This window comes from Bubalus bubalis, chromosome 17 (genome assembly GCF_019923935.1).
Source record: "Bubalus bubalis isolate 160015118507 breed Murrah chromosome 17, NDDB_SH_1, whole genome shotgun sequence".
Classification (NCBI taxonomy): domain Eukaryota; kingdom Metazoa; phylum Chordata; class Mammalia; order Artiodactyla; family Bovidae; genus Bubalus; species Bubalus bubalis.
In genome coordinates this window covers 57654359-57776254 of record NC_059173.1, presented here as the reverse complement: position 1 = coordinate 57776254, position 121896 = coordinate 57654359, and the positions used below count along the sequence as shown (strand labels likewise).

Below are 121896 nucleotides of genomic sequence, written 5' to 3'. Positions count from 1 at the left end.
CTTCTCCTCCTGCCTTCAATCTTTCCCAGCATGAGGGTCTCCAATACTATTCCTGACATATTCCCTGAGTAGGAACCCTGACTTTTGTTCAGCTATGGCTGCAGCATACTTAGGGAGGATATAATCCCTTCAAAGTGTAGGGAATGAATTTTTACCAAGAATTTGTACTAGATGACATCTCAGACCCAGTTCTGGGCAGTAGTGTTTGGACAAAGTCTTCTTGGGGCATTTAGGAAAGACTTTTTCTCCATGGTAAGAAAGAGATACATGAGGCGAAATAATTTCCTTCTCTTCCCTCTCTTGTTTGTCCTTGTACAAGAATAATATTCTTATAGTTCTTGTACCCATCCTGGTAGCACGAGGGGAGACATGATCAATATTTTGATGATGGCAGAAGGAAAAACTGGAGTTTGTTTGATTATAGGTTGCTGTCCCACCCTGTGGTATAGAGTATATGCACCATATTAATTTTTTAAATTTTATTTTATTGAAGTATAATTGATTCATAGTGTTGTGTTAACTTCTGCTATACAAGAAAGTGATTCAGTTATCCATATATATATATACACACACACATATATATCCTTTTCCATTATAGTTTATCAGAATATTGAATATAGTTCCCTGTGCTATACAATAGGACCTTATTGTTTACGTAGTCTATGTATATTCCTCCGTATTAACTTTTAGAAAATCTAAAAGATTCCAAATCCTGAAAGGCATCTGGCCTCAAGGGTTTTGGATAATGGATTCCATACCTGCACTATAATTTGTATCCTGCATGGGAAAATAAAAATCCCATTTCTAGGGTGAATAGTACCCCCACGCCCCAGGAAAGCCTATTTTTCATTTGCTAACAAAGAGGCAGCCTTTCTCTTTACAGCATCTCCCCAGAGTCTTCACCTCACCGAGCTCAAGTCTATGAAAAGAAGGAAATTCCTGGCTACTCCCCGTGAGAATTCAGTGGTGGCTTCTTCCTCAATATACATTTGTTTTTATGAAGAAAACTCCATACAAGGGTATAACTAGCTAAAAGTCTCCTTCCTTCTTGAACATATGGTGGAGGAATGCAGTGGAGCTATGTGGAGGCAGAGATCAGTTTTGTCGCTGACCCTGTGCAAATCAAACTGAAGTATGTAGTGATAATATGCGACTTATCATGAAACTTCTCATGTCAACAGATTTCCCCATTTGACCATAAAGAGCCGCATATCTGCTTGGCTGATAAAATCTGTTTGAATCAGGCCTATGTGCTTTGGGTGGCCCACAGCAAACCTCTAAGGGCGGTAAATTGCATCTTTGGAAAGGCAGGCTTTTTGGAACTGTGTCTGCATCCAGACTCCAGGGGATTTCAATGCAGAGGGATTTGCAAGGTTTGCATTTTTCATTCATTAAGGCTGTGTTGCTGCCAAAGTTCTCTTCCTGTTAGTCATCCAGGGAGGAGGGCTCAACACAGTGGGCTGTGTCATAAATTATTGTGAGGCTGAGGGCAGCCCAAATGGAATACCAAGGGGGCCATAGATCTTGGCACAGGTTTTGTGAACAAATTCTGAGAAATCCAAATGTATTGAAAAATCACATGTTTACATAGGAATGAAAGACTCAGGCTATCTTTAAATTCAGCAAGCCAAGAATTAAGCTTGTCTTTTATCTATACCAGTAGGCAAACCCAGAATTAGATGACTGTGAATAGTCTATTTTTGTGGCATTCCATAGAAACATTCCTGCAGTTAAATGATTCTTTTGTCTTGATCTGTGGTTCTTAACCTTTTAATTTTTTTAAACATACATTTTTTTGTGGATCCCTTTGAAAATCTAAAGAAAGCTTTGGGCCTTGTGACCAGAAATTGTCCACAAACACACACACATTTATATATACAATTTCAGAAGGTTTATGGGTCCTCCAAGGTTCATCCATAACCCTCAGTTAAGAATCTCTGCTCTTGACACTAGAAGTTCCTTGATGATAACGATTATGTCTAATCGTTATGTCTAATTATATCTAATCTGCATAACATCTCTTCTATTCATGCCTAACACCCCGTTTCATACTCAGAAATTCTAGTTAGTGTCTCCTGACTTCGTCTAGTCAAGGCTATGGTTTTTCCTGTGGTCATGTATGGATGTGAGAGTTGGACTGTGAAGAAGGCTGAGCACCGAAGAATTGATGCTTTTGAACTGTGGTGTTGGAGAAGACTCTTGAGAGTCCCTTGGACTGCAAGGAGATCCAACCAGTCCATTCTGAAGGAGATCGGCCCTGGGATTTCTTTGGAAGGAATGATGCTAAAGCTGAAACTCCAGTACTTTGGCCACCTCATGCAAAGAGTTGACTCATTGGAAAAGACTCTGATGCTGGGAGGGATTGGGGGCAGGAGGAGAAGGGGACGACAGAGGATGAGATGGCTGGATGGCATCACTGACTCAATGGACGTGAGTCTGGGTGAACTCCGGGAGTTGGTGATGGACAGGGAGGCCTGGCGTGCTGCGGTTCATGGGTCGCAAAGAGTCGGACACGACTGAGCGACTGATCTGATCTGACATGAACTTACTGTAATAAAGCTCCTTTCTATTTTTTACAGTATTCATTGAAAACATACAAAGTAGTTATTGGATTAAAAATACAAATCTTGGGACTTCCCTGGTGGTCCAGTGGTTAAGACTTCATGCTTCCACTGCATGGGGTGTGGGTTCAATCCATGGTTGCAGAACTAATATTCCCCTTCCCCCTGCAGTGTGGCTAAAAAATGAATAATAAATAAAAATAAAAATGCAAGTCTCCTTTTAAAGTAAGTTCTGGAATGTGTCATTATATTCCCTTGATACAGAAAAAAAATCATAACGGAGAATTACTTCCTCTGTAACTCTAAAATTACTCTGAAACAAATTTATATGTGGGCAAAACTGGAAATGGAATTGCTGCTGCTGAGAATTGCCCACTAGCTGTCTACCTTCTGCTTCGTGTGGACTTTTAAATTAAGGATCCTCATTTTTATTTAAGATTCTCCAGAGCTATGGGGTAAAATGTCCTTGCAGGCACTGACCTGAGCAGTTCCAGGGGGCGCCACTCACACATATTACAGTGCTGAGCCGAGTCCTCACTCACTGCTGGTAATGACCGCCATTGCTGAGTTCTCACTGTAGTTTGAACTCAGGCGTTCCTGACTTCAAGACCTTGCCCTTAACTACTGCCCTTGTCTTTTTTCCTTTGTACTTGCTAATTTGGGCTTCCCAGGTGGTTCAGTGGGAAGGAATCTGCCTGCCAACACAGGAAATGTGGGTTTGATACCTGGTGAAGAAGATCCCCTGGAGAAAGAAATGGCAACCCGCTCCAGTATTCTTGTCTAGGAAATCCCATGGACAGAGGAGCCTGGGGGGCTACAGTCTAAGGGCTCTCAAAAGACTTGGATATGACTTAGTGACTAAACAACTTGCTCACTTGCCAAAGAACATCAGGGTAGAGGAACAGACGGGGACGAGGTCTATTATTCTTCCTCCCAACAAAGGGAAGGATTCCCAGATGTGTCTGAGGAGCTTCTGGGCATTGACACTTCCGGGCGTACCAGCCAGCATGCCCCCTGCCATGGGGTGTGATGTGTGGGGATGGTACCTTTGTGAACAGCTCTTATTATTGGAGAAGAACTGAAGGTACTTTGGAAGAACTGAGGATCGTATAGGGTGGCCCTGGGGAAACTGAAGCAACTTGACATGGTCTTGGGGCCCCTTGGCTTCTCTTCCAGCCGCTATCACTTGGGGAACACCCCTTTTTTCCTAGGTGAAAGCACACTGCTGTGGGGGGTTGGGCATTTTGTCACTCATAGTAAGAAAGTGGCAGAGTTTGTTGTAGAGGCTTTTTAAAAAGTCTTATTTTATATTGGAACTTAGTTGATTAACAGTGTTGTGTTAGTCTCAGGTATCAGTTCAGTTCAGTTGCTCAGTCATGTCCAACTCTTTGTGACCCCATGAACCACAGCACGCCAGCCCTCCTGGTCCATCACCAACTCCCGGAGTCCGCCCAAACCCATGTCCATTGAGTTGATGATGCCATCCAACCATCTCATCCTCTGTCATCCCCTTCTCCTCCTGCCCCCAATCTTTCCCAGCATCAGGGTCTTTTCAAATGAGTCAGCTCTTCACATCAGGTGGCCAAAGTATTGGAGTTTCAGCTTCAACATCAGTCCTTCCAATGAACACCCAGGACTGATCTTTAGGATGGACTGGTTGGATCTCTTTGCAGTCCAAGGGACTCTCAAGAGTCTTCTCCAACACCACAGTTCAGAAGCATCAATTTGTTTCAGGTATACAGCAAAGTGACTCAGTTATCCATATACATGTATCTGTTCTTCTTTAAATTGTTTTCCATTTAGATTCTTACAGAATCTTGAGCAGAGTTCCCTGTGCTGTACAGTAGGTCCATGATACTGTACAGGCTTTTGTTGCCAGGTAACAAAGGCAGGGGGCGCATGGGAAGAGGGGTTCATGTTGAGGTTAGGAAATTCAGTCCTGATCCAGATGTGTGTTGTGGGGTGAGGATGCGGGGTTGCCAGAGAGGCACACCTGTGGACTAGCTAAAAAGAAAATGATTTCTCCTCGATTTATCTGGAAGCTGCCCCTGAGGATGACTGGTTGGAGAAAGATTCTTCCTCTAGTCTGAGAGCATCGACCCTGTCATGTGGGTCTCCCAGCTCTGCCTCCTGAGCCTCTAGTTGACCTTTTCCCTGGGAAAACTAGCAAGTTGCAGTTCTACCAAAATCTGGACTAATTAGAGAAGCTGAAGAAGAAGAAACAGATACCTTCCAATTCTCTACTTCCAAGCTAAATCTTAGAACATGGAAATCAAAGTGAAAAAGTGAAAGTCACTCAGTCGTGTCCCACTTTTTGTGACTTCATGGACTATATAGTCCATGGAATTCTCTAGGCCAGAATACTGGAGTGGGTACCCTTTCCCTTTGTATCATTTAAGAGCATTTCTCTGGGTTCGAGTCCAGGGATGGAACCCAGGTCTCCTGCATTGCAGGCGGATTCTTTACCAGCTGAGCCACAAGAGAAGCCCAAGAACACTGGCATGGGTAGCCTATCTCTTCTGCAGCAGATCTTCCTGATCCAGGACTTAAACTGCGGTCTCCTACATTGCAGGCGGATTCTTTACCCACTGAGCTATAAGAGAAGCCTGATGACCCTAGCATTTATACCTTAACAAAGAGGGGGACTAGAAGAGAGTTACTTGGCTAGAGCCAAGGTTGGCAAAGCTCACAGGATGGTGGGGTAGGGGTGAAGGAAGAGAAGGGTGGTAGGGTTGGAACACACTACACAGAAATGTCCAGAATAGAAGCAGGGAAGCCACGGGTGAGCCTTTCCTTAACCTCACATCACTCCTGGACAGGGGCCAAAGTCTGCTGGAAGCCTCACACTGACCTCCTCCTGGTCAGCAGGTCAGGCCATTTGGGAGCACTAGCCCTCTATGTACAGAAGGCTTGGCCCCTGACCCCTGATGGGCAGTGGTATTTGTGGGAAGAGCAGACACAGCAGCAGGACTTGGATGAGGCTGCCTGGTGGGGGAATCTGTCTGCGTTGTAACCTGAGCTCCTAAATTGGCTCAGTGGTAAAGAATTTGCCTGCCAATGCAGGAGACCTGGGTTCCATCCCTGGGTCGGGAAGATACCCTGGAGGAGGGAATGGCCACCCCTCCAGTATTCTTGCCTGGAGAATCCCATGGACAGAGGAGCCTGATGGAGCCCAGTCTATGGGATCTTGATCAGACAAGACTTAGCAATAAGTCATATCATAAATAACAAGTTACTCAGTAGAATTAAAATGTCCCAAGGGCAATCAGGCACTGTTAAAAAGTTGGACAAAGAGACTCTTTCCTGATTACTGCCTAAGCCAATGTTGTTTTTGTTTTTTTTTTTAATCTTTATTTCGGATTAAATTATTTCCATAATTAGGGGTAAAGCAAACACATTTCCTTGGGTCCATTATTTTAGGTGATTATGATTTCCATGAACATCGGAAAACCTGAGTATCATTTGAATATTTGCCTGCATGCTTGTGGGAAGCTTATGGGAAGCCTTTTCTTGGTAGTAAGTCCAGTTTTCTAAATTCTCCCCTTTCCTTGAGGTATTCCATTTTGCATTCCTCATAAGTGGCTGGATCATTATAGTAAGCGGTTAGACATTCTTGCAATGCAGAATTTTCTTTCTGGCATTTTTACTGCCATAAGGATTCAAGAGACCTTGCAACATTTAGTGAAATATTAAACTTGTTCAGAACATCTCTCAGACCTTTCCCCTTATTATTTTAGGGATTAAAACATCTTTCTCAACATGTCTGAGATGCTGTTCTGTGGAGTTGAGCCCAGACTGGGGTTAAAAAATTAGGTCTATCTATATACCATTGCTTAGAGGAGACTAGAAAGCCACAGGATACTAGAGTCTGTTGCTGGAGCTCTCCTCTGTGAAAAAGTCACAAATGAACTGTAATTGTTTTGGACTAGGCATAAAGCCATGATATAGAGCTTGACCTGCAAGGCCACAATGCAAGTACATGTGGGAGATGAGCAAACAGTCCCAGTTATTGAAATTCTAGCCTCCTGGCACTTCTTGTTCTGCATGGAGAGCACCAGCCTCTTGCCCACTGTTACTTCTCTAGACGAGCATTCTCACCTCTATTCAGGATCACAGATAACTACAGGGAAAGTGTAAGAATGATCAGCTAAATTTCATACTCGAAGCAAGGCTGGGAAGGGCCCTGGAAGATGGGAAGTATTTAAAAAGGATCTTTCTTTAGGATGGTGCTGGTGAACCTATCTGCAGGGCAGCAGTGGAGACGCAGACATAGAAAACAGACTTGTGGACACAGTGGGGGAAGGAGAGAGTGGGATGAACTGAGAGAGCAGCTTGGAAACATATGCATTATCTTATATGAAATGGATAGCCAGGGGGGATTTTCTGTATGATGCAGGGAGCCTGAACCCTGTGGTCTGAGACAACCTAGAAGGGTGGGATGCACTGGGAGGTGGGAGAGAGGTTCACGGGGAAGGGGACGTGTGTATACGTGCGGCTGATTCATGTTGATGTATGGCAGAAACCAACACGACGTTGTAAAGCAATTATCCTCCAATGAAAACAGAAGAAAAAAAAAGCCTAAAAATAAAAGGATCCTCTTTTCTAAGGGAGAAATTAGAGAATAGTCCAGGTTTATGTCTCATCTTTACCTTTCCTCAGTTTTCTTCTCACTTTCATTCAGTATCACACCAGCTGAATAGCTTCTGTGCTCAAGACATTGTGCCAAGCATCACTAAAGATGCAAGGATGGGTGAGCCATGGATCCCTCTCTGGTGAGAGTTCTAGGAGGGGGCCAATGTCAGTTATTGGACACAAATAACTGTGAGAGAAGGCCCATATGGTAAATCCAAAGATAGTGCTTGAGTGGCTCAAACAGGAGAAATGTGTCCCCCTTGAGAAGGGTCAGGAAAGACATCTTGAAGAAAGCAACATTTGCAATGGGCCCTGAGAAATTAGTAACATTTAATTAGTGGGAGGAAAATTAAGGGCTGGATGAGTGTATCTGGAGGAGGAAACAGTCGAGCAAAGGCCCAAAGACAGAGGGCCTGGTAAGGACTGAGAGGTAGGTAGGTAAGGAGCATGGTGTGTGTGTGTGTGTGTGTGTGCATGCACACGCATGTGCTAAAAAATGTATGACATGTACAGAAGAGGCCTGGGAACAATACTCTGCTCTTCTGATATCACTAACATAGTACTGAAGCTCCAATACTTTGGCCATCTGATACTAAAAGTCAACTCATTAGAAAAGACCCTGATGCTGTGAAAGATTGAGGGCAGAGGAGAAGAGGGTGACAGAGGATGAGATGGTTGGATGGCATCACCGACTCAATGAACTTGAATTTGAGCAAGCTCTAGGAGATAATGAAGGGCAGGGAAGCCTAGTGTGCTCACAAAGAGTCAGACACGACTTAGCGACTGAACAACAACAACATATCACATCCCTAGAGCAGATGTCCCCCAGAGCCAGTGATTGAACAGAATATATATTAGGTGATAAAGGGCAAATGGCAGAGTTTTCTATCTATGTTTCCTATGTTCGACCAATGTATGTTTCCCTTTCCCACTATTTATATTTCTCCCTCCTTTTATTTCCAGCCATTACAGGAAGCAAATTTGGCCTTCCACATCAGTAGAGGCATCTTATCCATTCTGCTTCAGAAGATATAGCTTTGAATTTTTAAATACCCAGGCAATTTTCCCTTAATAATAAGTGAAAGAAAACCTGGTGTAACTTTGGCTTCACAGGTAAACACTCAGTTTAACATTTCAGTTTCTCAGAATTCCTCTGGCTGTCTAGCTGTGTGTGCTCTGATGCTAATAAGCAAGACAGGTCTTACCAGCTATTCAACAAACCCAAGCAAGTAACATGTCTGAACAGAACATATTTTGACTACTTTGCATAAAAAATTAAAAGTTTGGTGACCTAATATTTTGGTTACATAAATATTGATATTTAGTGAAATATTTGGGGGCAGAAACAACACCATTCAACTCTTCTAGAATTTGAGGATGTGTCATGGCTACCCTGACTCCAGAGGGTTTTCTTGGCATGATGCCATTCCTCGGTAGAAGAGTGTTCATGAAAAGATTCAATCTGTTTATTCAGGAGAAAACGACAGCAGCGGGAAGGTTCACCGAGTCAAAACCTGGTCATGTTGACCAGATGTGACAAACTTTCATATGGTGGATTTCTGGGTATGCGGTCCCCTAACTGCTTGGGGAATGTGAAAAGTGGGTGAGTCGGGAAGGAAAACATCTCCCAGCTCATAAAATTCCCCATGTAACATTAGAAATTCACTGAAAGCTCTAAAATACAGATCTCTCTTGGAAGAGTTGACCGCATTTGTCATTCAAGCGGTACATATTACTCAGATGCATTGTACTCTCATTTCACAGGTTGAGCTGGGGTATACGGAGGCACTGGAAATATTGGTAAGAGGTTGATGTTCGGAAAGGAAGGATTCATTTTTAAGATGTTTGTCTCTCTGAGATGTTTGCCTCTCTTATGTATGTATTTGGCTGAGCCTGGTTTTAGTTGCAGGATGCGAGACCTTTTCCAGTTGGAGCAGAGTTTTTAGTTGGGGCACGTGAAGTCTTGATTGTGGCATGTGGGGTCTAGTTCCCTGACCAGGGGTTCAACCTGGGCCCCTTGCATTGGAGGCACAGTCTTAGCCACTGGACCACCGGCAAAGTCCCTAGATGATTTTGTTCTGTTTTTCTTGTAGAGGAGACACTAGTACTATTTCCTGGTCTTTATGACTGAATGTGAGACCTCATCAGAGTTCTGGAAAACTCCAGGAGCTGCAAGGGAGCTCTGATAGAGGGGATGATGCAGGCCCTGGCTGGAAGGAGAGGGAGGCTGGGAGATGGGAAGGTTGTAAACCCAACATTACCTACTTCAAAATATTCCTACTACTAGTAGAAATCGCTCCTTGACATTGATAAGAACCTGCTAACTGCCTGTTTTCTACTTAATGTCTGAATTGCTTTATAAATATTAGACCTGTTTTGAATTTTTCCTCTCCCTGTAGATAATTAGAGGGATCTCGTAGACAAGCTCATTACTTTGGAGTGAAACAGTCTCTGGTCCTTCTCTTAGTTCTGTCAGTCAGATGCTGGGCATATTACTTAACCTCTCTGAGCACCCTTTCCCCCCATGTCTAACAGAAGAGGCAATAGTCCCTGTCTTGCAGGTTTAATGTGAGAACTAAATAAGATAATATATGTTAAAAAATCTCTGCAGGATACTGTCAGTACATACTATATTTCTTTTCCATAATGCTTCATTTCATATTGGAATTCTGGAAGGACAGTCTCTCAGTGAAGAGCTGGCAGGGCACTGGATTATTCTTTTTTTAATGTCTTCTTTTTTTTTTTTTTTTGGCTGTGTCGAGGGGCATGTGAGATCTTAGTTCCCCGACCAAGGATCACACCTGTGCCCCCTGCATTGACATCTTAACCCCTGGGCCACCAGGGAAATCCTTGCACTGGGTTATTCTTGATAGGGTCCTCCAGCTCTCAGCTACAGCCCACACCTCCCAGGCCCTGAAGCTGACTCATTCTCTCAGGGGACCTGGGAGCAGAAGAAGAAATGGACTTGGGTTCAGTGCCAACTAGAGCAGAGCCTTTCCAGAGCTGTCCCAAGCCCAAGGCGTTTCCCTGGAGCCGGACCAGCCCTGAATGGAAGGGGCCTGGCTTTGCTGCGTTTGGCTTGCATTCGAGTTTCCAATGAACCCTACCAATGTCCTGCCAGACATGAGATGCTGCGCCCTTTTCCCTCAAAGCTGTTTACGGTAATTAATCAAGGCATTTTGGAGCAGGAAATCTTCATGGAGAGGCTGTTTCCCACAGACATTCCAGCCTGGAACACATCTTCCAGGCTCAAAATATTTTATAAGTTCTCATCCCTACAACTTTATAAATTACCGTTCAAGCTGGAAACAGTTGATAATTTATACATGTTTCTTAATTGAATGTCATTTGAGGTGAAAAAAATCAATCATTAGCCCAGCAACCATCCACTATGTTGTAGAATTAACCCCAGCCTCTCTTATCTGCATGGTGGAAAGTACTTTCGGAAACTATAGGTTTAAAGAGAAAAAATACCTTGGGAGGTACCATGTGTGGGGGTGTTGATTTGTTTTTGTTCCTGATTCTCTGGGAGGGTGAAATAAAACTTCTGAAAGAATAGTTTAGGGTAATTTGCAAAATGTAGTTTGTCTGACATAGGAGACTCTGAACCTTGAGAGTGACGCATCTAAGCTTAATCTGGCTCCCCCACAAAAAGGAAGAACAGTCACTGGGCCTTCATGCTAAGGAGCGGAGTTTCTGGGGGAGGGGCAGGGAGGTTAGCATTTTCTTCTTACTGCTTAAGGTCCCCTTAGGATTTCCCTGGTGGCTCAGATGGTAAAGAATCTGCCTACGATGCAGGAGACATAGGTTTGATCCCCAGGTCGGTAAGATCCACTCAAGAAGGGAATGGCAACCCTCTCTTATCTGGAGAATCCCATGGACAGAGGCTATAGTCCATGGGCTCTTGAAGTGTAGTACATGACTGAGTGATAAACCCTCTCAGAGTCCCCTTTGAGAGGCAAGGAGGACTTACTTTGCTCTTCAGATGGTCTTTTCAATTTTATTTTCCTTTTCCCCCACTATGTGGCATGTTTAAAGAGATGGGACTGAGTTAGCCTGTCACTGGAAGGGCCCCTTGGGCCTTTGGAAGTTCTGGGAGAAACTGAGTAGGCTCTGGGAAAGGGAGGCACAGGCCTGGTTCTCGTTCTGGTGCAAAAACACACTCTTGCCTCAAATTTGTCTTGTCTCCTCCTGCTTCTGGAGATGGAGAACCCTGGGGACAAGGTTTGAGTGGGGTCTATCAGGGTGATCCTCAAAATGTGGTGTCCAGACCAGGTACCTCAGCATCACTTGAGAGCTTGAAAGAAAGGCCAGTTCTCAGGCCTCACCCCAGATCTGCTGAATCAGAATCTCTGTGCCTAGAGCCCAGGAGGGTTTCCCATGTGGCTCTGTGGTAAAGAACCCGCCTGCCAACGCAGGAGACATGGGTTCGATCCCTGGGTTGGGAAGATTCCCCTGGAGAAGGAAATGGCAACCCACTCCAGTACTCTTGCCTGGGAAATCCCATGGACAGAGGAGCCTGCCGGGCTACAGTCAATGGGGTTGCAAAAGAGTCAGACACAGCTGAGCTACTAAACAACAACAGCAAGAGCCCAGTAACCCAGGTCATAACAAGCCCTCAAGGTTTTCCTAGTTCAGATTAAAATTGGAGACTGCTGGCCTCGGAAAGCCTATTTCCAGGCTAAGTCTTAATTACCTAACTAGGCACAGCTGGAAGGGGCTTTGCCTGCCGGGCTCATGGAGAAGGACAGATCTGAAGTCAGAAGCCCTGCAGCTCACAGATCATGTGGGCCCGAATGACTCTGTCCTGTTGGACCTGCAGCAACAGTAAGTACCTTTGAGGAATCAGGTTTTTAAATCAACCTGCTTCTTGAATATTGGAGCTAATATTAGTTAATGAGCTGGTACATTGACAGGGCCTGAAAGTTACTGGATAAACAGGCCTAAATAAAATGTAACATTCACCATAGGTAGCCAACAAGGGATAAGGCTGGATAATGGAGGCCAAAGTTTTAATTATTTTTAATCGTGTTTTCAAAGAGGAGTATTTCTCGTTCATTGCGTGCTGGTGTTTGTTTTATGGGGCGGGGAGGCCTACAAAGGTAAGCGAGGTTGAAGGGCCTCAGTGCTGGCACCTACCACCTATATGGCCTGAAGCAAGTTGCTTAACCTCTGAGACTTATTTTCATTGTGTATGAAATAGATTAATACAGAGTTCTCAGCACTGGTGTAAGGTTAGAGATTCCAGGTAACCCCACTGATACGCCTGAATGAAGGAGGCTCAATAGATCACCCAGGAAGAGTAGATTTCTTTTTGGCTTTGGAGGCATCCTATGTTTCCTTTCTTCTTAAAGATTCATCTTCCTAATTCTTTGCTTAAGCTGACATGAACATTGCCTTCTATGGTGGGAAGGATTCTCTTGTATTGTGGGAAAGCAGCTTTATGGCTGGAGTTTGCCAAGGAGACGTGCCAGCCTTTTGCAGATGACTGGGAGTTGGCTTGGAGAAGGAGATGGCACCCCACTCCAGTACTCTTGCCTGGTGGGCTGCAGTCCATGGGGTCGTGAAGAGTTGGACACAGCTGAGCGACTTCATTTTCACTTTTCACTTTCATGCATTGGAGAAGGAAGTAGCAACCCACTCCAGTACTCTTGCCTGGAAAATCCCATGGGCGGAGGAGCCCGGTAGGCTGCAATCCATGGGGTTGCGAAGAGTCGGACACAACTGAGCGACTTCACTTTCACTTTTCACTTTCATGCATTGGAGAAGGAAATGGCAACCCACTCCAGTGTTGTTGCCTGGAGAATCCCAGGGATGGGGGAGCCTGGTGGGCTGCCGTCTATGGGGTCGCACAGAGTTGGACACGACTGAAGTGACTTAGCAGCAGCGGCAGGGAGCTGGCTGCTAAATGTTGGTCCATTCCAAGGTCATAAGTCATTGGAAATACTGCGCATGTGTGCTCAGTCATGTCTGATTCTTCGCGCCCCCATGGACTATAGTCCACCAATCTCCTCTGTCCATGGAATTTCCCAGGCAAGAATACTGGAGTGGGTTGCCATTTCCTCTTCCAGGGAATCTTCCTGACCCAGAGTCTGAAGCCTCATCTCCTGCATTGGCAGGAAGGATTCTTTACCACTGAGCCACCTGGGAAGCTGGAAATACTGTGTGTAGTTGTTTATGTACCAGTTCTTGTGTGCCCTCTGTGTACTTGATGGAGGGCAAGCAGAGCAACGCAGAGTAACTGGGAGGTAAGTCTGTGCTCAGGCAACAAGGCAGGCCTAGCTTGGGAGGTGGGGGCAGAGAGGACTCCCTTGCCTTGATGGAGGCTAGTTCTGATAAAGCAACACCAGGGACTACTCCAGAGACACGTTGGGCAAAACACAAGGGTTGTTGCGCCTCAATTTTTTCATCTGCAAAATAGTGATACAGCCTGGGCCTTACATCACATTGCCCTGAGAATTAAATGAGATGAATTTATATAGCCAGCCCATGATAGACTACTTTCTACCACAGTCTCTCTCAATATACTACTGGCCTTCAGTATTTTTCATGATTTGGTGTCTCCCTATTTTCTCCCAGAAAAGCACCATTTTCAATCTGTAACGCATAAGAACAGATGATTTCTATCTGATATGTCACACTATGATCTGCCAAAAAGAAAATATCTTTATTGGCTAGGGGAACTAGCTAATACTTTCTCATCTTCATACTCCAGAACACAGCAATAGCCTGGTCTTCCTTTCTCTTTCTCCCTCCCTTTCTTTCTCTGTTTCTCTCTCTCTCTGTCTTTCGAGGCATGCTAGGTTCTGAATACAGTCATGAACGCAGGAAAGCTCCCAAGGTTTTTAGGCCCTCGTTCTGCTCCAGTGTTGAAACAGAAACAGTAGGATCAGGACCTCTGCAAACATCTTCACACCTGTTTGGTTTTTTTTTTTTATCCTCAGTCATTTTCTTAATTTTGTTGAGGGTAACTTTATTTTTTTTTCTTAAGACATATTAAATCAAGATTTTCCTTGATGGTTGTTTTTTCAACCAATGCCATGTTAACTTGCTTCTTTATACTTTCTCTTCTTTCACACAAACTAGAGACTATGGTGAAATGGCAGCATGCTGCTGCTCCTAAGTCGCTTCAGTCGTGTCCAACTCTGTGCGACCCCATAGACGGCAGCCCACCAGGCTCCCCCGTTCCTGGGATTCTCCAGGCAAGAACACTGGAGTGGGCTGCCATTTCCTTTTCCAATGCATGAATGGTGATGAGGAAATCCTACATGTTCTCAAGTTCAGCAGGCCTAGGTTCAATTGACTCAAAAGTCTGAATGCCAGGTGTGTGATTTCAGACAAAACGCTTAACCTCTCTGTCCTTCAATTCCCTTATCTATGAAAGGAAGAAAATAAAGGACGCCTATTTCATAGGACTGTTGTCTCTGTTAAGATGGGTAAAGGACTTTGCACAAGGTGAGCAATAAACAGAATATAGCTGTGATGAAATCCTAGCCCTAGAGATAACATTCCTCTGAAAGTTTTTACAATTTTTATTTATTTTTGGTTGCTAGTTCTGGGTTGCTTCCCACGGGCTTTCTCTACTTGTGGTGAGCAGGGGCTACTCTTCGTTGTGGTGCGTGGGCTTCTCATTGTCGTGGCTTCTCTTGTTGCAGAGCACAGGCTGTAGGCACGCAGGCTTCTATAGTTGGGGCACATGGGCTCAGTAGTTGTGGCCAGTGGACTCGAGAGCACAGGCTCAGTAGTTGTGGTGCATGGGCTTAGTTGCTCCGTGGAACATGGAATCTTCCCAGACCAGGGATTGAATCCATGTCCCCTGCATTGATAGACAGATTCTTATCCACTGAGACACCAGGGAAGTCCCTTCTAAAAGCTGAAGAAAAGGTGAGCTCTTCACCAGGCAATCCTAAGGGAAATCAACCCTGAATATTCATTGAAAGGACTGATGTTGAAGCTCCAGTACTTTGACGTGAAAGAGCTGATTCATTGGAACGACCCTGATGCTGGGAAAGAGCTGATTCATTGGAACAACCCTGGTGCTGGGAAAGAGAGAAGGCAGGAGGAGGAGATGACAGAGGACGAAACGGTTGGATGGCATCATCGACTCAATGGATACGAGTTTGAGCAAACTCCGGCAGATGGTGGATTACAGGGAAGTGTCTGGCATGCTGCAGTCCATGGGGTCACAAAGAGTCGGACATGACTGAGTGACTGAACAACTTCACCATTACCCTTTGAGGCACTCTTCTCTTTTTATAGACAAGGAATGGAGGCCCAGGGAGGAGAAGTAATATGGTCAGAGGTGTGAATCTAGAGAAAGAAAAAACCAGGATTCAGCCCAGATTTTTTTGGACCCTAAATTTACAGCTCCTTTTACACCATCCCAGCTGCCCTCTCATGATAAAAACTTCATTCTCTGTGGTATAATGAAACCCAAAATTGTGAATGCCAAAGACGTATGCATGTGCCTCTTTAAAGCACTGATTACCTTCTGCCTCACAGGATAATTACTTATGCATATGCAATAGCTTATCTGTTAGCCTATGCAAAAAGAAAAGTCAAAGCAGAGCCTAACCGTGGGTGGTCTCGTATTCTCCATTGAATCAGCACAGGAGCTTGGAGCCCGTGCGTCCTCAACATATATTCACTGAATAATATCGAGCTGAGTGATGGAGACTTACACCCAGCTTTGTGTAATAGTTACACCAGCATGCCAGCCTGTTTCTCTTGCATGTCTTGCAGAGTTTGGTTTAAAAATAATTTCTTACACCTGTCTCTGGTATCAAACTGCTTGAGGTGGTTTATTGCTCAAATTAATCTGTACCTGACTTCGCTGACTCACCTGGGGAGAGCAACAAGTTCACACACCAATGTGCATGAAGAAGAGGGAGGGGACAGGCTCTTTGTAAATTATCAAGACACAGGCGCTGACTTAGCAAAAAACGTCTATGCAAACGATATGTTCTGTTTAAATAAGTCAATTAATAGAAACCCATGTTGCAATCACTTCCAAGCAGTGCTTTGGCAAAAATTAATGTAGTTGAGGGGCTTATCAGATAATAACATTGAAAAGTATTTGTCTGCTCGGCTCAGTCATCCTGCAGGCTTCTCATCCCACCCAATCCTGTCCACAAGCAGCTCTGCTCTTAATGAAGGATTTAAGCCATCAATGATTTTGCATGTTAGGTTATAGGTTTGCTTCTGGTTCATTTTGTGCTATACAGACTTGCTCTCTCTGTGTGCGAGTTAGTTTTAGAGATGACTTAGTGACACCGGGGAGGAGAACACCAATCAGACATATGCAGCCCACTCAGGGATTCAGTGCAGCACAAGGGAAAATTGATAATGACAATTCAGTCTTAGTGGATGTACTTTCAGAACTAACTAATTCGAGGAATAAATTAGGGTCTCAGGGGAATAAGTTAGGGATTTGCGAAGTTTCCACCAAGGTGGGCACAGTGGCAGTCAGGGTCACATGCTTGGCACTCAGGGGTCATCATTTTCTTTTTGCAGTTTAGTGACTGCTTTTTTTTGATGTTCCCCAGTGGCTCAGAAGGTAAAGAATCCGCCTGCAATGCAGGAAGCCCAAGTTCAATCCCTGGGTCGGAAAGATCCTCTGGAGAAGGAAATGGCAACCCACTCCAGTATTTTTGCTTAGAGAATTCCACGGACAGAGGAGCCTGGTGAGCTGTAGTCTATGGGGTCCCAAAAGAGTCAGACACAACTGAGCAATTAACACTCTCACTGTGGCTGGACACTGTTACTTAAATTCGTTGACTGCTTTGTGCCTTGGTTTGCTCATTTGGACCAGTGGTTCTCAGCTGGGGCCGTTTTGCCCCCTGAGGACCACACAGCAAAGACTGAAGACAGTTATTTGGTTGTCACCAGCAGGGGAAGGACGGTCGTGCTCCTGACATCCCTTGGGTAGAGGTCAGAGACGTTGCCAAACATCCCTTATAGCATAGGGTGGCTCCCACAATGAAGAATCATCCAGTTCAAAATGTTAGCAGTGCCAAGGAGGAGAAACCCCACTTTAGAGAAACAAGCCCCTTGAACCACAACCCCTACCCAGTACAACATTAGGCGATTTGTAGAAGACTTTGAGATCCTTGGATCAAAGTTGCTGTGTAAGTTAAAAAAAAAAAAAAAAAAAAATCCTGTTGTTACAAGTCCCCAGGCCTCAGTGACGCTTGCTGACAGGGCCTGACTCAGCTCCTTCTCACATTTTAAAGGGTTATCTTCGCTCTCATTTGGGATTTGTCTTTTTTTAAAAAGCTTGTTTTTCTTCCTAAGTCCTTTAACTTTTAAAGGTTTGGCCCTGAAGAGCCTTAAAGAGAACTTTGCAAACTGGTCTTGGTTCTAGACGAAAGGAAACTTATTTTCCTGAGGTCAAGGAACCTAGTGAGGCTTCAACAATGATCCTATTACTGTCTAACCCAACAGCCAAAGAGCTAGGTTAGTAAGAGCAGACTGAGTCTTTTCATTGGCTCTTCTCTTCCCTTTGCTCCTGGAAAATTCTCTTCAGTGGCCCGGTGGGATTCACATAGAGAATGACAAAGAAGGGAAAAAACAATTTCCAAAGTAGACGGTCACAAGAATCATATTTATTTTTTCTGGAACCATCTAGGAAAAAAAGAAAACAGCCAGACAAGACAATTTTAAACCAAGCCTGCTTCTGATTTAAGTCATTTCCTTTCTGCTAGCCTGTCAAAATTCAGCTGCATCCTATCAGGTCACTCTGAAAACCAGACTGGCACATGAGGTATTTTTGGTACTCCCTGGACTTTGGCTGGCTCTACAAAATATCAAATGTGTCAGAAATCTGGGAGGCCAGGGGAATGGAGAATTGGAGTTTATTTTCATGGAAAGTTGGTTGTGTACTTAGGTTGCTGAGAATATTTTCCCTGTGAAAGGATGATTTGAATGAAGGCTGAAGATTAGGGGAAAAAATTAAACCACTGAAGATTAGGCAAACGAATAGAATTTCTACCTAAGAAAATTTATTTTGGCCTATAAACTTCTATTTCATTATCCAAGGAAAAGCGTTCTACCAGCTCTGTTAATAATACTTCATTATTGTTCAGTCAGTTCCTTTAGTGTATGGCAAGAGTCATTAAAAAAAAAAAAAATGTTGTGAGCTGGAGGGCCCCACTGGAAAGCAGTGAAGGAAGATCCAAAGAGGATGCTCTGAGAATCAGGGCAAGAGCCAAAGAAACAGATTCCCTAGCTTTGGCCACTGTGGACTTCAGCTTTGCTTGCAGGGACCTTTGATGTCCCTGGGATCGGCATTTCTCTGCTTTTCTTCATTCCACCCTTTGAAGGGGATTATAGGAATACAACTGGCTCCTGATGGTGACACTGGCATTATGAATAATGCTTGGGGGCTACACCTAGGATGCTGAGAACGGACTGGTGGTTTCTCAGAACATTTTGCACAATGTCTGGGATGCTGTGTCAGCAGAGTGTCTGTCAGAAGAAATGTAGGCAGCAGAAATCCATTGGAAGAAGACATTCAAAACTAGGTATTTAAACAGAATTTTGCAATAGCATCTTCGTCTCGTTTGCGTTGTGGTGTGGTAGTGTTTACCTCGCCATAATTTTGTTAATTTTTTATTCATAGAACTATATAGCTTGAAAAAAATATTCTCTCACTGCTACTTAAGTGTGATCACTCTTGGCTTCGTTATAATTCCTATAATCAGTCATGGGATTGGCAAAAATTCATGACTTATCAAGAAACCAGCAGTCACATCTATGTGCTTGTTTAGATTTTTCTCTTCTGTGTAGACTGGAATTAAAGAAGAAAGTATGAAGCTTGATAGGTAGAATAATTAAGCAGGAATGAAATTTCTCTTGCAGGCTAGAGGTGCGAGCAGGAAGGTTTAACTCTTGTAGGAGCACAACAGGGATGTGGTTATCTCTGTGATGAGGAAAGAAAGGGTCTACTAGCCCCAAACTCCCAATCCACTCCTTCCCCGCCCTCCCTCTGCCTTGACAACCACAAGTCTGCTCTCTCTGTTTCATCAGTTCAGTTCAGTTGCTCAGTCGTGTCCGACTCTTTGCGACCCCATGAATCGCAGCACGCCAGGCCTCCCTGTCCATCACCAACTCCCGGAGTTCACCCAGACTCACGTCCATTGAGTCAGTGATGCCATCCAGCCATCTCATCCTCTGTCATCCCCTTCTCCTCCTGCCCCCAATCCCTCCCAGCATCAGAGTCTTTTCCAATGAGTCAACTCTTCACAAGAGGTGGCCAAAGTACTGGAGTTTCAGCTTTAGCATCATTCCTTCCAAAGAAATCCCAGGGCCGATCTCCTTCAGAATGGACTGGTTGGATCTCCTTGCAGTCCAAGGGACTCTCAAGAGTCTTCTCCAGCACCACAGTTCAAAAGCATCAATTCTTCGGCGCTCAGCCTTCTTCACAGTCCAACTCTCACGTCCATACATGACCACAGGAAAAAGCATAGCCTTGACTAGACGAACCTTTGTTGGCAAAGTAATGTCTCTGCTTTTGAATATGCTATCTAGGTTGGTCATAACTTTTTTTCCAAGGAGTAAGTGTCTTTTAATTTCATGGCTGCAGTAGATAAGGTCATTTGTGTCATATTTTAGATTCCACATGTAAGTGGTATCATATGGTATTTATCTTTCTCCTTCTGACTTATTTCACTTAGGATGATAATCACTAGTTCATCCATGTTACTGCAAATGGCACTATTTCATTCTCTTTTATGGCTGAGTAGTATTCTTTGTATATATGTGCCACATCTTCTCTGCTCGTTCATCTGTTGATAGACATTTAGGTTGCTTCCATGTCTTGGCTATCATGAATATTGCTGCTGGGAACCTAGGGGTGTATGTATCTTTTTGAATTATCAGTTCAGTTCAGTTCAGGCGCTCAGTCGTGTCCGACTCTTTGCGACCCCATGAACTGCAGCACACTAGGCCTCCCTGAATTATAGGTTCATCTAAATATATACCCAGGAGTGGGATTGCTAAATCATATGGTAGCTCTGTTTTTTTTTTTGTTGTTGTTTTTTAAGGAAACTCCATACTGTTTTCCATAGTGGCTGCACCAATGTACATTCCCATCAACAGTGTAGGAGGTTTCCTTTTCTCCACACCTTCTCCAGCATTTGTTATTTGTAGACTTTTTATTGATGACCATTCTGACCAGTGTGGAGTGGTACCTTATGGTAGTTTTGACGGGCATTTCTCTAATAATGATGAACCTCTTTTCATGCGCTTGTTAGCCATCTATGTCTTCATTGGAGAAATGTCTGTTTAATTCTTCAGCCCATTTTTCGATTGTTTTTGTGTGTGTGGGTGGGGCGAGGGGAAGGCTGGGTTTTTTTTTAAAGACCTTTAAAAAAATGTTACTGCTAAATTGGGATAATGCTATCTTAAAGGACCTGGTAGTACATATTTTAGGCTGTAGCCTGTATGGTCTCTGTAGCAACTAGTTAACTCAGCCATTGTAGTATACGTGCAGCACAGAGAACAGGAAAATGAATGAATATGGCTGTGTTCCAATAAAATTTATTTATGGGATTTCTTTGGAAGGAATGATGCTAAAGCTGAAACTCCAGTACTTTGGCCACCTCATGCGAAGAGTTGACTCATTGGAAAAGACTCTGATGCTGGGAGGGATTGGGGGCAAGAGGAGAAGGGGACGACAGAGGATGAGATGGTTGGATGGCATCACCGACTCAATGGACGTGAGTCTGGGTGAACTCTGGGAGTTGGTGATGGACAGGGAGGCCTGGCGTGCTGCGATTCATGGGGTCGCAAAGAGTCGGACATGACTGAGAGACTGATCTGATCTGATGGACACTGAAATTTGAATTTCATGTAATTTTTCACATTTTACAAAATAAACTTCTTCTGATTTTTGTCAACCATTTAAAGATGTAAAAAGCATTCTTAGTTTGCAGACTGAGGTGGCATAGCAGACTTGACATGTGGTCTATACTTTGCAGACCCTTGGTTTAGAGGGAAACAAAATGGACTTGAACTTGGGCAAACCTCTAGAGATGGTGAGGGACAGGGAGGCCTGGCATGCTGCAGTCTATGGGGTCACAAACACTCAGATATGACTGGGTGACTGAACAACAACGGTGACTTTGGAATTAGATTGACTCTGGTTAAAAATCTGGCTCCACCTACAGTTCACACACTGCTTGATTTGACAGCAGGCAGATCACTTTTCTGAGCTTAAGTTTCCTCACGTGAAAAATGAAGATAGTCTAGTCTCTCATTCATGGTTATTGAGTATAAAAAAATAACATAAGTAAAATGCTTGATACTCTGTTGGTGTTCCCTTAACAAACAATAACAAGATAATAAACACTATTATTGTTAATTGCATGTACTCAGTCACCCATCTTTGCAATATGAACATAATATTGTACATTTCCTTAAAGGGAACATGATATCAGAGTTTTTCAAGCTGATCACTCTAACTCTACAAAGATTTTCTTCATCCAAATGGATTTCTTTGGTCTCCTCCTGGAGTCTGTAGATCCAGACTCAGTATGTATGAACCCCCCCGCCCCCTGCCCCAATCTGTAGCTCTTGTCTCACACGAACAGATAAACAAACACTCAAAGCATGTTTTTCTTGAACCTTCTTATATGGCTTCTGAGAGAAGCTTGTCAGCTTCACATTGCAGTTTAAACCTGGGAGCTGCTACGTCCTGGTTTGCCTTTCTCATCAGGTTTGGCAGGACGAGCGTCTTTGGTTTCACTTTAGAGCCTTCTATTTGTGACAGAGCAAGAGAGCCGAGAGAGGAGTGTTTGCCTGGCTTTCGCTCGATGCTGTAAGTGAACCTTCAGAAGAAACTTTATTCAGAATAAGCCATCACATCTAATTCTTCAAGGGACAAGCATTTCTCCAACCGTATAATTTGTGAAAATACTTTCCCAAGATCTATATTTTCCTGAACCCAGAACATTTTTTAATTAGACTTTTCCACTTGAAAGAAGTATCTCTGTTTCTTTATCTCTTCTTTTACAGTATCAAATCAAATTCTGAAGAACAGTGTGACCTAGGGGGTCAGCATTAGGGAAAGATACACAGGACACTGGCTTTGGGTGCAAAATTTAAAGGGCACCAAAAACTTAGTAATCAAGATAAATGATACTTTGATGCAATATTTTTTTTAAAAATTAAAATCCATTTGAACAAAATCCAACTGAACAAAAGTTCAAAGTTTTACCTAGAGACAGAATCAGAAACAGTGCTGGCCAAACCGTATTTGAGCTTAAGGCCAAAGGAAAGATCAGTAATACTGACCCAATACATCTTACTTAGACTCCTTTATAAACTCTTTCTCCCTTGGAGCCATGCCTAAAATTGTTCCTGTAGTTAAAAACACTGGTTTAGAAACTGAGTTGGTTCTGTTGCACTATTTTCCTTTCTTCCTTGCCTACTTCCTCCACACTCTCTCCTTGGGCTGTTTTTTTTCTCTTTTTTGTTACCACTCACTCACATTTCTGTTACTTTCTTTCTGCACATCAGCTTTGACCCATTTACTCTTCCTCAGTTTTTGGAGGGAAAACAATCAAAGAGCTCTTTCATTTATAATAACTGGATGGTTTCCTATCAGTCAATACTCATTCTGAGGCAAAATGCCTTTCATTGATGGTGGTTTATGTCCTCTTGGCTTGAAGCCACCATGGTGGCCCCTTTCACAACTCTCCTGGCTCCCTGGGGTATAAAAGTCTCCAATCGGGGAAACTCTGAGCTATGTGAAAGCTGATAAACCACAAGAAGGGTAGAAGATTTCCCTGTATTCTATCGGTGACAGTCTTAGAGTTAAGTGTTCACAAGTTCAGGGGGCCACTCCCCTGTGACGTGTGATAGTTACCAGCCCGTTCTTTAGAGAGGAGGGTTTGAGAACCAAATGTTAAAGAAAGCAAATGTGGGGATGTGTTGGGCTATTAATGTGGCAGCATCTGGCATTTATAATCTGAATAAAACTCCCTTCCTCTTTCTTAATCTTTATCCCAGATGAGAGCATGGCTCAGGACCAAGAAAGTTTTTAGTTTTTCTTCCCAGGAAAGCTAAGTCAGAAGCCAGAATGCCACAGGGACGCGCCCATGGGGAGAGGGGATCAGTGTTGTCATATATTCCATGCGGTAGCCAGCGCGCCACGGGGACACGACATCTGATGAACATTTTAAATGCAGGCAATTACATGAACACTGATTCAGCCCAGCCCTATGAGTTTATAGCAGATAACCGGACAGAGTCATGATTTGGGGATACTTTTGCTATTCTCCAGCATTTAAAAAATGTCGTTAGCTGCTCTGTTGCCCAAGAATATATACAAGTGAGAGTTCCTTTTGTCCAGAAGTTTAAGTTCTAAAACAATAAAATAAACATGTCACATATTTATGCACATGTTATCTAAACACATACCAAGTACTTTTTGTGGTTCGTTTGAAGTTTTGATTCTGGTTTTCTGTATTTATTTATTTTTCTTTGAAGAAACAATGTGAATATCCTGTGCTGGGCTAGGCTGGGAGTGGGGGGAGATGGCTATTTTTCAGATGACGAAAGAAATCAAATTTAGTTCTTCCAGGCTTGGAAAGCATCCAGCATTAAGTAGAATTAAAGATGAGCTTGAACAAGGTCAAAAAAAAGAGGAGTTCTCTGAGGAGATATGGGAAACTTTTTCAGCAGGATGACAACTAGTGGTGTTCAGAGGCAAATCCAAGGGAAGTTGCGAGCAGTGTACTTGAACTTGAGCATGCATTAGAGTCACCTGGTGGTTGTTGTTCAGTCGCTAAATCATATCCGACTCTTTACAACCCCATGGACTGCAGCATGCCAGGCTCCTCTGTCCTCCACTATCTCCCAGAGTTCGCTCAAATTCATGTCCATTGAGTTAGTAGTGCTATCTAACCATCTCATCCTTTGCCACTGCCTTCTTTTGCCTTCAATCTTTCCCAGCATCAGGGTCTTTCCCAGTGAGTGGGCTCTTCATATCAGGTGGCCAAAGTATTGGAGCTTCAGCATCAGTCCTTCCAATGAATATTCAGGGTTGATTTCCTTTAGGATTGGCTGGTTTGATCTCCTTGCTGTCCAAGGGACTCTCAAGAGTCTTCTCCAATACCACACTGGGGAAGCATCAATTCTTTGGCACTTAGCCTTCCTTATGGTCTGTCACATCTGTGCATGACTACTGGAAAAACCATAGCTTTGATTATACACACCTTTGTCAGCAAAGTGATGCCTCTTGGAGTGATTCTTAAAATATTCATTGTTGTGGAGAAGGAAACGGCAACCCACTCCAGTATTCTTGTCTGAAAAAGTTCACGGACAGAGCCTGGTGGGCTGCAGTCCATGGGGTTACATGCCTGAGCACATGTGCATGAGGGTGGAGGGAGTTGGGTTGGTAGCAATAAACTGGTAGAACTGAAAAAAAAAAAAAATGCATCACTGGGACCCACCCTTGAAGTTTCTGATTTAGCAGGTCCAGGTGAGGCTCGAGCACTTGGAATTTTAACAAGATCCCAGGTGATGCTGCTGCTGATCCAGAGACTAGTATCAAGTCAAAGTTTATCTTAACTGTATTAACAGACCCCACTGGAAATCCAAAGAAAGCTGTTAGAGTTCCCATGGAAAACTGCACAAACAAAAAAGTGAAATTTTGAGTCTAGTTTCAGGATTCATTTATCCAGATTAAGGATACTTCCTTGGTATTGTCCATTGAAAAAATAATACCCAACCTGAAAGTTGAGAGTTACGTTTTATTTGGTGGAGAAAACTCAGAACTTTAAGCATCTCAGATAATTCAGGAAGACTGCACTGAAGAGGCAAGATGGGAGCCAGGATATATAAAGAATTTTTGCAACAAAAGCCTGGGTAGTCAGAATCCAAAAGATTACTGTTAAAAGAAAAGCAGATATCTCAAGTTAAGGAATTTAGTGCTTTTCTATATATTGTTATTGTTCAGTTGCTAAGTCATGTCTGGTTCTTGGCAACCCCATGGACTGCAGCACACCAGGCTTCCCTGTCCTTCACTATCTCCTAGAGTTTGCTCAGATTCATGTCCAATGAGTCGGTGATGGTATGTATGATGTTTTCTATGGGAAGATGCAAAGTCTGGGCTCATCATTCCTTTGATATGTACCTCAGCTATCTGGGGCCAGTATCCTGTGTTCTCTCATCCTGAGTCTTCTCAGAGTGCACCTTTGAGGGTGGCTGCAGCTGCCCGTATTATTTCTAACCTGAGTTCCCTCAGGAATCATCATCTGGGCTGCTGTAATGTGACGGCTTAATGGCCGCCACACCTGTTGTTTACTGATATGGCAAGCAGTGTTTTTTAACTCACAGTATCACTCAGTTTGAGATGGCCCCCGCTATCTCCAACTCCATGATTCTTCATTTGGGGATTTCATATGTTCATTCCACCAAACCTTGTAAGATTTGAGTGATGCTGATTTTGAAAAGTGTTAGTTGCTCTGTCATGTCTGACTCTTTGCGACCCCATGGACTGTAGCCCACCAGGCTCCTCTGTCCATGGGATTTCCCAGGCAAGAATAACTGGAATGGGTGGCTATTCTCTTCTCCAGGGGATCTTCCCAACCCAGGGATCAAACCCACATCTCCTGCATTGCAGGCAGATTCATTACCATCTGAGTGACCAGGGAAGCCTGCTTTTAGGGATGACTTAATTAAAACCTCTGGATTTAACTAACATTCTTGAAGATAGAAAGGGTTTTGTAGAAAACAAATCATTTTAAAAACTCTGGAACTTCCCTGGTGGTTCAGTGGTTGAGACTCCACGCTTCCACTGCAGAAGGCATAGGTTCCATCCCCAACTGGGGACCTAAGAGCCTGCATGCCATGTGGCGCAGCCAAAACATTGAAAGCAAAAGCCAAAAAAAAAGCAACCAATATTTAAGACTCCGTGTACATGTTTTTACAAAGTTTATTCTGGTGCCCCGTGGGTACTCAATTCATTTTGAAATAATTTGAATAAAACTGTAACCCTCCTCTAAAGAAAGTTGACCTTGAAAGGATGAAGGAAAACTGAAGCATTTATGAGAAATTTTGAGAACATGCATTGTAAGTGCTGAGTGCCAGTTTCAAGTCATTTTTTTCTTTCAAGTCATTATGAAAAGAAGGGAGATTTCCAGCAAGTAAGTAAAGAAAAAAAAAAAAAAAAGCTCATTCTGTTTGCATAGTGCAGCCACAGGCCGTGGTGCAAAGAAAGAAAGTCTAGCAAAATGCAGAAAGGCATGTGTTTTGGTCAGAAGACTTAAATCTTGGATGCAGACACTGACTTTTATTAGCTTGGTAATCCTGTGAAAGCTATTCCCTTCTGGAGCTTCAGCTTCCTTTTCTGTAAAATGAGAGTGTTATCTATCTGACAGGTCTTTGTAAAGATAAGACTTATTTTTTGACTCCTTTAGCATAGAGGACACTCAATCAACATCCTGCCGAGTGTAACTTTTCCCATGCTCAGTGTTACTCCCTTGATCCTTTCAGGTGGTTCTTTGCCCATAATTGGATGATTTCCTCACTTGCATGCATTCATCAGATGTGGAATGAATTCTCAGAGGGGACTCTGCAGATCTCTGGAGTTCTGTCTCCATGCAGCTCTCCCTGGTATTTGGCCCTGGGAACTCCGGCAATGTTGGTCTCTGGGGACTTTCTCACAGCTCAACTCAGGGGCTCTTCCTGGACTCTGCTTGAGACCCTGCTCTGCTCCTCCAGCTAGAAACTCTGCCAAAGCAATAAGCTAGGCCAGTTGTCGGGTTCCCCTCTCGGGGATCACTTTCCTTCTGTGCCTCGTGTTCCGTGTTTTGCCATCATTGTGTCATATGTTTTGTCCATTTTTCGGTCCATTGTTTCAGGCAATAGTCTTTTCTCTGTTACTCTATCTTGTCTGGAAGTAAAGATTTTTTATTATTTTAACTTTTTTTTTTCTTTTGAGATCTATCACATGAATGTAAGAGCATTTAAAATGCATGTGTGTGTTAGTCGCTTAGTCGTGTCCCACTCTTTGCGCCCCAGTGGACTATAGCCCCCCAGCTTCCTCTGCCCATGGGATTGTCCGGCAAAAATACTGGAGAATACTGGAGTGGGTTGCTATTTCCTTCTCCATTAAATGCATATATAAATTTTTAATAGTAAAACAAACACCCTTTCACATATCAACCAAGTTAAGAACATTGAGAGTGTATTAAATTTTTATCTATGCCTGTTCTCAATTCCCTTCCTTTCTTCCTGAAGAAAACAATTCCTCTGAATTTTATGTCTCTCATTCACTTAAAAAAGTATCTTTGCCATCCAGATGTGCATGCATAATTATTTTTTAAGTCTTGCCTGTTTTTTGTATTTTCTCTAAATGAAACAATCCTGTATATACTCTTTGAACTTGTCTCTTTTATTCTACATTATAATTTTGATATTTATGCATGTGGATGTAGTTCCTTCATTTTCATTGGTTGTATCCACATTTTATTTAGCAGTCTGCAGTTAATAGATTTTTAAGTTGTTTTAAGTTTGAAGTTAGTGAGCACAATTTGCTTTGTTTATTCTTACACTTGTATTTAGGTGTTCAGGTACATGAGTTGTTTGAGGGCATGTATGTTGGAGTGAAATTACTGAAACTGTGTGTATGCATAAGTTTACTAGTAATGAAACATTATTTTTCAAAGCAGTCATTCCTATTTATACCCCCAGCAAAGTACATAAGAATTCTCATTGATTCGCTGCTTCTATATTTTGTATTGCCATGCCTTTTAAACTTTGCAGAATTGGTGGGTTTGTGATGGTAACTTATGGTTTTCATTTGCATTTCTTTACTCATGAAGTTGAGTATTTTATATTTGAGTTTCTTGTTTGATAGTATCTATCATCTATCTATTTTTGCCCAGTTTTGTCTTATTTTCCCCCTTTATTTGTTAATATAATATTCATATATTCTGAATGCTAGTCTTTTGTGCTAGTATGCGTTGCAAATAACTCTTCACAGTTAGCTTTTGTACTTTTATGATACGCTTTGAGGAATTCTTAATTTTTATGTAACTGAGTTTATTTTCTTTCCCTTTAAAATTGTCCAGTAAGGAAAATCTTTAAAAAAAAAATCCTTTATTACCCTCAAGGTCACAAAGATATTCTCCTTTGTGATATTCTTAAAACTTTGCGTTTTTTTGCCTTTCATGCTTAGATCAGTTTTCTGCTTGAAACTGAACTGCATGATTACATTGGGCTAAACGGTAATATCAACTCTATCATTTATCAGATGGTTGTCTATGCAGAGGTCTCCATTCTCTTCCATAGTTTGTCTATTCCTGTGCCAAAACCACATTGTCTTCATCATAATAACTTTACTGTAAACTTGATAATTGGCGAATTCTATCTTATTTCTTAAGAATTGACACTTCCATAATAGTAAGTCCTCTAATCCAGGAATTTGAGGTAGAGGTTGATTTATTTAGGCCTTCTTTAATATGTAGCAAAATGTTTTTGGTTTTCTCCACAAACTTTTTTTACATCTTCTGTAAGCTTAATCTTAGGCATGTTTAAAAAATACTATTAGAAATGGCATTATAAAAAGTTCATCTATTTGTTACAGATTTGTAAAAATGCAGCTCATTTTTGTATGTTAATTTTATATTCAGCTACATTGCTGAGCTCTCATTAATTGTCATAATTTGCCCATAGATTCTTTTGTATTTTCTGTGTTTATAGCCATGCCATCTATAATAATAATTTTGTTTCTCCTTAATTATGGCACTGACCTAAAATTTTCAGCATAATATTCAATCCTAGTGGTGATAATGAGCACTCTTATCTCAGTTCCCAATCTCAAAGGAAATATGACATTTCACTGTTAGACATATTAACTGAAGTATTTTTGAAGACACTAGCTCTTTAGTACTCTATTATTTCATTGTCTTCCAGCTTACTTTTTTTCCCCATAGATGAATAGTTATATGTCAGTCTAATTTTTCACTTCTGACTGCTTTTTAAATCCTCTCTGACTTTAGTTTTCTGCAGTTTTATTATGAAGTACCTGATGATAGATTTCTTTTATTTATGTTGCTTGAATTTGTGAGACTTCTTGAATTTGTGAGTGAGTACTATCTTTTAAGAAAATTTTAACTTTTCTGTCTTCAAATATTTTCTTTGCCAAATTCTCTCCCTCATATCTTTCTGGAAATCAAATTAGATTTATGTTAGTCCTTCTCGTTGTACTTTTATAACTTCTGTTAAATTCCCTTTCACAATTATCCTCTATTTCTTTATGATGATTCCTGGATAATTTTTTCCAATTTATTCCTGTTCACTAATGCTCTGTTTGGTTGTATGTTAAAATCTATCCATTTTGTTTTTAAAAACATTTTAATTTTTAGAAAGCCAATTTGATTCATTTTTTAAATATGCTTATGCCTCTTAAAGAAATTTCTTTTCCCATGCAGCTGTTTTCTTATTTGTCTTTTGTTTTTATTTGAAGGAAATGGACAACCCCTAGTTGGATCTTGTTGCTTATTCAATCTGTCCATCTCTGACTTTTTTGTTTTAGATTATTCATTTTTAATGTGGCTATTAGTATGATTGAATTTAAATCTAATATCTTGCTATTATTTTCCATCAGTTCCTTGTTCTCTTTTTCCTCTTTTACCACCTTCTTTTGGATTCAGTCACACATTTCTGATTTCATTTTATTACTACTATTTGCATTATTAGTTGTATCTCTTTTTAATTTTTTTTAGTGATTGTTCTAGAATTTACAATGTCTGTCTTTAACTTATCACAGTCTACATTCAGCTAACATTATATTACTCCTACATATTGTAATAATCTTTCAATGCTATGCTTCAAATTCTTTCCTCCCACTCTTTGTACAATTTTGGTCATGCATTTTAATTTTACATATTTTAAAACCCAGAATACATTGTCATTTTTGCTTTAGATAGTCAGTTTTGATCAAATATTTCCTATTTCCCTATCATTTTTAATAGAGAATGTCAGGTATAATTTAACTTTCTTGTGCATATTTGGAATAATCATTTTGAGTATACTTTAAAAAAAAGTATTTATTTATTTATGGCTGCTTTGGGTCTTTGTTGCCATGGGCTGGCTTTCTCTAATTGTGGCAAGTGGGGGCTACCCTCTAGTTGTCGTGTGTGGTGAGCCCCTTCTCATTGCAGTGGCTTCTCTTGTTGCAGAACAGGGGCTCTAGGTGCAAGAGCTGTGTAGTTGCGGCTCTTGGACTTTGTTGCCCCATGACATGTGGGATCTTCCTGGACCAGGGATTGAACTGGTATCCCCTGGATTACAAAACAGATTCTTAACCACTGGACTGCCAGGGAAACCCATTTTGAGCATTCTTAAACTTCTAATCATAATAATCCTACCAAACAGATATTACTAAAAGTTATTCATTAAAAAATCTAAAAAACATTAAGTTGAAGTTTGGACATGCCAGGGAATAAGAAGTGACACAAACATTTCAATTGATAATTTTGATTTTCGGTGAGATCTATAATTATCAATATTCCAGTTGCATTCTCTCATGTTTTTGTTTTCGGTTCGTTTTTAGGATACTCAGTGTTGACTTTGGTAACCACTGAAGCGAAATACTAACAGCTTACATTTATTGAGTGCTTATGTTTATCAGCATAGTGTGTGTGCTTGGTCACTCAATCGTGTCCAACTTTTTGAGACCCATTGGACTAGAGCCAGCCTGGCTCCTCTGTCTGTGGAATTTTCCAGGCAAAAATACTGGAGTCCACATCTCCAGTGTCTTTTCAGACAGATTTCTTTACTGAGCCATCGGCAAAGTCCATAGCCATCAGGGAAGCCCGTAAGCCTCATAAAAACTTTATATGATTCGTGTGTGTGTGTGTTAGTCATGTCCGACCCTTTGTGACCCCATGGACTGTAGCCCACCAGGCTCCGCTGTCCATGGAATTCTCCAGGCGAGAATACTGGAGTGGGTTTCCATGCCCTTCTCCAATATATATGGTTGGTACTATTTTTAATTTACATTTTATAGTTAGGAAACTGAGGTACAAGGAAGTCAAGTAACTGGTTCAAGGCCACACAGTTAATATATAAAAAAGTTGAAATATGAGCCCAGGAAATTGGCTTCAGAGCGTATGCCTGTCACACCACACTTAGCTGCTTTACACAAGGCTTTTCCACACAGTGTGGAGATGGAGAGAGCTGTTCTCTGCTTCTGCAGGCAGAACACTTGTACCGTTTTATTTTCACCACCTTTTATTGGGAACCTGAAGGAGGGCACGGCAACCCATTCCAGTATTTTGCCTGGAGAATCCCATGAACAGAGGAGCCTGGTGGGCTACAGTCCATGGGGTCGCAAAGAGTCAGACACGACTGAGCTAATAACGCCTCACTTCACTTATTGGGGACGATTTCAAAGCTGCAGAAAGATTACAAGATGAAGCTAATAAGACACTGTATATGTTCTTCATCTAGACTAATTTTTTAATGTTTTTGTTCTTTATTTCTCTTTGAGCCCTTGGCAGAGGTCATAATCATTTAACCCTTAGGACATACAGCTTGTAGCTCCTGTGAGCAAGGATATTCTTTTAGCTCATGTATGGTCCATTATAAAATTCTGTAATTATTTGAATACTACCCTTAATAGCTTTAGTTTTTTAAAATCCAGGATCCAGTAAAGGATAATTTACTGCCTTTGGTTATTGTGCTTCTTTGGTTCTTATGTAGAGTGCCTTCCTTTCCTTTTTGTTTTCTTTAATGACACTGACTTTTTTCCTTTTAAGTCCAGGCCATATTTTTCTAGATTGTCCTTCAATTTGCATGTAATTGCCTCCTTTTAATGTGATGCAGGTAACACATTCTTGGAAGGAGTACTGAATAGGTGATGTGGGTCCTTCTCAGCAAGTCACATCACAGGCACACACTGTGGATTTTTCCCATTATTAGTAACATTGGATTTAATTAGTTTGTCATTTCTACCAGAATTCTGCCAGAGGTGCAAAAGCACCTTTTCCTTCTCAAATTAATAGTTAATATCAGGCTTCAGCCTTGTGACTGTATACATATTTTTTCCCAAATATTCTTTTACCCAATAAGGTTGGCACCCATTTTTGGTTCCTGCTGAATCAGTTATTACTGTCATGATTGTAAAAATGGGGATTTTCTCATTCCATCATGCTTTTGCATTTATTTATTGGCTTTTTTTCTGTAAAGAATAACTCCTCCTCCACTTGAATTTTCTCAACAATTTTTATCAGCATGACCTTCTTGGATCCACCCCCCTTTTTTTTTCAACTTGTACTATCCACTTCAATCTGTATTCATTCTGATGAATGCACGGTCTAGAATATTGACCGTGGTTGTCCCCTCATGCAGACTCCTGCAGTCTTTTGGCGTGCCCTTGTTAGTTGCCCTCATTAGTTGGAACACCATCCTTCTCGCATTTCCTTCCTTCCTTTTTTTCTACAAGATGCTCCAGGCTCGTGGAGGTCCTGTATAACGTCCTCTGTCTCTGCTGGTTACATACCGTCCTTTCCTAGGTTCAGATCTTTCCTACGTTCTTCCCTCATCTTCTCTTCTTGGTGTTTCTAGTTCCTCTTGATTCTCCCATTTACTGCATCCATTGTGCTGACAGAGTGGCCCTTAATATGTATTTCAGGCGATCAAAATGCATCATTTATGCCATCAAAGCTTGGTCAAAGCTTTATTCTAAAATAGCCTTCTATCTTGTCCTCTGTTTCCATCTTGTCTCCTACAAACCATTTTTTTAACAGCAGCCAGAATAACTAAAAAAAAAGGAAGTTATCCATGACTTTTCTACTTAAACTCCTCCAGTGACATTTGCCTGCACACAAAACAAAAAGAAAACTTCTTCCTATGGCTACTTCTCCAGTCTTACCTCCTACCACTCACTTGCCCCCATGCTTTAGTCTTTGTCCATTAACACATTAAGTTTACTTTTAACTTGGGAGCCCTGGCTTTCGGATTGTCTGTCTCTGGGATTCTTGTCCTTGGATCCTTGCATCCTTTTCCTTCCAAAACTTAGCCTGAAGGCCTTCTCTGTTCAACCATCCAAATAAGGCCCTGTCTGTTTTATTATTTATAGCCATCCCCTCACCACCACCCCACAAATGGAACTCATTATAGATGGTAAATAAGTATTTGTTAAATGACTCACAAGTGAATGAATGACTAACTCATATACAGCACATCAGAGTATCAGGTGTGATACATGTAGGTTGAGTGAGTTCTTTGTTCTGTTTCATTTTGCTCGCTGTCTAGGTATGATCACTACTACTGTCTTGATGTCATTATTTTGTGTGTGTGCAGGAATGGAGGGGTCCAAGTTACTTCCAGGTTCAAGTCCATTTTGAAAACCTTAGGGTTCCAGGAGGCTATCTTTCAATAGCGAAAGTTTTACTATTTTATACGTGAAATTAAGTATGTCCATGGAGTCTGAAGACCGTACACAAGATAAGAGCTCCCCCTGAAAGCATCTGGTAAGAACTTACTCTCATGTCAGCCATGTGCTTTGAAAGAGAAATGCGGCTGGGGGAGACACAGTTATAGAAGGGGGCCTTGCCTTACACTTCTCATGACTCAAAGGCTACTCTTTCTGCTTGGGAGACTAGCTTTGAGGAGAAGACTGTGTGACTTAATGATACTACTCACACTTCTGAAATGTTAGATATTCAACAAGACCCTGTTTTAGTTATACTTACATCTTCCATTTTCTGTGAAGCAGGCTCACAGCAGGGAGAGTTTCCCCAAAATAATACACTGTAGGTCCCAAGAAAGAAATAATCTATGAGTTATTCCTGAATGTGCTCTGCTGTGCTTAGTTGCTCAGTCATGTCCGACTCTTTGTGACCCTATGGGCTGTAGATCACCAGGCTCCTCTGTCCGTGGAATTCTCTAGGCAAGAGTACTGGAGTGGGTTGCCATGCCCAACTCCAAAGTATCGTCCCAACCCAGGGATTAAACCCGGGTCTCCTGCATTGCAGGCAGATTCTTTACCATTGAGCTATCAGGGAAGCCCCTATTCCTACATCAGTCAGTTCAGTTGCTCACTCTTGTCCAACTCTGTGACCCCATGGACTGCAGCATGCCAGGTTTCCCTGTCCATCACCAACTCCTGGAGCTTGCTCAAACTCATGTCCATCAAGTCGGGTGATGCCATTCAACCATCTCATCCTCTGTTGTCCCCTTCTCCTCCTGCTTTCAATCTTCCCAGCATCAGGGTCTTTTTCAAATGAGTCAGTTTTTCGAATCAGGTGGCCAGAGTATTGGAGTTTCAGCTTTAGCATCAGTCCTTCCAAGGAATATTTGGGACTGATTTCCTTTAGGATTGACAGGTTTGATCTCCTTGCAGTCCAAGGGACTCTCAAGAGTCTTCTCCAAGACCACAGTTCAAAAGCATCAATTCTTCAGCATTCAGCCTTCTTTATGGTCCAACTCTCACATCCATACATGACTACTAGAAAAACCAGAGCTTTAACTAGATGGGAAAGTAATGTCTCTGCTTTTTAATATGCTATCTAGGTTGGTCATAACTTTTCTTCCAAGGAGCAAGTGTCTTTTAATTTCATGGCTGGAGTCACCATCCACAGTGATTTTGGTGCCCAAGAAAATGAAGTCTCTCACTGTTTCCATTGTTTCCCCATCTATTTGCCATGAAGTGATGGGACCGGATGCCATGATCTTCATTTTTTGAATGTTGAGTTTTAAGCCAGCTTTTTCACTCTCCTCTTTCAATTTCATCAAGAGGCTATTTATTTCCTCTTCACTTTCTGCCATAAGGGTGGTGTCATCTGCCTATCTGAGGTTATTGATATTTCTCCCAGAAATCTTGATTCCAGCTTGTGCTTCATCCAGCCTGGCATTTCACATGATGTACTCTGCATATGTTAAATAAGCAGGATGACAATATACAGCCTTGACATACTCCTTTCCCAATTTGGAACCCATCTATTGTTACATGTCCAGTTCTAACTGTTGCTTCTTGACCTGCATATAGATATCTCAGGAGGCAGGTAAGATGGTCTGATATTCCTATTGCTTGAAGAATTTTCCACAGTTTGTTGTGATCCACACAATCAAAGACTTTGGCGTAATCAATGAAACAGAAGTAGATGTTTCTCTGGAATTCTCTTGCCTTTTCTATGATCCAACAGATGTTGGCAATTTGATCTCTGGTTCCTCTGCCTATTCTAAATCCAACTTGAATATCTGGAAATTCATGATTCATGTACTGTTGAAGCCTGACTTGGAGAATTTTGAGCATCACTTAGCTAGCATGTGAGATGAGTGCAATTGTGTGGTAGTTTGAATATTCTTTGGCATTGCCCTTCTTTAGGGTTGGAATGAAAACTGATCTTTTCCATTCTTGTGGCCACTGCTGAGTTTTCCAAATTTGCTGGCATATTGAGTGCAGCACTTTCACAGCAACATCTTTTAGGATCTGAAATAGCTCAACTGGAATTCCATCACCTCCACTAGTTTTGTTCATAGTGATGCTTCCTAAGACCCACTTGACTTTGCATTCCAGGATGTCTGGCTCTAGGTGAGTGATGAAACCATAGTGGTTATCTAGGTCATGAAGATCTTTTTTGCCTAGTTCTTCTGTGTATTCTTGCCACCTCTTCTTAATATCTTCTGTTTCTGTTACGGTCATACCATTTCTGTCCTTTATTGTGCCCATCTTTGCATGAAATGTTGCCTTAGTAGCTCTAATTTTCTTGAAGAGATCTCTAGTCTTTTCTATTCTATTGTTTTCCTCTATTTCTTTGCATTGATCACTGAGGAAGGCTTTCTTATCTCACCTTGCTGTTCTTTGGAACTCTGCATTCAATTGGTATATCTTTCCTTTTCTCCTTTCCCTTTAGCTTCTCTTCTTTTCTCAGCTATTTGTAAGGCCTCCTCAGACAACCATTTTGCCTTTTTGCATTTCTTTTTCTTGGGGATGGTCTTGATCACTGTCTCCTGTACAATGTCACGAACCTCCGTGCATAGTTCTTCAGGCACTCTATCAGATCTAATCCCTTGAATATATTTGCACTTCTACTGTATAATCATAAGGGATTTGACTTAGGTCATACCTGAATGGTCTAGCAGTTTTCCCTACTTTCTTCAATTTAAGTCTGAATTTGGCAATAAGGAGTTCATGATCTGAGCCACAGTCAGCTCCTGGTCTTGTTTTTGCTGACTGTAAAGAGCTTCTCCATTTTAGGCTGTAAAGAATATAATCAGTCTGATTTTTGTATTGACTCTGCATATAAGTTAAATCAAATCCTAAAAGATGATGCTGTTAAAGTGCTGCAGTCAATATGCCAGCAAATTTGGAAAACTCAGCAGTGGCCACAAGAATGGAAAAGGTCAGTTTTCATTCCAATCCCAAAGAAAGGCAATGCCAAAGTGTGCTCAAACCACTGCACAGTTGCACTCAACTCACACACTTGCAAAGTAATGCTCAAAATTCTCCAAGCCAGTCTTCAACAGTACGTGAACTGTGAACTTCCAGATATTCAAGCTGGATTTAGAATAGGCAGAGGAACCAGAGATCAAATTGCCAACATCTGTTGGATCATAGAAAAGGCAAGAGAATCCCAGAAAAACATCTACTTCTGCTTTATTAACTATGCCAAAGACTTTGACTGTGCAGATCACAATGAACTGTGGAAAATTCTTCAAGAGATAGGAATACCAGACCACCTGACCTGCACCTGAGAAATGTGTACGCAGGTGAGGATGCAACAGTCAGAACCGGACATGGAACAACGGATTGGTTCCAAATCGGGAAAGGAGTATGTCAAGGATGTATATTGTCACCTTGCTTATTTAACTTTTCCTGCAGAGTTTAATTCAAATCAATACTAAATAGAATTAAGACCACTGCATCTTTTTTTTTTTTTTTTGATGAAAAAAAATGTATAATGAAGTCCAGTATCCATGATGGTAGATATATGAAAGCTAATGAAATAGGAGTCAGATACCCTTTGCCTTTGTCTCCATATTTGGTCATTTCCTGTCATGTGGACAGATGTTATCTGAGTTTTAAGTTTCTTTTGAATGTTTAGCTGCCCCTAGAATTTTGTTTGGCAAATCATTTTTTTTTCCTTACCCTTCCGGGTTCTTAGCTATAAATAAGTCCAGAAATATTGCTGAAAAATTTTATTACCTCTTCAAAGTACAGTGATAATTAAGAAAAATAAGTAAATTTTCTGAATTAAAAAAATGACTGCTGTACCAAATGTCATCACTCTACAGTATGAATGTTTCTGATACTTCTTACTACCAAGATAATTAAGAAAGAGCTAGTTACCTGAAAATAAATTTTAAAAACATTAAAAGTAATTTTTAAGTAAAGGTAGCAAAGGCAAGATGTAATACAGATGTGTGTGTATATATGCATATATATGTATACATATGTACATTATATACATGTGTAATACATATATAAATGCATAATTAATAATTTGCTGAATGCTGTGCTAAGTTGCTTCAGCCGTGTCCAACTCTTTGCAACCCCATGGACTGTAGCCCACCAGGCTCCACTGTCCATGGGATTCTTCAGGCAAGAGTACTGGAGTGAGTTGCCATTTCTTTCTCCAGGGGATCTTCTGGACCCAGGGATTGAGCCCGCATCTCTTATGTCTCCTATATCGGCAGGTGGCTTCTTTATCATAGCATCCCCTGGGAAGCCCTTAATTAATAATATATACATATGTGTTTTTTCTCCAAGTTTTGTGTTCATAACGAAATGCTATTAATCTTGTGGCAGGTTGCTTGTCAGAGTTATTTTAAGAGCTGATTGCCTACTGTATTGCCGTTAAGTGTCTGAAAAGCCAAAAAGCTGACTCAGCCAGGACTGGATGCAACCATCATCAACCCATCAAATTCACTAACAAATGGACATTGAAAATAGTCTGGACAAGTTAAGTAATTTTGGCCTGAGTGCTGATGAGCTAGGTCATCTTCTGCTTGGACCACTCGTTGGAGTTAGGCTTGGCATTTAGAGGAGTCATTAGAAGTCACAATATTTTGCGTCTGTATATGATGAGAGCCGTGGTGGTCTGCTCTCCTGCAGGTTGACCCCCTTGGGATAAATGCTGTGTATTTTATTGGCCAAAAAGCTTGCTTAGATTTTTCCATACTAATCTTGTGGAAAACCAGAGTGAGCTTTTTGGTCAACCCCAAATTTATTTATTTATTTTTTGGCTGCGCAGTGAGACTTGCAGGATCTTAGTTCCCCTACCAAGTATTGAACCTTGACCCTTGGCAGTAAAAGCACAGAATCCTAACCACTGGACACAAGGGAGTTCCCTCTATGCTGTTTATTTGGGAAGCACAGCTAGTGGTCAGGGAGATGTTTTGTTCCTTGCAAACCTAAGTTGCCTAATATTGAGGACACAGAAATGGTAATTAAAAAAAAATAACCTTAGAGATCTAAATCAATATGGGTTCCCTCCAGACACCTCTCTTTCTCCTCAGAGAATCTAACATAATGAAATTAAATTGTAAAAACTGGATCCACAACTTCACCCTTTTATTCCCTTTTTCTTCGACTTTGTATTTAAAGAATTTTAGATCCCACAGAAGAGTTGAAACAGTAGGGCAGTGAACACGTCTCTCTAGATTCAAACAAGGATACATTTTGCCACACTGGACCATTTAAAAGTAAATTTCAGACATCGCGACCGTAATTGTTTACCATGGACCTCCTGAGAATCACAGATATTCTTCCATCATATCATTATTGAGCTTAAGACAATTAACGGTAGCTTTATAATATAGTCTTGCTGCTAAGTCACTTCAGTCGTGTCAGACTCTGTGTGACCCCATAGACGGTAGCCCACCAGGCTCCCCCGTCCCCGGGATTCTCCAGGCAAGAACACTGGAGTGGGTTGCCATTTCCTTCTCCAATGCATGAAAGTGAAAAGTGAAAGTGAAGTCGCTCAGTCGTGTCCGACTCTTAGCGATCCCATGGACTGCAGCCTTGCAGGCTCCTCCGTCCATGGGATTTTCCAGGCAAGAGTACTGGAGTGGGTTGCCATTGCCTTCTCCTAATATAGTCTTATATCTAGTTTATTTTCAAATTTACTCAGTTGCCACCCAAAACGTCTTTTTTAGCTGTTTTTTCCAACCAGGATCCAAAATAAATTTCATGATTTGAAATTGGTGGTTAGTCTCTAGTCTTGTAAAATCTAGATCAGTATCCTCCGTCAGTCCTTTTTACTTATAACATTTATTTTTATAGTGGTACAAAACTGTATCTTGTTGGCAAATAGATGTGTAGTACCTACATTATTTTTTTTAAAGAAATTCATATTTACTCAAATACTATACCTTTAAAATCATATTTTTTATGATTTTTTAATAAAAAATCATTTTTATTTAAAAAATCAGATTTTTTATTTTTACATCATTTTGTATTTTCAAAAGTAGTTTTATAAGAGCCTCTAGTTTTATGCTTATCTATTCTGTCCCTATGTAATGACTCATTTACAACCTTATTCTTCAGGTATTCTCATGGTTAGTTGCTGGTAGTGTATATTGAAGTCATCTTTTTTGTTGGGCAATTTTGAAAGCATCTATCAATATTTAAAATATGTATGCCCTTGACTCACATTCTGTACTTAGGAATTTATCTAAAAGGAATGTTTGTACAGATGAATAAGGATACATGTATAAGGATAGGGATTGTAATAGCTCCATATTATCAACAGTATAAAGGTACATTCAGAAGTTGTTTGTTGAATCTTAGCACATCCGTAATATGTAAAACTCTGAAGCTGAGTAGCATGAAGTAGACCTCAAAGTACCCATGAGATAAAATATTCATGAACTATTAAGTGGAATGTTACCTAATTGTATTTTGTTTAAAATGTTTTATATATGCATATATATTTTATTTCTTTAATAGATACATAGACATGCATTTATACATGTTAGATTTGTATATGCATAGGAAAATGTCTCTAAGGTAAAAATAATAGTAAAAGTAATTATGTATACTTTAGGTTAAGTTTTCTTTAAGAAACTTAAATTTAAAAAAAAATTTTTTTTTTTTAATGGGGTTTTGGGAGATGGGAAAAGGAGCATCCTTCCCTTTTTACTTTGTAAATTTCTTTATGTGTTACATTTTGTGATGAGTGCATATAGCTTTTATAATGAAAAATGTAACAAAGATTTTAAACCTTCATCATATCAAAAAGAAGGCAATGGCACCCCACTCCAGCACTCTTGCCTGGAAAATCCCTTGGATGGAAGAGCCTGGTAGGCTGCAGTCCATGGGGTCGCTCAGAGTCGGACACGACTGAGCGACTTCACTTTCACTTTTCACTTTCATGCATTGGAGAAGGAAATGGCAACCCACTCCAGTGTTCTTGCCTGGAGAATCCCAGGGACGGGGGAGCCTGGTGGGCTGCCGTCTATGGAGTCGCACAGAGTCAGACATGACTGAAGCAGCTTAGCAGCAGCAGCAGCAGCATATCAAAGTAAATTGTATCATATGCCAAAATTATCTTCAGAGAATTTAGAGATAAATGTAAAAATCTAATCTTTTAAGGAAAATAGAAATAAATATCAGTTGAAAGTAAAGGAAAAAGCAGCGATGTTTTTACAAATTTTAGACTTCCATGTGTAGACCACTAGCCCCCCTAATGAAAATCTCTGTGTTTATTTAAATATAGTTTTCAATTTTTGGTTAAGAACTTTTGCTAAAGCCAATTAAGCAATAGGTTTTTTTAAGAACTTTAAAAACAAGATGAGAAAGTGCTGATGGCTTGTTGCATCATAAGAACATCTTTGCTAATGTTTTAAAAAGTCAAGAAGAAGGCAAGGAGGTTCTTGGCAGTGTTCTCTGATTAGAACATCATAAAGCAGGGGGACTTCCCAGATGGTCCAATGGTTAAGATTCTGCAGGGGAAACAGGTTGGATCCCTGGTCAGGGAACTAAGATCCCACATGCCCAGTGGTGTGCCCAAAAAAGAAAAATAAAAAAGAAAGAAAGGTAGAGAAGAGTACCAATGTCAGAAAGACGGGGGCTAGGGGGAAAAGGCAGAAGGAAATATCTGGAATGCAGGGTATTGTGCAGTCAAGTAGTTTCTCCCTTTTTTCTATCCAGCCACATGCAAGCACCTCAAAGGAGACAGAGATGGAACAGCCATTTAAAAGGAACATATGGTAGACCAGTCACTTTCTCAGGCCTGCCGGCCTGCATTTCAGGATAAGACAAAGAGGCTGTGGTCAGGTGGAAAGTGCTGTGGCTTTTGTCACCACCCTGACACTGAGAAGGCCTAGGAAGGCCTAAAGTGGAAAGAAGACTCAGGGCCAGTTAGGGAGAAACCAAGCCTGATGACCGTAAGTATATTTCAGCCAACCAGTAATAACAAGGAAGGAAAACTGAGAAAAGATCTTGGTTGCCCACGTTCTTTAACTGTTATACTGATGTTGCTTTCAATATAAATTTGGCATTTGGAAATAACAGTTAATCATTACCCTAGATTTTTTTTTCCCTAAATGAAGAACTCTATTTTGTTATGGTGATGGTTTTTAGAAGCATGATTGGGTGGAAGAATGTGCTAAGATCTTCATCCCAGTAAGCCACACCTGTGAATGGCCTCATCTTGAAAACCATGAGGTCACAATCTAACCATAAGTCCTATTACGGATGGTCTGGCTTAGGGCGAAGCAAAGGACGTTCCCTCTGATTTTTAATTCTCATTTCCTCTTAAACTGTGCTAGGCTGCTTGAATGAAGCAGTCAACACCCCAGCTGTTCTTTTGGTGGTGTTTTTTTTTTAATTCGCTATACTGGATTTTCATAGCTGCATGCAGGCTTTCTCTAGTTGTGGCAAGCAGAGGCAACTCTCTAGTTGTGCTGTGCAGGCCTTTCATTGTGGTGGCTTCTCTTATTGTGGAGCACGGGATCTTGGGTGTGTGTGCTTCAGTAGTTGTGGCTCCCAGCCTCTAGAGCACAGGCTCCATAGTTGTGTACAGGCTTAGTTGCTCCGCAGCATGTGGGATCTTCCCGGAGGAGCTGAACCCGTGTCTCCTGCATTGGCAGGTGGATTCTTTACCACTGAGCGACCAGGGAAGCCCCACCCAAACTGTTCTAATCATATTTATATTTTGGGCACAGCAATCAGAAGATGTGTTGATTATCTCCCCTTCCTATTTCTTCCAGTTCTCCTGGGTCCCATGTCCACATATAATCAGGACTCTCCCTGCAGTGAGGGAGCAGGAGATGAAATGGTTAAGTGAGGCTCTGAATCAACATGCAGCAGAGCTGGGCACTGTCTGGTTGCTTTTTGTAGGAAAGCTGAGGAGCAGACAAAGATTGCCAAGGCAGAGCCTGGTGTGTCTGGGTCAGCCTTCAGCTCGCTAGGCTGCCACTGCGTGTCTTCCCTATGTGTTCTCTCTGTGTGTACAGTTACTTTTACTAGAATTCTCAGGAAATTACAAGTCATTTATGAAGGTGAAAGTGCTAGTTGCTCAACTGTGTCCGACTCTTTGTGACCCCATGGACTGTAGCCTGCCACGCTCCTCTGTGCATGGGATTCTCCAGGCAAGAATACTGGAGTGGGTTGCCATTCACTTCTCCAGAGGATGTTCCTGACCCAGGAATCAAACCCGGTCTTCTGCATTGCAGGCAGATACTTTACCATCTGAGCCACCAGGGAATCATTTATAGAGATTGTATCTCTTATATAGACTCAGATTTTAAAAAATATATATTTATTTTTATTTATTTTATATATTTATTTGACTACAACAAATCTTAATTGCCACACACAGGATCTTTTAATTGTGGCATGCGAACTCTTAGTTCCTTGACCAGGGATCAAACCCCAGTTCCCCGGCATTGGGAGCACAGAGTCTTAGCCACTGGACCACCAGGGAAGTCCCTAGACTCAGTTTTACTACTGTGCTTCTAAACTTTGGGCCAGCCTTCCTTAGGTCTGCCTTCTGCTAGTTTGTTGTAGTTTCCCAAAGGCTGGCTGCTAATGAGCAGATTGTCTAGTTTTAAATATAGAGATCCCTCATGCTGTCTCGGAGAAGGCAATGGCACCCCACTCCAGTACTCTTGCCTGGAGAATCCCGTGGATGGAGGAGCCTGGTAGGCTACAGTCCATGGGGTCGCTAAGAGTTGGACATGACTGAGCGACTTCACTTTCACTTTTCACTTTCATGCATTGGAGAAGGAAATGGCAACCCACTCCAGTATTCTTGCCTGGAGAATCCCAGGGCCAGAGGAGCCTGTTGGGCTGCCGTCTATGGGGTCGCACAGAGTCGGACACGACTGAAGCGACTTAGCGGCAGCAGCAGCAGCAGCATGCTGTCTAGGCCACTCAGTCTTCACATTCTGTCCCAAGACTGAACCACTTGTCCCTCTCCTGAGAGTATGATGCTAACTCTTGGGGTATGTTCAGGTTCAAAATTCACATGCTGTTTTCTGTACCCTTTTTCCTGTCTGTTTTTGTTTTAAAGTCTTTCCTGCATACTTGAGCAGCTTTTTGTACTTGCAGTGCAGCTTGGTTAAGGGAAGGTGACATTCTTTAACTTGATTCTATCCTACTCTGGCTAACAGGCATGGTAGAAAGTTAATTTCGGCTTCCTCTTGCTAACCAGCACTTTTTTCCTGCAGCTGAGGCTACTAATCAGCATATTGACAATACTCCCTAAATTTACATTAAGTTATGCCTGATCCTACACTTGATCATAGCCAAAAATTTGAAAAACTCAGCAGTGGCCACAGGACTGAAAAAGGTCAGTTTTCATTCCAATCCCAAAGAAAGGCAATCCCAAAGAATGTTCAAACTACCACACAATTGCACTCATCTCACATGCTAGCAATGTAATGCTCAAAATTCTCCAAGCCAGGCTTCAACAGTACGTGAACTGTGAACTTCCAAATGTTCAAGCTGGATTTAGAAAAGGCAGAGGAACCAGAGATCAAATTGCCCACATCCGTTGGGTCATTGAAAAAGCAAGAGAAGTCAAGAAAAACATCTACTTCTGCTTTATTGACTATGCCAAAGCCTTTGACTGTGTGGATCACAACAAACTATGGAAAATTCTTCAAGAGATGGGAATACCAGACCACCTGACCTGCCTCCTGAGAAATCTGTATGCAGATCAGGAAGCAACAGTTAAAACTGGACATGGAACAACAGACTGGTTCCAAATCGGGAAAGGAGTATGTCAAGGCTGTATATTGTCACCTTGCTTATTTAACTTCTATGCAGAGTACATCATGAGAAACGCTGGGCTGGAGGAAGCACAGGCTGGAGTCACGATTTGTGGGAGAAATATCAATAACCTCAGATATGCAGATGACAACACCCTTATGGCAGAAAGCGAAGAAGAGCTAAAGAGCCTCTTGATGAAAGTGAAAGAGGAGAGCTTGGGCTTAAAGCTCAACATTCAGGAAACTAAGATCATGGCATCTGGTCCTATCACTTCATGGCAAATATATGGGGAAACAATGGAAACAGTGACAGACTTTATTTTCTTGGGCTCCAAAATCATTGCAGATGGTGATTGCAGCCATGAAATTAAAAGATGCTTGCTCCTTGGAAGAAAAGTTATGACCAACCTAGACAGCATATTAAAAAGCAGAGACATTACTTTGCCAACAAAGGTTTGTCTAGTCAAAGCTATGGTTTTTCCAGTAGCCATGCATAGATGTGCGAGTTGGACTATAAAGAGAGCTGAACACCAAAGAATTGATGCCTTTGAACTGTGGTATTGGAGCAGACTCTTGAGAGTCCCTTGGACTGTAAGGAAATCCAATCAGTCCGTCCTAAAGGAAATAGGACTGATGCTGAAGCTAAAACTCCAATACTTTGGCCTGATGTGAAGAACTGACTCATTTGAAAAGACCCTGATGCTGTGAAAGATTGAAGGCAGGAGGAGAAGGGGATGACAGAGGAGGAGATGGTTGGATAGCATCACTGACTCAGTGGACATGAGTTTGAGTAAACTCCGGGAACTGGTGATGGATGGGGAGGCCTGGCATGTTGCAGTCCATGGGGTTGCAAAGAGTCGGACACGACTGAGTGACTGATCCTGATTCAGGCTTCCCCGGTGGCACTAGTGGTAAAGAGCTTGCCTGCCAGTGCAGGAGACTTTAGAGACACCGGGTTGATCCCTGGGTTGGAGAGATCTCCTGGAGGAGGGCACGGCAACTCACTCCAGTATTTTTTTTTAATTAATTAATTAATTTTTTTACTTTTAATTTTATTTTATTTAACTTTACAATGTTGTATTGGTTTTACCATATATCATAATGAATCTGCCACAGGTATACATGTGTTCCCCATCCTGAACCCTCCCCCCTCCTCCCTCCCCATACCATCCCTCTGGGTCATCCCAGTGCACCAGCCCCAAGCATCCAGTATCGTGCATCAAACCTGGACTGGCGACTCATTTCATATATGATATTATACATATTTCAATGCCATTCTCCCAAATCATCCCACCCTCTCCCTCTCCCACAGAGTCCAAAAGACTGTTGCCAGGAGAATCTCATGGACAGAGGAGCCTAGTGGGCTATGGTCCATGGGGTCGCAAAAAGCTGGACTCGACTGAAGCGACTTAGCACAGCACAACATGCCTGATTCAGTTTCTCCACATCCTTGCCAGATTTGATGTTGTCACTATTTTGTTTTTTATCTTAGTTGTTCAGGCAGCCACGATAGCTCATTGTGGTTTTATGCTCTCCTAAAAGCTAATGATGTTGAGCATCTTTTCATGTGCTTATTTGCCATCTGTTTCTCCTCCTCTGTGAAATGTCTGTTCATGTTTTTCACCCATGTCCTTGATGCGTGTTTTTTTTTTTTTCTATTGAGTTTTGAGAATTCCTTGTGTACCTTAGATACTAGTCCTTTGTTGAATATGTACATTGCAAATATTTTATCTGATTCTGTAGCTTGTCTGTTCATCTTCATATGGGTTTTCACAGAACAAGTTTTTAAATTTCATGAGGTCCAGTTTACCAACTTTTTCCTATAATGGATTGTGCTTTATATAATGGTGTCAAGTCTAAGAACCCTTGGCTTGGCCCTACATCCTCTGTGAAGACTTGCATTTTTCACCAAGTTTGGTACATTTTCATTCACTGTTTCTTCAAATGCTCTTTCAGCTCTACAGTGTTTCTCTGGTCCCTGTGCAACTACGACAGTAAGAATGTTGAATTTCTTTTATTATTGTCCCACAAATAGTTGCTTGAAGTTCACTATTTCTGACCTCTGTCATCTTTACTATTGAGTACATCCAATGGGTTTTTAAATTTCTGTTACTGTATTTTTCAGTTCTACAATTTCTATTTAGTCCTTTTTAAATAACTTCTTTCATTGCTTAGATTTCCTATTTTTTTCATTTATTTCAAGAGAATTTGTTATTGATTAAGCATTTTTATGATTCTGTTTTAAAATCGTTGTCAGATAACTCCTACCTTTGATTTCTCTTGGTGTGAGCATCAGCTGATTGCCTTTTCTTATTTAAGTTGTAATTTTCCTGGTTCTCGGTATGACGGTGATTCTCAGTTGTATCCTGAACATTTTGCCAATTATGTTGGTAATCCTCTGGATCCCATTTAAATCTTTTGTTTTAGCAGGCATTTACCCTGTGTGGGGCTTCCCTCTTAGCTCAGTTGGTAAAGAATCTGCCTGCAATGCAGGAGACCCAGGTTCGATTCGTGGGTCGGGAAGATACCCTGCAGAAGGAAATGGCAACCCACTCCAGTATTCTTGCCTGGAAAATCCCATGGACAGAGGAGCCTGGTGGGCTACAGTCCATGGGGTCAGAAAAGTTTGACATGACTTGCAACTAAACCACCACCACCGCCCTATTTGGGTTTAACATGCAGCTTTTGGCCTATTTTTGTGGTCTGTGGGTCCAATGACAGTTTAATTCCTATAGCCTTTATGGCGTTATTTTAGTGGGCCTGGTTTATCAGTGCCCTGGCATTCCCCATGCTTTCTGCTGGCTAAGTGTGTGGGGCAAGCTGCCTGGAAAGCCTCTTTAGTCCCATGGGCCCCAATCTCTCCTTTGCCCAGAGATACTAAGGCCACTAGGGACACTGACAGGGGCATCTCACCACACCCCTCTTCACCAAGACTCACTCAACACCCAGGCCTGGAGACCACCCTCCACCAAATAAACCACCCTTCATTTTACTTTGAGGCATTCGTGATGCAGGCAAGCCATGAAAATGAAGCCTCCCTGGAAACCTCAAGTCCAATCACAGGATGCGTGGCATGTTGCTGTTGTTGCTCATTGAATCCTTTTGCTTACTCATCTAGACTTTAAGCAATGCATGAAGAGAGCTAATAATTTTGCTATCCATTTTCTCTTCTGTAGCTATCACAGTGCCTGATACACAGTGGGTATTCTTATTTAATAATTAACTATTCCACCGTAGTGTACTCTTCTAATAGTAGAACATGTTCCTTCTCTTACTAAGCTTACCTTCTAGTGGGAGAGGGCTTCCCTGGTGGCTCAGAATGTAAAGAATTCTCCTGCAGTGCAGGAGACCCAGGTTCAATCCCTGGGTTGGGAAGATCCCCCAGAGAAGGAAATGGCAACCCACTCCAGTATTCTTGCCTGGAAAATCCTATGGACAGAGGAGCCTGGCAGGCTACAGTCCGTGAGGTTGCAGAGTCGGACAGGACTGAGTGACTAACACTGTTACTCGCTCTCTAGTGGGAAAATAGACCATAAACAAACTACTAGGTGTAAAATAAGCTACAAGAATGTATTGTACAACACGGGGAATATAAATTTTATAAGAACTATAAATGCAATATAACTTTAAAAAATTGTGTATCTCTATATTGTACACCTATCACATACAGTATTATAAATCAATTATACTTCAATTAAAAGAAAAGTAAATATGTAAAAAAAAAAATTAACTATTGCAGATACTGGTAGGGGTGAGAATGAGTCCTGAATGTGGAAGAACTGCTTGTCTTCCCAAGAACTTACACCTTTGATGAGGAGGATTCATGGGGGACTAACTAATGGTGGTGTAAGTCATTCAGATAAATGCTATTAATACAAAGGGATTAAAATGATCAGCTCTGGTGGTCCCCATCAAAGAGAAGTTAATTACTAATTTATGGGATCAAGGAAGACTTTACACAGGAAGTGGTTTTTAGCTCATCTGGAAATAATGCAATCTAGTAGATGGTAGATTCCTTCTCTGGAGGGCACCCCCCCTTTTTCCTGGCTTATATTCTTTTTCCTTAAAGGAGAAACTCTTACAAAATCTTCCTGTTACTAAGGGTCTGCTTCCTGCAGAAAGTCCTGAATACCATCCAGTGATTTAAAAGCAGGAACCTCTCTGGGATGATAGTAGATCCAGCTCTGGGTGCTAACTCTGGAGGGAAAATATGAACCAAGTTTTCAACCCAAATACTATTCCAGGGCCTTTGGGAGTCTCTTTGTTTTGGTTTAAGCAATGTGTTTTGGGCTCCTAAGTAATCTCTCAGATGGTAGCAGCATTTCTAATTAGATCTTAGTCTTGCTGATTGTAATTCATTTAAGGGTGTGAACATTCTTTTTTCTTAATTGGATTCACAGTGTTACTGAATTCTCCAGTGATCAAGAGAAACCATATAAACTTCAGTAATTTGATTTTCCAACTGAAGGGCTATTAACTCTCTCAAGAAGAGAGAATGTATAACAAATCCAATTGAATGGTTATTTTCTTATAAAAGGGTGACACATTTTCATAAAATATTTTGCTAAAATGTTAGTGAGTGTTTTGCGGCCACCTCACTGATTTTTCCTCAGGAACTTGGTTGAAAAAGTGGGGAAGACAAATCATATTGCTTTTCTTTAAATGATTTCTTTAGCACAGAAAGGTTAGGTGGCTTGCTGTTTCTCACACAGCAGACCAGGAGCCAGAATCATTAACTGCATCCTACATGATATACTTTTTTTGTGGCTAGAAAAAAAGATTTAAAAGCCTTTGCCCTTAGTAGTAGTTAGGGTACTCACTAACACTCAGAAAGTGAGGGTGTGGGAGTGGGGATGAAGGAGTTAGAAATGAACATCTTGAGAAAGGCACAAGATGGAGAAGTTGAAGGTTGTCTGAGGAAAGCACCATTTCTGGATGCAATTGGTAAGGCCACACCATTGGGCCTTGCCACCAAAATGATGGGCTATAAAACATCAGAAGAGGCTGTGACCCTGGGGTCAGGGGTGACCAATAAAGAGCTGTGGCAGAGCTAACTACATGAAGGTTTTTGTTGTTGTTCAGTCACTAAGTTGTGTCCGACTCTTTGTAACCCCATGGACTGCAGCACGCCAGGCTTCCCTGTCCTTCACTGTCTCCCAGAGTTTGCTTAAACTCATGTCCCTTGAGTCAGTGATGCCATCCAACTGTTTCATCCTCTGTCATCCCCTTCTCCTCCTGCCCTCAATCTTTCCCAGCATCAGGGTCTTTCCCAGTGAGTCAGCTCTTTGCATCAGGTGGCCAAAGTATTGGAGCTTCAGCTTCAGCATCAGTCCTACCAATGAATATTCAGGTTTGATTTCCTTTAGGATTGACTGGTTTGATCTCCTTGCTGTCCAAGGGACTCTTAAGAGTCTTCTCCAGCACCACAGTTCGAAAGCATCAATTTTTTGTCACTTAGCATTCTTTATGGTCCAATTTGAGTTAGTTAAACATCTCCAGGCCTTTCCTTCCTTTTCCTGAAGTAATTTCTATCTGATTATCTTCAGCAGAGCTTGTTGGGGTTGAAACATTTAATGTCTTTACCTTAGCATCAGCTCTCATCTTCTCCGTGTTGTGCTACTTACCCTGACTTCTCCTGAAATAGACCACAGTCGCTTTTGGGGCAAGGACCAAAGCTTACAGATTGTATCCCCATAGGGTTCTGCACAATTCCTTCGACAAGTTAGGAAGTCAGTAGGTACCTTTTGATAGTATTTCATTTAACGTAGACATAAAGGATGTCCATTGTGTTTATCTCCAGGCTGAGGCCATTCCCATTTTAAAAATTATTTATTTATTTATTTGGCTGTGTTGGGTCTCAGTTTATGGCATGTGGGCTCTTAGTTGCAGCATGCGAGATCTAGTTCCCTGACCAGGGATCAAACCCTAGCCCTGTGCATTGGGAGTGAGGCATCTTAACCACTGGGCCACCAGGGAAGTCTCCAATTCCCACTTTTTGAGGACTGATTTTACCAGCATAGGCACCAGAGCTGTGCCTTCACTTTGAGATTCTACCTGATAGGCCAAGTAGAGCCAATGAGTCTTTCTCTTAGACCTTTGGCATTTGAGACAAGGAGGAAAAAGACATTAGAGTTTCCTGCCAATGGGAACCTATTGTTAGAAGAGAGTGAGGTTCACAAACTCCCTGGTTCCTGTGTGAGGCAGCCACTCTGCTTGTCCATCAAGAGGCATAGTTTCCATTCGTATCCACTGTCACACACCACAGTTCCCCGCCAGCATCAGCTGACGATTCCTTGAGTGCATGAAAAATGAGATTCCAGTCTAGAGATGATCATAAACCTACAACCCAGTTCTGTTCAGTTACAATCATAAACTCAGTTCTAATGAGACATAGTAGGAAGTCAGCTGAGGGTCTTCTGTAAAGTATTTATTGCTCTTTGAGAAAATGAGAACAAATAATGTTTCTCTTTGCCCTTGCCACCGTCCACTGCCATCCTTACCCTTTGCTTCCTGCCTTTAACTGGAGAGCCTGGTCTTAAGGCAGCTATTTTGTGACCATGAGGCAATCAAGCACAGGAGTGATGGGCACACAGAGGCTGCTAAAATGAAAGGATGAGAAGAATCCGCCTCCTTGATGACATTGTTAAGTGGCTGAACCAGCCCTGGACTATCTGGAATGTTATTTTGTTGGATAATTAAATGTCCTTTTTTCTGAAGCCACTGTTAGTCAGATTTTTGGTTGTTTGCAATAAAATGTATCCTAAGGATAGACTCTATGACCCCGGTCTTCCTAGAATTTCATTTGATTCACTAATACACTTCCTATAGATGCTTTTTCACCTTTGGGTAACCAGAGTAAATTTCTGTTTTGTGAAGCCAAAGAACCATTAACTTCTTATGTCGGCTTATTAAACTATTACATAGGCTTTTTGCAGAATATTTGAGGGGTTTTTTTTCTTACATCATAGGAGGAAGTCAGGAAAAATGATCATCCAAATGCAGAGAGCATTTGTTTCTTCTGCTTCCTTGAGTGTGTTCCTCTGCATTTTGACATAACTCTGGATGAAAGCAGTAATCATCTCAAAAACTACTGTTGCTGTTATGCTCTTGGCTTTGAGAGAGAATTGCAAAAGAGAGATGAGAGAATTCAAGCTTAGCTTAAGGAAAGATAGGTGCTCTTGCTAGTAACCTAGAATGTGGTTTGAACTTAACCATTTTATGTTACCTGAGGTGAGAGTAAAGTTTAGATAAAAATACGTAGCAGAGAGCATTTCAAATCGGCATATCTCCTTTTCAAAGAGATAAAATAATATTTGGTAAAAGCTCCAAAGACATTCATGTCCTTTGACCAAGCAATTCCATGCTAGAGAATTTTTCCTAAGGAAATATTTTGACAGATGTAGGACAGATGTTTCTATCTGTAATAGGGAAAAAAAACACTGAAAAAGAAAAACATTAACTATTCAACAATAAGAAGATAATGTAGTTAATTACAGTATATCAACTAGAGGGACTGCAGTCCAAACATTAGATATATAATAATTATGTAAACAAGGTAAGACTATAGAAAATGTGACTTTTTAAAAAACACAGTATATCAGTTCAGTTCAGTTCAGTCACTTAGTCGTGTCCGACTCTTTGCGACCCCATAAATCGCAGCACGCCAGGCCTGCCTGTCCATCACCAACTCCCAGAGTTCACTCAGACTCATGTCCATCAAGTCGGTGATGCCATCCAGCCATCTCATCCTCTGTCGTCCCCTTCTCCTCTTGCCCCCAATCCCTCCCAGCATCAGAGTCTTTTCCAATGAGTCAACTCTTCACATGAGGTGGCCAAAGTACTGGAGTTTCAGCTTCAGCATCATTCCTTCCAAAGAAATCCCAGGGCTGATCTCCTTCAGAATGGACTGGTTGGATCTCCTTGCAGTCCAAGGGACTCTCAAGAGTCTTCTCCAACACCACAGTTCAAAAGCATAGTGATATGTAAACTACGATTGTGAATATAGATAAGATCTGGAAGGTATATGAAAAAATTAAAAAATAGTTTTTGGAATTAAGTGGAACTGAGGATGATTTCTTTCATTTTTTTTCAGTGTTATTCTAATTTGTGTTTTATTCTTCATGCCAAGCCTGTGTCATGCCAAGATAATCACCTGTGCATGGAAAAAAAAAATTTTCCCTCTCTCCAAACCTCATGGGGACTTAAGAATTTTCTTATTCTGTGTTCTCAAGCTGAATAACCTGAGCAATGGAAAACTCGTGAGTAGTCTGTAGCTGAGAACTGACAGGCCCACCATCATAAACAACTTGAATGTACAAAACAAGTTCTCCAAGGCCTTAGCAGGATTGATGACATATGGTCTAAGGGGTACCAGAGTGGCCTACATTCTTCCTGATCCTTAATTTCTCCCTGTGGTCTACTGGGTGGCTATTCGTCTCTTTCCTTGGAAAGTTTTCTGAGCCTCAGAAGTTCTCTGGGCCTTCTGAAGTCGATGCGTTTGGCTGAGGTCGTGTTCAAGGACATACCACACATATTGCCTGGAAAAGATCTCACTAAAATTGTTCCTCGTACTAGAATGCAACGGTCCTCTTCTTGCAAAGAATGGAATTAGTATAATAGCAACATCCAGAAAATACTTTCATTTGGTCCTTCTGTTAGGAGATGCTAGCATAGAGAAGGCAATGGCACCACACTCCAGTACTCTTGCCTGGAGAATCCCATGGATGAAGGAGTCTGGTGGGCTGCAGTCCATGGGGTCACAAAGAGATGGACACGACTGAGCAACTTCACCTTCACTTTTCACTTTCATGCACTGGAGAAGGAAATGGCAACCCACTCCAGTGTTCTTGCCTGGAGAATCCCAGGGACGGGGGAGCCTGGTGGGCTGCCATCTATGGGGTCGCACAGAGTCAGACACGACTGAAGCGACTTAGCAGCAGTAGCAGCATATGATGAGTATAGGCAGGACTGGGCTAAGATGACCTGGGAGTGAGCTGAAGCAAACACATTAAATTCTACTTCTATTTTTAAAAATATTAGGTGTATGTATTTATTTGATTTTGCCGGGTCTCCGTTGCTATGCAGGCTTTTCTCTAGTTGTAGGGAGTGGGGCTGCTCTCTGGCTGTGGTGCATGAGCTCCTCGATGCAGTGGCTCCTCTTGTTGCAGAGCACGGGTTCTAGGGCACACAGACTTCAGTAGTTGTGGCTCAAGGGCTCAGTGGTAGCAGTTCCTGGGCTCTGGAGCACAGGCTCAATAGTTGTCGTGCACAGACTTAGTTCTTCTGTGGCATGTGGGATCCTCCCCATCAGAGATCCAACCTGTGTCTCCTGCCTTGGCAGGGGGATTCTTTACCACTGGGAACCACCAGGGAATCCCCTTCTTCCATATTTATTTGTGAATCCAAATAAGAAAACACTACATAATAACAGTCCCTTTCAGTGGTAAGAATGGACCCCTGTTAGAAGGAAACATGCCTTCAGCAGAGATGAATACAGCCCTGGAGAGAAACCTTGGTCTTATGAGTAAGAAGTCTGGTGTCCCAGCCACAAGAAAGTAAGTTGCCTTTTAGGGCTGTGAGACAGAGCAGCGTCCATATAGACACATATGCCTGAGGTGTAGTGGTTCTTGGCACTTGGAAATGTCGGGGAGAATTTGTAAGGTTAGAATAACTGGGAGATATTACTCAAATTAGTGAGCAAGGGCTCGGACTACTAATCTCCTACAGTGTTGTAGACCGTCCTGAACAGTGAAGAATCATCTTCCATAAAATTCCAATAATGCTCCTGTAGGAAAACCCTGGAAGATCAAAGCTGGGAATAATCATGAAGATATTCATCAAAAATGCAGAGTAGGGGAGACTGCAGAAGAAAAGCCTATGTCTCTTGAGTGCTGAGGTTTTTTTTGATGGTAATGAGTCAACAATTCAGGAATGTATCTAGTATATTATGAATGCTTTATCGGAGATGCTCATACATCATTGTCTCAGGGAAAACCAGCTGTTTTGGAATTCTCCAGTTAGAGGCATTATAAAGGTGGTGACATTGAGAGATTGTTTTGAGAGAGGAGCTTACAAAAATCAGGTTTTGAAAATATATATACCTGCTGGAAATTTTACCAACCTTTATAATTGTTCTCAGCTTTCTAATTTCACCTTGACTTCTGGGATGGAAACTCTGATGACAGAGAATATTCAAAAATGAGATAAAGAAAGAATACATTCTACTTAGATTTTCCACATTGAGCCTAACTCTTTGTGAAAACTATCCAAATTTTTTTGGCCTGATATGTATTTTTTCCAATTTGGGGATAGTTCCGTTTGTGCTAATATGTTTAGCCATGCAGCATGATAGACTTTTAATTAAATCTATTGCATGATGAGCTGACTGAGCATTAGGAAGTTTCTGTAACACATGTTCATCTATTAGCTTCATGCAAATGTCTTTCTTCAGTCACAGAACTGTAGTTATGTTTACTCAACCTGTAGTTTTAGGGTTTAACTAAGCCTTTTAACTTTAATCTCCTTTTCCCTATGACTGCTTATTCATTATTATAGAGGATTAATATAAGGGAAGGCTCAGTCTAGTAGTGATCCTTCCTTAACTGCATTCTGTAGATGGGGAAAAAAATAAATTGAAGCACAGTTCAATTCAGTCGCTCAGTCTGTCCAACTCTTTGTGACACCGTGGACTGCAGAACACCAGGCTTCCCTGTCCATCACCAACTCCTGAAGTTTGCTCAAACTCATGTCCATCGAGCTGGTGATGCCATTAAACCATTTCATCCTCTGTTGTCCCCTTCCTCTGCCTTCAATCTTTCCCAGCAACAGGGTCTTTTCCAATGAGTCCATTCTTCACATCAGGTGGTCAAAGCATTGGAGTTTCAGCTTCAGCATCAGTCCTTCCAATGATTATTTAGGACTGATTTCCTTTAGGATTGACTGATTTGATCTCCTTGCTGTCCAAGGGACTCGTAAGAGTCTTTTCCAACACCACAGTTCAAAAGTATCAATTCTTCCATGCTCAGCTTTCTTTATGATCCAACTCTGGATCATATGACCACTGGAAAAATCATAGCTTTGACTAGACGGACCTTTGTCAGCAAAGGTCTCGGCTTTTTAATATGCTGTCTAGGTTTGTCATAACTTTTCTTCCAAGGAGCAAGCGTTTTTTAATTCCCCGGATGAAGCACACCACCTATGAAACTAAGGACAAGTGAATACACTGCAAAGGGAAATATTATAAACTTATTTTCAGTCTTTTCTACAGGCTTCTAATATATTTGAAAGTACAACCCTAAATCTAGTTTTTCCCACATCAGAGATTTTAGTTTACCTTAAAAAAAAAAAAAAAAAAAAAAGAATATGCCCCTTGCTTCTCTCTCTCTCTCTCGTAAAAAGGATTCTAGTGCTTTGGCTAGTTCTTAATGTATTTTTGTTCTCTGAGTGCTTTTTCTTGACTCATCTTGAGTAACAGAACCCAGTGAAGAAGTAACTTTAACATCCTTATACACTTTCTCACCCCTTCTCTTCTCTCCTTGCACAACTTCTGCATGTTGCTCTTGGCAAAGTTACCAGGACAGTTACTGCTAAGTTACCGGAGAGATGAGGTGGGGATCTTAGGTTGGCCCTGGGTCATCTTCTTAGGTGGCTTTTAGGAGCCTGAACTTCCACTGCACTGAGAGGAGGAAAACTCTCTAGGGACTGGAGGGAAAAAAGATAAAAGAGTGTTTTTCTTAGTTTCCAGATCAAAATGGGAACCTGATCTTTGGTCTTGTTTTTCAGCACTCCCTAACCCAAGGAATCCTTCTTGTATCCAGAGGCATTCCCCCCAGAGCAGAAGGCTGCTCACAGCCTGGGTGGCCAGCAGAGCTTCCTCCGGGAGAGAGGCTCTAAGAGCAAGGGAGTGGTCAGGGCAGGAGGGCAGGTGAGCATTCTGTGTTCATTCTTCTTCCTGACGCCACCCAGGGTCCTCAACTGGGAGCTTCAGTTGGGAGGGCTGATGGAAACAATTTTCTCTTTTGTGTTGTTTTAAACGAGAGGAATATGATTATAGTATTTTACTCTTGATCCTCACTTTGGCCTTACTTCTCAAGTATGCTATTCTTTTCCCAACAGATATCACTCACTTAGAAAGGGTTTATAATGAAGGTCTCTTAAGAAAACATTGCAAGGCAGTCAGGAGAGACAACATTTTCCTCCTTCTGTGAAATTCTAGTGGAGGCTTATCACAAGCTGTTTCTCTTGCCTTAAATGCCCGCTGCTTTCTTGTCTGTTCAGAGAACTGCGGCTAAATTTTCAACCCTCCTGGGTAAAACCTTCCCTGAAAGCATCTGCCTTTTCTTCCCCAGCTTTTATGCCCTCTCAGTGCATCATGTAACACACCCTGGTGGAAATGAACTTTTATTAAAACATCACGCTCTAAGCAGGTCACAGGCAAGCTGCTCACCAGGCTTTGTTCCTTCGGCGACAGAATAGGTAGGCAGTCAGGTCTATCTAATCCACGTGTCTTTCTGTGATGGTATCTAGAGAGAATCTTGAACTTGAGGTTTCTAGGAAGATGACAATGGCAACGACAACTCTACTTAGTTCACGTGACGAATGAAAGCCATTCACACTTGACTATAGGAAACAGTGGACACAGTGTCAGACTTTATTTTTTGGGGCTCCAAAATCACTGCAGATGGTGACTGCAGCCATGAAATTAAAAGACGCTTACTCCTTGGAAGGAAAGTTATGACCAACCTAGACAGCGTATTCAAAAGCAGAGACATTACTTTGCCAACAAAGGTCCGTCTAGTCAAGGCTATGGTTTTTCCTGTGGTCATGTATGGATGTGAGAGTTGGACTGTGAAGAAAGCTGAACGCTGAAGAGTTGATGCTTTTGAACTGTGGTGTTGGAAAGATTCTTGAGAGTCCCTTGGACTGCAAGGAGATCCAACCAGTCCATTCTGAAGGAGATCAGTTCTGGGTGTTCTTTGGAGGGAATGATGCTGAAGCTGAAACTCCAGTACTTTGGCCACCTCATGTGAAGAGTTGACTCACTGGAAAAGACCCTGATGCTGGGAGGGATTGGGGGCAGGAGGAGAAGGGGACGACAGAGGATGAGATGGCTGGATGGCATCACCGACTTGATGGACGTGAGTTTGAGTGAACTCTGGGAGTTGGTGATGGACAGGGAGGCCTGGTGTGCTGCAATTTATGGGGTCGCAAAGAGTTGGACATGACTGAGCGACTGAACTGAACTGATAGACTTAATTGGGGTTTCCCAGGGGGCACTAGTGGTAAAGAATCTGCCTGCCAATGCAGAAGACTCAAGAGAGATGAGTTTGATCCCTGGCTCTGGAAGATCCCCTGGAGGAGGAAAATGGCAACCCACTCCAGTATTTTTGCTTGGAGAATTCCATGGGCAGAGGAGCCTGGTGGGCTCCATACAGTCCATGGGATTGCAAAGAGCCAGACATGACTGAGCAACTGAGCACACAGCACATAGACTTAATTTAAATCTTTTTGTTGGAGTTCCTGTTGGGATAGTAGCCATGGTTCAACTCCCATCTGTGCCCCCTTTTCCCACAACTATTATAGGGTCTGCTGCTGCTGCTAAGTCGCTTCAGTTGTGTCCGACTCTGGGCGACCCCATAGACGTCAGCCCACTGGGCTCCCCCGCCCCTGGGATTCTAAGGCAAGAACACTGGAGTGGGTTGCCGTTTCCTTCTCCAATGCATGAAAGTGAAAAGTGAAAATGAAAGTGAAGTCACTCAGTCGTGTCCGACTCTTAGCAACCGCATGGACTGCAGCCCACCAGGCTCCTCCATCCATGGGATTTTCCAGGCAAGAGTACTGGAGTGGGGTGCCAGTGCCTTCTCATTATAGGGTCTAGAAGCCTGGAAACTACATTTTCCAAATTTCTTTGTCATCAGGTGTCTAGTTTAGGTTCCAGAAATGAGAGCCCCCTTTGAGATTTAGAACAGAACCAAAGGAGAAGCTGTCATTGATTCAGCAGTTGTGGACAAACATGTCAGGTCTAGCAACCCACAGACATGAGGCTTTGCCAGAAGTTTCTAGGTATTCTTTTGAAAATCACCCACTGTGGTTCAGTAGGAAGCTGAGATCATCGGCTCAGATTTGTTCTGATCCTTGGACTTCCTATGAGGAGCTGCCCTGGTCTTTGTTCTGCTCTGCCCTTATGGTAGTTTTGCATTAATATAAGGGCTCTAATTCTCTGAATTAAATCCCCTCCTGCTTGAAATACCTACAGTGGTGTCTGTTTCTGCTACCATACTCTGACTGATACAATCTATATAATCGGTTATAAAAGATAAGGGCTATAGGGTGAATCTTCGATATGAGATTTTGGTTACTGTTCATCAAGGTTCAGATGATTAAAACGAGTTATTATTTTTTTTTTCTCATGCCACCCAAACACTGTTCATCCTCTTTTGTATGTTTCATTCCTGTTTTGTCTTGTATTGTGATTTGCTTTGCATAAAAGAGCTCTTTTCCTCTTATATGTTACAATGGTTTGAACAGAGTAGGTCCACAGTATGTATTAGTTGAATTAAAATAAGCTATACTTATGCCCTGGTTTGTACATTCATTTTAGATACAATATCTGGTAGCTGCATGGCAAAGGGGGGGCTACCCTACTTCCAGAATATTGTGCAAAATGTCTGATGATTGCATACACCAAGGAACAGTTCATCCCTCAGTGTGAATAATGTTGAATCACTGCCTATTTGTTCTTGCAAGTAGTCATTTACTTGGTAAATATTTATTGATCACCTATTATGTGTCAAGAATCATTCTAAGTACTGGGACACATGAGGGAACAAAACAAGCAGAAATCTCTGCCCTATTCATCTCCCTGCTTTGATTTGGTCTTGAAACCTGAGACCGGATGCTGCGTCCCTTGTTTCTGTGTGTTGAGTGTCTCATTGTGACTGTGAAATTATTCTGGTGGGATGATCAGTGTCCCTGATGGCAGGTCCAAATGGAAAACTGCTTCTCCACATTAGGAGGGAGCACAGAGTCCAAGGCCCTGTCTGTGCACCTTATCTTCCTGGGACACTTTAATCCAGGGATGACACTCCTAAATCATCACACACATATGTGGCCCCAGTTCCTTCCTGTGTGAAAATTCAGACTTCCCCTCTTTATTAATAGCAGTTAAGCACGGTGTCTCCTCAAGCCTTGGCAAGTTCATTGTTCTGCTGGGATTGATGACACTTAGTAGCACTCTCATTCAAGTCTCTTCTTGCCAATGGTTTATAGTACTGCTCTTGTTTAGATTTAGACATCAAATAGTCTGGAGACGTTTCCTATTCTATATGTTGTTTTTGGCATATTTCCTCAAAGAAGGCCTCATTATCTTTGCTCACATGCTACCTCTGAGTGATTTCTGGAATGAGACTGACTCATGGCTTATGACTAAGTTTGGTAGCAATTTCCTCTAAAAAGGATAATTCTACAGTTTATTGTAACACATTATGTGAACATTCTGAAATATTTAGTAATATACAGTAATATACCTGTGGGTAAAAGATGGAAATGTATTGACTTCATGTATTGGGTTGGTCAAAAAGTTCGTTTGAGTTTTCTCCTACAATGGGTATGGAAAAATCCAAACCAACTTTTTGGCCAACCCAATATAGATACGTTTGTCCTTCTTAGTAAATTTAGTACAAAGGGAGAATTCACCTACATATCACTTAGGGTACCTTTACTAAAGGAGGCTGAAGCTTTCACTGTATTCATGGTGATCCCAAAGAATGGCTGGAAGGAAACCAGGGACCATTAGTGGTTCTGGTCGATGGAGAGTCTCAGGCCACTGAGATAGGACTTTTAACTTGATTTAGGCTCTGTTCCCTGCCTTACATGGAAAGGCTGTTACTCTGAGCATTGCAGGGCATGGTTGGAAGTGGGTGTGGTCAGATCTCCTGACGGCGCCAGGAGAGTAGTGGGGGTCCAGGCAATGGCATTGCCTATTTCCAGCCTAAAAGGCATTTGGGCAGCTGGGCTTTGACTCTGTACAAAAGAACCTGTGATTAAATCATAGCATGGGCTAGCTGAACTCACATTTTTAAGATTTAGGCCAATCAGTACAGCACAGATTCCCCACCCCACACACCCCCACCCCCACCCCCACCCCCACCAAGAGGATGGAAAACCTATGCTTCCAGATTCTTATTCTCTATGTCCATATATGAAGATAGATAGTAGTGAGTCAAGCCAAATGGATTTTACAGGGTGTACCTTTTAGGTTGCCTGCATACAGAAGCAGTCTGAGCTGGATTGAAGAAAGACAAAAAATTGTGCAGGGAGTGGGGAGAGGAAAAAATGAGAAAAAGGAAATGAGTGGGGAAGACTTTCAGATCAGTTATCAAAAAAAATATGAGGAGTGGAAATAACTGGATCCTTACTTTTAAATAATGCCTATGAGTTGTCTTACATCAACAACAACAAACTAGGAAATTAGAGCTAATTTTAATATCTTTTCCACCCAAGCCTATTTAAAATGTCTGAAAAACCCAAACCAACAAACAAACCTCATAAGGTAGCCAATCAGTCTCCTGTGTCCTTGGAATTCTCCAGGCAAGAATACTGGAGTGGGTGACCATTCCTCTCTCCAGGGGATCTCCCCAACCCAGGGGTCGAACCCCGGGTCGCCTGGATTGCAGGCAGATTCTTTACTGCCTAGCCACCACGGAGGCCCATTTAAAAATGTTCTGAAAAACCCAAACCAATAAGCAAACCTCATAGGGCAGAACCCGGAGAGAAAAGTTAATTTTACTTAATGTCAAATAAAAATAATAATACTATTTTCTTTTCTTTTAAACCTAGGGGGATAAAGTTCCAAGCCTGAGGCACAGTTCGAAAGAAAGAGGAAGATGATGCTTAATGGTTGTTCTCTCCTTTGTAGCATATCTCTACTTTAATCCAGCCTGTTAACATTCTGCTATTTATTTAAATGGAGGATGGTATGTAAATACACTAAATATAAGAAGGCAAAGCTGGGGATGTTCCAGTTTTGCAAATGTGGTGGGGAAATGGCCATGGAGTGCCCTGGCCAGAACATTCCAGCTTTGTTGGCTGACCCAGGGGCCGTCTTGCAAAGACATCCTAAGCAAATATTTTTGCAGTTAATGGGCACAATTACTGAAATTTCACATAGCACTTCAATTTTGCTCTGTAGTTCAATTTCCCTTCCACGTTCAATATTCAGCCTTTTAAAAGACACATTTCCAGAGCTAAATTGGCATTAGCAAGCGTTGAAAAGTTCTACCAAATGAGTGGAAACAGGCTGTGAATTTCTTCTCTTTTCCATTTCTTTTTCTCCAGATCCTTCTGTCCTAGTTTAAGCAATGTGTGAGGTCAGGAAAATAGGTGGGGTTTGGAAGCAGGAAGAGGGAAAGGGTTCATATATACTGTCAGAAATCAGAAATATCTTTTTTTTTGGATAAAATCTCATCAGGGAGGAGCCACAAATTTTACATACGAGTTGACTTATCTTTAGTATATTTATCAAATTATCTTCTTTATTTATACTGAGATTATTTCTACCAAAATTATTTCCACCAAGAAAAATTTGAAGAGATTATAACTATAATCATATACAATGAACAGGATAATAAGATCAGAAAGGAAATTTAAAAGTCATATATGCAGGCAGAGGGAAGAAACCCATAATGGACCATTAATTTATATTCAAATCTTTACAGTAACCAAAGCAAAAGAAGAAATATAAGCATGTAATTGTTGAGTGAGGTCTTGCAGTTTACCCAGCTCTGGGTTTAGACACAGAAAAGCACTCAAATAATGCATAATAATGTCCAACAATAGTACCTTTGGTGTCTTCACTGTGGAGAAAATTTAGTGATGATTAGCTTTATTCTGCGGAGAAGGCAATTGCACCCCACTCCAGTACTCTTGCCTGGAAAATCCCATGGACAGAGGAGCCTGGAATGCTGCAGTCCATGGGGTCGCTGAGGGTCGGCCACGACTGAGCGACTTCACTTTCACTCTTCACTTTCATGCATTGGAGAAGGAAATGGCAACCCACTCCAGTGTTCTTGCCTGGAGAATCCCAGGGACGGGGGAGCCTGGTGGGCTGCCATCTATGGGGTCTCACAGAGTCGGACACAACTGAAGTGACTTAGCAGCAGCAGCAGCAGCAACTTTATTCTGACCATAATTAACTGTGATTATCAAAACATGCATTAAGCAAAAGTCAGGTCCCGTGGTTAGGACTCCATACTTCTACTGAAGGGGGCATGGGATTGATAACTAAGGTCACACATGCTGCAGGGTGTGGCCCAAATTTCTTTAATATGTCACATCTAGGGAGTTACAGACATTTTGTAAAACATATCTAGGGATGTGCAAAGGTGCTGCCACCATATGTAACTGAGGCCAAAGTCCCAGGTGTGGTGTCTCAGGCCCCACCGTAGGCAACTGTGAAGGCTTTAGCTGGCAAGCTCTTGGGGGAACATCTGCCCTCTGTGTACAGTCAGGAGGGAGTTACAGTCAGACTCACGTCCCCACAGGCCGGCCAGGCTCAAGACTTACAACTACAGTCCTCGTCCAGATGCCTCAGTTCAGAGTCCTCCTTATCAAGGGACCTTCCTTTTCTAGCCCCTGACTCAGTACTTTTCCACTCCTTGTCCTCTGCCCAACCCACCCCAGGACTTCCCTGGCTGGGACACAATTGGCCAATCAGTGCTAACACATCTCACCCTGCCTGTAGCTGCTCCAGGAGGGAAAATGAAACACTTGAGACAGCCGGTGCTTTCTCCTGTTTGCCTCTTGATTACCCTATTGCCGTGAGTGCATAAAGCCTTAACTGTTCATCTCTGTTTGGCCCGTTGTCTTAATTGACCACCTTAATACCTGGCAGCTCGGCTTTCTCCAGTTCAGCTCCTGACAGTAACTAGATATCAAACCAAGGAACAGAGACAAAATTTATGGTTCTTCGGGTTGAATGGATATTTATTCAGGACGGTCATCTTCCCTGGATTTCAGAGTCCATCGTGAGGGGAACTGAAAAGCATCATGCTTTCATGGACAGGGCACAGAATGAGATGCCAGAAGTCCTGGGTTCTAAAATGTCCCTTGCTCTGTAATCTGGGCACACAACATCATCCAAATGTTCTGGGTTTTAGTTTTCGAAACTATGAAGTGAGGAGCTCTGGACGGGGGGATTTTGAAGATGCCTTTCACTGTGATGCTCACCAGAGCCATCCCCTCTTCATTCCTTGATGTAGGTCAGAGTGTCCATCATTCACCTCTGCGGGATGTGGGAGTGATGGTGGGAGGAAGTGAAGGCAAGCCTTTAGGAACAAGTACCCTAGCTTCCCTTGCGGCTCAGCTGGTAAAGAATCTGCCCGCAATGTGGGAGACCTGGGTTCAATCCCTAGGTTGGGAAGATCCTCTGGAGAAGGGAAAGTCTACCCACTCCAGTATTCTGGCCTGAAGAATTCCATGGACTGTATAGTCCATGGGGTCGCAAAGAGTCAGACACAACTGAGTGACTTTCACTCACTCACTCACCCTGTCCTAGATTGCTACTGGGGAGCTCTCGGCTTTAGGTAAGAATCTGGGGAGACTTCGGTAGCAGTCCAGGGTTTGAGACTTCACTTTCCAATGCAGGGGTTGTAAGTTCAATCCCTGGTTGGGGAGCTGAGATCCCACATGTCTCATGGCCAAATACAAAAAAACGTAACAGAAGCAGTATTGTAACAAATTCAGTAAAGACTTTAAAAATGATTCACACCAAAAAAAATCTTTTAAAAATTGATATTTTCTCTGAGTACAAATGTAATTTGGAATTTTATAATTTTTGCATATTTTCTAGAGCAGATAAGCCCATGGTTTAGTTTTAGGTCATCTTTAGATGAGTGCCTAGACATTTGGTAAATTATACTTATTTGTTTATAGACATAGGGGAGTAGGTATTGTAGTATTTACTAAATATTGTGTTGACCAAAAAATTCCATAACATTGTACAGTAAACATGAAGAAGATTTTTGGCCAACACTATAGATTTTAAATAAACATGGGTGTTGTAGGCTGAATTTATGTCTTTCCGAAATTCCTATGTTGAAACCTTAACCCCCAATGTGATTGTATTTGGGAATGAGGTCTTTAAAGAGGTAATTAAGGTTAAATGAAGTCATCAAAGTTGGGCCCTAATCCTATAGGATGGTGTCCTCATAAGAAATAAGATCTCACTGGCAGTCTTTCTCTCTCTACCTGTGCACAGAGATGAGGCCCTGTGAGGACACAGTGGCTGTCTACAAGCCAGAAAGAAAGATCTTACCAGAGATCAACCCTGCTGACACCTAGATCTTGGATTTCCAGACTCCAGAATGGTGAGAAAATCAGTGTCTATTGTTTAAGCCACCCTGTCTGTGATATTTTGTTATTTAAGCCCAAGCAGACTAATACAATGAGGGAAACAATCATCTATATAAAGCTCATTGTCTGAAAATGAAGCCAATGAAACAAAAAATATGGCATGATATTGAGCAATTGATGGGATATAAGAAAACTATCCACTTGACCTTGACATTGGAAAAGATTCCTTCAAACATCACAGCTTATTGACATAGGAGTATGTTTCACTCTGTGTGTGTTCAGTAACACCCTTTGCTCTGCTGAGAACAGCATTTTCTTTACCATAATATTTTATTTGTTCATAACTGTTTTCCAGTTTTCATGAGCTAATCTTTAGATAGAGCTTGGTATGATGGCATGTATACACATTTGTAAACTACATAAAATAAAAATATAAATTTCAGTAGTGTAAAATAGAGCTAGTAAGATGGAAGGTGGTATAAGAGGAGGGTTAGAGCAAAATGGAGGGAGATAATTCCTCATTTTATAAATTAGAGAATTGAAAAAGAATGAAATAATGCCATTTGCAGCAGCACAGATGGACCTAGAGATTGTCATACTGAGTGAAGTGAGTCAGAGAAGAACTATCCTAAGATATCCCTTATATGTGAACTCTAAAAAGAAATGATACAAATGAACTCAATTACAAAACAGAAACAGACTCAGACTTAGAGAATGAACTTATGGTTACCAGGGAAGAAGGATGGGGATAAGGGATAGTTAAGGAGAATCCCAGGGACGAGGGAGCCTGGTGGGCTGCTGTCTATGGGGTAGCAGAGAGTCGGACACGACTGAAGTGATTAGCAGCAGCAGCAAGGAGCTTGGGGGTGCACATTGCTATATTTAAAATGGATAATCAACAAGGACCTACTATATAGCACAGAGAACTCTGCTCAATGTTATGTGGCAGCCTGGATGGGAGGGGAATTTGGGGGAGGATGGATACATGTATCCATGGCTGAGTCCCTTTGCTGTCCACCTGAAACTATAACATTGTTAATCAGCTATTCTCCAATATAAAATAAAAGGTTAATTTTTTTTTTAAATTAGAGGGTTGAGCAATTCCATCTGAGGTAGGTGGATTAAGAAACAGAAGATACATTTCTTTTAAAGTTACAAAAATCACCAGTAGTAGAACTAATATATAAATGGTCAACAAGTTCCTGGAGGGAAAGGAGCTAGTTGTGAGCTAGATTCTGTGTTATTTATGAAATCAGATCAATAACTACTTGGAAAACTGACATATTAGGAAATAGAAGTATAGCTACATTGTTTGGAACTAAAATCACAATCATAAGTAGGTGATATTGGAGTACCTACCAGTGGAGCCCCTCTTTCCCATCCAGTTTCTGAGTGAATCAGGGAATAAGTAAGGCAAGGAATAAGGTTGATGGGAGATTCAGGCTTACTTGATGATTAGTAAAGGCTAACTTGGAGTAAATGGCTCTCTCTGGAAGGCTTGTTTAATGCACTCCAGGAAGGGGAACTTTTTCCAGGAATAATAAAAATGCTGGACCAGGGCAACCCTTCCCACATTGTGGGAAGAGCCCCCCACCCCAGAAAAGTTCCAGCCCCAGGAGAAACCAAGAAGGAAGCTGAGCCAGACACTCACAGTTTATTTTTCTCTTATTTCCCACTCAGATCAAGCCGTTAAAAAAAAATTTTTTTTTTAATTTATCTATGGCTGTGTTGGGTCTCAGTGGGGTCATTGTTCATTGCAGCATGTGGCCCCAGGACACGTTGAATCTTAGTTCCCTGACAAGAGATTGAACCTGCACGCCCTACATTGGAAGGCAGATTCTTAATCACTAGACCACCAGGGAAGTCCCAGATTAAGCCATTCTTTAAATGAATTTCATGGTAGAATGAAAAGAGGCCAAGATTGACACATATGGAAGGAACTTCAAGATGAGGGACGTTTTCTCCTTAACAGTTGCCTGTAGGGAAATTGAACATGTTCTGAGTGTAGTGTGGACTGTTGAAGAATTTCACTTTTCATTATATGGGAGAAATGGCAGTAGGAAGTGGCTGATTTTGATTGTTACTTTGCCCCTCCTTCATCCCCCTGGTGATATTGGTTGAACCACCTGAGAAGAGTTGATGAGGAAATTAAAGGAGAAAGGAGCAAACACCAGCTCAATACCATTAAGTCGGTTCTCCTGGACACTTGTTTTCAACCTTCATCCTCTCTAACATGGAAGCTACATCTCTAGCTGCTTCTGTTGAGTTACCTTTATTTCCTTCATTAAGACGTAGGCATTAGATAGACATCTCAGCCACGCTCTTCTGCTTGTGGGATACACAATAGCCTTGTTTTATTTTCTTCCATGTGAATCAATTCTAACAAGGTGAGAGTTCAGGGAGGACCTTCTGGCCCTGAGATTAGACTGAGGTGGGCTACTCCCAACTGTACGTGTTTGATCCTCGCCCACCAATCCTCATTCTGTTTACTCCTCTCATTCTATTGCACTGAGAACACTTTTCTCTAACCCTCAAAACTAAGCATGTCTTCATCCTCCATTGCTAGGTCCCCGAGAACTTGGCAGCTACAGTTTCTTGATCTGGGTGGTGGTTACACAGGAAATGATGTATGTGAGAATGTACTGAACTGTATACTTAAGGCTAGTACACTTTATTCAATTTGTATACATGTGTTTTACTTCAATTGGAAAAAAAAAAAAAAAACCCTAGCCTTAAATTTCTTGACAGTTTCTATCGCTGCCCAAAACTGGCACAAGAACGGCCCTGGCCCTCCCTGCTAGATGTTTATTATGGCAACACTTTGAAGGTGGGGCTTTCTGAACTCTCCATAATCTGCCAGTATTTCTCAGTCTTTTAAACATTTCTTTTGCTCAAGATTTACTGAACGATTTCAAGGCACAATCCATTTTCTTCTTCACCAGATCTTTTTAACCAAGACACAAAATCTATAAGTCATAAAAAAGTATCACTACATTTTGCTACATTAAAAAAAAAAATCAACATGTGTGTGACCAAAACACCATAAGATAAAAATTTGGATGAAAGGATTAATATGGAAAAAAGCAATCACAACTCAAATCACAGACAAAGGACTATGTCCTTCATATAAAGTTCTGATCAGTTTATAAAGAACCCAGTAGAGAAGCGGGCAATAGATGTGAACGAAACATTCCATAATGTATAAGACACCAAGCACATGAACAGATGCTTAACCTCACTCAAGAGGTTAATGAGAAATGAAAATGGAAACCACAGCAAGACACCATTGTTCAAGCTATCAGACCGGATGCAATTAAAAAGTTAGATGTTGGAAAGCCTGGGAGAAACAGGCCCCATCATGCAGTGCTTGGGAAGGAAGATTTCCCAGCTCCTGTAGAGGGTCATTGAACAGTACCTATTCACAATGACAAAGGCATGCGCCCTTTGAGCCCATAGTTCCATTTTTAGGAATTTAGATGGCAGGCAAAATGGCACCTATTCAAGGTAACATTATTGTTTATGCTAGTGGACTATTGAAAATAACCTAAATGTTAATGGATGTAAGTCTAGTTAAATAAATCATGCTTACCATAGAATACTAGGCAGCCATAAAAATGAAAGCTTTTTTTTAATAGTTTAAAAATCTGAGTTATTATTAAGTTAAAAAAAAATGGTAGAACAATGTGCAGAAGGTGCTAATACTTGTGTAAAGGAGGAAATGAGTGAATGAATGAGGGGACAAGTCCAGATCTGTCTAGACTGTGTTTTGGAGAATTAGGGAGGTCGAGGTTAACAGGGAGAGACAATGAAGTGGTCATGACTTGGGGTGTTTTGTCTCTGCTCTCCTGCCAACCCTTTTTTGGTTCTTAGTTCTTCATTCTTTTCCTTAACCCTTCCCTTCAACCCCAGTGCTCAGGGTCCTGCCCCAGCTCTCAGCACAGCCCATCTATCCACAAACACCGCCAGAGTTAATGTTAGTGAACTGTGATAGAATCCTTCTGGTTGTAAGTGAATTTTAGCAGAGGGCCCACAAGACGTGGATGCCTCCCATCCTTTCTATAGTGGCACCTTTAAAAGTGTTAGTTGCTGAGTCGTGTCCGACTCTTGTGACCCCATGGACTGTAGCCCACAAAGCTCCTCTGTCCATGGGATTCTTCATGCAAGAATACTGGAGTGGGTTACCATTTCCTACTCTTGGGGATCTTCTTGACCCTGAGATCAAACCCAGGTCTCCTGGACTGCAGGTGGATTCTTTACCACTGAGCCAGCCTGGAAGCCCACTGGCAACTTAAGCTCAGTTTTTAAAATGATCTTTTGGCTATGCCCTGTGGCAAGTGGGATCTTATTCCCCAACCAGGTATTGAACCCACATCCCCTGCTTTGGAAGCGCAGAGTCTTAACCACTGGCCCATCAGGGAAGTCCCTACGGTGCATCTTTGAGGTGTGGTGGAGCCTTTGTAGTGATTGATGTTTTCAGAAACCAGGAAGTACTTAAAACAGGGATTTTATTTTGTGAGGAGGTTTTCTCCATGGTGACACTGCCTAAAAGCCCACTTATTTCTTATCAAAATAACAAAGTTCTGAAGGAAAACAAAGAGCTCCTTAGGGCTTCTACCAGAAGAGAGAGGAGGAGACGTGAGGTCCTCTTTCTCTTTTGGTAGAGTGTGCCCCCATTCCAGTGTGAAGTGAGGGCAATGCAGAACAAGGGAGGGCAGAGGCACAGAGAGGAAGTCAAAACCTTCAGAGGACAGATGGAGGAGAAAGCCTAGAGACAGAGGGCCGCTGAGAAGGAAGGATGGGCATTGAAAGCCCTGCCAGTACCTCTCGTCTTTGGGGAAAGCTGGTAGAGCCCTGGCCACCTACGCAGTGACCGTAAACAGGTAACACTTCACAACAGGGCAATGGGCAAACCACTCAGTGGCCCCCAGTGAGGACTAGTGAATGAATCATTGTCCATCCACAAAATGGGACGAGTCTAGCTCCTAAGGGAGGACGGACTAGCTCTCTCTTCCCTATAGAGTGATCGCGAGGATTTAGGTACTTTAAAAAAAATTAGGTGAATAAAATCTTGTACAGTGTGCTACCATTTATCTAAGGAATATATATATATATGTATCCTATACATATTTAACAAGAGATAAATATATCACATATATATATATATATATTTGCTGCTAAGTCGCTTCAGTCGTGTCTGACTCTGTGCAACCCCACAGACAGCAGCCCACCAGGCTCCCCCGTCCCTGAGATTCTCCAGGCAGGAACACTGGAGTGGGTTGCCATTTCCTTCTCCAATGCATGCTAAGTCACTTCAGTTGTGACCGACTCTGTGTGACCCCATGAACAGCAGCCCACCAGGCTTCTCCATCCATGGAATTCTCCAGGCAAGAATACTGGAGGAGGTTGCCATTGCCTTCTCCTATATATTTATAGGAAAATATATTTATCTAACTACACTTCCCTGGTGGCTCAGACGGTAAAGCGTCTGTCTACAATGCAGGAGACCTGGGTTCGATCCCTGGGTTGGGAGGAATCCCTGGATAAGGAAATGGCAACCCTCTCCAGTACTCTTGCCTAGAAAATCCCACGGACGGAGGAGCCTGGTGTCTATGGGGTCTCAAAGAGTCGGACACGACTGAGAAACTTCACTTCACACTTCACTTCATATTTATCTAAAAGATAGATCAATCACTTCAGTTATGTCTGACTCTGCGAATCTCTGAACTGTAGCCCACCAGGCTCCTCTGTCCATGGGATTCTCCAGGCAAGAATACTGAAGTGGGATACCATGCCTCCTCCAGGGGATCCTCCTGATGAGGGATTGCATTTCTTTGGGCTCCTGCATTGCAGGCGGATTCTTTATTGCTGAGCCACCAGGGAAGCCCATATTTATCCCTTAGATATCCCTTAGTGTATATATATATATATAAAATATATATTTATCCCTTAGTTAAAGGGATAAATATATAAATATACATACATTAAAAAAAAACAACAGGAGGATAAACTATAAAATTAAACAAAATGGTGAGTAATGGAGGAGGTAGTAGAAGGGGAAAAAGGAGACAAGTTGACCTTTGCATATACCTTGCTTTGTAGTTTTGATTTGGATATCATGTATATATTTTATATAATTATAAAATGAAAATTAAATTAAGGGCTTCCCTGGTAGCTCAGCTGGTAAAGAATCCACCTGCAATGCAGGAGACCCTGGTTCAATTTCTGGGTCAGGAAGATCCCCTGGAGAAAGGATAGGTTACTCACTCCAGTATTCTTGGGCTTCCCTGGTGGCTCAATGGTAAAGAATCCACCTGCAGTGTGGGAGACCTGGGTTCAATCCCTGGGTTGGGAAGATCCCCTGGAGGAGGGCATGGCAATCCACTCCAGAATTCTTGCCTGGAGAATCCCCATGGACAGAGGAGCCTGGCGGGCTACAGTCCATGGGGTCACAAAGAATCAGACACAACTGAGCGACTAAGCACAGCACAGTACGAAAAAAGAAATTAAAAAAAAACCCACATATGAATTTAACTCTGTACCAACTTAGAGGCATAATAATACAGCTATTCTCAGTGCCTTTAAAAGAGTAATTTGATTGTAGCTCCTACAGGGATAGTCTCTGTGGGAAATTATAAAACAAGGAAGTTGGTTTGTTCAACAATGGCAACAACAAAATTTGCAAGGAAGATAAGAGGAAGAGATGAGATGGACACCCATAGAGTGAAAAAGTCTGAGGAGGCATGTCTAAATCAGTTGAGTAGGGACATATTTGAATTCTGCTTCAAGCATTCCAACACAAAACATTATAAGTAATTTTAAAAAACTAAACATTTTAAGAAAGTTGGGGAAGTCAGAGTGCTGACTGAACATATCATGATGTTAAGAAACTATCGTTAATTTTTTAGGCATGACCATTTTATTCTGGTTGAATTTTACTTTTACAAAGAACTCTTAGGATTTAGTGATACAAATGGAAATATTTAAAGATGAAATGATGCCTGTGATTGCCTCAAAACAATCCTATGGGGGATGGAAAGTGAGTGACCAGTATATGGAGGTCCATCATACATCTTGTATTCTTGTATCTCTGATATTGTCTGGGTCTCAAAAATAAGTTTTGTATAGGGCAGTAGGAGAGAGAGAATTCTCACTAGCAGGTTGTATTAGTAGTGTGCTCTTCACACAACGAGTCTTTTAGTTAGACTTGCGTGTCTGTGACTATGAGAGTCAAGCCCTTCCAGAGCACAGGGCGATGACATTGCCTTTGAGGGGATCAGAATTCAGAGGTTCACGGGCCAGTTGACTTTAAAACTGGCCTCAAACCTCATTTTCCTCATTTATCTCCTTTTTTCTGTTGCTGATCCAATCCAGCCCATTCCATCATTTTGCCAATTCGTGCTGAGCCTATTACAGTAACTACCTTATTATTTCTTCCAATAGCAAGAGGCTAATAGAACACAATTATATCTATAGTAAACCCACTTAAGAGCTCCCTAAACATTGGTATTGTAAAAAGGCTTAACAAAAAAGCATACAATGGAGAGGCACTATTAACAATACTCTACACCAGTGAACACTATTTATACTACTCTCTGGTTGGATAAATGGCTATTTCTCTAGGAAAAAAATGAAAAAAAATGTCATAAATGTGTACCCTGTTTAAGTACCACATTGGAACTCAACTCAATACTCTGTAATGGCCTATATGGGAAAAGAATGTATAAAAGAGTGGATATATGTATAACTGACTCATTTTTGCTATATGCTTGAAACTAACGCAATATTGTATATCAACTGTACCCCAATAAAAATTATTTTGAAACAGAAAAAATATAATTACATATACATGATATAAAATTCAAAAAAGTAACAATAACAACAACAACAACTACTGTAAAAACAAGCCTCCCCTCTACCTCTACCCCTCAGTTCTCTTCCTGGAAACATTAATGTTCACAGTTTATTGTGTATTCCTCCAGAGATATTCTAAATATATTTGCAGAAGACATAATTATACATCACAAATGGTAGTAAATTAAATATAATTATTGAGTAATCCTTAACTTTCCCTAATCTGTGCTTTTTAGGGCTCCCTTTTACTTTTGGACTGTCATTTATGCAGCCAGCACAGAAAGGCAATTTTGAAAAGATCTTTTCTTCACTTTTATTTTTTTTCTTTGGTTTTGAAAAGTTCTTTCTTGATTTTGATAACTTGAGCAATTTCATTTTTTCCAGATGAATAATCACAGGCCAGCATAAATAAGAATTTAAACTAGTCTGTGCCTGTATCCACTGATAGATTTCTGTGAACATTTCTGCTTTGAGTTCTAGCAGGGTCCGAAAACTGACAGTTAAAAACATTGATAAAACTAGACAATCCTACTTTAGCTTCTTGTCTCCTTAGTTTCAGAACTGTGAGTTCTGATGAAGACCAAAACCGTGGGGATTTTAGTAAAAGGTGTCTTGACTTAAGTGCCATTGTGTTAGATCCACCACGACAGGATGGGGAAGGCCAGAGATTGGGAAATAAGTAGGAAAGAGAATTGCAAAGGAGGGCATCACTCCTTTTGCAAGCCTATCCTCAGATCCTGGATTCTAGCTTCTCTTCCTTTTCTAATATATATTTATTTATTTGCTGCAAACAAACTGGGTCTTCGTTGTCGCATGTGGGATCTAGTTCCCCAACCAGGGATCAAATCTGGGCCCCCTGCATTGGGAGCATGGCATCTTAGCCACTGGACCACCAGGGAACTTCCATTAGCTCTCTTCTTAACATCTGTGCTTGGAGACAGCACTGTACTCCCTAATACCCTGCTTTACAACAACTCTTTGAGGTCATAGCTGTAGCAGTGCGGTTGCTTTAAGATTTTAGAGATTAATCTTTCAAATTTTAGAGTTAGTCAATTGAGGTTCCCACCACATGCATAATACAAGATATTTATATCAACCAATAATTATGTATATCATTAGATCAATTAACATTAAAACGTTAAATAATACTTTGCATAACACTGCACTTTAAGGTATGAAGTAAAATCGTAAACATCTAGCAGCAATTCCCAAGGCTGCCACCTCTATCTTTTATTCCTTTGTTTCCTCCTCTCTCCCCACTTCCTTTCTCTTTCTTCTCATCAGTTCAGCTCGTCCCTAAGAAATGGTCCTTCCATCCTGAAGCACAGGGCAGATCTAAAGCTGGCCTCAGGCCCAGCCTACTCCGTGTTATGTCTTTCTATGAGTAAGACTAGGTTACACTTATCAAAGAAAGTAGAGGTACCTACTCAGAAAATTCATGGCAGAACAGCTAACTAAAAACAGAGGTTACAGAAATGCATCATTCTAAAGATCAAAGGGTCCAAGAATCAAATCAATGCCAAATAGAATCCATACAAGTTAGAGATAACTAAAATTGTGAAAAAAAATTTACTCTTTCCCTATGGATTTTGACTCTGCCTTGTAATTAAATACATTAAAGTGCAACTGAGCCAAATACTATTCTCTTATTTAATATATAATTTAGTGCCTATTCTACTCAAATTGAAACTTATATACATTATCTTATATTATTATTTAAAGTGCTATAGCCTTATAAATTCTAATATGGTACAATAGATACACATTACTTTAGTATAGAATTACTGTTATCTATAGGTCCTGATTCCAAATTTCTAGAAAGGAAGTCTAAATTTGTTCACCTTGGGTAGGATGTCCATTCTTAACCCGGTTATGATTAGCTTCTTGGTTAGATGAACATCCCCCAAAGTATGAAATGCTTCCATCTACTTATCCTAATGCATAATTTCTTTTTGACATACCATCCAAACACTTCTTGACCAAGTATGTTGATCAAGTTCTTCAAGACTTATACTTCTTTGCTCTTGGAGAATGACCCTGCCTAACAGGACCCTGTGTTCAGTTCCATGTGCGTCTATTTAGTGCCTACTAAATATCTGGTAATATTGGGGATGCACAGGTGAAGGCATTCTTTCAGAGGGAAAGCAGTCTAGTTGCAGACAGTTATATCCCCAAATATACAAAATTAACAGGAGGCTGTACTCAACATTTTAATGAAGATTGTGTTTAATATACCTTTTTTGTTGGAAACTGAAATGGCAAAAATTACATTAATCAATTTATTTCAAGTATGAAAAGTAAAATTACTCTTCAGAGAAGAATAGTTATATGGCTCCTTGTTAGCAGCTCTCTTAAATTTCTATGGAGAGAGTAAAATAACTGACTATTGTGAGGCTTGGGGTTATCCCTGAAGTCCTGCAAACTTCGATCATACATTTTTCTTAATGAAGATCCTCTTTGTAAAACACACTATTGCTCTCATTGTTCTTCGAAACCAAGTCCCCAGTGTACTAGGTGGTGTTAACTGACACTGCATTGCCTAGAAAATAGAGATGTGGATTGTTTGAGGCACTTATTCTGAGTCAATAGTCAATCTGGGAAGAGAACTTATTTGCCAAATGGCAGCCAATCTATTATTTTGTCTCTAGTATTTAACACAAACCTAGCTCTTTGTATACTTGTATCTATCCATGATGTTCCAACAAAGGATAGTGGAAAATTCAAGAACTGTTCCAGACGATTGCTGACCTGTTTATATTGGCAGCCAGTGCCCTGGCTGAAGACACAATAGAATATTCTGGGCAGTCATGTCCCAAAGCAAGATTCTTAGTTTAGCTTGGAATGTGTTCTCTAACACTATATTGTTGAGATATAGGGGAGGGCAGGCGAGATTGAGGGGCAAGTTTTGTATTATTGTTTTGTTATTATTTTACTTCTTATTTTGTATTCATTTTAGCCATGGGTGAGAAAAGTAATAAACTTCTCTATGACCACTGGTTAATTTGATTATGCAATTGCTTCTGCTATTACTGAAAACTGAGAAGGTGAAAATTATCCAAGGCCAGAAATTATTCAGCAGAAACATACAGAAGTGTACTGTCAGTTACAACAGAAAATTACTTTTCCGTGTTTTGAACCTAGATTTAAATATTTTCCTCATTAACTCTGGACCATGTTTGAGAACAAACTGCTCCAGACAGAACCAGATTAAGGTCAAGCCTGTCTTTCACACCTGAAAATGATGATGTTCTCGGGAAATATAAACTGTAAAAAATACAGCACGGGTAGTATTTGTAACCGTGTGCTTAGAACTAGCCGAGTATAGATGATCCTGGATAAACTGAATGGCACCAGTGCTCTCTACTGGAATATTGGGATTTTGGTATCAAGGTCACATACCACAGGGCAGACATCCTGGAAAATACTCACGCCTCTTGTTGTCTGTTTAAAGAAAGTAAGGTCAGTGCTGGGAAGTAAAGGACAGACTATAACCCCAAACCCAAGAAGTAAAAATAAACTTGAAAAAAATAAAAAGATGTTCTAAAAGGGTAAGTAAACATTATGAGCTATTTCCTTTCTCATAGCTGTGGACAGACTGGTTAATAAGTGGTCAACAGGAGCAGCAATTAAAATAAGTCTATGGCTTTGTTGCCTTAATTATAAGGAAGTCTTTAATATTGTTACAAGTTCCCCTTTCAGAAGTCATACATGGTCCATTCTCTAGGCATAGAATTGAGCCTGAAACTTCCAGGAAGATGGATACCTAAAAATTGTTTCTTAAATATTTTCATTTATTTCATAGAGAATAGACATGTATTTAATTTTTTATAAGGATATCTAGATGATGGTAAGGAAACATAAAATTGTAAAATGATCACTATTTTTCAGGTTGTACTGTTCGTTATGGTGGCCACTGACCACGTAAATGAGGCAACTGACCATGCAAATGTGGTTAGTATACCTGAGGGATTGACATTTTAATTTAATTGAAACTAGATGCTAAATTTAGATGCAAACAGTTCATTTTCATCCTCTCCAGTTTTCTCCAACTCTCTTAGTGTACATCCATCATCCATCACTGGGGCTCTTGGAGTAGCTTCTTAACTGCTTTCTGGACTTTAATTTTATGCTCTGCTAAATCAGTCTCAAAAAACTGTTAACATGAATTTGTTTCCTTTTTTTTTTTTTTTTTAACGTATAAAAGACAAAGCCAATGCAAAGAAATAGAGGAAAACAATAAAATGGGAAAGACTAGAGATCTCTTCAAGAAAATTAGAGATAACAAAGGAACATTTCATGGAAAGATGGGCTCAATAAAGGACAGAAATGATATGGACCTAACAGAAGCAGAAGATATTAAGAAGAGGTGGCAAGAATACACAGAAGAACTGTACAAAAAAGATCTTCACGACCCAGATAATCATGATGGTGTGATCACTCACTTAGAACCAGACATCCTGGAATGTGAAGTCAAGTGGGCCTTAGGAAGCATCAATACGAACAAAGCTAGTGGAGGTGATGGAATTCCACTTGAGCCTTGAGATTTTTCAAATCCTGAAAGATGATGCTGTGAAAGTGCTGCATTCAATATGCCAGCAAATTTGGAAAACTCAGCAGTGGCCACAGGACTGGAAAAGGTTAGTGTTCATTCCAATCCCAAAGAAAAGCAATGCCAAAGAATGCTCAAACTACCGCACAATTGCACTCATCTCACACACTAGCAAAGTAATGCTCAAAATTCTCCAAGCCAGGCTTCAGCAATATGTGAACTGTGAACTTCCTGATGTTCAAGCTGGTTTTAGAAAAGGCAGAGGAACCAGAGATCAAATTGCCAACATCCGCTAGATCATCGAAAAAGCAGGAGAGTTCCAGAAAAACATCTATTTCTGCTTTATTGGGAGAAGGCAATGGCACCCCACTCCAGTACGCTTGCCTGGAAAATCCCATGGATGGAGGAGCCTGGTAGGCTGTAGTCCGTGGGGTCGCTAAGAGTCGGACACGACTGAGCGATTTCCCTTTCACTTTTCACTTTCAAGCATTGGAGAAGGAAATGGCAACCCACTCCAGTGTTCTTGCCTGGAGAATCCCAGGGATGGGGGAGCCTGGTGGGCTTCCATCTCTGGGGTCGCAGAGTCGGACACGACTGAAGCGACTTAGCAGCAGCAGCAGCAGCAGCTGCTGCTTTATTGACAATGCCAAAGCCTTTGACTGTGTGGATCACAATAAACTGTGGAAAGTTCTGAAAGAGATGGGAATACCAGACCACCTGACCTGCCTCTTGAGAAACCTGTATGCACTTCAGGAAGCAACAGTTAGAACTGGACATGGAACAACAGACTGGTTCCAAATAGGAAAAGGAGTACGTCAAGGCTGTATATTGTCACCCTGCTTATTTAAGTTATATGCAGAGTACATCATGAGAGATGCTGGGCTGGAAGAAGCACAAGCTGGAATCAAGATTGCCAGGAGAAATATCAATAACCTCAGATATGCAGATGACACCACACTTATGGCAGAAAGTGAAGAGGAACTAAAAAGCCTCTTGATGAAAGTGAAAGAGGAGAGTGAAAAAGTTGGCTTAAAACTCAACACTCAGAAAACGAAGATCATGGCATCTGGTCCCATCGCTTCATGGCAAATAGATGGGGAGACAGTGGAAACAGTGACAAGCTTTATTTTTTTGGGCTACAAGATCACTGCAGATGGTGACTGCAGCCATGAAATTAAAAAATGCTTGCTCCTTGGAAGAAAAGCTTTGACCAACCTAGACAACATGTTAAAAAGCAGAGACATTACTTAGTCAACAAAGGTCCATCTAGTCAAAGCTATGGTTTTTCCAGTGGTCATGTATGGATGTGAGAGTTGGACTATAAAGAAAGCTGAGTGCCAAAGAATTGATTTTGAACTGTGGTGTTGGAGAAGATGCTTGAGAGTCCCTTGGACTGCAAGGAGATCCAACCAGTCCATCCTAAAGGAAATAAGTCCTGAATATTCACTGGAAGGACTGATGCTGAAGCTGAAACTCCAGTAGTTTGGCCACCTTATGCAAAGAACTGACTCATTTGAAAAGACCCTGGTGCTGGGAAAGATTGAAGGCAGGAGTAGAAAGGGACGACAGAGGATGAGATAGTTGGATGGAATCACCGACTCAATGGACACGAGTTTGAGTAAACTCTGGGAGTTGGCAATAGATAGGGAGGCCTGGCATGCTGTGGTCCATGGGGTTGCAAAGAGTTGGACATGACTGAGGGACTAAACTGATAAAAGACATACAGAAAAGCACAAAACTATAAGTATACAGTAGATATGTTATCATAAAGTGAAGAAAGCTGATAAATGAATAATAGGTAAAACAGAATTATACCATGGAAGTCCCCATTCATGATTGTCTGTGATCAATTCTCCCTTTCTCCCACAGAAACAGCCATACAAGTGTTTGCTTGGCTGTGCAGAGACAATGGGACTGACTCAAATCTCTTGTTGTTTAGTTGCTAAGTCATCTCTGATTCTTTGCAACCCCAAGAACCGCAGCCTGCCAGGCTCCTCTGTTCATTGGGTGCTGGTGATAAAGAATCTGCCTGCCAATGGAGGAGAACTAGAGACATGGGTTTGATTCTTGGGTTGGGAAGATCCCCTGGAGAAGGGAATTGCTACCCACTCCAGTATTCTTGCCTGGAAAAGGCAATGGACGGGAGAAACTGGTGGGCTACAGTCCAGAAGGCTGACCACAGAGGGTGGGGGCTGGTGGTGGTGTAGGAAACATCCATACTTCTTACATCCACAGACTGCCTGTTTTACAGAAATAATTTGCTTTCCTTAAATTATGCTTGTGGAAATCATCCATGTTGTAATGTTACTTGGAGTTCATTTATTTTCACTGCTGTACAGGAATCTAATATACAATATACCACAGCTGATCTATTCTACTCTTCATAAACACTTAGATTATTTCAAGTTTTATGCTGTTATGAATTTTCCAGGCAATAGTAATGGAGTGGATTGCCATTTCCTTCTCCAGGGGATCTTCCCAACCCAGGGATTGAACCCGGGTTTCCCGCATTATAGACAGATGCTTTACCGTCTGAGCCACCAGGGAAGTCCTGAATAACACATTAGATCTTTGCAAATGTGTATTGTGAACACATTTTTGTAGCCGTATGCACAGGTCCAGTTTTCAAAGATAATGCCGGTTTTCCAAAATGGTTTTATCAATCCACACTCCTGTTAAGTATGAAATTTTACATTCTACGTTCTCATCAGTATTTGATATTTCAATCTGTCAAGTTTATTCATTTTATGAGCATTTAATGGTGTACCATTGTGCTTTCATTTACATTTTCTGATGATTAATAAGGTGTCTCTCTGTATGTTTATTAGAAATTTGTTTTCTTTTGAAGTGCCTGCTTCTCTCTTTCCCATTTTCTATGAATCGTCTTCTTTTTTTTTTTTAATTTGTAATTATTTTATATATTCACTTGTGAGTTGCAAATATTTTCCACTCCATGGCTTTTTCATCCTGAATGGTGTCTTTGAGGATCAGAAGTTTTTCATTTTATGTTATGCATTTTATCATTGCTTTTCTTCATGACAAGGGCTTTTTGGGTCCTATTTAAGAAATCTTTTTCATATTCTTAGGTTTTGAAGATATTTTTCTAAGTAATTAAAAAAAACTTTTATTTTGCTTTTGTTTAGATTTACCATACATCTGAAATATATTTTTGTACATAGTGTGAGGAAAAGGCTGTTTCTTTTAGCTTACATGATTATCCAATTGTCCCACTATAATTTATTGAAAAGCCCATTCTTTCCTCATTGCTCTAAAGCACCTGCCCACCTTTGTCTATGGTGACTAGCTTATTCCAGTTTTCCTGAGAGTTTCCTGGTTTCCACCTGAAAATTCTATATTCTGGGAACAGCCTCAGGCAAACTAGGATACACGATCATCTTCCTTTTGTCATAAATTGTGTGTGCATAAATATGGGTCTATTTCTTGAGTCTCTCTTCTGAACAGACTAATAAGCCCATGTCTTAATTAGCTTTATAATAAACTTTGTTATCCTGTAAAGAAAGTCATCTTATTTTATTCATTTCCAAGAGAGTCTTGACTATTTTTGTATTTTTTTCATTTCCATTTTAGAATCAGCTTCTCAATTAACAGAAATAAAAATTCCAAGATTCGGAATGCACTGTTTATATACGTCAGTGTAGGGGAAAATAGGTGTTCATAATTTTGAGTGTTCCAAGCTATGAATTGTTTGCTGCTGCTGCTAAGTCGCTTCAGTCATGTCCAGACTCTGTGTGACCCTATAGACAGCAGCCCACCAGGCTCCTCCGTCCATGGGATTTTCCAGGAAAGAGTACTGGAATGGGTTGCCATTGCCTTCTCCGATGAATTGTTTAGGTCTTCTTTAATTTCTTAAGTAATGTTTTATAGTATTCTGTGTGGCGGTCTTGTATAATTATTATTAAATATTAAAAAACCTGATTTTTAAAATATTATTGTATGTGGTGGTGGTGGTTTAGTCACTAAGTTGTGTCCGACTCTTGCAATCCCATGGTCTGTAGCCTGCCAGGCTCCTCGGTCCATGGGATTTTCCAGGAGAGAATACTGGAGTGGGTTGCCATTTCCTTCTCCAGGGGATCAGCCCGACCCAGGAATCAAACCCAGGTCTCCTGCATTGCAGGCAGATTCTTTACCGACTAAGCTATGAGGGAAGCCTCATATTATTATTGTTATATTATTTTATATTATGTATTACATATATAATATTATATACTATATAAACATATTATTGTATCATTATTCAGTTTTATATTCTGATACTTCTTTATATATGCCCTTGAATTTGATATATTGGCTTTATATTCAGGTGACTAACTGAATTCATTTATTGATTTTTAAATTTTATAGGTAAGTTAAGCATTCTTCATTACTTTGGATTTCCTACATAAAACAGGTGGCTGGCTCATAGGCCGTAGTTTGCCAAACTCTGCTGTAGTCCGCGTTCACACTTCTTTTCCTGGAAAGGAGTATCGTCTGTCTGTCTGGTGTGCTGGATGCATGATGGATACAGCAGGCGGTCTAAATTGCTGCTCATGAGCACAATTTCAGACTGGAGCTTTCCAAAGCTGTCCCTCCTTTCTTGGATATTGAGTCAATTGTGCCAAATCTATTTCCAGCACTTGATTTATTTGTGTAGACCCAATTTTCCATCTAGTATCATTTTCTTTCAGCCTAAAGAATTTTCTTTAACATATCACATAGAGCAAACACTCAAGAATTCTCAACTTCTGTCTAAAAACATCTATCTCACCTTTGTTTTGAATGACATTTTCACTGGTGAAGTGAAGTGATAGTGACTCAGTTGTGTCCGACTCTGTGACCCCATGGGCTCTTTGCAGCCCACCAGGCTCCTCTGTCCATGGGATTTCCCAGGCAAGAATACTGGAGTGGGTTGCCATTTCCTTCTCTGGGGATCTTCCCGACCCAGGGATTTAACCCAGGCCTCCCACACTGCAGACTCTTTACCGACTGGGCCATGAGGGAAGCCACAGCAAATATTCACTAGGTAGTTTTTTCTTTCTGCATTTTTTGGATGTCATTCCATTGCCTTTCGGCTTGCATATTTTCTAGTGAGATGACTGCGGTCTTCCTTCTGTTTTTCTATGTTGGGGGTCACAAACTTTTTCTGTAAAGTACTTTAGTAAATATTTTTTGTCATTCCAGGCTAAATACTCTGTGTCACAACTACTCAATTCTGCCACAGTTGCATAAAAACCACTATGATGATGGGTAAACAAATAGGTGTGTCAGTATTCCAACAGGATTTTATTTATGAAAATCCACGAGGCAGAATAGACACGGCTTGAGGGCTGTATATGGTGTGCTAAACTCGATTCTATATGTAACGTGTTCTCTTTCTCCAGCTGCTTTTAAGAGTTTCTCTTTATCATTGTTAAGAAACTTGATTATTATGTGATTGGGTGTAGCTTCTTTTATATTTATTCTGCTGAGGGTTTGTTGAGCTTCTTGGATTTTCCATTTCTTTATTTATTTTGTTCACATTTTTCTTCATATTCTTTTAAGGTTCAAGTTTGTCAGTTCCTTCCTTTCCATAATTTGAGCCTGTTTCTATTGATTGATTTTTTTTTTTTTTTGGGTATGAGCCATATTTTTCTTTGAATGACTGATAATTTTTTATCAGATCCTCAACATTGTGAATTTTACTTTCTTAAATGCTCGGTTTGTTGTGTTCCTTTAAAGAGTGCTGGACTTTGTTCTGTGTGCAGTTACTTACACATGAGTTTGATCCTTTCAAGGTCTGCTTTTTTTTTTTCCAAAGAATTTAAGTGTTTATTAAGAGTTAAATATAAACATCGACCTATTGACTTACAGAAAAATAGGGTCTTTGGGGAATTGTTTGTACCTGGACTACAGTTATATGCTCCTGTAACGATTTACTGGGGTGCAGGGTCTTTCACAGCAAGAATAGGAGACTGGAAAGGACATCTTATGATTGTAACAGGGAAATGATAAAAGAAAATTTCACATATTGAGATACAGAGAAGTCTTTCTGGCTTATACACGAGTTAAGGTGAATTTTATGCCAAGTAAAATAGCCTGCTTGTGTTAAGACCTGCTTTGAATCTTTGTTGTTGCAAAGCAGCAGTCCCCAAACTTTTGGCACCAGGGACTGGTTTTGTGAAAGACAAGTTTTCCACAGACCAGGGATGGGGGGATAGTTTAGGGATGATTCAAGTACATTTATTGTTCATTGATTTCCATCATTATTACATCAGCTCCATCTCAGATCATCAGGTATTAGATCCCGGAGGTTGGGGACGTCTGCTGTGAAGGATCAGTCTTTAACTCCAATTTACTCCATTACTAAGCTATGGTATTTTCAAGGAGAAGCACAAGACAACCAGGATAAAACGGGAGACTAGTCAGTTTGGGAGGTTGGTATGAGAAGACTTGAGCATATTGACAGATGAGCAGGAATTAGTCAAATGAAAGCAGGGAGGGAAAGTGGGGTCAGGGGAATGATGTGCTTACTGTTACCTGCATGTGGAAAAGCCTAGAGATGGCAAGTATATAATGTCTGAGTAAGAACTGGGCTTCCCTGATGGCTCAGATGGTAAAGAATCTGCCTGAAATGCAGGAGACCAGGGTTTGATGCACAGCCCAATATGACATGGGAGGACAGAAAGGGAAGATTGGAAGAGATAAGGCTAGTAAAATAAGCGTAGATTAAACAGGGGTAGCACATGAGTTTGCTCAGAACCATATTTCTCAACTGTTGGGATCACTACCTACAGGTTTCAAGAGTGGGTCTCACTTTTTTTTTTAATGGTGTTTGGAGTGCAAAAGAATAACCGATACAGATTATAGAAATTCTATTTCATAGTTTACTACAAACCTTTATTCATATGTGATTTGCTTCATTCTTTTGCTCATGTTTTTCTCCTACTTGTTACCGTCCCTCTTTTTGAGCACTGACTTTGGAATTCTGAAGACATGGATTAAAATCTCAATTATGACTTTGAAAAATCTCAATTTCTGATTTTTTAGCTGCACAGCTTTGAGCAAGTTCTTTACTTGCTCTTTACTGAGTCTTTACTTTCTTTATCCTTTATCCATTTAAGAGTAAGGGAGGGCAAAGGTATGAAGTCACTTACAGGGCTGGTGTAAGTTCAAAAGACATAAACATCTATCAGTATCCACCACATCATCTTTCATCATCTGGTTGACACTTAGGCTGCTTCCAAATAATTAATATTACTGTAGTTTTAATCTTACTTAATCACTCTACATGTTACTATCCTTGGATAAAAGTCCCAGAGAAAACAATTCCTTTTCTAGCCCGGAAGTTCTCAGCAAAGGCTGTATATTTAAGTCATGTGACGAACTTCAAAAAATACTGATACCCAGTCGCCATGTAATTTAATAGGTCTGGGGCGGGGCCAGGCCTTGTAATATTTTTTATAAACTTTCCAAGTGATTCTAACATTTTGCATGGTTGAAAACCACTGATCTACCCAGGGAAGGCTAAGCTTTTCATCTCTCTGAAATCAAGGTGTGTGTGTGTCTAGCACACAGAGCAAAACTTGAAAACATGAGATTTATTAAGAGAAAAACAACTGCAGGCCATAACTGACACTGATGATGAGAGTTGGCTACGCACTTGGCTGACTTCTTAGATTCTATTTTTAAAGTTAAATCCACACTGGTTATGTAACACTGGGGCTAAAGGTTTTACATAACAAATCCTTTTGATTTTGTAAAACCCAGATAGTTGATTTGTTGAATAAAATCTTTATTTCATTTCTTTAAAACTATTTATATAACAGAATTTCCTTTTACACAGAAAACCTGAGGTTTTTCTTTATAAGTTTTTTTTTTAAAGAACTGTTTACTTTGAATCCTTGTATTTTTAAAAATCCTTCATTCATTTTGAGTTTCATTCACTTCCAAAAAGGACTCTATAAGAAAATTAGTAAAACGAAAAATAAGGCTAACATTATGATGATATGACGGTTTGGTAAATGCATATATATATATACACACACACACATAGAAGAGCCTTTTAGACTTCTTTTTTCTTTTATTAGACTTCTTTTTTAAGATTCATTGGGTTTTTTTTTGGGGGGGGAGGTTTATTATCTTTTTTATTTTTAAATTTATTTTTTAAATTGAAGTATAGTTGATTTACAGTGCTTCAGATTACAACTATAAGTGATCCACTTATAGTTAGTTAGATATGTGTGTGTGTGTGTGTAGGTATACATACACACATACATTATCTTTTCAGATTCTTTTCCAATATGTTATTATAAAATACTGAGTACAGTTCTTTATGCTATACAGTAGGTCCCTGTTGATGATCTACTTTACACACACAGTAGTGTGTATATGTTACTCCCAAACTCCTAATTTATCCCTCACCATTCTACTCTGTTTACCATAAGCTTGTTTTCTATGTCTGTGAGTCTCTTTCTGTTTTATAAATAAGTTCATTTGCATATATATTTTTTTAGATTCCACATATAAGTTACATCATATGATATTTGTCTTGCTCTGGCTTGTTTCACTTAGTATGATAAACTCTAGGTCTATCCATGTTGCTCCAAATGGCAGTATTTCTTTCCTATGGCTGAGTAACATTCCACTATATATAAATAACCACATTTTCTTTTATTCATTCATCTGTTGATGGACATTTAGGTTGCTTCCAAATAACTATTACTATAGTTGTAATTTTAAAAGGAAATCTTTAACTTCCAGTTTTTGGTAGTGGTATGAAGTTAATCTAAATATGCTCAGTAGTATGTATTTTTTTTTTTTTTTTCTGCCACACCACACAGCACCTAGGATTTTAATTCCCTAACCAGGGATCAAACCCATGCCCCTGAATTGGAAGCATAGAGTCACTAGACTACCAAGGAAGTCCCCATGCTCAGTATATTACATAACTAGAATTTCATCTTTGTTATCATTTTGAATATTCAATTACCTTGACACATAAAAATCCTTGAATGGCTTGCTATTCAAAGATAAAACTTTATGTAGGTTTAATTGTCTTTATGCAAGTTCCTAGTAGAAGCAGTTGAATCCAATATCAACCCACCAAGTATTAAATGACTTTACCAGTTTCAATAGATGCCGATTGATATAGTCTGACTATAAATCATTTTCTAGCCAGTGGATAACTGAACACATAACTTAGACATTCACTATTAGAACAACAGGAAGTCCATAGGAAAGAAACTTGATAAAATTCCTTCTGGTTTCAGTGATTTGTAGGGAAGAGAAATCTCAATTCTGTAAAGAACTTCCAGTTTTTAACTAATCCAATCAGTTTTTCTAATCTTCCTGATGACCAGAAACAGGTTAGGAATGGGAAGTAGTAGAATGAAGATGAAGATATCTGTTTTTAACCACTGACATTAAAAGCTTGGGAAAAAGATAAATCCCAAATCAACAAAGAACATTCTTTCCGTGAAATGTTTTAAAAATAAATATATGACCAATCTTCGGAGCTATGTACATGATGGGTAAGTTAAAACTTTTAGGAATGGAGACAACTGGGATAATTCCTGAATACTGTATAATCAAGACCTAGAAGTGACTTGTTTCCAGTTTCCCGGCAAAGAAAATGTGGGAGGGTAGGGGCTGACATTTTGACAGTTTATCTCAAACTGTGAAACAGAAATAATTGTGCAAAACACATGACTCAAAAAAAAAAAAAGCCCAAATGTACAACTCTGAAAATATATGATCAATGTTTAATATTCTGAGGATTAAGTAAAAAAATCAAAAAAATTTTTTTTACTTGATCTAGTTCATTTCCTCTGAATTCTTAAAAGAGTTAAAAACAAACTATCACACTTTTTGATTTAGAACCATCAGATTTTACTTCAGGAAAATCTAATACCTTTCAAAAGTTATAATTTTAATGTTAGCACAAAAAATTACTTCCTAACATTTCATTTTAGAAAACCTTTTCCACAGCCAAAGATTCTTATTTTTGAATTACAGTACTGCAAGGCACATACAGAACTCACCTCCTTCAAAACACACAGAAGATATACTCCCTGAAATAGAATTTTTAAAATCCTCAATTAGAAATACTACAAAGTTAGCAATTCTTAGGTAAAAATGTGACTCCTACAGGATCATGCACCTTTCTTAAGATCAAATTCAGCACATATGTATAAATAATCTTTTTAAAACATTTTTACTTGAAATGCAGAGACAGTGATGCTGAAGACAGCACTGTTTGAACAAACCTGCCAAGTACTACAGCTCGATCAAGTTTATGTTATTGCCTTCAGAAGAGACCGTATCATCGCTAGTATTCTCAAAGACTTGAATTTAATAATGGGGTAACTACCAAGGGAATAAAATATTTGCTTTCTTTTTAAACAATATTTTCTTCACCTCCAACACACAATTCTTTTATAAAGGATGCTAAGTGAAATCTATTTTCTGTTCGGTAAAACTGAGCAAGGACCATTTAAATGCCTCTAACTAAATTTAATGCAGCTTCATTAGGGACCAGGTACATAATTTCCTCTGAAAATTTTTGGTCAAGCATGTCTAACCATAAAAGCAAATGGAGTTTTAAGAGGTAGATTTTTTTTTCCCATGATGCATTTTGTTAATAAATGTGTTGTCAAGAAAATAAAACAAGCACTGAGTGTGTTTTCTTAAAGTATAAGGGTCTAATGAAAAGAAAAATAAAAGATAGATATGATATTTGTTACAGTCTGACATTTTAACAGTCATGGTATTGGATGTTTTGTGACCAGTGCATTTTGGACTCTCTCAGCATCAAAATACGAGTCTTCCAACTGTATTAAATCCGCCTCCACCCCCACCACCAGTTGGTCCACAGCTTCCGGGTGGATCGTTGTCATCAAATCCATTGGGCCGAAATGAACAGGATGCAGATGCCGCTTGTAGGGCCCGGGCTCGAGCATTCAACTCTTGTTCCTGAAATTTAAAATAGTTTTTATGACATTAAAACTCTAAATACTGTGGATGGGTATATCATCTATAAAAATATTTTCAGTTGCTTTAATCCTTAAGTATCCTTCAAATCTCAGTAACTTTAAAAATACTGATTACACTAATCCTTATCAAATCGTACTAAAGTACATAATCACAAATGGAGCAAACAAGAGAGAGAGCAAAATCCTGGTGTAATTTTACAGAATGATAGATCCTAAAGGCCATCCTCTGTCAATACCCCACTTTAACTGAAGCCCCACAGTCTTCAGATTTCTCTACAGAAACATCACAGTTCTTGCAAAGCTCATCAACAAATACAAGAATGGATTTCTTTCCTAATACACAGAACACAAAATTCAAAGGTTATGACAATGGATTATCTACTTTCCGTCAAGTGGGGCTGTTTTGGAAGTGGGTGATTACAGTAAAAGGTATAAATAATGAAAGAGGGCTCAATGTTTTCCTGCCCTTTCCTCAGAATATTTCTCAGTAAATAACAGATCTCATCTCAAAAACACTGCTAAAGAAAATGGAGCCTGTCTTCTTACAGTATTACTTAAAACCATCCCCTACCAGATTATTAGAACTTTTATAAGGACTCATATTCATCTCTGTGCCAGACACATATTAAGTGCTCAGTAAATATTCATGATCTCAAACTAGAACACTGTTAGGTACTCAGCCATGAAAGGAACAAATATGAATAAACATTTATTTATAAACTGCAAATTCATTTGGCAAGGTGTTGAACTAGATTCTAAAACTGACACAAACTCCTAAGAAGAATAGGCAAAATATTCTGGCATAGGTCCATTTTCTGGGAAAGAGTCTGCAACTGTCAAATGAGGTCATTAGTGTCAACAAGGTGTAAAAGCCACTGGTAACAGCATAACCCTTAAATGATTAGGTATACCCATCCTGAAGGACTCTCACAGTGCCATCAACATTAATATTAAAAACTGTACTATTTCCAGCTTTTCAACTAAAAGTCCAATTAGTTTGCTCCTCCTGGCTATGTAATGTTAATTTCTAGCTAAATTTTCTTAGTTGACTATTCTACCCTCTTCATGAGATGCCTGAGTTTTATTATGGAGGAAAAACCTCAGGCATACCTTGACATCTCTCTCTATATTATGGACACCCTGGTTTCTCAGTAAGCATACATGACTGCTGTGCGATTCCCAATACACAAAATGATCAACAACCACACATTTTATGGCTGAATGTGATCATAGATAAGAAATCCTTATAGCAGAACGGCTTAATTAACCAGTCTCTGATAGGCCCTTAGAAAGGCTTTTAAAACTTAATTTACAGGATACTTCTCAAAAACAATTCTTCCATTAACTCTATCAGTTACAACATTTATAACTGCTGGCTCCTCTGTATCATGTCTAACCACACGATATTTCTCAGGGATTATATTAATTTATTCTTCAATTTGTAAAGTTAGAGTAAGATTACATATGTTTGACAGATAAAAAAATAAAAGCTGCCATACAGATATCAGAAATAGACACAAAAATAAAAACAGAAATACTCCATTCTGGCTCTATAATACATTAAGCTATCTAAACAAGCAATGAAAATATGGCTCTGTATCTAAGAAACAATATTTGGTTTAGGATACAGATCATGGTCCCTAATGAAATAAATAAACTGAGTAAATATGCAAGGCAGAGTTCAAGAAGTTCTGTTCAAGAAGACCTTGCCTAGACTCTATTAAAAAGTGATTTCCCACCAGAAACTATGTTGAAGAACCTACACAATACAAAACTGAGTAACCCCACTGCTTCTGAGACATCTGAAACCTATATTATATTATACTTTAAGATACAGAGCTTCTCAAGGAAGTAAGACTCCATTTTTACTTTTGTAGTTATTTATATAAATACATGGCTGATGGAGAAAAGCATATGATATTCTGTTTTCAGAAGATAAGCTTCATCTATGGATAAAAGTAGGGGAAACAACTTTTCATTTTATTTCTTTTAATATAGATGAGAATATTAGGTAAATTCACAAATTTATAAGTAATTTTACCCAATTTTATATCAAGTATTAAAATTAATTCTTATTTCAATAGTGGACTATTGGTCAAGTAACAAAAAGGAGCTACTGTTGCTTTGGGACAAAAACCTTTCAGTATATTTAGATCTCTCATTTAAGTAAATCTGTAAGCATAAAATTGATCCAGCTTTTTTGTTTGTTTGTTTTAAACTACACAGATACAATATATACTCTTATGCATGAGATACAATATATACTCTTATGTATGCGATACCATATATACTATTATGTATGTATATGCAATATATACTCTTATGTATGATGTATGATGAAGAAAGATATTCAGACAAACTCCCACCTCCTCCAAAGAAAGAAAAGAAACTGAACAAGAAAGGAGAGGATTGTCTGCAGTTAGGGTGGAACACATGGGGTTAGGTGATACCATTCACACATCCTTTCTCACACTGGATCCTAACAGAAAGCATGATGTTTGTAGTCCAGTCACTAAAAGAATGGAGATACTCCCAATGGAAGTTGGGGGTAGAAGGATATGAGGAACAAGCCCTTTCCCAGATATACTTCAAGATCCACAGTTTGCACTGCTTTCCTGCGTGTCAGGTTATGATACAGAGTAGAAAATAGTTTGTGTGGTAGAATTCTTTTGCCTAGGTTTTTCAAAACCACTAGTCCTTCCCATACTATAAACAGCAAGAGTCCTTCTAACACTTGTAAGTCTAGCTGTGACTTAACTCCATAGCCTTACTTTTACTAAGATTTGGTAAGTTTTTTACAACTATTTTATAATTAGGCAGAATGCCATTTCTTAAAGCCAAAGCTGTATCCCAAACATAGCAATCTATTACAAAGCATTATTACTATTCAATGGGCACACACTTTTAACTATAACTCAAGAGTGAATGTAAAAACAGCACTGGAAATGAGAGGAAAAATATACACATATATGTTCCACGTGTTCAAAACTAAAGAATGACAGCTGAAAACTGCTATATATAAAATCTCACCACATATTCTCACTGCCAGGCAATTATGAAGACACATTCACAACAGAAGAAGCACTACAGCTCCTAACGCAAACTTAAAACACCAGAATGATTTGGTTACAGTATGAGAAACATCACCATTCAAAACCTATCCATTATATTACTGTATTGAAATTAAATCATATAAAGTCTAAATATATTTAAGTTTCTAATTAATTTCTAGTTGGGTATTTGTTATTGTAATTTGGTTCAAAAAGGCACTTTAATATGAAGCTTTAACAGCCTAAGAGTCTTAATACAGGTAAATAAATAATATCTTAAAACAGGTAATACTTTAATGTAAAATGAAGTGATAACTTTTTTGCATTAGACAACTGGACAATCTGAGACATAAAATGGAATTTAGAACAACTGCACAGCTCGAGAAACTGAATTCACAAAGTACATAATGCTTTTTCTTTATAATGGCATACGGATAATAAAGTCATAATGAAAAGAATGGCTCATCACAAACACTGTAAAATAGGATGTAATGGGGTAAGTTTTTGGCATTCCAATTATAGAAATTAGAGTCATTTTTATATATTTCAAAAGTCAAGATTGCACTGGGCCTTACTTTCATATTTTATTTTGTAGAAATTCTGTTTCAACCTTACCTTCTTACCCTCACTCCATCTTTGCAATGTTCAAGAATCCTGATGATTCCTATCTAATGGCTTATCTGATATCTAGCAAGAAGTACATGGTTGAATATATTCTATTACCTTGATCATAAGCCTTTCTGGTAGTGAATAAGGAATATTCTGAGTTTCTTATTTTTTTTTCCTGCAAAATGTATTGTTTCTGTGTAATCCTGGAACACTGCCATACTCCTTTAAAAATGTATCATGTATCATTATTTGAATATTTCATAATACAGTAAACTTTCTCAAAAATCAGTACTGTTTTTTCTCTTATTCTGAATCTTTTAAGAGTCTGTAACACAAAATTTTTAGAAACTTACATATTTAAACTCATAAAATCATTTGGTGTGTTTGTAACACCTACAGTTTTAACTCCTATTTACTGTTGGTCTTTTATGTTGATAGCAAGTTGGCAGGTTTCAAAGAAAAATACTTTCAGCAAGGTCTATATTAAGTTTAAAGTAAGAAAAATCTTTGTGAAAAGTATATTTATAAGTAAATTCAGCTCATATGAAATCCTTATTCCATAGTTTTATTTACTGTTGTATTATTGCCTTGAGTCTACCGATCAGGTCCTTAAAGAATACAAACATCTGTTGTGTACATATTCTACCTTTTAGTCTCCTTTTAACTACTTGTCAATAAATAGTTCTTAAAATATTTGTACAAAGGTCAAGAAGAAATAAATGCAAATTTAGCAGTTGTTTCCCCTGGCAGGTGGAACTAAAAGGAAGAGGAAAATATTTCCATTTTATTAAACTTCTGAATTTATTCTTATTAAATTTATTAAACATTAAATATCTGAATGGCATGATTTTATAATGATCAGATCTTTTCTAGTTGAAAACAAAGAAGGGCTTCTATACTGCATCTAATTGTGACTCTCCATAACTAATTCACAATATTAGCAAGTAAGAAAATTTAGTTATATAGGTTGAACCCATTTCATATGAACCCAGATTCAAATTTCAAAATCACCACTTTGTAAATTCCTAGGAAGTGTAAAGGTGGATTTCAAAATAAAGGCAAGCATTCAACCACTTATCAACTGTTTAAATATCTTCCACAAATGATGACTGTATTTCCAACCTACCTGTAAATATAGTTTATTGTCTTTTGTTATAGCATCCATTAGTTCTTTCTGTAGAGGTGGGTCTCCATTTACCCAGAGTCCAGTGGTTGAATTATTACCATTTAAACCATTAGTACTGTTCTGTCTCTTATATAAAAGTACATAAGCTGTATCCTTGGGAAACCTACTCGTAATTTTCTGGACTGACTGAAATGAAGTAAACGTCACTCGGCTGTCATTAAATAAAAACCATTCTTTTGACATGTCCTTATTTTCCAAGTCCTGTTCAATCACTGTGGTGGGACTCTCTCTCCCTAGTAAGTGATTCCGGGAGGAGGAAAACGCCAGAGTTTCAGGCTGGGGGCACATCTGGCAGGAGGACTCTGTTCCTGTGACGTTTCTGGCATAAGAATAGTAATGCCCACTTTCTGAGGACACACCAGAGTGAACGACCACAGAACTCAAGAGATAGGGCACCAGTTTGGGGGAGCAAGCTTCTTCAGTCCCAGAAGGCTTTAACTTTTTAGCTAGATTCTCACTAATGTCAGTGAAGTCAACATCTAGAGACCAACTTTCTGACAATGAAGAGAAAGGAGTTCTTTTAACTGGCAACTCCAAAACCAGTGGCAGTGACACATTGTCTAGTATTTTTCTTCTCACGTGATACTTCTGATCATATGAAAATCTTAAGAGAGTAAGGATAAGGTATTCAGGTTCCTCTGTGATTTGCATAGTTTTCTCGGCATTCTGCAGAGAGGCACAGTTTTCACAATAATACTGGTTATCACCAGTAAGAATCTCTGGAGCCAAAAAATAATTTAATAAGTCAGTCACTGAAGGTGTGGTTTCACCTCCTGGTTTCTGAGGTACATCTTTATTAACAAGCATCTTGCTAGAGTCATTAGGGACAGAAGTGTCCTCAGTACAGCAGAACTCATCAGGACTGTCAACCATTCTTTCATTCACAGCTGAGTCACAGGCAATGGCAACTGCTGACGCGTTACAGACTCCTGGTTCTTTTGAAGGACCAGGCCCGCTGGCCTGGGTTAGGCCATCATCTTGTGTACTGGGTGATGATGCTGGATCTTGAAAAGACAAGTTTTCCACAGAAGAGGAAGGACAAAAGGCCAGTGAAAGATCTGTAAAGGCTTCCACTTTCTGTGAGGTACTCCTGCAGTTCAGACAACAAATGTGAGTTCGCAGTTTTCCTCCAAACATTTTTTCAATTAGCGTCTTCTCACCGTCACTTGTGCAATGGGTCTCCGTTAGGACAGCTGCTTTATTGGCTACCACCTGTAAAGAAGTTTCACTGCATCCTGGACTTTCAGAAGACTTGTGTGAGGACTGAACTTTCAAGATCTTTTCTTCTTCATGGAGCCTGCAGGAGAGTATATCATTATATAGCTACTTGGCTTACATTTAAATGTCAGTTCTACTCAAAAATATGAGTGGCTTGGCTTATATAAATAGCCAAATTATTCTTATCAAATATAATGCTTATTTAAAAAATAAAGTTTCTCCTCCTTTAAACCAGATAATCCTTTATCAAACATTTCGAGAATGTAGATCAGAAGATAAGTCAGGGATTGTTCCTGACCTATATTCTCACTACACGTTCTTCATACTGCTATTTTATAGCACTTATACTGTATATACCCACTAACTGTCTTATAGATCTTCGACTGCCTGGCATCTCACAGAAAGCCTGGCACAAAGAAACTACTCAACGTATCCTTGTTGAATGGGAGGAACATGTTGCACATGTTGGGTTCAACTAACTTTACTAGTCATTTACATTCCAGAAAGGAGGCAAAGACTGGGAAACAATAGGTTTTATTACCTAAATGGGAAGAAGACAATACAATTTATCAAACCCACCTAATTATCAGTTGGTCTAAAGGTTAAGTTATTAAATTTTGTTATCTCAGAATGCCTTTATACTCTTAAAAATAACTGAGGAACCTGAGAGCTATCATGTATGTGGTTGTATCTATCAATATTTACTGTACTCAAAAACTGAGAATAAAAGTAATAAAGTGCTACACAATAATAAATAATAAACTCATTACATGCTAATATAAATAACATTTTTAAATGAAAAACAGTTATATTTTCTAAACCCAAAAAAATTTAGTGAGAAGAATGGCTCATTTTGCAAATATTTCAAGCACCTGGCTTAACAGAAGGAAGGCTGGATCCTTGTATCTGCTCTGCATTCAGTCTATTGTGCTCTGTTATTTTGGATGAAGCATATGAAGAAAGTCTGGCCTTAACTACAGATACACAGATATGCAGTCGGAAAGGGAAAGATCCCTGAAAGTGTTTTGGGAACACCTAGGGGTTCCTGTACTACACTTTGAGAACAGCTAAAGTAAGAAAATTTAAAAAAGAAACTAAATTAAAAACACCTAAAAAAATACAATAAATGCAAGGCATTTTAGAGTTTAACATTAGAAATAATGTCTTTAAAGGTAAAAACAATATTCGGTAGAAATAATCTGTTAAGAAAGAACTAATTCAAATCACAGCTCTAGAAATACTTTTTACCTGTCTAGTAGAAACCTGAGGTATTCAGAACAGTCTTGTTGTGATCTGGGGGTAAACCATGGAGGTCTGGAAGCCTCAAAGAATATCCGAGGTGCATATGCTTCTCTCTAGTGATCAAGAAAACACAAAGAAGTGATTCTCACATCATGAGCTAAATACCTAAATCTTAATATATAATGTTTAATAAAGATTACTACAATTACATGGGCTTAACCTTTACTACAAAGGACCAAACAAATACATTTAGGTAACTTTCAGTCATAACGTCTCATTCTGCAGATCAGAAATAAGATCTAGAGAAAGTATGTGACTTGCCCAAGGTCATATAGCTAAACTAGTAGCAGAGGGGATTTTTATCAGACCCCAAGTCTCTTTAACTTAATACAATGCTTCTGGCCTTATCTCTCTGATGTGCTTGAATCCACAATTTAAAAAAAAAATCTGAAAAAAAAAGTTAGTGAATATATTTTGGATTAATAAGGGACATACTCTACAGAGCCATGCATACTGATTTTAGGTGAAAATTTATTTGGGAACACATGTCATAAATGTATGGAATATGAACACACTGGTCAGGAACTTTGCTAACTTTATTTGTTAGGAAATATTCCCAATAAAAGAACAATTAACAAGAGAACAAGTCACATACATAGGAGCAGTTTAGTGAAGTGATTGCTTGTGGACTTTAGAGCAAGGTAGGCTGAAATCCTAGATTTTGCCACAACACAAAAAGAACTGAAAAAGACATCTGCAAAGTTGTGATTATAACTTGAAAATTTAGAATTTGAGTATTTGTGGTATATGACAGGGTTCTCAGTTAAGGAAAACATTTCTATCAAAATAGGTGTGTTTATGGCATTTTGAAGAAAAGGAATTTGGTGGATTGTTTGCAATGGGTTTCAGAAATCATTTGATTCATATTCCAGTCTTGCCACTTGTTTGCATGGCCATGAAAGCAGGTCATGTAAGCCCTGTTTCTTTACCTGTAAAATGGGGACACTACCTTATTACCTCACAGATTGATTTTGAGGATTAAGAGATAATATATGTAAACCACCTAGCAGAGGAGCTGCTGCTGCTGCTGCTGCTAAGTCGCTTCAGTCGTGTCCGACTCTGTGTGACCCCATAGACGGCAGCCCACCAGGCTCCCCCATCCCTAGGATTCTCCAGGCAAGAACACTGGAGTGGGTTGCCATTTCCTTCTCCAATGCATGAAAGTGAAAAGTGAAAGACGAATTTAAATGCTTAATACATATTAGCTTTATTAATTATGAGAATAAAAGCCTTTTAAATCGTATAGGGTAAATCTACCTACCTAATCTACTTGTCAGACAGGGTCTCAACTATGGCAGAAGTTTAATTAGGTTCTCTTGTTAATTCTTCTTTTGTTGGGAATATGGAAGACTCCTAAGGCTTTTTCCTAATAGCTCTGACTTAAGTTAATATAGTATATATAATGTATTTATTTCTACACATGTACACATAGATACACATACACCTACCATATGCATACATGTTATATAGCTGACCATTGAACAACATGGGGTTAGGGGTGCTGACCCTCTGCTTAGTCAAAAACTTGTGTATAACTTTACAATAGGCCCACCATATCTGTGGTTCTATATCTGTGGACTCAGACATGGATTATGTAGTACTGTAGTACATATTTATTGAAAAAAATCCATGTGTAAGTGAACCTTTGCAGTTCAGACTGTGATGTTCAAGGGCAAACTCTATATAACATACAGTAAATACAGCATACAGTAAATACAGCAAGTACATACATCCATTTACTAGAAAACAATGTTTGGAAGTTGCAGGGAGGAGATTTCATCTCCTTTGGTCCTGAGGTGTTAAATTTGTGAACATATTTCCTCCAGGTAGAGAACAGTAAAATGATCCTCTGAGTATTTCAGGCCATCACTCATGTCAATCTTGATTCCTTCCATTTAAGAAGTTATACTTGAGATATTTCTCAGCTTGTAGATAGGAAACAAAGCATTCCTAACAACTCAATTCCATCAATTCTAAATCTATCTTCTCTTCTGGCTGTAACTACCTATTCCTTTAGACCTCTGTGAAATGAAAACAGTAAAACCAGAAAATATTATTTATAAATGATTTGTATTATTCATAGGTATTACTCAAAACTTAAAAGTACAAGTTCCTTGAGCATAAGGATTCCTTTCTGAATGCTTATCAGACTTCATATTATATCTCTCAATAAATGGCTATTTACATGACGTTCTTGCTATTAGCATAAACTTATTTTCTTGGATTAATTTGTGGATATAAAAGATCACAAAATTTTAAGCTCTGTAACTTTTAACAGGTAAACAGTTTATCCATTGAGTTCAAAAGTTTAGTCATAATGAAAGGGTATATACATTAGAAATGGGAGGGGGAGAAAAGCCAAGATGCCACAAAATTATTTTAATTATTCATGTTAAATTGTTCATTACTATGAAAATCTACCAAATTAATATCTATAAACTTAATATTAAAGATGCATTTTAAAATATTTCTTCATGAAGGAGCTAATTTTTGGATAGGAAATCAAATTTTACCTATAATAATTAGAATAATGGGTCAGTAAAATATTCATCTACAAGAATGGAAAGTAGAAGGGAGAAGTAAGAACTTAGGGCATATCCTGATTTTAGGCAGTATCTCTTTAGATTTCTATGTGGATCTGTTGTGCTGGGAGAGAGATTATTTCTTCAGCGAAAAAGGTTCATCAAATTTGATATAATGTGAAGTTTAAAGAAGATTATCAATTCAGTTCACATATACATACTATACACACTTACACTCACCTGTGTATGAGCCAAAAAGGCAAAAAGATGCTGTAATTTTTTCATTAATGAATTGCACCCATTTAGATTTAAAGATAATACTTGTCTCCTGAAACTGAAAGATAGTAAAATATAACGATTTTTTGTCTACATGTTTACACATGATGCACTTTTTAAAAGCTAAAGGGAAGTTAGTTCAGGTTATTATCCTTAAAGTAAAATTTCACTTACCTGAAGGCCCTTTACCTAGCACAGTTACTACCTACAATGTAGTAAAGAAGAAAGAAAATGGTGCAAATAGAAATAGATGAAGCTATTAACTAGTAACTTGAGTAAACAACTTTTAAATTCTTTCAACTCGTGAAATATAAAAAAATGTCCTGTCATCAAAACTATGATAAAGTCAGAGTTTTAAAGAATGTAGTACTAGCGCTGAATGGGAAAAGAAGAAACTTCAAAAAACAGTATAGAACAATTGGGTATCCTTTTGGGAAAAAAATGGAATTAAACAAGATTTCATATCATTACAGATGCCACAGAGAAGTAATGAGCTAAATATAAAATATGAAAATACTGAAGTATTTAACAGAAGAAAAGGGGGTAAAGGGATTTTGGAGGGGAAGGTGTCCTAGAATTCAGAAGCTATAAATGATAAATAGCAGATCTGACTACATAAAATAAAAAACTGCAAACAAAACACTCGCTAAATGTATCATTCTGATGGGAAGAAAGCACATATACATCCAGGATAAATCAGTAGGAAAAAGAAAAGGACCCAACAGAAAAGTGCGTGATGGAAAGAAAAGATCATTCAGAAAAGAGACACAAGTGAACAAAGATACTAGAGAGGGCAAAAAACTAAAGGTCAGCCAAGATGCACAAAGACACTGTTGTCCAGATCAGAAAGATTTTTTAATACTGATTTTATCAAGTACTGCTAAAGGTATGGGGTCATAGGTACAATCATGTATTAGTATGCAAGTTCAAATGCTATAACCTTTCTATAAGACCAATGTGGCACACCCTATTCAAAGAATAGCCTCTATATCATAGGCATATGTTAATTATAAGCAAAACAACCTAATATTCATCATTAGGAAGATGATTAAATTAACTACGGCACATCTATTTACTCAGAATGATATAGCTCTGTCATTACACTAACATGGGACTATTTCCAATATAAATCTTCAAAAGAAAAAAAATAAGTGGCTGGAAAAAAATAAACAAGATTCTTTGTAAACATATTTTTAAAAACCAACGCATTTGTTTTATACTAGATGAATCTTATCACTATACAAAAAATAGGTCTGGAACAATGCAAGCAAAACTATTAACAGAAACCTATGGGAATGTCTGATTTTTATTTTATGTACTCCTAGATTTATTTAAGAATTTACATATTACCAAAGAAATAAAATATGCTGTCTGCCTATTCTGAGATAGTATTGGCTGCTATAAAATAAGATGTGCTCTTTGAATTGTAGCTGTCAGTTATAATTGCTTTGAGTTTTTGCTTTCTCTATCATTTGTAAAATGAGATGGCTGGATTAGATGACCTCTGGTGGTAAGACATGGATTATTTTGGTTTTATGCCTAGTATCAGTTGTGTCTATGAATAAATATTTTCTTAGAACACAAGAAAAAATTCCTAAAAACAAACGAACCCCTAGACCAAATGAAAACACCTTAGTTTTGATTGTATATATTGAGGCCAGGAAAGAAAATAAAGCTAAACTCTTCAGCTTTTAGTTTATGATTGCTCTGTGATCAGTCGCTCAGTCATGTCCGACTCTTTGCAACCCCACATCGCAGCCCTCCAGGCTCCTCTGTTTATGGGATTCTCCAGGCAATAATACTGAAGTGGGCTGCCAAACCCTGTTCCAGGTATGATACCTCTGCTGCTGCTGCTGCTGCTGCTGCTAAGTCGCGTCAGTCGTGTCCAACTCTATGCGACCCCATAGACGGAAGCCTACCAGGCTCCTCTGTCCCTGAGATTCTTCAGGCAAGAACACTGGAGTGGGTTGCCATTTCCTTCTCCAATGATGAAAGTGAAAAGTGAAAGCAAAGCCACTCAGTCGTGTCCGACTCGCAGCGACCCCAGGGACTGCAGCACCAGGCTCCTCCATCCATGGGATTTTCCAGGCAAGAGTGCTGGAGTGGGTTGCCATTTCCTTCTCCTTTTCCTGTGATACCTCTAGGAAGGCATAAAAACTTACAAAGGCCTAGAATTCAATTTGTAAACATCTTTGGTCAAGTTCCATGAATATCCTATTGGTATAGAAGAGAAAAATTCAACCAGGTTTTTGCCTTCAGGAAAAGTTCATCACTCTTTTGTTCCTTTACAGAGTGCATTCACATAGCTAAAAGCCACTGATTTCCTATTTGCTCGGCTGCAAAAGAAAATGTATTTGAAAGTAAATCTGTAAGACGACAAAGGAACATGTCTGTTATACATCTGTTTAGTATCTATCAACTTGGGATGGGAAGCAGAGCTTGAATTTCTTTAAGGGCAGTGAAGAAGTTATTGATCTGAGAAACAAACAGCAAAATACCTACAAGCAGAAAAAACTAAATATGACCACTTCAGAAGATATACAGGTTAAAAAAAAAAATCAGTCTTACAGGATAATAACAAATTAGTACTTGAGGACCCTTAAACTCTGTGAAATAAGTTCAATCACTTCCTCTGATATATTAATAAATATCAAGTCAGAGCAATTGAAAGACTCTAAATGAAATAAATAATATAAACATGAAGTATAATTTATATAAATTAGCATTTTAATAGGTCCAGGCACTAAAAGCAATTTCATTTCTGAATAAGGCAATTATATGAAAATATTAATATTTGTTCTGCCACATATAAGAAATAATTTGAAGACAATCTCACCATCTTACATTTCATCAGCATGCATCAATTTCTACAGTTAAAATGAAAAATTTTTTAAAAGTTCAAATTTAAACTTACTCTGTGGCCATAAACAATGCTTGTATAACACTGTTCATATAACATGTATTCCCTAGATTAATAAGACCAGTTTTCCCAGTTTCAGATTTTCCAGAAAGTCTAGACAAGCAAGATGCCAAAGAATTGGATTGAGAAGTCCAGGCACTTTGATTGAGAATCAATTTAATCTTCTCTTCACTGGGCTTAGGGAAATCCTGTAGATCATAAAGAGGAAAAGTAGTATAAAATATAAACTATTTTTTGTTATTAACACCATAAAGAAGATTCTTCCACTGACATTTAATCTTTCTCTTTTCCCATTTAGTTTTGACTGATAGTCAAAAAAATCACAGTACATGGCAAAAATAATGGTCTCCAAAAATGAATACCTATCTCCTAGAGTTTATCAAGCTGAGGAATACTCAAGAAATAGGAACTCAAATCACATTTGAACTATTTCTACTTCCTATTTGTCAGCAAAATATTTTCAAAATAAACCTCAGAGAATATGTGGCAGTGCTATTCAAAGTTTGTAGAATGAGGACTTAGCACACAACTGAATTAGCTTAACAATTTGCTTTCAAAGTTCATAGTAAAATAAGGAATATCTCTTTATCATTCACTACTAATATTTACCCAGTGTTAACCCTTAGAAATGAAATCTCAAAGTAGTCAGAGAATGAAAAATGAAAGTATCTAAGCACAATGACCTCTGACTTTAAAAAACAAATCTCCATCTCATGTTTAACCACAGAGAAAATTATTACAAGACACAGTTTCTTCCCCGCTTTGTGACATATGAGAGAAAATGTTCAGTGTCAGTGGTTTTCAAGCATGACTGGAGTACTGGAGACTAAGGAAGCTGGGGCGAAATCTTGAAGGCTTTTTTGGCCTGCTGTTACCACCTAAAGAACTTAAACCTCAGAAAGTACTTTCTGAAGGAATTTTAATCTTTTGATTTTATTGTTATTGTTGACATCTAATGGAAAATGCTTCCCTTAGTTTAACAGGAGATCTGTGCAAACTGAGCCTACTTCAGTTATCAGAATTTTCAGCTTTTAGTGGTGAAGAATGACATTTAACAACAGCAGTAGCTTTCATTTGTGGACACAGCAACATTGCAGAAAGGGGTTAATATTGCCATCAAATCCATGACAAAAATCTTTTATAAATAAAGACATTTACTTCTGAAGTTCCAAGGGTCATACCAGTAGTTTACCTTCTTTGCTGAACAGTTTTGTGTTTTGGCCTCATCCAAACTCATTCTAAGTCTAACTAGAAACTCTACAGTAGAAAGAATATGCTTTGTATTCATTTCATATACAGAAGTAAAGATAATGAGACCTTATACTTTATTTCAGATCTCAAAAAGGAACATTATCAATAGAACTGATTTCTAACGACTTCTGAACACATCTAGCTGAAGGAAGTTCTCCAATTATTTTGCTGTTCCCTGATTAAGCAATACATTTACTAAGAGGAAAGTGTGCTGTGACCCATTTTTCAAGACAAACAGAATCAATGCTTTTTAGAGCCCATATCCACACAAAGTTGAAAAACAGTGAGTTCACAAATAATTCAAGTAAAGATTCTAAGATATATGAACATTCATGAACAATCCATAGCAAAAATGAAATAAAAATCAGAGAAGAAACAGAGGTCAAATACTGTAATTACAATGCCTTCCTTTGAATCTAAGATGTATCTTACATATTTTGACACTTCTGATATTGGGAAGCAACTTATGTACGTTTCAACTTAATATATCATTTTTTAAAACAAATTTCCTCCAAAGCTGTTACGAATTTAAAGATATACCTTATCATTGTTGGCACTGTAGAACTGAAGAAATATGATTATTAATTTGGAGAGTAATAGCACATAAGAAAGACATCACTAAGAATTATTGAACCACGGTTCCAATTACATTTTTCAAACAAAACGCACATTTCCATAAAAAAGTAAATTGAATAGCTGGTTATAGGAATGTTTCATCGCATTCATCTATCACATCATAGGCTGCAGCTCCACAGACACTGGTACAACTGCCATCATACCTTTATTGCCTCCAGGATGGGTTCGTAGAGATCTGGAAATCCAGAGTAGTGATACATCATACAGTGAATCAGTTCTGTTAACTGCACTAGGAAGGCTGTACTGGAAGGCAGGCCATCACTTTTGAAGGAATGAACCAGATTAACTACATGAGGAACAATCTGAACAGAAAAAAAGACAAACATTCTTCAATTTACACAAACTGGCAACAAATTCCCTAGCCTACAAATGGAATCGGGTTTCCCTGGTGGCTCAGTCTGTAAAGAACCAGCCTGCAATGCAGGAGACCCAGGTTTGGGAAAGATCCCCTGGAGAAGGAAGTGGCAACCCACACCAGTACAAATGGAACGCAAGTGTTACATGATTAGCAAATGCTCTTCTGTATGTTCGGTCACTGTCTTTTTCTAAAAACTTTATGAAGTTAAACATTTCTAGAATACCAAGGTAAATCTAGTTTTTGAAGCATATGTAATTGTAATCCATATAAGACCCCTCTCCTCATGCTTATACTCCATTTAAAACTAAGGTACAAAAAATTAAGGTAATAAATAGGAGCCTAAGTCACTGCTGCCATTCTAAAAATGGCTTAAACTGAAAAATGTTGGGGCTATTATATTTACCAGATTGTTTAATAGGGACAAATGTTTAAAAGATAAACCAAGCATTAGCTTAAGAGCGCCATCTAGTGTGAATTTTAGATTTTTCACTTGAAAGAACTAGACATGTTATCCCAAGGACGGGGGAGCCTGGTGGGCTGCCGTCTATGGGATCTCCCAGAGTCTGACACGACTGAAGCGACTTAGCAGCAGCAGCAGCAGCACATTAAAGACTGCTTCAAGAAGATCTTCACGATAACTTATCCATACAACTAAAATTACAGCTGAGGCTACAGCACCACCTCTATTTTAGACAAGGGACTACCTTTATTTTAGGGACGGTGTCTTATGCAACCATGGTTATCCTTACTAATGATCCCCATGCCCCACTTCCAAAAAAGAAGAGATGATTCTAAAAATAAAGAGAATTAGCAAAGTCCATTATTTTTAAGGAACTGGGGTTAGAAATTAAAGTGAAATCTAAAATGCTCATTGCTCATAATTATGTAGAAAACTATTAACACTGATAATAAGCACAACAATGTCCTTTCATTATAAAATTAGAGAAAAAGTCAATACAGAGCCAATCACATATTTAAGACATTATTAACAAAAATGCTACTTTGCAGCAATGGCTCATTAGTACAGAACTACACTTGTTTCAACTAATTATTATAATTTGATACTACATATTTAGAGTCTACATGTAAAAAGCATCTTATTATTTTCTCTTTGTAGAACTTTTGTGTATGTATGTGTGTATGTATATGCAGCAACATGGGAAAATATTTATTATGTGATGTTAAATTTCAAAAGAAGGATACAAAAATTACATATTGATTATAAATATAAATATAAATACAACCTTGTTAAAATATTTAGGGGAAAAAAACACTGTAATGTAAATCATAAAAGTTGTGTAGTGAGATTGTGGGCAATTCATGATATATTGCCCAAACTTCCTAGATTGTTATATTATCTTTCTATACAAGTTTAATTTTGTTGTAAATGAATTATACACTTACTATAAAGAAAATCTGACGATACAAACATGTATGAAGTAAAAGTCTCCATCCCACTGTCCAGCGAAAGACATTGGTTGTATATCAAACTTCATATGGCATGTCACGGCACATACCATATATGTGATTTTTTTGTATAAATGGAATCAAACCTATATACTGCCTAGAACTTTTCTTGTTTCAACTGACAATCATCTCTTGCCTCAAATTCATGCAAAGCCTCCCAAATGGTCTCCTTGCTTTCACCTTTTGCCCTCCTTCAGACTACTCTTAAAGTAGCCAAATGAGCCAAATAAAAAGCAGTGTAGAACATTATTTGGTATAAGCAATGTAGAACATCTATTTGGTTCATGGCTAACTCATGAAAAAAGTGAAGTTACAGCCAGCTCTATGGTCTTACCATCAAACAGCAAACAATTACAGTTATATTCCAATCAGCCCCCTTCCTTCTTGTAGAAAGAAATTCATATTCTTAAAATAATAGTGCTATTCTTCGTTCTCCTCTCTGGTTTTACTCTTATGCTTTGAGGTCTTAAATCATATTTTTGCTTTCACACCGCTTTCTTTAATCTTACCTCTATTGAAGGCATTAATCTGACCATAAAACTACCAGTTCCTAATGGTTCACACCACTGCTATCAGCGCTACATTTCAAAGCAAATCTGAATTTTTTCTCCATAAAGCCATATCTATCAGATATTTGCTAAAATAGTCAGAAATCCAAAATTATGGTTTCCTCAGAGGTGATAGGAGAGACAAAGATGGAAGAGAAGAAAGAATTTTTAAAATGATTATTTAATGTATAATACTAAATCATCCAAAAGCCTTCCTAATGTAGATTGGATCTTTGCAGACAGATAATATACCTAGTTATCTACTATTACATCTTACATGGTAAAAAATGATCGCTGACTCAAAAATAAGACTAAGTTCTTCACAAGTGTATAAGACAGATGTCCAAGCAGGTTATTATCTTCTAAATATCTGAAAACTGATTTTTTTTTTCTGAATGAGCAAATCTGAATATTTGCAGACATTACTGTGATATTCATTAAACTTAAGTTATTATTTGAGAAAATGTGTATAACATTTAATTAGAAGGTTTGATATTTTCTCTTCCATTTAAAATTTTTTCGTCACTTATAAAAAGCATATGAAAAGCAAATGGTCCGTAAAAACATACTCTGTAACATCAATCTTGGTTTGCTTTAAAATATTCTAAATGTATAATACACTAGTGATTCCAGGTTCCTGTTCATACTTAGCAACTCCTAAATCTGAGTCCTTTGCTGAGTTATTTCGAGTTACAGGTGATTTAACTCCTGCATGACCCACTACTAGATGCCCAAGTCAATTTCAGTTGAGTAGTAGGTCAGGCTATATACAGTATGTAGACAGAATTAGGTCTTTGTTTTTAGACTATATTAAGCCAGATCACAGTTTCCTATTTTAGCTCTAACTGTTCTTTAAATAAATGATTTCATACTTACTTATTTCAGTAGTCAAATATTTCAAAGTCAACCATTTGCCATTTCAATTACTTTTTTGCGGGGAGGGGGAAGGCAACAAAAGGTAAGGAGATCCCTTCCATCTTTTAAAAAATTGAGCAAAGAAATAGGTTTAGAGCATAGCAAAAGTGACTTATCTGAGAGAATAAGGAAAGTGTGGACAGTAATAAACATTAGAATGGATTTCCTCCCCAGAAAATAAATAAATATAAACCTTTTCTCAAACAGCTGATACATGATGTGCCTGAAGGGAGGGACAAATAGTTTTATCCCCTTGGACGATTTTGCTAGTATTCTTGCTACATTAGCTCAAGTTTGAGTTTTATGTAATGGATAACAAGTTTATTAACTGATGATCAGGCTCACCAATTAGAACAATAAACTACAGAAATCACTCTTCCTAAGTGATAATGTATTATAATGTAATTACTTGTTAGTAAGGTTTATTTCTGATAAGCCTGAAGATTTTCCTTCAGTGGAAATGGGGCACTGAGTAGCTGATGTGATACATAATTCTCTGAGGCTAGTTAAATTTCAAACCAACAATCAGCAACTGAAATTCTGCATTTCATCAGCCTCTTTTGAATATGTTTGTGGTGGGTCAGGCCTCCTAAAATTTTAAACTGTGGGTGTGTTGATTCAGTTTCTAGTCCTGTGAAACTGAGGATCAGACCTTGGAGGAAGTGAGTAACCACACAAAGCACTGCTTTCCTGTGATGCCCTAGACAGAAAAATGGACAGGTTCTCAAAATTACATTTTGTCATTTCTCACTTGCAATACTGATAATCAAATAAATAATATGAAGTCAAACCAAAACCAGTGATGCAGCTGGTTAAAAGTGGTAGGATTCTGGATATATTTTAAAGGAGGAATCAACAGAATTTATAGGGTATGAGCTGAGAGAGAATGCAAAGCCCTAATTCTAGGGCAATAAAGACTGATGTTCTCCTGCTTCTGAAGTTCTAGAGCAGTCAGTGGTTTTAAACCATTTTTCTCCTTCTACACTGCTCATGTGTGCAACCGACAGTGAACGGCGACACTGGCACGTGACATTTCTCAAGTGCAAGAGTAACTTTTAACTTTCAGTTGCTCGTTGTGACCCCAAGTGGAAGTTTTGGTGAGATCCAAAACATTCTAAAATATATTCTTTGAGAGGAAATCTCACAATATCAATTTTAAAAGGACTCATAAAGCTACAGGAAAATAGATTTAGGACCAATCTATAATCTTTTCACAAATACAAATGTGACTCAATACTAAGTTGAAATTTTAAAACAAGGTTTTTCGAAGTAGGAAACTTGAGTCGTAACTTACCAAATGGAACGCCTCTGGAGAATGCTGAAAACTAAGCAGCATGTGAGAGAGAACTGCGAGAGCACCAGGTCGCACGAGAGGAAACCAGAGGCGATTAAAAACCTGCCCAAAAGACAAGCATCCACTTTAGGATATGGCATGGAAACCGTTACCGTGACCAGTGGCTACTTTCATAGGGCCCCAGATTATTTATGTGCATATCTCCCTCCTGGGAAGTTTTATCATAACATATGTAATTAAACTCTGGGAGAGGGAGAAAGTTAGGAAATAATATGACAGAGATCAAGGGAGTATAATGACCCCACCGACTCTTAAAACTACATCATCAAGTAAAAATCTGTTAAACAATGTTTACAAGGTGATACTCCCTGGCCCATTATTCATTCAGAAAATACTTCCTGATCATCTACTACTGCTTGGCACTATTGTATATACTGAGAAAACTATAGTGGATTCAAAGGAAACCTCTGATCTTAGAGGGCTTACTGTCTAGAGGGTTGGATAGAGGCAATTAAAAGTACCATGAGAGAAAAATGCTATGAAAGCAAGGCATGTTGAATAGGGAATGCTGAGTGGCAAAAGGCTCTGCTGTTTTATTATAGGGAATTTAAAAAAGGCCTCATGATAAATGTGACCCTTGACTACAAAAAACTGAAGGGAATGAGATTAAGTCTGACAGATAACTGGGAGAAGGGCCTTTGCTCTGCTTATTATATATACTCAGCACTGCAAAAGCCCCGAGGCCTTCAGCCTGGTGGACTAGAGATATAACGAGGAGGGCAGTGTGTGTAAATAGAGCACGGAGATTGAGGCAGTTACAGTGGAAGACAGGACGAGAGAAGCAGCAGCGGCTCAGATCAGGACCTTGTGTGATGCCCAAAGGGGATAAAGAGCAGGAGCCGCAGGGCTATCAACATAGCAGGGGGTGATGCTTTCGAGGCAGGAAACCCAGGTTTGATCTGTGGGTTGGGAAGATCCCCTGGAGGAGGCCATGACAACCCACTCCAGTATCCTGCCTATAGATTTCCTTTGGACGGAGGAGCCTGGTGGGCTACAGTCGAGAGGGTTGCATAGCGTCGGACACAACCGAAGTGACTTAGCACAACCGGTGATGAATCTGGACCAGGGTGGTAGTGATGTAGCTGGTTGAGAGTGGTAGAATTCGGGATATATCTTAAAGGTGGAGTCAATAGGATTTGTAAGATATGGGATGAGAGAGCATGAAGAGAGACAAGAACAGCTTCAAGGTTGAGCCTAAGCACATGAAAGGCTGGTGCTGCTGCTGCTGCTAAGTCACTTCAGTCGTGTCCAACTGTGTGACCCCATAGACGGCAGCTCACCAGCCTCCCCCGCCCCTGGCATTCTCCAGGCAAGAACACTGGAGTGGGTTGCCATTTCCTTCTCCAATGCACGAAAGTGAAAAGTGAAAGTGAAGTCGCTCAGTCGTGTCTGACCCTCAGCGACCCCATGGACCGCAGCCTTCCAGGCTCCTCTGTCCATGGGATTTTCCAGGCAAGAGTACTGGAGTGGGGTGCCATTGCCTTCTCTGACCTGAAAGGCTAAAATAGTCATTTAAGATGGGGAAGACCAGGTTTGGGAGGGAAAAATCAGGAATTAGATTGTGGATAAGCTGAACCTGAGATCCAAGTATATAGAGAGCTGGATACATGAATATGGAATTTACAGGAGAATAATGGACTAGAAATAAAAACCCATCGGTCATAAACTTCGAGATGTTGTTTAAAGCCATGGTGACTGCGTGAACTGAGGAGAAAGGAAACCAGAGATGAAACTCTAAGGCATTCTAAAGTTAGAAAGATCCACACCAGGACTGAGAATCTAGTGAACTAGAACAAAATCCAGGAGAATATAACATTCTGGAAACCAAGGGAGGAAAGTGTTTCAAGAGAGAGTGATCAACTATGTCAAATGACTAACAGGTCAAATGAGAGGAGGCTTGAGAAATGACTCTTGAGTTAAGCAACATTGAAGAGCACAGGTGTCAAAGATTGTTTTGGCAGAAAAATGGTGGTAAAAGCTCGATTAGTCAGGATTCAAGAGATAATGGGAAGACTGTGTTTTCATAATAAATATTTGAAAACAGCAAAATTATTATTATGACCTAATCTTAAGTAGCATTTTAAATTTCTAAAGCCTATTCAAAATTTTTATTCAAAAGAAAACCCAAAACAAGACTATATTCAAAACTAGACGCTTTAAAGGGGCCAACCCAAAGATAAAAAGACTTATTATATGGACTTACAGGGTCTTGCTTCCCAGGTAGCACTGGTGGAAAAGAACCCGCCAATGCAGGATATGTAAGAGAGAGATGTGGGTTCGATGCCAAGACAGGAAGATCCCCTGGGGAAGGAAACGGCAACCCACTCGAGTACTCTTGCCTGGGAAATCCCATGGACAGAAGAACCTGGGGGGCTACAGTCCATAGGGTTGCAAAGAGTCAGACATGACTGAAATGACTTAGCACACATGTATTATATGGCTCTATACATTCCAAAATATTAATATACTCCCACTTACCAATTCTATTTTCAGTAAAGTAACATCTATCAAAATAGTAAACTTCTGGACAGCTGCCAGTCCTTTCAAGAGTGCAATCACCCATGTGTCTACGTGCTGAGCCAATGGCCAAGACAGCCAGTCAATCATTCTGAAAATTAAAGGATAACACAACTATTAGCATTGACAATAGCTTTGGCATTACTCAGTTAGGAATAACAGGAGTAACTACAGCAGTGGTTACAAAGTCACTCACTTTGTGACTCAATATTTACTGAGCTTGCACGCGAAAAGTACTATTGAAGATGTGTTTCCAGTGTATTAATTCATTTAACCTTCTCATCAGTCCTGTAAAATTCATTCATAACCTACAGATGAGGAACTGAAACACAAAGAAGTAACTCATAAAAGTATTTACGGACCCCCAGCTAATAAATGGTGAATTGAGATTTTTAAACCAAATAACTCTGACTTAAAAACCTGGTTTGTTTTACTATTTTTGTTGTATATATTCACCCAAACTGGATTACTGGATCAAAATCAAATAATATGAACAACTGGCTGCTTGTACTCAGGGATTTCCAATCTTGTCAACTGACAGTCTTATATAACACATTTGTATAAAAATAATTTCTGATAATCATTCTGCATAAATGCAAAGTTTTGAATTTATTTTTCAATAGTGTCAATTTATTAGGCAAATTTACTTTAAGAAGAACTGTTCAAATATGGCTATATGAACTAAGACATGCATATGAACCAAAATTTCTCCTTTCTGGTGATTACAATCTAAATAAATATAAAATGTACTGTTAAAAAAAGATTACATTTTGAATTGTGAAATAGGTCTCTTCATCTCTCTCAAAATTCTACTATACAATGACAACAAAAAGAAATTTCAAATAGATAAAAGGGCACCAAGTATACAAATATTGAAATGGCCTCGTTTTGTAACAGTGAGTGCTTTTCTCTTTGAGTAGGGTTTCCTTGGTGGTTCAGTTGGTAAAGAATATGCCTGCAATGCAGGAGACTCAGATTTGATCTGTGGGTTGCAAAGATCCCCTGGGGGAGGAAATGGCAACCTGCTTCAGTCAGGATTCTTGCCTGGGAAATCCCATGGACAGAGGAGCCTGGCAGGCTACAGTCCATGGGGTCCCAAGAGTTGGACACGACTTAGTGACTAAACCACTACCACCACCTTTCTGAGTACCAACCCAATTAAATGAAAATAAAGTAATATGGGGTATGATGGAAACTATGCCTTATGTTAGATATCAACCACAATGAAGAAGATGCTACAATGCTTCTGGAAGGCAACTGGGCCAGATGTTCATATTATTTGATTTTGATCCAGTAATCCAGTTTGGGTGAATATATAATAAAACAAATAGTAAAACAAACCAGGTTTTTAAGTCAGAGTGATTTGGTTTAAAAATCTCAGTTCACCATTTATTAGCTGGGGGTCCCTAAATACTTTTATGAGTTACTTCTTTGTGTTTCAGTTCCTCATCTGTAGGTTATGAATGAATTTTACAGGACTGATGAGAAGGTTAAATCAACTAATACACTGGAAATACTGTGAATGTCTCCCTTCTAAATGTTAAGACGAGGAAATAAATACATACTTTGATTGTACAAAATGTAAAATACAAATACTAAGTACATAAACACATGACCAAAAGAGCAACTAACATGTCAAAAGGACTGACTTTCATATTGATATAAACTGTCTACATTAACACTGGAGTGTTACCTTTATTAAGATTTTTGCTCTTAATGATTAACCTGTCCTATCAGACCCTGAGTGGCTCCAAAGTTCATACTCATTTTACTATAGGTTATCTGTATGTTTCCTCTATACTCTACACACATTATTTCTTTTTCCCTTTCTTGTTTTTCTGGCCAACAATGATGGTTTTAAGTCATTACAGTTGTCTCTGAAAGCTGTTTCACACCTCTCAACTGTTGTTAATCTGGTTTTCACAAGTCTGTGGCCACTCTACATACCCGGAGTAGAAAGTAGAGACATTTGCATTTGTGTGTGAAGAGTATATTCACTGCAGCACTGCTTACAATACAGAAAAATGCAAAATTATCATAAGGAAATGACTTACATATACTATGGAACATTAGGCAGGGTTTTAAAATATGAGATAGGTCGATATGAATCTATCCACAGGGATCTAACACAAAAATATCTGAGCTATTATTGAATTAAAAAAGAAAAAAAAGCTAGTAAATCTTCTTAAAAACTGATTTGTTTAAAAGAAAACATACGAGTACATGTTTTATGTATATATATATATATTTACTATAAAATGTACATGAAAGAACTGTGGTTTAGAGAAGGAGAACAAGCGAGCACCTTTCTTTGGCTCTATAGACTCTTCCCCGTGGGGAGCACAGTCCCAGAATGGAACCAGACTGGGCTCCCTAGCACACGGGGCCCAAGTTTCCCTTTAGCACAGGTCCTGGGGGAGTACAAGGAAAGCCGGGGGTGGGGGCAGAGTAGCAAATTCCACTTGGCCATGGCTTTTCAACATCCCTAATCACCCAATCAGCCTTTTCCTCCATCCTCTCCACTTCCAGCCTCCCCTCTCACAAGCCTCTATCTAGTTTTTACCTTATCCTATGTGTACCCCATGTCCTAACCACCCTAAAGATACTTAAAGTCAGAAGTAACACAAATTAGAAGCCACTCATTCAAAAAATATTCGAGTGTCTATTATATAATAGATACTGCAGTAAATGCTAAGAATATAACTCTAAATTATGATGTATGCCTTCAAACTGATAGGGAAAGTTAGGAAATATTCAACAGGCCACACAATAAGGAGCAGTGCTGGTATCGGAAGCAATGATCTCATTACCTGCTCTGCTGGCAGGTAAAGAGACACTTTGGGTTACACTTTAATTACATTCTAGTCTTGCTTCAATTTGATTGGATATACATAGGCTCAAATCCTCTCACACATAGTCACTCTAGAATCAGTTATTTTTATGGTTGACTACTGTAATCTTATCCACTGTGTACTGGTTACAATTTGAATTTTAAGGACACTTAACCCTGATAGGCTGATTTAATTTCCTACTATTTAAAGAGCATTCAGTAGTTGCAATAAATCTTGATTCCTCAATTAGACTGTGGGATTCAGAACAGTTGTCACTGTTCTGTTTTGTTTTTTTAACCTCTAATCTTTGATCTGCATTGAAATGGAGCTCAAATCTACTGACTAAATGAAATCATTACCCTCTAGAGCTAAAAAAAGGACATGCAACTTAAAAAAATTAAAACTGGCAGGTCTTCCCTAGTGGCTCAGGGATCTACCTGCAATGCGGGAGACCCGGCTTTGATCCGTGGTTCCGGAAGATGCCCTGGGGAAGGAAACAGCAGCACACTCCAGTGTTCTCGCCTGGAGAACCCCATGGACCAAGGAGCCTGGTGGGCTACAGTCGGTGGGGCCGCAGAGGCTTGGACATGACTGAACGACTCACATAATATTATGAAAGGCCACAAAATAGATCCAATCTTAATTTGTGGAGAATAAAGGCAATTTTCACTTTTATATGGCAGCTTAAGGGCTAGATCCAGCTTTCAGTCTTATTCTTTGCAATGTTTTTAAAATTGGAAAACTTCACATAAAAAATGGACGTCAGGCTTCTTTTGAAAAATCAGATTAGCAACACTGAACTCAAATTTTCCTATGATACAGACTTAGAGAATGGAACTTACGATTGCCAGGGGAGAAGGATCAGGGGAGGGGATACTTGGGGAGTTTGGAATCGACACGTACACATTGCTCTATTTTAAATGGATAACCAACAAGGTCCTACTGGATAGCACAGGGGACTCTGCTGCTCAATATTGCATGGCAGCCTGGACCAGAGGGGAGTTTGGGGGAGAATGGATACATGTACATGTATGGCTGAGTCCCTCTGCTGTCCACTTGAAACTACCACAACATTGTTAATCGGCTATACTCCAATATAAATTAAAAAATTTAAAAGCAAAAAAAAATCCCCCTTGATAATAAGACAACAGAAGTTGAGGGTCAGCTTTCTCTTTTAGAAAGTGCTTGGAGAATCCCAGGGACAGAGGAACCTAATGGGCTGCCGTCTATGGGGTCGCATAGAGTTGGACACGACTGAAGCGACTTAGCAGCAGCAGCAGCATGAACCCTATTTCCTATTGTTTCAGTTGTTGCTTAGCTGCTAGGTTGTGTCCAACTCTTTGCGACCCCATGGACTGTGGCCAGCCAGCGTCGTCTGTTCGTGGGATTTCCCAGGCAAGAATACTGGAGTGGGTTGCCTTCTCCACGGGATCTTCCCAACTCAGGGATTGAACCAGCATCTTCTGTGTTGGCAGATGGATTCTTTACCACTGAGCCACCAGGTCAGTTACACCTGGCCTATTTCATCCTTTAGTGTGACTCATCTAATTCTGGTACAGTATCTGCATTTGGGTTTCTGTGGGTTACAGAAAATGACAGTGAAGCATGACAAGCGCTATGTGTGAAATATAGAGCATGAGGGAGTAGAGGGTGGGGTATGATAAAAGTAAATGTTACTATCCTTTTCATTTACATTTGTAATACAAGAATAATTACTCCAGGTACATTGTAAGTTAAATAGGATCATGTAGGAGATAAATTGGAAATGCAATACAAAAAATGGATCACAATTTCCCATAGAAAGAGGCAGGTGAAAAATAATTTTCAAATATATCTTAAAATAAATTATTAAGTTGGAAACTATCGTTGTTTTGAAGAGGCTGAAAAATTAAGACTAAGGGTGCCATCAGAGAACCCCATGAACAGTATGAAAAGGGTGCCATACCTGACATTATAAATCAACTATAAGAAAAAAAAAGAACCAGAGAATGAGATGTGTACACATGTAAATTTCTGAGACCCCAACATAAAATATCGATACTGAAGTTTACATGTTACTTCATGACTGTAATTTATAATTAGTTAAAATATAATCTGTAATGCAGAAAACATTTTGTTCCAAATCCTTACATTTTCTTTCAATGTCCTATCAATACACACAGGGGAAAAAAATTACAAAACAAAATCAGACAGATATGAAATAAGAATAGGAAGACAGGGAAAGCTCAATTAGAAGAAAATAGTCATTGAAATAAACTCAATAACTAATAATATCTTACCTTTGAAAGAAAAATTAGTAAATTATAAGATAGTATTGCTGTCCTTCCCCTTATATCTCCAAGAGGTCTGCACTCTCATTTCCTTTGTATCTTTACTTCAAGGTCACCTTTTCAGTGAGGGCTTCCTGTCTATCTTATTTAAAATTGCAAACCATTCCCCATGCTTTATTGCTTTCCTATCTACTTTTTTTCCAAAACCATTCATCACTATCCAACATACTAAATTATTTTACTTATCATATTTAATTAAATCTAAAAACAGAATCAATTTTAGGATGTATAATTAGGTTATATACCACTGCAGCAACAAAAGTTCTGCAATTTAAACACCAATGACTATACCTTTCAACATCTCTGAAATCAGGATGTATCTTGGAATCAATATAATATGTTGATACTATCTGCCTGCTTCCCCAACTACATGCTCATGAGGAGAGATAGTTCTATCCATTTGACTTTTAAATATTGCTCGGCATTCCTGGTAAGTGCCCAATAAATGTGTGTGAATAGCTGAATGACCGGAAGCACAAGAGTACAAGAGTACTGAGAAGTAAAAATAACATTAAGTTTACACCTAGACATATAAGACTAAAACTGAAAAACATCAAGGATAAAGAGAAAGCATAAACATACCAGGAGAGCCTACTACTCACAAAGGAAAGATAATCAAACCAACTGCACACTCCATATTAGCAACAACAGATGCCAGAAGATAGTGCAGTATTATTTTCAAAATGCTAAGAGAAAATGATTATCAGATTAGAATTCTGTGTCTTGCCAAATCATATACTTGAGAATATGCAAGAAAGAAACATGCTTTGAACAGACTAAGAAAGTCTTACCCAGAGGTCCTGGTTGAAAGAGAAAGTAAAAGTATGTACTAAGTAAAGGTACATGCTTAGTCAGGAAGAAAAAAGAAGATCCCAGAGGGAGGCAACAGATTTCAGGAAATGATACCGGGCAAAGAAATTCGTAAACTATATCGATAATCCAACCAACTCCTGACTGTACCATAAGTGTATATGTGTGTTATATTTTTGTAATTAAAAAATGTTGAATTGAAAATGTATTCGTGAATTACTGGAATGCCCGCAGGTAAATGATTCATTTCAATTAATTAGGAGAATCTTTATATATTTGATTCCGTGGTTTCAGTTCTGCACATTGCCCTAAGTTTTTCATTACCCACAAAATACAGCAAAATAATCTTCTCCTCCCAAATCTACAATTACCATCTATGACATTATGAAGAAGTACCTGCAAAGAGCTTGGGTCATACTCGCATCTTTTACATTTGGATCCGTAGTAAGGCTCCTGATGAGAACTGTGATCATCTGAAGAGGGATGTGCTGCACGAGGCTCGCCAGTGCTACAGAAGGTTCAAATGAAGCATCTATATTGTTTTAATGAAAAAGACAAAGGAATACGGCAAGAAGGTTTAAATGAAGTATGTAGAGAGAACAGTTTACCACCCCTTCCAAGTGGTTGTTATGCTCCACCTCCTGTGCAGACGCTAACATACAAGGAATGTTGAACTGCAGAAATGAGAGATTAAGAGCTAATGGCAATGAACGTTCATTTTACAGGAAGAAGAACTGCAACATAAAAACTATTCCTATCACCATATTTAGTCCGTAAGTTACTTTATTTTCTTGCATTCTTTAATATTGTTTTTGTTGTGCTAAAATAGTCATTTGTAAAAGCAGTAGTCAGAAAAGAAATGCAAGGCATCATTTAAATTAACTCCTTAGATCCTCCAAAGTAGCTTAACCCTATTAATTACAGTAGTCATTACATTGTTCTAAGGACAGTTTTTTAAATCTCTTAAAGAAGTAGAAATTAAGATGAATTTTAGGGGGACTTTGCTTAAAACACATAAAAATTGGGCAAAGCCAAGGTGAGCACCTTTACTGCTAAAGGTGAGAAACTTCTGGGGAAATCGAACTGTTCTAGCAACACGGGCAATATAAGAACAATTACAATTAAAAAATAAACCTAAACTCAGATGATGCAAATTCCGGAAGGATGACGGTACCAAGCAGAGAGGGAGTGAACACAGTTTTGGATCTCGTGTTGCACAACTTACAGAGCTGGAAGCTCCATGTCTAGACAAGGAATGTAAACACACAGGTAAAATTTCTGGGTGAGAAGGCATTTTCCTGTTAAGCAGCACCTGACCCGCTCCTGTAGTTCTAAGGACGCAATTCGAGGCCTATATACACCTGGAGCGGGAAACACCGATCACTCAGCCCCCCTGCATCCACTCTCACAAACAGAAAATGCCAATATTTAGCAACTACATGGTTAACTAGGATAATACAGTCATAAAATGAACGGCACAGTCCAGGAATTAAAATGTGGGAAAATTCAGAAGCTAAGGAAAAACTCATGACAACAAGATGACAAAATCACAGCACGATTATGATACAGTAAACATGATTATGCTGCCATTAGTCACTAATGAATAAAAGCTTTACATGCTTTATATAGTATCTGTCATCCTCAAAGCATTCCATAACTTGAGCAGAGGCTGAGTAATTCAGCGACTTGTTTCCTGCCAAAGGTCTTAGACTTGGACATTCTCAACCTTTAAAATAGAAACACTGCCCTTTTTTTTTTTTTTAAGGTCCAAAGTGACAGGCTGAATATGGCAAGTGGAAGAGAATCTGGATGAGGGTGTTAAGATCTGCTTTTCCACGAAGACGTTTTCAGAGCAGGGAAACGAACACAGTGTGTATGTAAGAGACACAAATTACATTTCCAAGAGAGGCTGTCCGGGAAGGCCACGACCCTTACCTGTGGAGGAAATGCTTGCAAAAACTTCTTGCAGAGAAGGCAGCAGGGTGGAGGGCTCGGCCTTCCAGATGTTCTGCAGCAAGTTACTCACTTTTGTCACCTGCGAAACATATTCCCGCAGCTCTTTCTCCTGGGTGGACACGCACTGGAAGTGGCCTATCGTTCGAACTAGCTGTTGGCAGAAGGTGATGGACAACTTCCCCTTGGGGATGCACTGCACGAAGTCTGTCAGGAGGTCGCTGAGTCGGGCGCACAGCTGCGGCTCTGGCCTCTCGCACACCATCCGCAGCACCTCCACCTGCAGCAGGCTGAAGAGGTCCAGCACCGACGGGCAGCTCATGATCAGCTTCAGGCCGTTATGAATGTAGTCCACGATGGCTACGTCCTTCCTGTCCAGCGAGTGGTAGCCCTGCTGAAGGAGACCCAGCACGAACGTCTTGTTGAAGAAGGACTCGAACTCCGGCCGGTGGTAGCGCGCGTAGGCCTCCAGCACTTGGTGGCCCACCTGCCGCTGAAAGGGGTCCTGGCCCTCCAGGATGAGCCGGGTCGTCAGGTCAAACATGGCCTCGCACTGCGCCTCGTCCAGCCAGTGCTCTGCCGACTCCACCACCTTCCGCACGATCACCCGCTTCAGGGGCAGCGGGTGCGAAGAACTCACCAGGCCCTCCAGGATCTTGTCCATTGTCGCCACGCGGCAAGGCCCGGGCCAGGGGGTGATGAGCCGGTGGCCACGGCCCCGAGGTGGGCCAGGAGAGCCCCGGGGCGGAGGCGAACCTGGAGCGCAGCAGCAGCAGCAGCGGGACCGACCACCGCCACCGCCGCCTCAGTAGCCACATTTATCGGGCAGGGGGGCCCATCCGAGTCCGGGCGGGAGTTGGCAAGTCTGGGGCGTCTAAGAACCGGCCCCGTCCGCGCTGGGCCTAAGGAGCCAGAGGCCCACACTCCACCGCCGCCGCCGCCCCGGGCCCGCGGTCTCTCTAAGCATCAGCGCGGAGGGGCCAGCGGGGGGCCCCCCCAGCTGCGGCGGGCACTCAGGGCCTGGGGCTGCCAGCCGCCGGGTGAGGAAGCGCGCCTCCGCGTGCCGCGGCAGGTGTAGGTGTTTGGGCTCCAGCCGTTCCTGGGATGAAACCCGGCCTGGGTTGAGTCAGAAGCGGCTGTCACGAAAGGTGCCGGATCAGCCGGAGAGACGAGGAGGCGGACACCCTTGACCCGGATTCAGAAGGTCCAGCGAACAGGAAGTGAAGGGCGTCGGAACCTCCGGAAAGGCCCGCCCCTCCGTCCTCCTCCCCACTCTACCTCTTTCCTCCCTCCCCTCTCTCCCTCCTCCGTCCCCGCTCGCCTGCTCCCTCCCTGGCCCGGCTCGGATCCCCCCGCGGTTCCGCCTCCTCGCTGCCGCGCAGGCGCGGCCGCCCCGGTGGAGTCGCGCCGCGACACCCGCGTCACTGGGGATCACGTGTAAGTCATAGGCGGCTTTCCGGGAGGTGCGGCCGGGAGCCGCTCCGGAGAGCGGTGGAAGTGACGAGTCCAGGATTCCCACCTTCTGATCTCTTGTCGGTTCTGTTCGGGTCGGGTTACATGTGAAAGGCCGAGAAAGTTTTATTTAGTTCAAGTCTTGTGAATCATAAAGTTTTGGAAACGCGAACCGAGGGGCATTTGGGGGAGAAAATAAGGAAAAGGACCCAAAAATCGGATTGACGAGAAGTCATTCATCAAGAAATAAACTAGGGTTCCTAAATGCGATTGCCTTTCTCTTAACGTATGGTTATTAAAGTAAGGGCGGTACTGGCGGCGGTATACATTTAGAAACGGTCCACTTTTTTTTTTTTTAACAGGTATCTTTTTAATGAGCTTTCGTGGGATAGCTGTCAGGGCTTCCCTGATATCTGTTGGTAAAGAATCCGCCTGCAATGCAGGAGACCCCGGTTCGATCCCTGGGTTGGGAAGATCCCCTGGAGAAGGGAAAGGCTACCCACTTTAGTATTCTGGCCTGGAGAATTCCGTAGACTGTATAGTCCATGGAGTCGCAAAGAGTCGGACACGACTGAGCGATGGGGAAACAATGACAGTGTGGGATAAGCGAAAAATACGTTGTCCCCAGAATGGGAGGAGAATAAGGAAAATGATAGATGAGAAAGAATGACAGTACTTTGAAAATAAACCCGGTGAAATCTTAACAGTATTTATGTTATGCTGACACTGGTTAACAGTAAAGACTAGATGGAGTCATCATGTTTGTAGTTTTTCAACTTAAATTCCCAGGATTCTCAATAAGAATTTAGGTTTTCATCAGAAAAGATCAGATCAGTCGCTCAGTCGTGTCCGACTCTTTGCGACCCCATCAATCGCAGCACGCCAGGCCTCCCTGTCCATCATCGGAGGCCTTTAAATTGAAAAATTACCTAATTATGTCTCCGTTAAGACTTGACTCCTATAATTGTGAAATCAGACCTTAATGGCCTGTAATACAGACGAAAATTTAAACAGCTGGTTCATTTAAAATATACAATAGAAAAGAAGCAAACTTGTGAGTTGTTTACTTTGCTCAATGGTGGTTGGGTTTCTACCAATTTACAAAGTGGTAACATCAATATATTTACTACATTGGTGAGGGTAATCTTGGGGCTTCCCAGGTGGTTCAGTGGTAAAGTATTTGTCTACCAATGCAAGAGAGGCAAAAGATGCAGATTCAGTCCCTGGGTCAGGAAGATCCCCTGAAGGGAATGGCAACCTGCTCCAGTATTCTTGCCTGGAAAATCCCATGGATGGAGGAACATGGAGGGCTATAGTCCATGGAGTCTCAGAGTTGGATATGACTGATTGGCTGAGCACACACAGGTGGATACTCTTGAAAAGAATAGCAGTTTAAACAGGATAGAAACTGGGTAGAGAAACTTGAGATGGAGTTAGTTTGTAGAAAGAGATTGATGATAAAAGAGAAATGAGGTAATTGGTGGATGTAAAAGTCATGCTCAGGAATAGCTTTGGAACTTTTTCTTTTCCAATAGATGGAAAGTAAAACTACAGAGAAAAGTTTTACTTTACTGGGAATGGTGCCACATTGGAAGACAAAAATAAGGTGAAAGTAAAACATTAAGAGGAATGAATGGTAGGATTGTGAATTTACTGATTTTAATTTAAAATCTAAGATGTAAAATTAACAATATTTAAACATTATACCTTACATCCTATGTTACATAATAAGGGAATGAGAGGAAAAGAGACAATATTTGTTATACATATTAATATATATTTGAAGCAAATATTTTTGTTATATATACTAAGCAAATATATTATACATTCATAATGAAATAAGGAATAAATGCTTGTGACAGTAACCTGGACAATAGTCCAGGTTCTGTCACTGAAGATGTGATTATAGTTGGTATTTTAACAACCTTTTCCCACTGTCTATTCTGTATTCCCTTTGCTTTCAGCAAGTACCTCAGCTGGTTCTAGTTCTTTGCCTGGTGGAGTGACCCAAACAAACCTTCATTTCTGAAGAGTCTGGGCCGTGAGTAGTCCTACCTGGGTTGGATTGTTGTAGCTTTACACGGGCTTTAATCACAGAGCATGGAAATACCAAGAGATGCCCTAAGGGATATTATTCCAGACAGAGTGCATTCCTTATCTCTATTATAGAGTTGCTGTCCAATTTTCTCTTGGTAGTCAGGATCAGTCACTCCTGCCAACACAGTAACTCCCTTCTTTACCTATTGATTTATAGATATGAGGAATTCAAGGTGGCCTAGTGGCATCTTGAAATTCAATGGAAT

The 121896-nt window shown here is 40.0% G+C and overlaps 1 protein-coding gene, 1 long non-coding RNA gene and 1 pseudogene across 3 annotated transcripts; 1 reads left to right on the top strand and 2 right to left on the bottom strand.

The window, feature by feature from the left end:
- Positions 1-5972: 5972 nt before the first annotated feature.
- On the bottom strand, positions 5973-7065 carry LOC112579848 (annotated as a pseudogene).
- Positions 7066-10654: 3589 nt separating this feature from the next.
- On the top strand, positions 10655-87516 carry LOC123329994. 2 transcript variants are annotated; one of them, XR_006640118.1, is made up of 6 exons: positions 10655-11013; positions 11898-12020; positions 56154-56295; positions 61209-61345; positions 64627-64735; positions 76777-76836. It is a non-coding gene; the product is annotated as an uncharacterized LOC123329994 (long non-coding RNA). The 2 variants fall into 2 exon arrangements; XR_006545664.2 differs by lacking the exon at positions 76777-76836 and adding an exon at positions 87326-87516 and having other exon boundaries at positions 10658-11013.
- On the bottom strand, positions 86831-119232 carry USP38 (ubiquitin specific peptidase 38). The gene is made up of 10 exons (XM_006053800.4): positions 118124-119232; positions 116585-116720; positions 110179-110308; positions 107641-107742; positions 103202-103360; positions 101166-101359; positions 98216-98309; positions 95400-95506; positions 92874-94230; positions 86831-88068 (listed from the first exon to the last, which is right to left on the bottom strand). The coding sequence occupies exons 1-10, from the start codon at positions 118803-118805 to the stop codon at positions 87907-87909; spliced, it is 3123 nt and encodes a 1040-aa protein (XP_006053862.4). The 5' UTR covers positions 118806-119232; the 3' UTR covers positions 86831-87906.
- Between the last annotated feature and the right edge of the window lie 2664 nt (positions 119233-121896).

Excerpts from the sequence above, each read along its gene's own strand:
- USP38 (XM_006053800.4), bottom strand. The coding sequence starts at position 118,805 with ATGGACAAGATCCTGGAGGGCCTGGTGAGTTCTTCGCACCCGCTGCCC. Across the intron at positions 110,309-116,584 it reads ATGACCCAAGCTCTTTGCAG|AATGATTGACTGGCTGTCTT; the intron begins GTACTTCTTCAT and ends TTTAATTTTCAG. Across the intron at positions 103,361-107,640 it reads CTCCAGAGGCGTTCCATTTG|ATTGTTCCTCATGTAGTTAA; the intron begins GTAAGTTACGAC and ends TTTTCTGTTCAG.